The sequence below is a fragment of the Hyperolius riggenbachi genome, chromosome 5, assembly GCF_040937935.1.
Source record: "Hyperolius riggenbachi isolate aHypRig1 chromosome 5, aHypRig1.pri, whole genome shotgun sequence".
Classification (NCBI taxonomy): domain Eukaryota; kingdom Metazoa; phylum Chordata; class Amphibia; order Anura; family Hyperoliidae; genus Hyperolius; species Hyperolius riggenbachi.
The window spans coordinates 393,182,840-393,327,018 of NC_090650.1; the positions used below are offsets into that span (position 1 = coordinate 393,182,840).

Here is a 144,179-nt window from a genome sequence, read left to right on the forward strand (position 1 = left end):
TTCTATATGCACAGAATTGCCCTTTATTCCTGCACCATTTTCCATCACAGGAAACACATCTGCCACTTGGTGGAGACACCACAGCATCCTTCTCATCAGTGAATGAATGGATTAAATGTTTGAAGTGTTTTAGTAGCCCTCTGTTTGTGGATCCTGCTGTGATAAGTGACAATAAAAGGTTTGTTGGCCCTCAGAAAAGCTGTCCTTAGCAAGCCGAACTTGCACATGTAGAGGAGGTCAGATTGAGGAGCTGAACATTCCTGTATCCCCCAGAGGCCAGCCAGCCATAGATGTAATAATAACATACAGTCCTACAGCAGAGGCAGACAGTCTGTGATTCAGTCCTCTCCCCCCCTCACCACATCCATTCACTGCTGTACAGTTACTCTGAGCACTGAGGCTGCAAACTTCTCTCCTGCTCCTGTGCTTCCTCCTTTCCTGAGATGTTGTCTCTTTGGGTCGCTCTTCTTCTGGTTGCCTCCTGCCTTCTTCTTCCTTCCTTGTCTGAGCTGGAGAACCAAAAGGTGAAGCAAAGAGGCCTCCGTCAGAAAGACCTGGAAATCCTAGACAAAGTGAGTGAAACCTTCTCTTCCATTACTGGTATAGATTTCTGAACGTTTCCAGATTTCTCCTGCAGGGATATCAGCTGCACAAAGCTCTGGAATAGTCCACACAATGGTGAAACCTGAATTCTTGCAGACATGGATCACATCTTCCAACTTTAGGAGATTTGAAATAGGGACACCTTCAAATGAAACATCTAAAGTCAAGTCCTTCTCAATACCTTTAGCCATGGTGACCGTTTAGAGCTAATGGCACATTTTTGAGCCCTTATGCACACAAACACGCATTCATTCAATAATCAGTAATACAATAGATTTGGACATACAATTTAGACACTTTTAGGAGCTGCACATTTATGTTTAAGGATATCTACACACAAAATATAAAACTGTGAAAATAGAGAACGGAACAATGGGATTTGTTTTTATAGTAGGGTCAATCATTGGTTGTGTTTATGCACCCTAACGCCTCTTTTTAATTTTGTCACCCGTTTTTAGTTTGGTTTCTACTGTATATGCTCAGTTTAATCGTTGAACTCACTATTGCATTTTCCAAATTTGCTGGCATATTGAGTGCAGCACTTTAACAGCATCATCTTTTACGATTTGAAATAGTTCAACTTAAAATCCATCATCTCCACTAGCCTTGTTGTTAGCAATGCTTTCTGAAGTCCACTAAACTTCACTTTATAGAATGGCTGCAGCTCAAAAATCATACTATCAGGGTTGTACAGTTGTACAGAGGCGCCAGTAGTGTAAAAAGAGCTAAAAGACTTTAAAATGAGGGAGGCAGCGATGGACTCACCTCCCCGAGGGAGACACAAGATGCTGTTGATTTTTTCAAGAAAAATAATTTATTTGCATACTCCAGACTGTCTGGAGTATGTAAATAAATTATTTTTCTTGAAAAAATCAACAGCATCTTGTGTCTATCTCAGGGACAGGGGCGTAGCAATAGCCATAGCAGCCATAGCAACTGCTATGGGGCCCTGGAGATGAGTGGGCCCAGGTGGTACTTGATGTGTTTGTTCACTATTAACTTTTCTTTGTTTCTCTAACCTCTGTGTCTCAGTGCTCATGGACTATATAGAGTGCACATTGCATAGAAATGTAAATTGCCCAGTCAACTCATATCCATAGGAAAGGGGCAGGTGGCATTGCTCAAGAGTGCCTAATCTAAAAACCCCATTAAAATGTTGCTATGGGGCCCCATAGTCTCTAGCTACGCCACTGCTCGGGGAAGTAAGTCCACCGCTGCCTCCCTCATTTTAAAGTCTTTTCGCTCTTATTACACTACTGGCGCCTCTGTACAATCTGTGAATCCACCCCTGGTGGAGGGGATTTGGCCCCTTTCTTCCGATCTACAGAGAGTGACTTCTTACTCCTGAGTGGGGACAGGTTTAACACTCCCCACCTGACTATATAGTGGTTGCCTGGATGGTAACCCTGACTTGTGAGTATAACATTATACTTACCTTTTCACTCCCACATTTCCAGTACAAACTACACTATATTGGGCTCTCTGTGTCTCCTTTCTATATTAATACTATCAGGGTTATCAGTGAAGTTGAGATCTTGTTTGCTCAGTTCTTCTGTATACTCTTGCCACCTTTTATTAACCCTTTAGCAGCCAATTTAGAGGCTTGCAAGTGCTTCGAGCCAATTTATTTTAGCACTTTTTTTATTTCTTATTTGTTGCATTTCCCTACTTCTCATTAGTACTGCTGTAATGTGTATTTAGAGCCACTTGTCATTAGGGAGCAGTGTGAGACAATAACAGAGGATGTCTGCTTTCAGTTTCTATATTCTCTGCTAGTAGAGAGAGATTAAAGCAATCCAAAAATTTACAGCACAATGAGTTCTGCCGACTGAGGTCAAAAGCAGTGCACTTATCTCAAATAAGATAACTCTAATGAAGGTGCGAATGGGTTAATTTCTTTCACTTCTGTTACTGTATGTTTCTACTATTTTTGTTTTTTATCACAGCCATTTTAATGTGAAATGTTCCTTTGATAGCTCTATGAAAAGCTAGATGAAGGCCAAAAAATGAAGCGGATAGGTGGAAAAGGGGCACCACCAGGGGCGGACTGACCATTAGGGCACTCGGGCACGGGCCGAGGGCCCGTGGTCAGGGGGGGCCCGCCACCCGCCATAGAACCCTGAGCAGCCAGGAGGGGAGACAGCCAGTGAAGGAGGGCGATGGGCATAGCAGCGGAGAAGGGGGGAAGTTTCCCCCCCCTCCTCTCACCTTGGGGCCCCCCTTCCTGGCTCTCCCCTCCGTAATCTGTAAGACAGCTGGAAGCGGCTGACAGCGGGCGGAGACGCTGTTCAGCCACCGGAGGGATCGCTGATCTGTGTGCAGCTAGTCTGGGCTTGAGAAGCCCAGACTAGCTGCACACAGATCAGCGATGCCTCCGGTGGCTGAACAGCGGTAAGTCTCCGCCCGCTGTCAGTCGCTTCCAGCTGTCTTACAGATTACGGAGGGGAGAGCCAGGAAGGGGGGCCCCAAGGTGAGAGGAGGGGGGGGGGAAACTTCCCCCCTTCTCCGCTGCTATGCCCATCGCCCTCCTTCACTGGCTGTCTCCCCTCCTGGAGACACCTACAAGCCTGGCTGCATATACTGGGGAGACCTATACACCTGGCTGCATATACTGGGGGCACCTATAGACCTGGCTATACTAGGGAGACCTATACATCTGGCTGCATATACTGGGGGCACCTATACACCTAACTACATATACTGGGGGCACTTATACACCTGACTACATATACTGGGGGCACTTATAGACCTAGCTACATATACTGGGGGCACTTACAGACCTGGCTATACTGGGGAGACCTATACACCTGGCTGCATATACTGGGGGCACCTATACACCTGGCTACATATACTGGGGACACTTATAGACCTAGCTACATATACTGGGGGCACCTATAAACCTGGCTATACTGGGGGCACCTATACATCTGGCTGCATATACTGGGGGCACCTACACACCTGACTACATATACTGGGGGCACTTATACACCTGACTACATATACTGGGGGCACTTATAGACCTAGCTACATATACTGGGGGCACCTATAAGCCTGGCTATACTGGGGACACCTATACACCTGGCTGCATATACTGGGGGCACTTATACACCTGGCTATACTGGGGAGACCTATACACCTGGCTATACTGGGGAGACCTATACATCTGACTGCATATACTGGGGGCACCTATACACCTGACTACATATACTGGGGGCACCTATAGACCTGGCTATACTGGGGACACCTATACACCTGGCTACATATACTGGGGACACCTAAAGACCTGGCTATCTATACAGGAGACACCTATAGACCTGGCTATCTGTACTGGGGACACCTATAGGCCTGGCTACCTATTCTGGAGACACCCGTAGACCTGGCTACCTATACTGGGGACAGCTATAGACCTGGCTATCTTAACTGGGGACATCTATAGACCTGGCTATCTTAAATGGGGACATCTATAGACCTGGTTATCTATTCTGGGGACACCTGTAGATTAGGCTACTTATACTGGGGACACCTATAGACCTGGATACCTGCACTGGGAAAACCTATAGACCTGGATACTTCCACTGGGGATACCCTTTGACCTGGTTACCTATACTGGGGGCACCTATTTTGGGGGAACTGCTGCCAGATTAACTATTTTTGGGGAACTGCTGCTGCCAGATTAAGTGTATTTTGAGAAACAGCTGCCAGATTATGTGTATTTTTGGGGAACCGCTGCCAGATTGTGTATAATGGGGGAACTGCTGCTTCCAGATTCTGTGTATTTTGGGGGAACCACTGCTGCTACATGTATTTTTGGTGATCCGCTGCCAAATTATGTATATTTGGGGGAACCGCTGCTGCCAGATAACGTCTATTTTGGGGGAACGACTGCCATATTATCTGTATTTTGGAGGAACCGCTGCCAAATTGCCTGGATTTTTTGTGAAAGGCAGTCAGATTACATGTATTTTGGGGGGAAGCACTATGGCAGAGTTCAAACTTCCCCAGCAGACCTTTTACACCACTAAGGTCATGTATATTTTGCCCCACCCATGACCACACCCACATTCTGTTTGCGTGACCACACCCATTTTTTGGCGCGCCGCGCTACGCGCGGCACAGCGGTTTTTGTCACTGTGTAATATCTCAATATAACATATTTACTGTTGTCAATAAATTATTATATCTTAGTCTGTAAAAATATAACGTGAAAGGTGGGAAACACTGGTATGGGGGCCCCATAATCTCCTATTGCCCGGGGGCCCCATGAGTTGTCAGTCCGTCCCTGGGCACCACCTTTAACATGGTAATCATGGTGCTCTTGCAATCAGCAAATCGTGGCGAATCGCAGTGAATTGAAAACATGATCGCAGGTGATGGAAAAGGGCCCTTTTATTATTATTATTATTGATTTATCAAGCGCCAACATATTCCGTGGCACTGTACAAAGTAAGAAACAAACATGGGGTACATAATACAGACAATGGTGTACACTAATATACAAGATACATAATTAGTGACAAAATACAAAAAAAATGATACAGAATACAAACTACAGAATTGGTAATGACAGTGATAAAAGTAACATGATGAATAAAATGTATAATGGTTACCAAGACACAAAAGGGGAGAGAGCCCTGCCCTTGCGAGCTTACAATCTAAAGGGAATGGGAGGAAGCAAGAGGAGGGGTAGTATACGATAACATATATAAAGGCAGTGTGTTTTAAGGTAGCGCATATGCTTGTCGGAACAAATGAGTTTTTAGAGAGTGTTTAAAAGTAACAAAGGTTGGCGAGAGACAGATGTGTTGTGGGAGGGCATTCCAGAGAAGGGGTGAAGTATCTCCAAGTCCTGCCACTTCAAGATAGCTAAAACATGCCCATGAACCACTCTGGGTGCCTCTTTATGCATTCGGTGTTACCTTTCTTTCCCACATCAAGATTTGGTAATTGTTTCATACTTGTAATTTCTTTTTTTGTACTGTGGCGCTCTGAGGAATACGTTGGGAGCAGGGGCGTAACAATAGACCCTGCAAGGGATGCAGCTGCAGGGGGGCCCAGAAGCCACAGTGGGCCCCATGGGCGAGACGTTTATTTTCCCTGTCCTGAGAGACTGACAACTAAGGAGACAGAGAGAAAACACGTTCTGCTCTCTGCACAATTGCTCTAATGACTGCATTTGCTCAGCCACTGATAAGGAATCATTACAAAGTTTTGCAAAGATTTGTAGACAGTCCCTATTCATTGTGCAGCAGGCTCTTGCGTACAGTGCCCAGCCCCATACCTCTCTACCCCTCTCCAAGGGCTCTGTACTGTAATGATGCTGGAGGAGTCTGCAGAGCCAGTTTTGCTCCATCAGAGATGGACAGAGTGAGTGTAATAAGCTGAGGCTGGGAGCACACTCGTCTGTCGGTTGTCTGCATGCGTTTTCTGTATACCATGTGTGCAAGGGGGGAAAGGGGACCCTATCCAAAGATTTGCAGGGGGGCCCAGTGATTTCTAGTTACGCTCCTGGTTGGGAGTTTATAACAGATGGGTAATAATCATTATACTAATTATATATATTATAATATGTACAGTACATAAGGGCTGCAGCTGTATGTACATAGTTTCGTGAAACTGGGGACCATATGCAGTGGTGTAAAGCTCTATGTGGAACAGCACATCATATTCTATACAAGTAAATGCCAGCCACATTTTTTCTTGAAAAACTGCACCACCCCACTATATCGCACCACGCAAGTGTAGAGGAAATCGCGGCAGTGAGGGCAGTGCGAGCCCATCTGGATGTAACACTATAAGAAGCCTGTTTATAATGGTGGTGATCGACCAAACATCATGGTTGTAAAAGTAAAGATTGTTACACTATACATGTGAAATTCTGGCCCGTGGCCCAAATCTGGCCCACAGAGCCATCACATTTGGTTGGCAAGTGGTATCCCCACCTTGCATTATGTTTGGCTCACTCTAGACCACCAGGAAAACTATAAGGGGGAGAGAGGGGTAAAGCACTAGACAGCAGAGAACTGTATAGGGCGGGGGGGCACTAGACACCAAGGAAATGTATAGGCGAAGGAGGAGCCCACTAGTCACCAGGGAACTGTAGAGGAGAGGGAGGGAGGATAACGTAACACCAGGTAACTGTATAGGGGAGGGAGGACATGACCACTAGATTCCATGGAACTGTAGAGGTGAAGGAGAAGGGCCAGTGGACACCAGGGAACTGTATCGGATGGGGGGGGGGGGGCTAGACACCAGGGAACTGTATAGGGGAGGGAACAGGGCCTTTAAACACCGGGGAGGAACTCTATAAGGGAGGGAGGTGGCCAAAAGGCATTGAGGTTGGCCCGTGACTTGGTCCCAGTGTTCAATTTCGGCCCACTTTGTATTTGAGTTTGACACCCCTATCTTAAACGGTCACCACGTCTATAAGGGGTTGCCTATCTCCCATGATTGCCATGACAATCAACATATTTTGGCAAACGATCAGCTCGCTTGCCACTTTACGGATCTCAAGATACAGTTTACCCGCAGAAAATGCTTTTTTGCCACTGATTGTCATTGTAAAAAAATCAGATTTCCACTTTGGAAACATGGCAATCTTAAAGGGGCAATTTGATTTTTAAAAGTGGATAACACAAAGGGCTTGATTCACTAAGACAAATAGCATGCCTTATCAAAGTTAGCACGCCTTATCAAAGTGAACACGCCTTATCAGAGTAGCATAGCGAACTTATGCCTGCTAATTGGCAATGACGAGAGCTCCATTCATCCTGCCCTGAGCCCCTGCAGGTTCGTAGCGGTTGCTATGCTACTCTGATAAGGCGTGTTAACTTTGATAAGGCGTGCTAACTTTGATAAGGCATGCTATTTGTCTTAGTGAATCAAGCCCTTTGTGTTATTCTGCTTACAAACAGGCCCTAAAGAACTGAGACCTTTGCTATAAATGTGTAGACAATACAATAGATGCTTGCTCACTCAAATAACTAATGGAGCATACAGATGCAAAGAAGTGAGAGGTGATGATGTCATCACATGGTGCCCACACTGACATCACTGGTTTCCAAGGAAATATGAAATTATTTCATGTTTGAGTCTTTCAGTTTATTAGCCACTCAGCGGCCACATTTACTCCTACAAAGTTGTTAAAAAGCAGAGTACTTGCTACTAGTTTGGTTACCAGTCATCAAAATCCCTGGAGCCAGGCAATTCCACAAGTGGTTACAGAGCAATTTGGAAAGGATACAGATTAACGCTTCAGTAACCTGCAAATAGAAAGTGGAAATTTTCTATGGGAAATGCTTTGTCTGGAACAGATCCCAAAGCTGTGTTCATTGTACTGTAATTAAAATCCACACATTTTATTTGCCCATTTGTCCCGGTTATTACAATGTTTAAATTATGTCCCTAGTACAATTTATGGTGACAATATTTTCTTTGGAAATTAAGGTGTATTGTTTCCACTTTGTGTTTTTAGTTTTCTCATTGTACTCTATAAATAATTACAAGCCCTAATTTGCAAAAATAACAATAATATACCCTTTAAGTATACATATATAAAAAGCTAAGTCCCTAACATAACAATTTATGTATTATCTTTTAATTTCTGTTACTTTGGATTTTTTTTTACTTTGGTAACTATAGGGTTTAGGGTGTCATTTCATGGGATAATGGGCTTTACATTTTTGGTGCCCTTGGTCCATCGCTGTCCGCCATTGAAATCCCGCGCCTTCAGGAGTCTTTGTAAGGCTTTGGAAGAATTTGTACGTCCCTGAGTGCTTCCATAGATGGGTGGCTCTGTACAGGGCCATATCTGGGTAATACAGAGCCTATGGCAAACACTAAAATTGTGCCCCTACCCCAGGTCAGAGCCCCCTTCCCCTATATAAAAGCATACTTTCTCGTGTACATGTGTTATGGTTGCCTGTGTTTTTGGGATATTCATGATGTCCTGATGATATCTTCTTATTTCCTCTCTGTTCTCTAACACTAAGCCAAGTGTTCCCTACATACATAAGTTAAGTAGCCATGTTCCTCAGATAACAAAATGAATCTGATCTGAGGTCTGAGTGACAGGGAGGCACAGTGGCACAGCACAGGAGCAGGCTTCGCATCCCTAATGCTGTGGCGCCCATGGCATGAGCCATGCCTGTACGCCTCTAGATACGCCTCTGGCTCTGTACTGCGTATGTGGCACGCGCAGTATGGACCAGCCCGCCCCCCAGTAAAAGTGAAATATTAATTTACATGTGAATATGCAATCCAAGTGAATGGCTACATATAGACATTTTTATTACAGTCCCCAGTACCCAGCACTGGCGGGAATTACCTGATGCTGGATACAAGTGCTTGCCAGTTGCTTCAGCAACCAGCCGAAAAACCACAAATTCTGGTTAATCATGACTTAGAGATTTACCACAACGACATATAGTAGAATGCAATAGGTTACTCAGGATACCCACTTTTATGTTAATTATTCTGCTTACAGCATCAGAAACACTCCTTATATGAATATATAGGTATGTAACCACGCCCTCCCAGTGATGCAGGGCTGTTTTTAGGCATAGACGAACCAGGCCGATGCATGAATGAGAGGACAGCTGCTTGAGGGGGCACCAAAGAGCTATTCTTAACAGACTGTGCTTTATGGAATTCTGATGCACAACTGCTAGTTCCATTACAACAGGGATGAATGGTAATTTTAACCCCTAAATGGGCACTGAGTGATTAACATAACAAAGATTGTCTGAATAGCATAACAATTAATTATAGGTACTTTTCGTGAACTAATCAAAGTGGACCTGAACTTTTGCACAGGACAGAAGGAAAACATAGAGAAATTCACCCTGTATGTATTTAGAGAGTTTAGCCTCTCTAATTCCCCTCATCTGTGACTAATCACAACTGTAATGTGTCTCTCAGCTGTGTCAGCTGGCTGCCTTGGCAGAACAGCTAATTTGTAAACACAGGATGTTAACCCTATGTCAGGAAATAGACACACTGCAGATTTATTGCAGGAATTGTATAAGTTGTAACAAATAAATGTTGTTTTAAAGGTTATTGTGCTGTTAATTATCTTTTAAAGCAGAGAGGAAGTTCTGAGTTCAGGTCTGCGTTAAGCTGTTTGTCGCTTTGATTTGGTCTGATTTGATTGTTGCAACTCTCCTGTATTTCCAGGGCAATATTCCAAACTGTGAAGACCAGACTTCTCACAAACAGGCTTCACACAAACAGTGGCTACACACCTCTCTATTTATAATGTGGGTTGAGTGAGTTGGAGCCAGTATCTGGCCCGGTAATACTACGCACAGCACTGTGTATCCTTTATAGACTTGTTTTGAGAAACAATATTTTTGTATCTAGCCTATCAATTCATCATTGCTGTCTTCAAAGCCATTTAACCATTTCAGCCCGCGGGGATTTTTCACCTTATGCATCAGAGCAATTTTCACCTCCCATTCATTCGCTAATAACTTTATCACTACTTATCACAATTTATTGATCTATATCTTGTTTTTTCCACCACTAATTAGGCTTTCTTTGGGTGGTACATTTTGCTAAGAATTATTTTTTTTATAAATGCATTTTAACAGGATTAATAAGAAAAAAATGGAAAAAATGCATGATTTCTCAGATTTCGGCCATCATAGCTTTAAAATTATCCATGCTACCATAATTAAAACCTATGTATTTTATTTGCCCGTTTGTCTCGGTTATTACACCATTTAAATTTTGTCCCTATCACAATGTATGGCGCCAATATTTTATTTGGAAATAAAGATGCATTTTTTCCATTTTGCGTCCATCACTATTTACAAGCTTATAATTTTAAAAATGTTCGTAGTATACCCCCCTTCAAATGCATATTTAAAAAGTTCAGACCCTGAACTATTTATGTCTTTTTTTTTTATTGTAATTTTTTTTCCATTAAAACATTTATTTGCGTAATATTTTGGTGTGGGAAATAAACAGTTAATTTTTAATGTTATTATATGTGTAAATTGTAATGTAAAAAATATGTAGATGCAGTTTTACTATTTGGCCACAAGATGGCCACCTTGAATTTTTTTTCCCTCCTTGTGCTTCTCGCTACGTGGAAGCACAAGGGGGATGCGGAAATTTTTACGGGCAGAAAGACTGAAGCCTCTTGTAAGAGCGCTTTGGTTTTTCTGCTGGGGAGACTGATCGGTGATCGGGAACCATGTTCCCGTTCACTGATCCCAGGGCTACCGGGGGACACCACGGGGGCATGGGGGCGCGCCCGTGATCACGTGCGGGAGGGCGCCAAAGCACGGCACCGCAGCAGAGCTGCCGCCCAGACGTGAGCTTCACGTCCGGGTGGCAGAAATAGTTAATGTAGGCTAAAGACTTCCTATTCATAAGTTTAGTGGGTGGGGGAGGAAGGCAAAAGCTGCATTGCCTGGGGCATCAAAATGGCCAGATCCTTAGCCTAGGCTATGATTTCACAAAGCCTTGTCCTCCCAGTCCACTCTAGGAGACCAGGGCCCATGTGCAATTCACTTTTTCTCCTAAGTTTTGCCTCAGGTGATATTTTCACAGCTTGTGATCAAAAAGCATTTTAAAGGCAACCGGAGATTAACCTGAACCTTGAAAATGAAAAAGATGTTATACATACCTGGGGCTTCCTCCAGCCCCATACGCTCTGATCGAACCCACGCCGCCGTCCACCGCTGCCCGCATCTACGAGAACCGACTCCCGTCACTGACGTCATCGGAGCCAGCCAAGCTGGAGAAGTGCGCCCTCTACGTATCTCTCCAGCGGCTGCTGCAGAGATACGCAAAGAGCACACTTCCCTTACGCTTAGACTGGCTCCGACTGACGGCAGAGCGGGGAGCCGGTTCTCGTATCTGAGGGCAGCGGTGGACGGCGGCGTGGGTTCGATCAGAGCGTATGGGGCTGGAGGAAGCCCCAGGTATGTATAACATCTTTTTCATTTTCATCTATGGTTCCCTTTAAGCCAAAAACAAGCATGAAAATATTTAAAATAAATTTAATAGTACTTTTTCAACAACTTTTGGGTACATTTCCAATTGTAAAATGCTGAAAAGTTAGTTTAAAGAGAAGATGAAAATTATCTCCAAAGAGAGTCTGAAAATATCACTTAGGAGAAAACTCAGGTGAAATAGTGAATTGCATATGGGCCCAGGTGTTGGTTGTTTCTGCTCACTTTGGAACCCTCTACAAACACTCTGTAGAGCTGCCCCGTCAGTAATGTACTAAAGATGTCGCCACCTGTGATAAGTTTAAGAATGTAAATTGGGGAGTGGAAAGATTTTACAATGGGCAAACACCGAAAAATAATTGATAAATAAATGTTGTAAAATATAAGCAATATTTATCATTAAAGGAAATACGAGGTGAAAATAAACTGAAGAGAAAAACAATTGTTTCTATCTTCCTGCTTCTAAAAAATAACTGTTTTTATATATCTCAGTTTTATTTTATATCTCACTGTTTCATTGTCTCTGCTCAATGACACATTCATTAATGTATGCTAAAATCTATGAACTATTGACCCTTTTTATCTCATTCCTGCTCTCAGAAGCCGCTTTCTACCAGGAAAGTGTTTTATGGCTGTAATTCCTTATCAGTGAAATTTATGTTTTAGGCTACTTTCCCACCAGGACGTTGCGTTGTAGGGGACGTTATGGTCGCATAACGTGCCCCTAACGCAACGCCTGGTGGTGTTGGATGTGGGCGTCTGTTATGCGTACTCTTGGACCAGTGCGGCATCACGTGATCCCGCCAGCCAATTGCCGCACAGAGCGGCTGCTCCAGGAAGTAAACACTGCACGTCACACCGTGCAGTGAATATTAATTAGCCATGTGGCTGCCCGTGAAGGAGGAGGGGAGACCTCCTCCTCCAACATTACTGAGCATGTGCAAGCAGTCTAACGCTGCATAGCCGCTTATAACGTACAGCACGCAGCACTTTAACTTGACGTGCTGCGTTACAATGTAACGCAACGTGGGCACTGTGAACAGCCCATTGACTTTTCATTGCTGTGCGGTGGGCTGCGTTACTGGCTGCCCTAACGTGCGCCTGTAACGTCTAACTGTGAAAGCAGCCTTAGTCCGACCCAATCCCAACCCAGGCAGAAACTGTCACTTGCATACCTGAATGTTAACTCTTTCAGGCAGAGAAAGAAAAAAAAGGAATACAGCCTAGTTATTTGTATGCTGGGCAATGTGCATATACTTCCTCTTTAACTGAATTATCTGTAAATCTTTCACTTTAAAGGATCAGACAAAAGGAAAATGGCATTTGAAATGAAAGTGCAAAAGATGAGCAACAAGGTGCAAAGACGAGCAACAAATTGATACGTGGGATGGAAGGTCTCACTTACCAAGAAAGGTTAGATAAACTGGGTTTATTTAGTCTAGAGAAAAGACGCCTTAGAGGGGATCTAATTAACATGTATAAGTACAGCAGAGGGCAATATAATAGCTTGGCGGATGAGCTTTTTGTCCCTAGGCCTTCTCAAAGGACTAGAGGACATGATCTGCGCATGGAGGAAAAACGTTTTAGCTAGGAAAGGGTTCTTTACAGTAAGAGTCATTAAGATGTGGAATGCATTGCCACAGGAAGTCGTTATGGCAGACTCTACACCTGCATTTAAAGGGGGCTTAGATGCTTTCCTTGCGTTGAAAGACATCCATGGCTACAATTACTAGGTAATGCCTAATGATGTTGATCCAGGGATTTTATCTGATTGCCATCTGGAGTCGGGAAGGAATTTTTCCCTTTAGGGGCTAATTGGACCATGCCTTGGAAGGGTTTTTTCACCTTCCTCTGGATCAACAGGGCTATGTGAGGGAGCAGGCTGGTGTTGTACTTTGTTCTCTGGTTGAACTCGATGGACGTATGTCTTTTTTCAACCAAAATAACTATGTAACTATGAAAGTGGATATTGGTGCCTATAGAGACAGCACACCTGTATCCTGGATTTCTCTCTGCTGTAACCCCACATCGCAGTAAAGCCTTTAGCAGATTGCATGCAATGTAATGACTTGGCAGTCACGAATCAGACCTCAGCAGCCAATCGCAGCAGACTTATTTACATGGCTACACAATGCTCATAGTCAATAAAAAGTCTGGCACCAGACCGCTATATAGAAACTCATATAGAAATATACCTTGGCTCTGCAACTCCGGACTTCCTAGCCAAGTCTTACAGGCTGAGGGTCTCTTTCTGTGCTCTGGCAATCAGCTCTTTATTATTTCACAGCTAATCGAGTCACATTTTCCAACTCACAGGCTGCCCTCCACATCCCCAGATATTTCCTCCTCCTGCATCCCGCCGTCACAGCCAATCATCACCTCCCGTAAGTCTATAGAGAGCCGGGCAGCAGTCACAGGGCCAGTGAGGGCTGCACAATGAATGCAGTGTTAAAGCCCATGTTTGTGTTGGAAGAGTTTATGTAGATTTGGATGGATTATAGGAAAGCTGCAATATAATGGTGGCTGGATAGTGTAATGGGTAAAGGACAACTGAAGTGAGAGGGATATGGAGGCTGCCATATTTATTTCCTTATAAGCAATACCAGTTGCCTGGCTATCCTGCTGATCCTGTGTCTCTAATACTTTTAGCCATAAACCCTGAACAAGCATGCAGCAAATCAGGTGTTTCTGACGGTATTCAAACACTTCTGCAGCCAAATAGATCAGCAGGGCTGCCAGGCAACTGGTATTGTTTAAAAGGAAATACATTTGGCAGCCTCCAAATTCTACTCACTTCAGTTTTCCTTTAACTGCTTGCCGATGGGCGTGACGGCAGCGGCAGCCTCAGGACCGCCTAACGCCGTTCGGGGTGAAGTCCTGGGGCAGCAGTTTGCAGGAGATCGCGTGCAAGCTGCGCACACATCTCCTGCTCGGGGGGGCGGAGCTCCTCCCCGCCTTTAGTCTCCGAGTGGCGATCTCCGCTCGGGAGACTGTTAGACGGCAAACCCGCCGTCTAATTACATAGTACAGCGCTGCGTTCTGCAGCAGCTCTGTACAGGGGACAGCAGTGTGACACGGCTGTCCCCTCCAGGGGATCAGAGGTGATCAGCTGTCATAGGCTGAAGGGAGGGAGGGAGGTCCTAGGGTAATAGAAATAAAAAAAAGAAAAAGTACAATTTATTTCAAAATAAAGAACAAAAATATTTATATAAAAAAAAACAACACAGTAGTGTTTATTTTTTAGGCCTGGAACCCACTAGGAATCGCTGCAGCACTTTAACCACTCTGCGACCGCCTAACGCCGATCGGCGACCGCAGAGAAGGAGCCCCAGGACCGCCTAACACAGGCGTCAAGTGTGGTGGGCGGGGATTAGCAGGGAACAAGCGCATGCATGTGCGATCGTTCCCTGTGCTCCGTGATCAGCGTGCAAGCCAGCGATCGCGTCTGGCACGCTGTTAGACAGCTAAAAAAGCTGTAATTTACTTGTCCAGCGTTACGATCTACTGCAGAGCTGTACGGGGGACAGCTCTGTTACTGAGCTGTCCCCTCGATTGTCTCACAGGACGATCCCTCTCATAGGTTGATGCCTATGAGAGAAGATCATGATGAGTGGCTCTCGGGGGGGAGGGGGGGGGATAATAAAAAAAAATAGGTATTTATTACAAATTTAATAAGAATAAAATTAATTAAAAAAAAATACAAATCCCAGCAGCTGTCAGATGCCACCAACAGAAAGAACTGTTGGTGGCAGAAAAAGGAGGGCAGATTGATTTGTGTGCTAAGTTGTATGGCTCTGCAGCGAGCTTTCAAAGCTGCAGAGCACTGAATTGTAAAAAAAAAAAAATCATCTGGTCACTAGGGGGGTGTAAGCCTGTCACCGCAGAGCTGTGTACAGGGATTCCTAGGGCGTTTGCATTGGCGATTTCCCGACGCTTGGAAGTGCTGTACAGTAAACTGTAGAGCGCTTCCAATTTGCGATTTTTTTAAAAAAATAAAACTTCATTATACTTACCCGGCGTCCTTCTTCCCTCCGTAGACCCACCCCATAAAGGAAGAGGTCATAGGTGCTTCTCTAGGACCAATTTTGGACCAATCAGAGAAGCGCCTGTGACCTTTTCCTTTAGGGGGCGGGCTACAGACGGACTAAGGAAACACGGACACCGGTTGAGTATTTAAAGTTTTATATAAAGCATGATCACTCGGCCCCCCAAACGCTGCATAATCGTTTTGATAAGCAATTTATGCAGCGCTTATATACTTAGCATTGAGCGCAAACGCGTTCAAAATGCTGCATGTTCTGCAACTGCGATTGCCCCCTAATCGCAATCGCACTAATAGGTCCCCCCCAACTCACTTACATTGGCAAAGTGTATTGGGAATCGCCGGCGATTGCCAGAGATCCCAAAACACTGCCAAAAACGCCCTAGTGGGTTCCTAGCCTGTTTTAAGGACTGGAGTGATAAGGTAACACTCTCTCTATGAAAGCTTATCACTACATGTTAACAAGGCAAGCACCGTTCACATATAAAAGCGCAAAACGGAAGCGATTAGCGTGGTAAAAGCAATGGACACTTCCGCGATTTCAGAGCGATCGCAATCAGCTCTTTATAAGCACTGTACTGAGATCGCTCTAGAATCGCCCAGAAAATGCTGCAGGTAACACGTTTGTGATTGGCGCCAATCGCGGCAGTGAGAACACTACCATTAGGTAACATAGCATTAGCACTTTAAAAAGCGCTAGAGCTTTAGCGATTTGCGGGGATCACCCACTAATCGCTTAAGTGTGAATGTGCCCTTAGTGTATTAACACTTAAAGTACTGATCAATGTGTGGTGATAAGTTTTCACTTGCCTTATTATCACTAGTATGATCTTAGTGAAATGTGGCCATAATCATTGGCTTGGTCCCCCCTAAAATTCACCCATAGACTGTGTTAATGACTGTAAGGACTGAAAGGATCCCAGGTGATCACCAGCTTTCGTTCAGATCCTATATCCCAATCTCCACTATGAGCTTCACCGATAGACAAGCCCCCACTTGAATGAGAGACTGTAATCATTTATCCGACTTTGGTTGACCACATGACTAAGGGCTCTTACACAGTAAGACGTTAGGTTTGATGCGACGTTAAGGTTGCTTAACGTGCCCCTAACGCAACGCATTGAAAGACTATAACTTGGACGTTATTTAGCCCTGCGATTGGTGCGCCGTTTTCGTTGCACAGTGATAGAACAAAAACGGCGCATGCGTTAAAAAAAATAAAGAAAACATTACTGAGCATGTGCAAACAGTCTAATGCAGCTAAAAACGTGTATAAGGCATAGCATGCAGCACTTTCATTTAACGTGCAGCGTTAGACACCAACGCAACGTCTGCACTGTGAACAGCCCATTGATTTTTCATTGCTGTAAGTTACTGTGCGTTATATGTTGTTAACGTGCCACTGTAACGTCGCACTGTGAAAGAGCCTTTAATCATGCAAGGCATAGGATCTGAGGCCAAGGAAACCAATGAAACACCTGTGAGCAAAAAAGAGACTTACGGTAAGTCCGGGGATGAGGCCAAAGGTCAAACACAGGAGGTCAGGTGACTAATAAGAGATCGGCAAACTCATGGTCAAGAACCAGCCAGGGGTCATACACAGAAGATCAGGCTGATAAACAATGAACAAGACAAGAGCAGTAAAAGCAGAAGTCGATACATGTGGCAATCTAATCTGTGGGCAAAAGTCAAGCAGAGACCTCACAAAAAAAAGTCTGAAATCACACCGTAGCAACTAAACACTATCACAGGCAATGAGCAATGGACAGGTGCAGAGTTTTCTTGAAGCCGAGACCAATCAGGTGGAAAAACGAGTCGCAGCAGACCATAGGCTGCCAAAGTAAGGCCTGGTGCACACCAAAACCTGTTGGCGCTTTGAGTCCACCAGGAGAAAAGCGCAATATAAATGTTCTGTGTTTGTTTGTTTTGCTAGCAGATCCGCAAAACGCTAGCAGATTTTGAAACGCTTTTTCCTATTATTCTGAAGCGTTTCAGCTAGCATTTTGCGGTTTTGGGTAGCGTTTTTTGTGTAGCAGATTTCATATATTGTTACAGTAAAGCTGTTACTGAACAGCTTTTGTAACAAAAACACCTGCAAAACTGCTCTGAACTGGCGTTTTTAAGAGCGGTTTGCGATTTTCCTATACTTTACATTGGAAGCAGAAATGCCTCCGAAATCCCAAAAAATGCCTCACCCCGGGAGTATGCGTTTCTGCAAAACGCCTCCCGCTCTGGTGTGCACCAGCCCATTGAAATACATTACCCACGCGTTTCCACAGCCGCAAACGGCTGTAAAAACGCGACAGAACCCGCTCAATGTGCACCAGCCCTAACAAAGTAAGTGGCTAAATGGACAGTCGTAAACTAATTTATCAATTACCCTCCAGATGCTAGTGCCAACTCTGGAGGGAGTAAGATGGACACGCGGCCATGCGCAGAAAACAGCACAGTACAGAAAACGCAAAGAAAAACTGACGAGTGTGGACAGGGCCTTATTAAGGTCTGTCACTGTGCGCTGGAAGGATCTGATACGAAGCAAGGGCTGCAGCGTGTTACCGCAGGCACTGCGCTTAACACACAGAGCAAGCTTGCTGTGATGGAAGTCTATGGGTGATGCACATAGTGTAAATGATAGAGCACGGTGCGTCGCAGTGCAGGTGCACACGACGGGAATCCCAGTGACGTACTTCCTGCCCAGCAGGGAGTCTGTCACTAAGGGGGGCGGCGCTATGCATTTGACCCTGTCGGTGCACTCTGTAGTAGGGTCATATGATTGACATTTTATGCGGCAGGAGCATCTCACCGTACGCAAGTGTAAAACTGGCCTAAGAGAATTAGCACTTTGTGTACTCTTGGTTGGTAGATGTAGCATTAAGAAGGGTCAGGTGTCACTTATATCCTATTGTTCTGTCCTATAACCTCAACCCTCTCCCATCCTTCTACACAGCTTTTTTTTTTTTAAAACCATCACAATGTTTATAAAGAAAGTAAAGGTGCTTTCCTGTCTCTGAAAGCTGTTCTCCTCCTCTATTTTGTGACTACTTTCTTCATGGGAGAGGCTTCACTCCTCCCTCATTTGCATTTCTACTGATCCTCCCCTCTTCTAGCCTGATCAATGACAGGAAGTCTTTGCTCTCTGAGCTGACAGCTATGAGTGGCTATGCTTAGGCTTGCATATCAGATTCAGTAAATGTAGATGTGTTTTTATTGTGATTGAAGACAATACAAGCCTGGTAACGCTTTTCCATCTATATCATTGCAGTACAATGGATTGTGTATGCAAGGCGCCGCGGGTCCTCCTGGCCGAGATGGTACACCGGGAGTTAATGGCATTCCGGGAACGCCTGGTATTCCGGGACGTGATGGGAACAAAGGAGAGAAAGGAGAATGTATGAGAGAGAGCCTGGAGGAGCCTTGGATGCCCAACTTCAAGCAGTGTGCCTGGAATGCCCTCAACTATGGCATAGACCTGGGCAAAATCGCAGTAAGTGTTCTATCTTCAGTAAGGTATATAAAGTGGCCATTGAATCAGATTTATCAAAACCAGTGAACTGGAGAAAAGCTAGTGAAAAAGTGGATCACATTGACCTGGAAATAAGGTGCCACCCCAAGGCGATCAGAGAGGATCTTGGGAATTTTTTAATGGTTTGAAGATGATTATGCAAAGGGGAGTTTAGCCAGGAGACAACAAGAGTCTAATGTAATAATAGCAAAGCTGAGACTTCTTTAGTCTCAGGTTCCATACTTACCTTAAGCCCTCTTGAGGCCGCTCAGTCCCTCGCCATCCCTCCGAGAGGCTCTTGTCCCCCTCAGCACAGCCTAGTAGTCTGGCCGAGTCACGCTTTGACGTGCATGCGTAGCCCAGGAGCATGCGTAGCTGGGAGCATTCTATGCCTGTGCAGTAACACTACGTGACTGTGAGTGACAAGTCTTGGTTCAATTGCCACCCCCCAGGGAAATCCCTGGTGGTCTAGTGGCCCCCACCATAATATTCTTTGTAGTCTGGTCATCACCCACAGTATTTTCTGGTACTCTAGTTGTCTCCCCATCATCCCACAGTATTCCATGGTAGTCTAATTGTCTCACCCCCCCCTCCCCGGGTAATCCCTGGTGGTCAAGTGACCCCCCCCCCCACCACCACCACCACAGTATTCTATGGTTGTCAAGTAGCTCCCCATTCCAATATAGCTTTCCTTGGTAGTCTAGTGGTCTACCATCCCCCACAGTATACCCTGGTCAGGTGGTCTAGTGGTCCCTCCATCCCCCCACCATATTCCCTAGTGGTGGTATAGTGGTCCCCATCTCCCCGCAAATTTCCCTGGTGGTGGTCTAGTGGTCTTCCCATTCCGAGTAGTGGTCTGGTGGTCCTCCTGATGCCGTCCCCCTACAGGTATGTCTTCAGAAAAACAGCAATCAAATGAGAAAATCTATAAACTCTATGCCCTGCCTTGAGAACTTGTTAGAACAGACTTTCATTGAGAAATACCATTGCAAGTGATACAATGTATTTAACCTTGTACAAACTTTGTAAATAAAAGAAATGAATCAGTTCATAAAGTTTCAGGAAATACAGAATAGTGTGTTCTAAGAATGTATAGATTTCATTATCAGCATTCTACAGACTGCAACTGCTACAAGGCTGTTATTATGCCTAAGGCGACACTCATAGCGCTGTGTTGCGTCATTGCTGAGATTTTATTGACGAAGAATGTCGCACAGCAATGTAAAGTTAATACGACATTCAGAGTGCATGCAGTTCGATACCTGGCAACTATATGTGCTGACGCACTCAGTGGTAGTCTATGGTAACGCTGACATGTTTGAATATTTGCGTTGCATCACGCTCAGTTACAGGCAGAGCACATGCGAACGTCTGTTTTTTAACTCCCTAAAGACCGCCTCACGCCAACTGGCATGAGCATGGCAGCAGCTCCAGGACCGCCTAACGCCAATTGGCGTATAGTCCTGGGGGCGTGTCTTGCTGGGGATCGCTCTACTCCTTCATCAGTCTCCCAGCGGCGACTGTTAGACGGTGAAACCGCGTCTATTTACATTGTACAGCGCTGCGATCTATGGCAGCGTTGTACTGGGGACAGCCGTGTCACTCGGTTGTCCCCTTGGGAGGCTCAGAGAGCAATTGGCTCTCGTAGGCTGATGTCTATGAGAGCCGATCGCTGTGATTGGCTGGCAGGGGGAGGGAGGGGGGAATATAAAAATAACAAAAAGATAGCAATATTTATTTAAAAAAAAACCATAAATAAATAAATAAACATGCGGGCAGTGATCAGAGCCCACCAACAGAAATCTCTGTTTGTGGGCAGATAAGGGGGGGGGGGGGGGGAATCACTTGTGTGCTGAGTTGTATGGCCCTGCAGCAAGGCCATAATGGAGCTCTGTGTAATTAAAAAAGTAAAACGAGCTGACACTTACCTGGGGCTTCTATCAGCCCCCTGCAGCGGCAATGTCCCGCGCCGTCCTCTCCTGATGCGCCGTTCCCCGCCGCCGGTCCCCGTGTAATCACGCGAGTGATTACACTGCAGCTGCGCGGCCGAGCTGTCGCTTCCGCACGTGTCATCAGAGCTTACTGCGCAAACGCAGTACAAGAAAACTTCATACTGCCCCTGCGCAGTAAGCTCCCGATGACGCAAACGGGATCGCGCATTACTCGTCTGTCATCAGAGGAATAATACCCAGTGCCAGCGGCGGGGAACGGCAGATCGGAGGAGGACGGCGTAGGACATTACCGCTGCAGGGGGCTGATAGAAGCCCCAGGAAAGTGTCAGCTTGTTTTACTTTTTAACTAGCACAGAACCCCTTTAAAGCTGCAGTGGCCTGAATTGTAAAAAATAGCCTGGTCAATAAGGGGGGGGGGGGGGGGGGTGTAAGCCTATGGTTCTGAAGTGGTTAAAGAGCTTTATACTCTCAAATGCGCAACACAAATGGGCACATCTATGGTACAATTTTGATTCTTATGCCTCCATTATATCGCATGTCACTGCAACCACTTTGCGTTGAGTTTGAACTCGGTTGTATAGCAACGCAACACACTTCTCCACTGGAAGCCGTCCTGGCCTAAATCCCAAACCAGGCATTAAGGAGACCGTGTAAGAACAGCACTGCCCTTCATGTCTTTTCTGCCAAAACAGCTATTTTCTGTAGTGTGGTGGTATTCTGGCCCTTATTCAATCCACTTTTTCTCCTATGTTTTCTCCTAGGTGGTATGTTCACAACCACCTGAATTGAGAAGTATATGGAGGCTGCCATATTTATTTCCTTTTAAAGAATACCACTTGCCTGGCAGCCCTGTTAATCTACTGGCTGCAGTAGTGTCAGAATAATACCAGAAACAAGCATGCAGCTAATCTTGTCAGAGCTGACAAAAATGTCAGAAACCCCCGATCTGCTGCATATGCTTGTTCAGCGTCTATGGCTAAAGGTATTAGAGGCAGAGGGTCAGCAGGATAGCCAGGTAACTTGTATTGCTTAAAATGAAATAAATATGGCAGCTTCCATATCCCTCTCTTTACAGTTGTCCTTTAATAATGAGAGAAAGGCCTGCACACCTGTAATAACACTGAACAAAGCAAGTGGCCAAAGTGGGTGCTAGGTCTATAAAACGGACTGAACTTAAAGAGAAACTCCAACCAAGAATTTAACTTTATCCCAATCAGTAGCTGATATCCCCTTTTACATGAGAAATCTATTGCTTTTCACAAACAGACCATCAGGGGGCGTTGTATGACTGATTTTGTGGTGAAACCCCTCCCACAAGAAGCTCTGAGGACCGAGGTACTTTTGGCAGTTTCCCACAATGTAACAAGGTTCACAGACAGGAAATAGCTGTTTACAGCTGTCTCTAACAGCCAAAACAGCTAGCAGCAGCTACATAACCTGCCCACAGTAACAATGTCACCATGTAATAAATGTCAGAATGTAAATCGGGGAGAGGAAAGATTTTACAATGGGCAAACACTGACTAAATCATTTATACATAATTATTGTAAAAATGAAGCACTTTTTTAATTACATTATTTTCACTGGAGTTCCTCTTTAAGGTGGGTACACACATCAGATAAAAGTCTTTAGAAAATGAAAGATCACAGACCAATTTTACCCCCTTCAATGTAGTATATGAGCATACTCTACACACAGTCTATTCTATGGAGCTGAACTCCCCATCAGATAAAAATCTTTGCAAGATGCTGAACACACAGATGCTGTACACATGCAAAATGCATTCAGAGTCTATGATATCTGCAGATCCCATACACACCTTGTTAAACGGACAATCATCTGCCGATCAGATCCACCAGGATGGATCTGCAGATAATTGTCTGATTTGCAGATGAATGTCTGTTAAACAAGGTGTGTAGGAGATCTGCAGATATCATAGATTATGAATGCATTTTGCAGGAACTGATCTTTTGCAGGAACAGATCTTTTGCATGTGTTTTCAGCATCTTGCAAAGATTTTTAACTGATGGGGAGTTCAGCTCAAAAGAATAGACTGTGTAGGTATGGCTCTCATACTACATGGAAGGGGGTCAAATTGGTCTGTGATCTTTCATTTTCCAGACTTTTATCTGATGTGTGTACCCACCTTTAGTCCTAAAGATCGCTGTAAATAAAAGATTGAACTGCAAGCCAATGCAAAGTCTGCAATATATTTGTATTGAAAAATAGTAACAACAAGCGAATAACATGCTTACACAAAATAAACTATTTGTAAGTAAAGTAAATGGACTTTGACATGTAGTCACTCTGCTGTTTGCAGCTGCTTATGCTGCGTTTCTTGTATCCTGTAACTGCTTTATAGTGCTGATATTTCTTTGAAAATTGTTGACACTTACTTATATTCAGCCTATTGGTTATTGCAGAAGTGACTACCTGAGTGTCCTAAGATACAGACCAGAGTGTCTGCAGAGGCGTAGCTAGGGTTTTCAGCGCCCGGGGACAAAGACTATTAATGCGCCCCCTAAGGTGAAGGGTCGTGACCAAATGTGAGCGTGATTATGGGTGCTCCACATTTGGTCACGCCCCTTCAAATGTACATGGAGGTTAGCAGGCTCACGCTCACCCACCCTCCCTCAGTATGTACCTTCCAGCATGTTCCAAGACAAATTCAGCAATCATGAGCCCCCCCATCAAGACAAATTCCGCAATCATGAGTAAACATGAGGCCCCCAACATGACCAACTCAGCAATCATGAGGCCCCCAACATGACCAACTCAGCAATCATGAGGCCCCCAACATGACCAACTCAGCAATCATGAGGCCCCCAACATGACAAATTTAGCAATTCTGAGGCCCCCAACAAGACAAATTCAGCAATCATGAGGCCCCTAACAAGACAAATTCAGCAATCATGAGGCCCCTAACAAGACAAATTCAGCGATCTTGAGGCCCCCAACAAATCATGAGGCCCCCAACAAGACAAATTCAGTAACCATGAGGCCCCCAACAAGACAAATTCAGCAGTCATGAGGCACATAAATAGACAGCATTTCACATAAATAGGCAGAATGCCCCCTTAATATGGTAGACACCTCTCACCTGGCAGCAGTTCCCCAAAATACACTCAATCTGACAGCAGTGCTTCCCCAAAAATAGGTAGCCCCAGGTCTATAGGTGTCCCCAGAATAGGTGGCCAGCAGTATAGATGTCCCCAGAACAGGTAGCCAGGGGTAGAGATGTCCACAGAACAGGTAGCCAGGGGTATATGTGCCCAGTATATGTAGGCAGGGGTATGTGTCCCCAGTATATGTAGCCAGAGGTATATGTGCCCAGTATATGTAGCCAGGGGTATATATGCCCAGTATATGTAGCCAGGGGTATATATGCCCAGTATATGTAGCCAGGGGTATATGTACCCAGTATATGTAGTTAGGGTTATATGTGCCCAGTATATGTAGGCAGGGGTATATGTGCCCAGAGTAGGTAGCCAGGAGTATATGCCCAGTATATGTAGGCAGGGGTATATGTGCCCAGAGTAGGTAGCCAGGGGTATGTGCCCAGAGTAGGTAGCCAGGGGTATATGTGCCCAGAGTAGGTAGCCAGGGGTATGTGCCCAGAGTAGGTAGCCAGGGGAATATGTGCCCAGAGTAGGTAGCCAGGGGTATATGTGCCCTGAGTAGGTAGCCAGGGGTATATGCCCAGTATATGTAGGCAGGGGTATATGTGCCCTGAGTAGGTAGCCAGGGGTATATGTGCCCAGAGTAGGTAGCCAGGGGTATATGTGCCCAGAGTAGGTAGCCAGGGGTATATGTGCCCAGAGTAGGTAGCCAGGGGTATATGTGCCCAGAGTAGGTAGCCAGGGGTATATGTGCCCAGAGTAGGTAGCCAGGGGTATATGTGCCCAGAGTAGGTAGCCAGGGGTATATGTGCCCAGAGTAGGTAGCCAGGGGTATATGTGCCCAGAGTAGGTAGCCAGGGATATATGTCCAGTATATGTAGGCAGGGGTATATGTGCCCAGAGTAGGTAGCCAGGTCAGGTGTCCCCCTCCCCAGCAGGAGGGGAGCAGCGCAGAGAAGAGGAAGAGCTGCTCTCCCTCCCTCGCTGTCCCCTCCAATGTCCGGGTGGCTGGCAGCGGCGGGCGGAACTTACCTCCGTCTCGTCGCAGCGCCGGATGGATCTGCCACTACTCTGGTCTGGTCCAGACCAGAGCAGCGGCTGCGCACCCAAACTTCCGCCCGGCGCTGGAGCGAGACGGAGGTGAGTTCCGCCCGCCGCTGCCAGCCCAGCCACCCGGACATTGGAGGGGACAGCGAGGGAGGGAGAGAGCACCTAAGGTGAGGGAAGGAGGGGGGATATGGCCCCCCTTCCCCACCGTCCGCACAGCTCTCTCTCTTCTCTGCGCTGCTCCCCTCACCCGCCGGAAAAAAAAAACCAAAAAAAACCCCCGCAGCTCAGCCAGGCGGAGGGCGCCCTTGGGGACCAGGCGCCCCGGGGCACTTGTCCTACCCCGACCCCCCCTAGCTCCGCGCCTAAGTGTCTGCTGTGTTTTGGGGTTAATTCATAGCTTCTGTTAGCTCATTACTATTTGTAAGCTTGTTATTATCTTGTCGTTAACCTTACTATTTTCCAATACAAATACATTGCAAACTTTGCAAATGAGGTTTTCACGCATCTGTTGTTCCCAGGAATGCACGTTTACCAAGATGCGTTCCCAGAGCGCTCTAAGAGTGGTGTTCAGCGGCTCCCTACGCCTCAAGTGTAAGACGGCCTGCTGCCAGCGCTGGTACTTCACCTTCAATGGAGCAGAGTGCACCGGACCCCTCCCTGTGGAGGCCATTATCTATCTAGACCAAGGCAGTGCCGAGTTCAACTCTACCATCAACATCCACCGCACTTCAACAGGTAGGTTTAACCATTTCAGCCAGCTGGGATTTTTCACCTTATGCATCAGAGCAATTTTCACCTCCTATACATTCGCCAATAACTTTATCACTAATTATCACAATTTATTGACCTATATCTTGTTTTTTCCGCCACTAATTAGGCTTTCTTTGGGTGGTACATTTTGCTAAGAATTATTTTTTTATAAATGCATTTTAACAGGATTAATAAGAAAAAAATGGAAAAAAATGATTATTTCTCAGTTTTCGTCCATTATAGCTTTAAAATAATCCACGCTACCATAATTAAAACCTATGTATTTTATTTGCCCATTTGTCTCGGTTATGACACCATTTAAATTTTGTCCCTATCACAATGTATGGTGCCAATATTTTATTTGGAAATAAAGGTGCATTGTTTCCGTTTTGCGCCCATCACTATTTATAAGCTTATAATTTTAAAAATGTTCGTAGTATACCCCCTTTAAATGCATATTTAAAAAGTTCAGACCCTTAGGTAACTATTTATGTTTTGTTTTGTTTTTATTAAAAAAATGTTTTCCATTAAAAAATTTATTTGGGTAATATTTTGGTGTGGGAAATAAACAGTTAATTTTTAATGTTATTATATGTGTAAATCGTAATGTAAATTGTAATGTAAAAAATATGTAGATGTAGTTTTACTATTTGGCCACAAGATGGCCACCTTGAGTTTTTTTTCTCCTTGTGCTTCTCGCTAACCGGAAGCACAAGGGGGACGCGGAAAACTTTATTTGCAGAAAGACTGAAGCCTCTAGTAAGAGTGCTTCTGTTTTTCTGCTGGGGACATGGATCGGTGATCGGGAACCATGTTCCCATTCACTGATCCCAGGGCTACCGGGGGGCAGCCCGCGATCGCGTGCGGGAGAGCGCCGAAGCACGGCACCGCAGCAGAGCAGCCGCCTGGAAGTGAGCATAACGTCCGGGCGGCTGAAATGGTTCACACTACCAAAAAAATGGAAAAAATAGGGGGAGGGAGTATGATTAGATAAAGGATGGTCCATGAGTGTTATCCACGTCATGCCAATGGAGGGGAGGGAGAAGGGATTTGGGGTAGGGGGGGAAGAGGTTGGTGGGATGATTAAAGGGAACCTAAACTGAGAGGGATATGGATGTTTCCTTTTAAACAATGCCAGTTGCCTGGCAGTCCTGCTGATCTCTTTGGCTGCAGTCAGGGCCGGCCCGCTCATGAGGCGGGGTGAAACATTTGCCTCAGGCGGCAGATCTGGGGGGCGGCACCCGCCCGTCCATGGACGCTGGGGCCGCCCGCCGAGCTGGAGGGGTAGCGGGCAGAAAGGGGGTATTGGGCCTAGCGGCGGGGAGGGGGGTCGGACCCCCCCCTCCCTCGCCTGGGTCCCCCGATCTGCGCTCCTCCTCCAGCGTAAAGTACCAGCCAGCGTGCATATGAGAAGAGGCAACGGGCGGGGGAATCACTCACCTTCCGCGTTCCATCGCGTGCTCCACTGACGTCACTTCCGGCAACGCCGCCCACTGTATTGTAAGTGGACGGCCTTGCAGGAAGTGACGTCGGTGGAGCGCACGATGGAACGCGGAAGGTGAGTGATTCCCCCGCCCGTTGCCTCTTCTCATATGCAGGTTGGCTGGTACTTTACGCTGGAGAAGGAGCGCAGATCGGGGGACCCAGGCGAGGGAGGGGGGGGTCCGACCCCCCTCCCCGCCGCTAGGCCCAATACCCCCTTTCTGCTAGCTACCCCTCCAGCTCGGCGGCACCACCCCCCCCCCCCCCCACCCACGGGGGGGGGGGGGGGAGCGATTTTTTTTCTAATTTTGCCTCAGGCGGCAAAAAGTCTAGGGCCGGCCCTGGCTGCAGTAGTAGCTGAATCACAGACCTGAAACAAGCATGCAGCTAATCCAGTCTGACTTCAGTCAGAGCACCTGATCTGCATGCTTGTTCAGGGACTGTGGCTGAAAGTATTAGAGACACAGGATCAGTAGGAGAGTCAGGCAACTGGTATAATTTTAAAAGGAAAAATCCACATCCTTCTCAGTTTAGGTTCCCTTTAAAGCATTTAGTAGCAAAATCAACAAAGTTTACGGTGACAGAAGTGTAGAATAAGCAGTACAAGAACTATATCCAATTTGTCTCCAGGTGAACAGTGTTATAGATGGAAAAGCTATAAACAATTTGTTTGAATTTGAATGTTGGAGCCAGAGAAGCCTAGAATAAATGGAGGACATATGACAGGCCTGCATTATCCTGCCAGTCCGTCCAAGAGGACCAGGTCTTAAAGAGCATCTGCACTGTCCAATTTGTACAATAAAAAACCTACCAATCGAGTCACTGTGATCTCCTGGATCCCGCTTTGCCGTTTCCGCCACTCCCCGTCGCGATTTTGGCTTTTAATCGCCAGCTTTAGGCAGTGTTTACAAACAAAAACATGCCCGCTAACCAGGAAGTGGTGTGTGTGTGTATTACTACTGTGTGTGTGTGTGTGTGTGTGTGTGTGTGTGTGTGTGTGTGTGTGTGTGTGTGTGTGTGTGTGTGTGTGTGTGTGTGTGTGTGTGTGTGTGTGTGTGTGTGTGTGTGTGTGTGTGTGTGTGTGTGTGTGTGTGTGTGTGTGTGTGTGTGTGTGTGTGTGTGTGTGTGTGTGTGTGTGTGTGTGTGTGTGTGTGTGTGTGTGTGTGTGTGTGTGTGTATATATCTCACAAACTGCATCAGTCTTGCCTGAAACTGAGAGCAGAGAGTGAGAAGCAAACAAAGCACTCAGAGCCTGCAGGGGGTGTGCATAACTTGCATTCGTTACAACAGAGGCAGCTCATTCCTCTCTGGGTCGACAAAGCTTGACAAAGAAAAGAAGACTAGATATATTACAGAGACAGAGCAACTAGAAAAGGCTGCAGTAATCCAGACCACATTAGAACAGGTATAGGAACTTAAAGGATAGAAGAAATAAGGCTGAAAATGTTGTTCTTTAATGAAGTTAGGTATGATATCCTTAATTTTGACTAGTATTTGTTCAGAGAGCATTATTTCATTCAGGTTATTGAAAACCAAGTCAGTGGACAGAGAAGGGGAGTTCCAGTTAGATGCTAAATGTTTTTAGCTATTGCCATAACATGTATAAATCTGTGGGTTGGGTGTCGTATCGAAGAGGGCTGATTGCTACTTTTAATGCAGAGAGCAGTAAAAGTTTGTACAGCTCTGCTAATCGGCAAATGTACCCATTGCTGGCTAGTGGCTCTCTGCCTGGTCTTTTTACTCTGCTCCCCTTTTTCTCTACGCAACCATTTCCATGGCAATGTGTCTATTCAACAGAGGAGGGATAGCAAAGTGATGAGACCAGGTAGGCAATTTCTAGCTGGTGTGATGTCACTTATTGCTGCTCTACTTGTGCTTTACGTAATAGAGCAATGCCAAATTGTAAACGTGCAACACCATGATGTAGTTGGCCAAAGAAGTCTTCCGAGATGAGTCTGAGCGTGTGTGGCTTGTTAATGTATCTTTGTTCTGCCTTTTAGGAGAAAACAGTACGACTCCTAACTCCGCCCACCTAATGACTTGTTACTCCACCCACATCATCCACTCCCTTACTTGAACGACCCTTTATTCCACCCACATCCGACCTAAGGACCCGTTACTCTGCCCACAGCAGCATCCACCCACTTAGCTGTGCAGACCATTCCTTGGAAAATGTATGAACCACCCTGGCGGAATGATTATTTCTGGATTTTAGGGCGTTTTCAGCAAGTTTCAGACCCTGAAATCTGGAAAAACATGCCGCCAGAAAGCCCCAGCACTCACCTCCCTGGGCTCCAGCACTGCAATATTCCCTCCATCCTCTGGGTGGAGCTGTAACTGTAGTGAGATCACTGACGGCTTTCCCATCGCTCTGCATTGAGCTCCCTGCGGCTAGGCTCGGGGTTACCGACAGGGAGGCTAAATGAAATAATAAAGGGTAATTTTTTGTTTTTCATTACATTTCTGGAGGTGTCAGAGGCAGGGGCGTTACAAATACTGTTAGTGGAGAAACATGAGAAGCACAGAACGAGGCGTGCACAGTGGGGGGGGGGGGGTTGTTGATGGGGCATGATGGAGCTGTTACTTGCGGTTGCATGTTTGGCATTAAGTAGAAGTGCACATACTCAGTAAAAAAGCGTGATGACGTGGAAGTTATTTCACCGGTAATAATCACATTGGCTGATTAGCAGAGCTGTACAACATTTTACTGCTCACTGCATTGAAAGTAAATGTTTTTACACACAGAGAATGCTTTCAAATGTTCTTTTATGCATCTAAGAGCGGCAGTAACGTAAGCAGTAACTGTATGCTTCACTGTACCTGACACAACACAAGCATAAGGTGCAGCACCGCTGTCCCGATCCATTGCATTGCATTCCTGCTGTCACAGGGAACGCAACGCAATGACCACTGTAAACGTGGCCAAAGGGAAACGCTCCATGAGCTTCCCACATCATCCATGAGACCACTGAACCAGTACTGGGACCCTGTGGAGGTTCACGGCTGCACTCTCATCCATGAACAAGTGCGGCAGCACTGCATCTCACACATGTGAAGTAACATGGAGTGACTTGGGCTCTGTGTGGAAAAGGCCAGCCCCAGCGGCTGTGTGCTACTCTAGAGGCGTGAGACGCCTTGCGCAGTGCAGCTGTGCTCATTCACGGACGGAAGCGTGGTCACGCCCACTCTTTAACAATCTCTGTTACGAAGAGGTTCGGGAGGTCCCAGCGCTGAAGCGGCGAGGTGGAGGGAGACAGGGGAAACCTCTAGATTATCCATCTGCTTCCCTCCACTGAGGTAGAGACACTTTTTTCTTCCTTATAGGTACATTTTAAAAATTAACCACATATAGATAGAACAAGTCCATCCATGTTTTGCCATTATTCCTACTTAAGGTGGGATAAAACTCTGACATACAGTTATATTTCCAAATTACAGTTTATCTGCTCTTAAAGCTGCCATTGCATGTTATTGCATAACTGCTGTATTTGTATATTAAAATCTATCTAGTGTTCACTTCTCAGTTGCCCACATGCTAGAAGCAGAAAGAGCGCAGTTTTGGCAGTTTGCTAATGTTTACTAAAATATAACAATAACGAAAAATCCTCTTCGGATGCGGCCAGAAGCTGCCCACTGAAGAACAAAGTGCTGTGTTTAACTGTTTGCATGCTGTTCTGCTACAATTATTTTTGTGGTTATATATTTTATGCTGTAAATAATCGTTTAGAGCAAAGAGGAAATGCTGCGTTCTGTACTACTTTAACCAACACACTTCTTTCATTTTCAGTGGAAGGCCTGTGCGAGGGGATTAGCGCTGGGCTGGTGGACGTGGCGGTCTGGGTGGGAACATGCTCGGACTACCCTAGAGGAGACGCCTCTACCGGATGGAATTCTGTGTCCCGGATCATTATTGAGGAGCTGCCCAAGTAGAGCTGTTCAGTCACCTCCCCCATTGTGTAGCCACGCCTCTATCATGCTGCCACACTAGGACTGTCTGTACAGTATTCATCATTCTAAATGCTACTTATCAGTTTATTTACATTTCAGGCTGAGCTGACTTCTGTCGAATTGCAGGACAATTATAGATAATCAGCTCATATTTACAAAGAACAAAATGCCCATGACGTGTTTGTAGCTTTAATGATTTTGTATTGTAGTTACCATTGTCTTTTTTCCAGTCTGGTTTTTAATAAAAAAACAAAAAACATAAATTATAATTTTCTTTTTTTTAGAGTTAATTGTGTTGTATAACAATAGACAGATCTTTAAAAGCATTTATAATGATTGTTTTCCCTTTTATAAACTGTTTAAAAGGAACCTAAATCCAATGAAAAAAAATGAGTTTCATTTACCTGGGGCTTCTACCAGCCCCCTGCAGCCATCCTGTGCCATCAACGTCACTCCTGAATCCTCTGGTCCCCGACGCCAGCTAGGTCCGGTTTTGGCGACTCTGAGTCGGCGGGCCGCCACGCGTATCATTGCACGTGTTACCGCAGTAACAGGACTCTATGGCGGGTGTCAACTCGTACAAAGATACGTATTGACACCCGCTATAGAGTCCTGTTACCGCGGTAACACGTGCAATGATACGCGTGGCGGTCCACCGACTCCGGGTCGGCAAAAACGAAACTAGCTGGCGGCGGTGGACCAGAGGATGCTGGAGTGACGTCGAGGGCACAGGATGGCTGCAGGGGGCTGGTAGAAGCCCCGAGTAAGTGAAACACTTTTTTTCATTGAGTTTAGGTTCCCTTTAAGCATATTGAAAACATTATGCAGGTAAGTATGATCCCTGAAAATAAATACTACATATGTGCGTCTTCAGAAAGCAACATCTAGTGAACACTCATTTCCTAAACGCAGGACTAGAAAAATGACTGAAGTCAGAGTGCTGGGACATTAACGTTTGTGTTAAATGAGGATTCTGTAGCTAAAAAAAATCCTGTCTTAGCTGGAAGGAAAATACAAGAGAAGTGACACCAAGAGCCCAATATAGTGTAGTAAGTACTGGCAAAGGATGAATATGTAAAGCAAGTAAATAAATACTTACAAACCAGGGTCACTGCAAAGGCAACCACTGTAAATGGAGGTGGGGAGATTAGACCTGTCCCACTCAGGATTAAGAAGTCGCTCTCCGTAAGTAAAAAAAAAGGGGTAGCACCCCTCCACCAAGGAAGGACCCAGATATTTTACAAGGACAAACAGAGGCGCCAACAGGACTAAAATTCTTAAAACATATATATGAATTCAGTGGCGTAGCTGGGGTATTTGACACCCGGTGCAGGTCATTTACAGAACCGCCCCCCCCCCAAAAAAAAATTTTTTTTCTATCCTATTTAAAATTGTTATTTTACCTCCTACGCTTGTAATGAGGCAAACGTTACCTCTGACACATGAAATGCAGCAAAATATACCACCGACACATGCAATGTGGAAAACGTTACCTCCGACACATGAAATGCAGGAAACATGAAATGCAGCAAACGTTACCTCACGCACATGTTAAAATGCAGTAAACATTACCTCCTACACATGAAATGCAGCAAACATGTGAAATACGGCATACAGCAACTCTGACACGTGAAATGCACATACTTTACCCCACCTATATGAAATGCAGCAAATTTTACCTCAGGCAAAAAAAAATCCATCAAATGTTCCCCCCAGTGGATGCTGGTGAGGTAGGATAAAGCTGCTGAATGGGATGGGAGGGGGACACTGGGTGCTGCTGGGAGGGTGACACTGGGTGAGAGAAGGGTGACACTGAGTGGGAGCAGGGTAACGCTGGGTGGGAAGGGTGACACTGGTGGGAGGTGGGTGACACTGAGTGTGGAAGGTGACACTGAGTGGGAGGAGGGTGACACTGAGTGGGAGGAGGGTGGCACTGGGTGGGAGGAGGGTGACTGAGTGTAGCAGGAGGGTGACACTGGGTGGTAGGTGGGTGACACTGAGTGGGAGGAGGATGACACTGAGTGTGTAGGGAGGGGGGCACTGCATGGGAAGGGTGACACTGGGTGGGTGGAGGGTGACACTGAGTGGGGGAAAGGTGACACTGGGTGGGAGGAGGGGGAAACTGGGTGGGGTGAGGGGGCACTGAGTGAGGAGGGTGACACTGGGTGGTAGGGGAGTGACACTGAGTGGGACTCGGGAGGAGGGTAACACTGGTGGGAGGTGGGTGACACTGGGTGGGGAGGGTGACACTGGGTGTTAGTATAGGCAGCCTGATGACCTCCCCATTAAAGTTAGCCAAATGACCCCTCCTCCAGTCCCAGTATAGGTAGCCAGCCAGGTGACCCCCACCAAGTACACAGGGTGCCCCCAACCCCAGGTTGCAGCTGAAGCAGAAGTCACCTCTCTCAGAATCCTCTTCCCTCTCTTCTTACACTGTTAATGGCAGGGTTCTCAAACTTTGCACTTTTCGTCACTGGGATTAATTCTCAGAAAAGCGGGTGGAGCCTACAAAAGCCAATCAAAATTCACCTATTGATTTTCAAAATATTGATGCCAACACCAGCCAAATACATACCCGGTCAACGCCGGGTCATCAATTAGTACCAAATAAATGTCACCCTTCATATTCTCCATATTGCGGGACATGGGTGGTGTACATACGGTACGTACTACTCAGCAATAGTTCAATGGAAAGGTCAGGAGCAACAACAGGACAGTGCATGGATGGATCTAAAGAAAATCTGTGAAAAAAATGAAGGCCTCTCAATCCATGTCAAATGAGTTCATTGGGGGGCAGTAGGGAAAGCAGCAGGCGGTAGCAATCTGAGAATGACAAAACTAGACCCAGCATTGATGTAATCAGTATTACATCTGACCTTGCCTGAGATCTGATGAAATATCAAGAGGTGCAATGTGGTAAATAATGGATATCAGGTAGATATCGATCATTTAGAACATCTGTGTGGCTTAGCTGTGTTCAGAAGCAGAGTAACAACATAGGCTCTGAGACATTCCTTTTTAAAAGCAAGCTTGCCCTCTTGTGTTCAAAAGCAGAATAATAGTTTACGGAACAGAAAACATACATGTGTAGAGACACATGTTGTGCAGCACTGCATTATGATGCAAGGGACACTGGGGAGTTTTAAATGTTTTTAGTGATAAGGTGTTTGGTACAAATAAAGTTGTTTTGTGTTCTGATTGGGCGAGAGATTTTTGTTTACTAATTCAATTTTCATTTTCTTAATTTTGGGTTTGTTCACATTATGGGCTTGATTCACTAAACCCTGATAACTCAAATATCACAACTTATCAAATATATCACACCTTATCAGAGTCAACACACCTTATCAGAGTAGCATAGCGAGCGCTACGAACCCGCAGGGGCTCAGGGTAGGACGAGTGTCATTGCCAATTAGCAGGCATAAGTTCGTAGCACTCGCTATGCTACTCTGATAAGGCATGTTAACTTTGATAAGGTGTGATATTGTTTCATAAGGTGTGCTCTTAGATACGGTGTGATATTTAACTTATCATGGTTTAGTGAATCAAGCCCTATGTATGCTGCCGTGTGCATCGGGCAGAGCGCATGGTGTGCGACACCCAAGAACAGCAGAAGTGCATAGACAGCTCTTCTGCCGTTCATATCATGTGCTCTGTGCTACGCTGCGCAGCAGTGCGATGCATTATGTCATTGCTGCATGCATTTTTTTGTGCCAAGCGCAGCGCTGACCAATTCACTGTAGGGAATGGGATCAGCAGCGCAGCGCACACATGGCATGGGATCACACGCGTTGCGTCCCGATCCCACGGCCAGTCTGCATGAATGGTGTGAACAAGCCCTAAGGCCCTTTTACACTTTATTTGAATCGCATTCTGCACGCAGGGAAATGCAAAAGCAAAGAAAGTGTATGGGGCCCAGTACACTAAATGCGTTGCGCTGGAAGCTTCAGCCAACTCGCCACAAAGTAAACAGCAGTTACCGCAGAATGCATTGCGTGACAGAAATTTTAAATTGGGAAGCTGGGAATCCCAGTGACTTACTTCCTGTCTAGCAGGGAGTACGTCAGGGGCAAGGGGCATGTGGGAGGCGTGCAGCGCTATACACATGGCCCGGTGCACTCTGCCGCAGGGTCATATCAATCGATTTTTTGGGGTATTGCGGTGCGAGGGGGGCGGAACATCACACTGCAACGCTCTGTCCAGGTATTGAACCGGCCTTATAGTATAGACCCAATCAGTTTTTTTTTAAAAAAAATCATAATTGGGGAAAAATTGAACACGTGTGTGTGTGTGTGCGTGTGATACAGTGGTTAAATTTCTCAAATTAAAAATTGAGTGCAATTCTCAAATGGAAAAGAAATCTAAAAAATGTTCTTGTATGTGGCCATCTTTACACTAACCAGCCGGCACCCATTGGGGTTGATTCACTAAACCATGCTATGACAAATAGCACACCTTATCAGAGATAGCATGCCTTATCAGAGTTAACACACCTTATCAGAGTAGTATAGCGAGTGCTACGAACCCGCAGGGGCTCAGGGAAGGACGCGTGCCATTGCCAATTAGCTGGCATAAGTGTGTAGCGCTCGCTATGCTACTCTGATAAGGCATGTTATCTTTGATAAGGCATGCTATATCTGATAAGGCGTGCTATTTATCATAACACGGTTTAGTGAATCAACTCCATAGTACACAATTTAGTAACCAGACTACTAGCCAGCTAGTGCGTTACCTCAAACCACTAGCTGATTTACTAGCCGATCCCCACCACAACGCTGACTAGCACCCTTAGTGCCACCATGACCACCCACTACTTGCTGGGACTTGCTACAATGCCGCCAGGGCTCCCCATTGGTCCACGGTCCGAACCAATGAGAATTCTCGATGAGGAGGATTCCTATTGGACAAATGTGCGGCAGAAGTAGCGGTGGGGAGTACCGGCCACAGTACAAAACCTCATTCCCCATCGCCCGGTAACTACGAGCAATGCATAGGCAAATGACTACTATCTGCCTGAGTGAGGTTCTCCAGCAAGAATTGCTCTTGAAATGCTGCATGCAGGGCTTTTGGAATTGCAAGCACAGCATAATTGTGGCAGATTCGCTCAGGGTGTCAAACAGCCCTTTAGACACAACAGATATGTCGGCGAGTCTGAAAGGATCTTATTGCTCAACATAGGAGCCATTAACATGTCGGTTGTGTCCATTCTAACAAAAACAAACTGTTCTAGGCTGTAGTGTGAATCTAACGTAAAGAGGAACTTTAGTGAAAATGACTTCACTGTCCCTCAGAAGAGCTCACAATCTAATCCCTACTGTAGTCATATGCCCATGTATGTATGTATCAAGTAGTGTATACAGTATATCACAGTCTACTCTAGGGCCAATTTAGGGGAAAGCTAATTAACTTATCTGTATGTTTTTAAATTAAGTCACTGTCTGCCCTGTGTAAAATCTTTCCTCTCCCTGACTTACATTCTGAAATGTAACACTGGTGGTGACATCTTTAGTCCTGCCAGGTTATCTGTATGGAATGTTCATTACCGAGAGCTCTATGCACAGTGCGAGACATCGCTTGCTTGGCCGTTGGAAAAAGCAGTTATTTCCCATAATGCATTGAGCTTCACAGACCGCAAACTTTCAGGACCATGGTCATGACATCACAATGTAGGAGGGGTTTCACCACAATATCAGTCATACAGACCCCTCTGATGATCTGTTTAAAGAGAACCAGAGACGAAGCACCCTCATGTATTTTACCTTATAAACCAGTGGGAACATGACAGTAAACACCTAATCTGCTCTTTGTTTCATTGTTCTCTGTTTAATCTGACTGTTATCACCTCTGATAAGAATCCCCGACTGAGCATTCAGTCTGGCTTTGCTAAGGAATGATTATGGCGGAGTCTGTTTTCTCTGGTGTCTTTTTAAGCCCAAGCCTGCCCCCCTGTGGCTCTGCTATAATGACTCAGCTATAATTATTCCCTGCAAAGCCAGACTGAATGCACAGTAGGGGATTCTTATCACAGCTGGTAACAGACACTTTTAGCAGTGAGGATGAAACAGAGAGCAGGGTAGGTGTTTTCTCTAATGTTCCCACTGATATATATGGTAAAATACATGAGGGTGTTTCGTGTCTGGTTCACTTTAAGTACGTTTCTCATGGGAAAGGGGGTATCAGCTACTGATTAGGGTGAAGTTCAATCCCCTTTTACTTCCTTAGCGGTAACCCAGAGTCAGGCTCGGGGCAGAAATCCACCGCTCAGAACGGTAACCCCAAGCTAGATCCATGGAAGGAGTGTAATGTGCAGGTCTGCCCAAGATCTATCCAGTGGTATGATTTTTAGGGTCTAAAAGCTTGTGAAAAAATTGCACCGCTTTTAGACAATAAAATCTGAAAGCAATCATACTGCTAGAGAGGCTAAAGGGGTTCTGTGGGGTAACCCGAGGATACAAACCACCACATACCTGGGGCTTCTATCTGCCCCATGTAGCAGTAATGTCCCACGCCGTCCTCCTCCGATCCGCCGTTCCCTGCAGCCGGCCCCGGTTTAGCGCGTCACGCCGTCCAACTGCGGCTGCGCGGCCGTCGGCTGGTCGCTCCCGCCCGTGTCCTCAGAAGCTTACTGCGCAAGCGCAGTACAAGAAAACTTCATACTGCGCCTGCGCAGTAAGCTTCCGAGGGCGCGAATGGCAGTGCGCATTATTCGGCTATGCCAGACAAATAATGCCCGGTGCCGGCGGCGGGGAACAGCGGATCGGAGGAGGACAGCGTGGGACATTAATGCTACGTGGGGAAGATAGAAGCTCCAGGTAAGTGGCGGTTTTTATACTCAGGTTCCCCCACAGAACCCCTTTAAAGAGAACCCAAGCCGAAGCTCAGGTTCAAAATTCCATGCCGTACTTACCTAATGAGAGGGAAGCCTCTGGATACTAATGGCCTCCAGCTGATTGGGGCCGTGCTACTCTTCTGGCACAAGCATGGCTGTGCCTGCGCAGTAGCATGGAGCGGTACGGGCGGCTCAGGCTTATTGCACAGCTGTTCTTCCGCATGTGTAGCACAATCGTGCTTGAAGAGGAGCGCGGCCCTGATGAGATTACCAACAAGCCCTTGGCGGTAATCTTTGAGGGTCTGCAATTGGCAATGGGAGGACCAGAGGACAGCAAGGGAAGCCTCATTAGGATCCAGAGGGATCCCTCTTCTTAGGTATTTGATTTTGTGCCTGAGCTTCGGCTCAGGTACACTTTAAAGCCAGCCACACCCTGACGTGTGCACACCACACAATCTAGCGGCTGGATCAAGTGGTCTTAAAGGCACAAATGTGCAAAGCTCATCAATTTTGAGGTAAGCCACTTCTTTTTTTTTTATACCACTGTTTTATCCTGGGAACACACGGGTCAGTTCTGGTGCTCGATTCTGCGCCCAATCGTTTTGCCCGCTCAATTCTCTTATCTTTCTTAAATTCACTTCAATGATGAATCGAGTGGCAAAACGAGCGAACGGTGATCGGACATGTCGGAAATTATCTATTGAGCCATCTTAATTGCTCAAAATCGAGCCGTGAATTCCCAGCATAAGTCTCTACACCTCGCTGGGTGTTGCTTATCTCTTCTCTACACCATATAATGTATTTCCACGATCAGAAATCTAATGCTGGGTACACACCATACGTTTTTCCACTCGATAGATGGGTTCGATAGATCATTTCTGACATGTCCGATATTCCTTCCGATCATTTTTTTGGCTCAATTTCGCATAGAAGTGAATGGAAAAAGACAAGAAAAATGAGCAGAAGATAAGAGAATTGAGTGCAGAATCGAGCAGAAAAAACAATGACGGTGGAAAATCGAGCGGAAAAACGCATCGTGTGTACCCAGCATTAAGGTTCGTACACACATCCAATCTGCTCAACTACCTTCTTAAAGAGGAACTCCAGCCTAAACAAACATACTGTCATTAAGTTACATTAGTTATGTTGATTAAAATAGATAGGTAATATAATCTCTTACCCACCCTGTTTTAAAAGAACAGGAAAATGTTTGATTTCATGATGGCAGCCATCTTTTTGGTTGAAAGGAGGTGACAGGGAGCATGAGACGCAGTCCCAACTGTCCTGTGTCCTGATCACCTCTCCCAGTTGCTAGGCAATGCGAATAACAACATAGGAAATCCCATCATGCTTTGCACAGCATCAGGGAAAAAAAGCACGGGCTTTTTTTCTTTGATGGGTGGAACTTAGCTAAAAATGCAGCTAAAAATGATGCTTTGGTTAGAAAAACAAAGTTCTGATGCTGTGAAACTGTTAAAGAAACACCAGGCCTTTCCAGTGCTGCTGAGTAGATTTTTAGTCCGGAGGTTTACTTTAACTTGGAAAAAAAAGCATGCTTCTTAAAAAAAAAAAAAAAAAGAGAGAAAACAGCAATGTAAAAATAAACCTGAATTTTATTACTCCAACTCCAGAAGTTCAAGTTTAAATATCGGACACTCTCCTCTCATCATAATGCCATCATGTCCGGTGTTTGACATTTTTTCCTATCCCAACTCAGTACAATTATCCCAATTGTACATACAATTCCTCATATACTGGATGCGCAAAAATAATAAACAAAACTCTCTCTATATAAAATCAGAATAAATCAGCACAACAGACTGAGTAAACAAGCAACAATCACTGTGCGTATGGTTTACATGTACAACTGGTAAAAACATGTTTACAGAAGAATAAGTTAAAAGGAACCTGAGACAGCAGTGGGATGGGGGGGGGTTCCTTCAGCCCCTTTCAGACCTCGGTTTCCTCGTCGTCCTCCCGGGCCACCTCGATCCGCCACTAGGGTCCACTGAAGTGTCTCCTATAGGGGTGTGCTGTGCATACGTGGCTTGGCCACGCAGGTGCGCTCCAGTCGTTGGGAGCGTACTGTGCAGAATGCTCCTGGTGATGGGGGTGCGATGAAGGTGACTGGAGAAACTTCAGCGGACCCTACCGGCGGATCGAGGCGCCCCGGGAGGATGGTGAGGGAGCCAAAGGTCTGAAGGGTGCTGCCGGAAGCCCCAGGTATGTATACATTTTTATCCCACACCTGTCTCAGGTACACTTTAAAGCAGACATAAAGTTTACATTCCAAAGTGACAAACAGCCACAATGACACTACGGTTTCCCCGTATCTTTTACCCAATGCAGCAACAGGTGATCCCTGTATTAAGCAGGAGGGAAGCGCTGCAGTAGCTCCGGTATGCCCAGTGTGTGGTTGGCAGTGCACTCCTTTTCTCTTCACCTCTCCTCTCGTTGATAGGCTGTCTCAGTGTCACAGGACACACCATACAATTTTCTGTTGGGTTCTTCTGTTAGATTTACCTACAACATGGAAAAAAGCTATCTGGCAGGTAAATCTAAGAGAAAATCTAACAGAAAATTGTATGGTGTGTACCTAGCATTAGAGATACGGTACTTCCTGCCTTTGCAAGGGTAGAAAACTTCTGTGGCAGTTATTCAGGAAGGGGTGTGGCTAAACATCAAAACCTGTGTTTTTTGGCACAAAAGGTCAGTTTTTAAACATGTATTCATACTAGTCTGTTATAACTGAGGACTGTGTGGAATTTTTTTTTCCACTTTAGGTCCACTTTAATAAATGGAAAATCTGTTCTAGAAAAGCCCACATCACGTGGGAGACTGAGCTGCTGCTGCTAATGCAGTTACTGAGAACAATGTCACATTACAGCAGCGGAAGCTATTCAGGAACCACTGCTAAAAATTTGAGCTGATGAAAATTTGCTGCCACTTGGAAATGGTCCAATCGAACGCAATAGCTGCTCCATCTCAATGCTGCATTTTCAAAGTAGCATGAGACTGGTTTCCCACTGCAAACTGCACAAAACAGGGCTTTTGGGAATACCCTATTACTATGCGGTATTCCCCATACCCCCCCCCCAGGCAGCTCCACAATCACACCAATCAGAGCAATGTATCTGGTGATATTTAAACATTTTTTTTCTTGTGGCTGGGAAGGGCTGAGTGCTCTATACTGCTGTCCAGTATCCTGACTGACTCCTCCCCCTCGCGATTGGCTGTGACACAACAGCACTGAACATCTACACCGCTCTAAACTGGATCATGCAGTGTCCTCTTCTCCATCAGTGTTATAATTTATACTTGTTATGTATGGAGGTTCATCATCAGAACCCCCAACTTATTGTACTAGACTGCAACATGTTGGTACTTTATAAATAAAAAGATAAATAATAATCTACCAACATTCCTAACCCATGAGAGTTTTCAGATAGAGAATCCAATAAAGAGAGTCATTCTGTGTGCCCCCTAATGGACTCTTCTGAGAAAGCACTTAAGCACTGACTGAATGAACTCAGTTGGTCTATGACAGCTGTACACATACAAAAGGGGTCACACTCTGACCCCAAATATCGCCTCGCTCTGCACCACGTGGGGTTTTTAATAAATCTGACTATAATCACGTCTCACTAAAATAAAAAATATGGCAATTCATGCCAAGCTAAAATGAAAGGAAATGTAAAGTAAACCAATTTCCACAGTTTATCTTGCCTAGGGCTTCTTCTCTAGCCCCTCTGTAGTCCTCCTGGTCCCCTGCCATCATTCCACTCTGATCCTTCCTTTAGCTGTGCTCCTCTGAAAGCTGCCGGTGCGGCCCTTTAGCCAGAAGTGTTCTGCACTTGTACAGTTTTTAAAAATTGCAACTGCACTTGAGGAAAGCAATTGAGAAGGGGGTACAGTGGCCAAAAGGAGCAGCACGAAATGATGTCAAGGGACTATGCATACTACAGGGGCGGGGCTAGATGAAGCCTTAGATAAGTTAAAGAGTAATTGTAGTGAAAATGACTTTATGCATAAAATTGCATATTGTTTACAATATTCATTTATAAATGACTGTATTTACTCAGCATTTGCCCATTGTAAACTCCCTCCTCTCCCTGACTTACATTGTGAAATGTATAACTAGTGGTGACCTCTTTAGTTTTGCCAGATAATCTGTACTGAATGTTCGTTGCTGTGAGTTCTATGCACAGAGGGAGAAATTTCTTGCTTGACAGATGGAAACAGCAGTTACTTCCCACAATGTAACAAGGTTCACAGACAGCAAACTGTCAGGACCATGGTCATGACATCACACTGTGGGAGGGGTTTCTCCACAATATCAGCCATACAGACCCACCTGATGATCTATTCAAGAAAAGGTAAAGATTTCTCATAGGAAAGGAGAAAGCTTGTTTATAGATTACTGATGGTCACCCGTAACCTTCAAGTATCTATAGGATGAGAGAGACCAGGAGCCCAATGGAGCAGTATTGTAGGCTGAGTTGGCATATGTAAAACTATTATAAATATACTCACAAAAGGTGGGTTGTAAGAACTTGCAAACACCGTCAGAGCCAGTGGTAATATAACCATCCTGGCTCGGTTTTCCAGGTCTGTCAAAGCACATGCTGGTTGGTCGCTCTCCTTGGATAGTTGTGAGGACTGCAGGGTCCTCCTGACTATAAACCCCAAAGGGTATGGACTATGCTAAAACACTGGTGAAGGCGCCCTTGATGATAGACAACAACTAAAGCTACTATACACAATAGGTGAGAAGTGTAATGTCTTACCTTCTCAAAAGGATAAACCAGTAATTATTAAAGGCACTCACGCTCGTGACCAACAGCATTTCAGGCACTTTTATTGACCCGATGAAGCGGGCCGAGACCAATGGAACGCGTTATCTATTGTAAAAGAATAAATACCTTCTCCTTAAAGTGAACCAGAGAGGAAGCACCCTCATGTATTTTACCATATATATATCAGTGGGAACATTAGAGAAAACCCCTACTCTGCTCTCTGTTTCATCCTTCACTGCTCAGCCTGCTTGTTATCAGCCCTGATAAAATCCCCAACTGAGCATTCAGGCTGGCTTTGCTCAGGAATCATTATAGCTGAGTCTGTCTTCTGTGATGTCTTTTCAAGCCCAAGCCTGCCCCCTTGTGGCTCTGCTATAATGATTCAGCTACAATGATTCCTGAGCAAAGCCAGACTGACTGAATGCTCAGTCAGGGATTTTATCAGGGCTGATTAGAAGCAAGCTGATCAGTGAAGAAATGAAACCGAAAGCAGGGTAGGTGTTTTCTCTAATGTTCCCACTGATATATATGGTAAAATACATGAGGGTGCTTCATCTCTGGTTCACTTTAAATAATTGGTTTGTCCTTTTGAGATTACATTTCTCACCTATACAACAGCTTTAGTTGTTTAGTCTATCATCAAGGATGCCTCCACAAGTGTTTTTCTCATGGGAAACAGAAAATCACCTACTGATTGGGATGACTTAAAAGTTCCTCTTTAAACTGCGTTTTTTTTGTTCACTTTTTTTTTGAAGTGGGGAAGGAATAACTAATATATGGAAAAAAAAACCAGCATTTTCCATCATTTCACTCCAATGAGTGATAAACAAGCAGAGAGGTGCAGCCGAGGCTCGCTGTACTCATTTCAAACATCCAATCATACGCAGAGACCTCCTATATCAGTTACGTGTCAGACGGTCACGGTTGTTGATTTCACTCCATTATCCCTGCCAATAAGAGGCAGATCAGTGAGCAGAGGAAGCAGTCCCAAATCAGGGAAGACACACGTATGGAGGATTATGGGAAAGTCCCACAAGATAAACAGGAAATGCAGATGCACATCCTCTTCCTGTGACACAGCCTGATTATTAGTCTTCCACTGCCGGACCCCGCATAGCTCCAGGATAGCTCAAGGCGGGGCTCAGTCCTGGGCTTTCCGAAGGCTTAGCAGGAAGTGAGAGACATTCTCATAGACTACGAAGGTGATACAGCACGCCGGCGTCACCCGCAGGATATTGGGGATGATTCCCTTGTAGAAGCCGCCAACGCCTTCCTTCCTGTGGAGAAAAATATAAGTAGAAAGCTGTCAGAATTTACATTCACTCCAAACACTTTAGTCTATAAGTTATGTGCAACAAAAAACTAAACTTAAAGGATACCCGAGGTGACATGATGAGATAGACATGTGTATGTACAGTGCCTAGCACACAAATAACTATGCTGTGTTCCTTTTTTTTTCTCTCTGCCTAAAAGAGTTAAACATCAGGTACTGGGAATACACCATTAGATTTTTTTTGGCAAATAGATTGTTCGATAGATAATTTCCGACATGTCCGATGTGATTTTCGATCATTTTTCTGATCGATTTCTCATAGAAGTGAATGGAAATCGGTCAGAAAAATGATTGGAAAATCGATCGGACAGTAAATCTGCTGAAAAATCTCATCGCGTATTCCCAGCATAAGTGGCAGTTCCTGTCTGAGTCAGACTACAGTGTGACCCTCACTGATGAGAAATTACAACTATAAAACACTTTCCTAGCAGAAAATGGTTTCTGGGAGCAGGAAAGAGATACATAGGGTCAATAGTTCATAGATTTTAGCTCTGGCATACCTCAATGATTGTGTCATTGAGCAAAAACAATACACAGTAAAAACTTAAAAAGTAGATTTAAAGGGAAGGTTCAGGGACTATCTGAAAAAAATAAAAATCCCCATCCACTTACCTGGGGCTTCCTCCAGCCCGTGGCAGGCAGGAGGTGCCCTTGGCGCCGCTCCGCAGGCTCCCGGTGGTCTCCGGTGGCGCGCCCGACCTGGCCAGGCCGGCGGCCAGGTCGGGCTCTTCTGCGCTCCAAGGCCCGGCACTTCTGCGTCCCACGCCGGCGCTCTGACGTCATCGGACGTCCTCCGGGCTGTACTGCGCAGGCGCAGTAGTTCTGCGCCTGCGCAGTACAGCCCGGAGGACGTCCGATGACGTCAGCGCGCCGGCGTGGGACGCAGAAGTGCCGGGCCTTGGAGCGCAGAAGAGCCCGACCTGGCCGCCGGCCTGGCCAGGTCGGGCGCGCCACCGGAGACCACCGGGAGCCTGCGGAGCGGCGCCAAGGGCACCTCCTGCCTGCCACGGGCTGGGGGAAGCCCCAGGTAAGTGGATGGGGATTTTTATTTTTTTCAGATAGTCCCTGAACCTTCCCTTTAACCACTTCAGCCCTCAGTCGTTTTCACTTTATGCATCCGAGCAATGTTCACCTCCCATTCATTAGCCTATCATTTTATCACTACTTATCACAATGAACTGATCTATATCTTGTTTTTTCCGCCACCAATTAGGCTTTCTTTGGGTGGTATATTATGCTAAGAGCTACCTTACTGTAAATGCATTTTAACAGTAAGAATAAGAAAACTGAAAAAATGCATTATTTCTCCGTTTTCGGCCATTATAGTCTTAAAACAATACACGCCTCCATAATTAAAACCCACGTCTTGCATGTGCCCATTTGTCCCGGTTATTTCGCCGTTTAAATTATGTCCCTATCATAATGTATGGCGACAATATTTTATTTGGAATAAAAGAGCATTTTTTTCCGTTTTGCTTCCATCACTATTTTCAAGCTTAAAAAAATAAATAAATAAAAATTGAAATTTCATCTTTACAAAGATATTTAACCACTTTACCCCCGGCGGTACGAATTTCTCCGTCCCTTTTTTCCCTCCTAAAAAACCAGGGACGGAGAGATCCGTACCTTCCGCACTACCGCCGCTGTCCACGCTACCGCCGCTCGTGCGCGCGCATCTGCCGCTCGTGCACGCCGCCGCCCGCTCGCCCGGAGATCAATGAACGGGAAAATCCATTCCCGCTCGTTGATCTAAGCTCCCGCAATGATCTGCTGCTTCTTTCAGAAACAGCGCGATCATTGTGAGTCTCCCAGCCTCCTACTGCTTCCTGTAAGCGTCCTTCCGGTCGCTTACAAGTCGCATGTAAACATACTCACTGTGGCCATCTTGTGTCCAAATAGTAAACTACACCCTAATGCATTTTACACATAAAAATAAATTGTTTTACATAATAAATTAACTCATTACCTCCCACACTCCCATTGTTTATTTTTTTTGTAATTTAAAAAAAAAAAAAAAATACAATTAAAAAAAAAAAACATAAATAGTTACCTTAGGGACTGAACTTTTTAAATATTTATGTCAAGCGGGTATAACACTGTTACTTTATAAACTACGGGCTTGTAATTAGGGATGGACGCAAAACTGAAAAAAATGCACCTTTATTTCCAAATAAAATATTGGGGCCAAACATTGTGATAGGGACATAGTTTAAACGGTTTTATAACCGGGAATAATGGGCAAATACATTTCATGGGTTTTAATTACAGTAGCATGCATTATTTAAAAACTATAAAGGCCGAAAACTGAAAAATAATATTTTTTTCCCACATTTTTTCCTATTTTCCCATTAAAACACATTTAGAATAAAATAATTCTTGGCATAATGTCCCACCTAAAGAAAGCCTAATTGGTGGCGGAAAAAACAAGATATAGTTCATTTCATTGCGATAAGTAATAATAAAGTTATAGACGAATGAATGGACGGAGGGCTGAAAGGTGAAAATTGCTCTGGTGTTCAAGGGGTAAAACCCCTCAGTGGTGAAGTGGTTAAAAAGTTTAGATCCTTAGGTAAATATTTATGGTTTTTTTTTTTTTTTTTTTTTATTGTAATTTTTTTTATTATTAAACATTTTATGTGGGTATTTTTGGGAGGGTGGGATGTAAATAGTATTTGATTTGGGGAAATATATGTGTATTTAAATTTTTTTTTTTACTTTTAGATGTAGTTTTACTTTTTGGCCACAAGACGGCAACCTTGAGTTTGTTTACATGACGTCACTCTAAGCATAACATGTACGCTTAGAGGGCCATAGGAGTAAAAAAAAGCGAAGCTTCCGAGAGAAGCTGTTGCTTTTTTTTGCGGGGGAGAGGAATCAGTGATCGGGCACCGTGGCCCGATTCATTGATTTCTGGGCTAACGAATCCGCGTCCGGGAGCGCGCGTGCACGCGCGTGGGAGCGCACATGTCCTCGACGTACAACTACGTCAAGGAGGACAAAGTGGTTAAAAATAAAACTGTGAAATACTTTAAGTCATTTTTAGGAAAATGGTATATGTGAATCTCCGCTCACAACCTAAAACTACCGGCAGTGCAGGAAACGGGCTGCTCTAACCCAAAGTCCAATGCTGTAGAAAGTGAGTTCCGCACAATGTCGCTAGGAACAAACCGGCTTTATTGAATCAAACACATAGGCTTAAATCCAACACCACACGCTGACATGTTTCGGACGTTACACGTCCTTAATCATAGCTATAATTAAGGACGTGTAACGTCCGAAACATGTCAGCGTGTGGTGTTGGATTTTAGCCTATGTGTTTGATTCAATAAAGCCGTTTTGTTCCTACCGACATTGTGCGGAACTCACTTTCTACAGCATTTTTAGGAAGAGGAGGATAGATACAATTGGAATGAAGTTCAATACCCAGGATGGAACTTCATCCCAATCAATAGACGATACCCCCTTTCCCCTGAGAAATCATTACCTTTTCTCGAATAGATCATACAGGCTAACCAGCAGTACACTGAGGTGAGATCATTCTATGGCCAGCTGGCCACATTTCCACATGCATAGTATATGGAGACTGCCATATTTATTTCCTTTTAAAGGGAATGTCCAAGCAAAATAAAAAAAATGAGTTTCACTTACCTGGGGCTTCTACCAGCCCAATGCAGCCATCCTGTGCCCTCGTAGTCACTCACTGCTGCTCCAGTCCCCCGCTGGCAGCTTGCCGACCTCGGAGGTCGGCGGGATGCATTGCGTACATTTGTACGCATTCCCGCTAGTGCAGGAACATTAACACATACATTTTTACGCGTTACTGGTTTAATGCGTACATTTTTACGCATTAAACCAGTAATGCGTAAAAATGTATGTGTTAATGTTCCTGCACTAGCGGGAATGCGTACAAATGTACGCAATGCGTCCTGCCGACCTCCGAGGTCGGCAAGCTGCCAGCGGGGGACTGGAGCGGCAGTGAGTGACTACGAGGGCACAGGATGGCTGCATGGGGCTGGTAGAAGCCCCAGGTAAGTGAAACTCTTTATTTTGCTTGAACCTTCCCTTTAATGCATGATTGTCGGCCACAAAATCAAATTCCATTTACCCGCTGCTCTGTGTCTGTTATACCTCACACTGCATTGCAAACATCCCAACCTAATCAGAACTGTTTCTGCTGTAATAAATCTTATCTCAGTCAGCCTGGCTGAGAGGGAAGCTTATTTCCCCTCCCACATTCCTGCTCCTTACTGATTGGCTGAGAGCAGTTCAGTGAGCTGCTGCAATACAATCTATACTGTGCTCACGTGTTTACAAAGCAAACTAGAGATGACAGTGCAGTTTCTAGGAGAAAAAAACAGTACGAGAGGAAAGGATATCGGGATTGGCTTCAGTCAGAGGGAACTGAAATGTCAAATGCCTGAAACAGAATTCTCTTTCACTATATAAAATTAACTAAAATCAAAATGTGGACAGTACAATGTGTTATGCAAGTAGATCAAGTATTTTTATACTTGTATATATATGTGGTTTTTTTTCCCTGGGATAGTATGGCTGACCCTGCTGCTTTAAACAATGCCAGTTGCCTGGCACCCTTGCTGGTCTATTTGGTTACAGTAGTGACTGAATAACACCAGAAACAAGCATGCAGCTCATCTTGTCAGATTTGACAATATTGTCAGAAACGCCTGATCTGCTACCTGCTTGTTCAGGGTTTATGGCTTCAAGTACTAGAGGAACAGAATAGCCAGGCAAATGGTATGGCTTAAAAGGAAATAAATATGGCAGCCTCCATATCCCTCTCGCTTCAGGTTCCCTTAAAATTCAAAAGTGCTTTTAAACAGGGATGCTGTCACAAGTAGATTGGAGTGGCATAAGCACTCGGACTTGTGAGCTTCAAATAAGCAATAATTAAGGAGGGAGGCAAGGTGTAGCCAGCACTGCGCTTCAAATGATAGTTTATTGAGACTTAGAAATACACTTACAGTTTGTTCAGATTGGTTCAGGTAGGATGCGATGAGGATGTGGTGGGCGCCAGGTCTAGATCCCCCTGCGGACGTCCGTTTCGCGCGTCTAGCGCTTGTTCACCGCAGTGGGGGAACACTGCGGTGAACAAGCGCTAGACGCGCGAAACGGACGTCCGCAGGGGGATCTAGACCTGGCGCCCACCACATCCGCATCGCATCCTACCTGAACCAATCTGAACAAACTGTAAGTGTATTTCTAAGTCTCAATAAACTATCATTTGAAGCGCAGTGCTGGCTACACCTTGCCTCCCTCCTCATATTATAGTATGCACAAACTGCGCCTGCCAAAAATCTCCAATGCTTCAATAAACAGTCATATAATTTCAATAGACAGTCATATAATTTGCATGCAATATACTGGAAGTTGTCAACGAGTATTCGCTATCACAGGTCCTTGATGTACATTCAATCTGAGTGTGACAGCGCTCCTCTTCCTCTCTAAAACTGAACAGAAACAGATGGCCGCACATAGTGCATTACTGTCATCATGAATCACAATAATCAAGCCCCAAACGTGCACATGTGCTCAAAAGTGCTCCACTCGTGATCTCTCCCCCTTCACACCAGCAGCTCACCGGATAAACGCCACCTCACTTTCCAGGTGGGTCTCACATTTAGCCTTGAGAGTGGCCAGCTCCAATCACAGTGTACACAGATTCTGATCCGTAGTTTAGAAGATCCACATTTTAATATTCAGTTCCATATGTAAAAAATATAAAAAAACATACATAGCGTAATACAGTAGGTTAAAAGTCAGGGCCTGCGCAATTTCAGCGCACTCACGTGTGTAGAGAAATATCAGGCATCTCGGGCATCCCAGCCCATTAACATGTCTCCTCCACTAGCGGCACCGGCGTCCCGATTTTCCCGCTCCTGGTAGCAGCCTGTACCCTCACCATCCGTGTTTCCTCCTCAAGCCCAGTGACGTCAGCGCTCCTGGTCACGCCCTACGCGTTTCGTCCAATGGACTCATCAGGGGCTAACGTCACTAGGGCGCCGACGTCTCTTATACTCTGGGCTGGCTCGTTCCTCAATACATGAGTGCCTCGCGCGCACTAGGGCTGCGCGACTTCCTGGTACTGACATCATAAGTGATCGCCTGGAACGCAGATGTCCCCGGCGCTTTCCACTGACTAAGAGAAATGGCTGAGTTTCACCCAGTGCCATCTAGTGGCAGAATCGCTAACTCCCTGCTGGACTTACAGCATTTGGCTTAATGCTTTATTGTCAGATCACATTTACTGCCATCTAGTGGCCAAATGACTAACTTCCGGCCAGAATTAAAATTAAAATTAAAATGAAATGCCCCCTATGTTTTAAAAACAGGCATAATCAAGAAATTAAATTAAATGAAAAAAATATAAAAAATTTTCTGCAGAGGACAGGGTTCTATGTATAAAGGAAATTAGCTGGTAGATATTATATTGCAGAGCCCAGAGGAATCGTAAATCAAACAGCTCCTACAGCTCCCTCCGACCCTTCTAATGCCTAGTTCAAAATTGGTTTACCAACCTGGATCTACCAGAGGTAATTTGACTAAAAAATCTGGCTAAAGAATCCAGACAAATATTCTTTGTTCTCTTCACTGTCCCTTGACCAATTCCATTATACTTGTGAATATGTATGCAAAGTTTCCAGGGTGAGCAGTCTCTAGACCGGACTCTCGCCCTTTAGACACCTGGGCTGGTTCTTAAATCAATCCATGCTTACTTATGGGCTGTGATCACTTTCAAGATCATGCCACCTACCTAATGAGTGTTGCCATTGGTGCAGGCCCAGACTTGGGCACCTCCTCAGTTTACATGCCTCCGTGCCTACCGAGGGAGAATTCTGTGTACCTCCATACCACTTTACCCTGTGCCCCTACATGGCCTCTACCCCCGCTCCCCTTATCTAAATGTGTATATTGGTGGATATTGTTTTTGATGGCCCCCATCTATAGTCCGTACTGGAGCCACAGGATTCTCAGTGCCTATTCAGTTTATACATCATTCATAATACAGCACTCAGGGTCTAACATACTCCAAAATCAAGCAGTCTACATGAAGTTCTGCATTACCCCCCTGGGGACAGTGCCCCATCCTGTATATCCACCCAAAACTCCATCCTGAACTCCATGCAATCCCTATAGGCTGCTGGGCTGTGACCCCTTTCAGGATCATGCCATCTCACTGGTGGGTGATGCCCTTAGTGCAGGCCCAGCTATAGATACCTCCTCAGTTTTCATGCCTCCGTGTCCACCGAGGGAGCATTCTGTGTAATTCCATTCTACTTGATTCCTATACCCTTATGTAGCCACTATCCCCCCTCCCCTTACCTGGTGTAGGTTAGTATTACATGAGGTGGCCCCCTAAGACCTATAAAGGAACCCCAGGATTCTCAGTGCCCCTATGATCATATATCATTCAAAGTCTAACAGTTTAGGTCAAACATCATTCGTGATGAAGCAGTTTAGATCAAATTCTACATTAAGTCCCCCTGGGGACAGTGATCCCATCTTATGTATCCACCTCCCCTCAGCCTGAGAGATATCCCGTACCACACTTGAACCTCTCCATCTTTTAACATGTGATTCTACCCCCATGAATTTAAGTCCAGTGGGGTCTCGATTATGATGTGTTTTGAAATGGTTAGAAACACTATGTGTGGCCAACCCTTTGATTATATTCGCCACATGTTCCCCTATCCTTTTATGTAGTGATCGAGTGGTGCGCCCCACGTATTCTAGCCCGCAAGGACATTTCAGAACATAAATCACCCCCTTAGTGCGACATGTTATACACTGTCTTATCTTGTGCTGATGACCTGTGTTCCTTGCAGTGAAACTGTCCCCTTTGTACGGCTGCGCCTCTCTGCAGCCCCTACAGTCCCGGCAGGGAAAAAAACCCCTTTGGCCCAACAAGTTGGCTGTATTCATCTTAGGGGGGTTCTGAAAGCTAGGAACTAGTTTCGACCTGAGATTGGGTGCTTTTCTATATATAAAGCCTGGTTTTTTTGGAAGTACACTCCTCAGTGCTCCGTCCAGTTGTAAAATGCGCCAGTGTCTCATGATAATAGACTCAACCTCTCTGTGTTGATGGCTATAGTCCAATAGCAGATCAAACTCTCTATTTCTTACTATTGGTTGTTGTCTGTTTCGTAATAGATCAGACTGTTCCATATTTGATACTTCATCCACCACTTTCTGTAGATCTGCATGGTGGTAGCCTTTATCCATAAAGCGCTGGACCAGAATCTGGCTCTGTTCTCTAAAGTCTTGGACATTAGTACAATTCCTCCTGATCCTCATTATTTGCCCTTTTGGGATGTTGTTAAGCCACCTCTTGTGGTGACAGCTCCCTTGGGGAATGTACCCATTTTTGTCCGTGGGCTTAAAGAAAGTTTTAGTCATCAGTTTGTCTCCCTGTTTGGTAATCACCAGGTCTAAAAATTCGACCTGTCTGGATGCCTGATGGAAAGTTATTTTAATGGGTGCCCAGTGATTGTCAATTACCTTGAGAAACTCATTGAGCTCCTCACTGGCACCCCTCCATATAAAGAACAGGTCGTCAATAAACCTGTTCCAACTTATGATTTTCATCGCCTGTTGTTTACTAAGGATTTCTTGCTCCCATTTTCCCATATAAATGTTAGCCAGCGATGGAGCGAACTTAGCCCCCATGGCACAGCCGGTCAACTGTAGGTAGTGATCCTGTTCATACCAGAAATAGTTGTGTGATAGAGCAAAATTTAATAGTTCCATAATGAACTCAATTTGCTCCGGTTTCAGATCAGTATTTGCCCCCAGGGCCGATTTCACTGCTTCCATCCCACTATCATGTGGGATGACTGTATAGAGAGAGGCCACGTCTCCTGTGACCAATATATCATCCTTTTCTATCTGAATGTGTTGCATCCTCTGTAATAGATCTTTAGTATCTTTTAGAAGGTATGGTAGCTTCGCCACTGCCTCTTGAAGGAACCAATCCACATACTCCCCCACTCTCTGTGTGAGTGATCCCACCCCACTCACAATGGGTCTCCCTGGGGGGTTGATTTGATCCTTATGGATCTTAGGGTTATAATAGATCACAGGGAGCCTCGGGTTCGTGGGCATTAAATATTTAAATTCATTCGTGGAGATAAACGTTTCTCTCTCCCCCTTCATCAGAATCTCCTTTAGTTGCTTCTTAAACTCAATCGTGGGATTTTTCTTCAATTTTTTGTATGTGGTTGGATCAGCCAGTAAGCGCTTCATCTCCTGTTTATATTGGCCGCCATTGAGTATCACTAGACCCCCCCCCTTTATCAGCGGGTTTTAAAATGAGGTCTTTCTGTTCTACCAGCTCCCTGATCTGTTGATCAATCACTCTACTATTTTTTAGCTTTTTGACTTCCAGCCTGTCCAGGTCTTGAAGCACCGCCCTCTTGAATGTATCAATCGTGCTATCTTTAGCATTATCCTGAGGATTGAATAGGGATCTATTCTTGAGGGTCGTATGAATATATTGTTGAGGTGGTGGATTGGCCCTAAGTGTGGGGCCAGGTTTACTCAGGAAATACTTCTTTTGGTTAAGTTTCCTCACATATTTGTTAATCCCCAAATAGGTTTCAAACTTATTGAGGCTCTTAGGGGGTGCATAGTTCAATCCCTTATCAAGCAGTTTTAATTGAGGTTTAGTTAGAGGAACCCCACTCAGGTTAAATATGCCCCCCCCTATCTCTGTCTTTTTCTGTCTCTCTCTACGTCCTCCTCGAACCCCTCTCCGGTTCTTTTTTGCCCTCCCTCCCATTCCTCCTCCTGATATTCCCTCTGATGGCTCCATCTGTCCGTCTGGCCTACCCCTAAAAAACGATCATTGTACTCCGTGAGTGTCTGATATCGATTGGATAGAGGTATGTTTGTGTACCCTCTATTTCCCCCCCCCTCTATATTGGGGATTGATGCCATTTCTCTGCCTAAGGTTGTAATGTGGTTGCCCATTCTCCATTTGAGGTGCTTTTAATTGCTGCCGCCACACCTTTTGGGGTTCGCATTGATATATATATATTTTTTAGGCTGGGGTCTATGTCTATTGCCCTAAATCCACTGAGGGTAAAGTGAGGTCAATCACATTAGGGATAGCATTCAATAGGGGCAAGTGTTCTACCAGTGTTTTTTGGCAGTGTTTAGCGTTTTTCCTGTGTTCTAATTATCATTTAAATATCATTTACTAACAATTGGCCTCAATTATGGATGCATTTGCACTGAGAGAACGAGGGACCATTAACCTCGCGGGGGTCTTTTCCAAAGAGCCGGGGAATGGGAGCGAGGCTGGGGGGGAAACGCTGGAGAATAACTTTAAAAGGTTACACAATCTAATGCTCAAGGAACAGGTAGCCTGGTGGGATCAGGCGAGTCTGGGTAGATACATTGAGGAAGAGCTGGTGCCCAAAAGATATAGATGGGATATCCTAATTAATGATGGGGAAAACAGTGAGGAGAATGATAAGGAAATGGGGGAATTTTTAAATAAAAGTGGACTTGATCTGTTAAAAATTCTATCAAAGAGAAAACAGGCGAGGTTAGATCGCCTCGAGGGGGAGATTGATCAGCTAAAGGGGGTCAGGGAACCGTTCAAAGAGGGGGATTCATATAAGCAGGCTATGGAGGCATTAATGAAAAAATTGACCAAAAATGAAAAAGAGATCATAGAAATCAGACAAAAAAGATTTTGGAATGACTGGGGTGATTACAAAACTGGGAAAGCCTACAGATGGCAGATAGAACAAACCCAGAAGCAAGCTGAACCAACAAATGCTCAGCACAAACCTAAAGTAGATGAGATGGGCCCCCCACGGGAATATCTGGACCAGGAGAGCCCCAGAATAATAGATCGCCCTAGTGATAATAGACCCCTACAACAAGAGCAGTATAGAGGGCAGAGAGATGGAGCCCCAGTAGGGGCATGGGGAGCACCCCCGCCTCCCAGACCCTTATCAAGAACTGAGCCTAAACAACCACAAGGGGGGGGGTCGACCCTCACCTCAAATGGAGAATGGGCAACCACATTACAACCTTAGGCAGAGAAATGGCATCAATCCCCAATATAGAGGGGGGGGGAAATAGAGGGTACACAAACATACCTCTATCCAATCGATATCAGACACTCACGGAGTACAATGATCGTTTTTTAGGGGTAGGCCAGACGGACAGATGGAGCCATCAGAGGGAATATCAGGAGGAGGAATGGGAGGGAGGGCAAAAAAGAACCGGAGAGGGGTTCGAGGAGGACGTAGAGAGAGACAGAAAAAGACAGAGATAGGGGGGGGCATATTTAACCTGAGTGGGGTTCCTCTAACTAAACCTCAATTAAAACTGCTTGATAAGGGATTGAACTATGCACCCCCTAAGAGCCTCAATAAGTTTGAAACCTATTTGGGGATTAACAAATATGTGAGGAAACTTAACCAAAAGAAGTATTTCCTGAGTAAACCTGGCCCCACACTTGGGGCCAATCCACCACCTCAACAATATATTCATACGACCCTCAAGAATAGATCCCTATTCAATCCTCAGGATAATGCTAAAGATAGCACGATTGATACATTCAAGAGGGCGGTGCTTCAAGACCTGGACAGGCTGGAAGTCAAAAAGCTAAAAAATAGTAGAGTGATTGATCAACAGATCAGGGAGCTGGTAGAACAGAAAGACCTCATTTTAAAACCCGCTGATAAAGGGGGGGGTCTAGTGATACTCAATGGCGGCCAATATAAACAGGAGATGAAGCGCTTACTGGCTGATCCAACCACATACAAAAAATTGAAGAAAAATCCCACGATTGAGTTTAAGAAGCAACTAAAGGAGATTCTGATGAAGGGGGAGAGAGAAACGTTTATCTCCACGAATGAATTTAAATATTTAATGCCCACGAACCCGAGGCTCCCTGTGATCTATTCTAACCCTAAGATCCATAAGGATCAAATCAACCCCCCAGGGAGACCCATTGTGAGTGGGGTGGGATCACTCACACAGAGAGTGGGGGAGTATGTGGATTGGTTCCTTCAAGAGGCAGTGGCGAAGCTACCATACCTTCTAAAAGATACTAAAGATCTATTACAGAGGATGCAACACATTCAGATAGAAAAGGATGATATATTGGTCACAGGAGACGTGGCCTCTCTCTATACAGTCATCCCACATGATAGTGGGATGGAAGCAGTGAAATCGGCCCTGGGGGCAAATACTGATCTGAAACCGGAGCAAATTGAGTTCATTATGGAACTATTAAATTTTGCTCTATCACACAACTATTTCTGGTATGAACAGGATCACTACCTACAGTTGACCGGCTGTGCCATGGGGGCTAAGTTCGCTCCATCGCTGGCTAACATTTATATGGGAAAATGGGAGCAAGAAATCCTTAGTAAACAACAGGCGATGAAAATCATAAGTTGGAACAGGTTTATTGACGACCTGTTCTTTATATGGAGGGGTGCCAGTGAGGAGCTCAATGAGTTTCTCAAGGTAATTGACAATCACTGGGCACCCATTAAAATAACTTTCCATCAGGCATCCAGACAGGTCGAATTTTTAGACCTGGTGATTACCAAACAGGGAGACAAACTGATGACTAAAACTTTCTTTAAGCCCACGGACAAAAATGGGTACATTCCCCAAGGGAGCTGTCACCACAAGAGGTGGCTTAACAACATCCCAAAAGGGCAAATAATGAGGATCAGGAGGAATTGTACTAATGTCCAAGACTTTAGAGAACAGAGCCAGATTCTGGTCCAGCGCTTTATGGATAAAGGCTACCACCATGCAGATCTACAGAAAGTGGTGGATGAAGTATCAAATATGGAACAGTCTGATCTATTACGAAACAGACAACAACCAATAGTAAGAAATAGAGAGTTTGATCTGCTATTGGACTATAGCCATCAACACAGAGAGGTTGAGTCTATTATCATGAGACACTGGCGCATTTTACAACTGGACGGAGCACTGAGGAGTGTACTTCCAAAAAAACCAGGCTTTATATATAGAAAAGCACCCAATCTCAGGTCGAAACTAGTTCCTAGCTTTCAGAACCCCCCTAAGATGAATACAGCCAACTTGTTGGGCCAAAGGGGGTTTTTTCCCTGCCGGGACTGTAGGGGCTGCAGAGAGGCGCAGCCGTACAAAGGGGACAGTTTCACTGCAAGGAACACAGGTCATCAGCACAAGATAAGACAGTGTATAACATGTCGCACTAAGGGGGTGATTTATGTTCTGAAATGTCCTTGCGGGCTAGAATACGTGGGGCGCACCACTCGATCACTACATAAAAGGATAGGGGAACATGTGGCGAATATAATCAAAGGGTTGGCCACACATAGTGTTTCTAACCATTTCAAAACACATCATAATCGAGACCCCACTGGACTTAAATTCATGGGGGTAGAATCACATGTTAAAAGATGGAGAGGTTCAAGTGTGGTACGGGATATCTCTCAGGCTGAGGGGAGGTGGATACATAAGATGGGATCACTGTCCCCAGGGGGACTTAATGTAGAATTTGATCTAAACTGCTTCATCACGAATGATGTTTGACCTAAACTGTTAGACTTTGAATGATATATGATCATAGGGGCACTGAGAATCCTGGGGTTCCTTTATAGGTCTTAGGGGGCCACCTCATGTAATACTAACCTACACCAGGTAAGGGGAGGGGGGATAGTGGCTACATAAGGGTATAGGAATCAAGTAGAATGGAATTACACAGAATGCTCCCTCGGTGGACACGGAGGCATGAAAACTGAGGAGGTATCTATAGCTGGGCCTGCACTAAGGGCATCACCCACCAGTGAGATGGCATGATCCTGAAAGGGGTCACAGCCCAGCAGCCTATAGGGATTGCATGGAGTTCAGGATGGAGTTTTGGGTGGATATACAGGATGGGGCACTGTCCCCAGGGGGGTAATGCAGAACTTCATGTAGACTGCTTGATTTTGGAGTATGTTAGACCCTGAGTGCTGTATTATGAATGATGTATAAACTGAATAGGCACTGAGAATCCTGTGGCTCCAGTACGGACTATAGATGGGGGCCATCAAAAACAATATCCACCAATATACACATTTAGATAAGGGGAGCGGGGGTAGAGGCCATGTAGGGGCACAGGGTAAAGTGGTATGGAGGTACACAGAATTCTCCCTCGGTAGGCACGGAGGCATGTAAACTGAGGAGGTGCCCAAGTCTGGGCCTGCACCAATGGCAACACTCATTAGGTAGGTGGCATGATCTTGAAAGTGATCACAGCCCATAAGTAAGCATGGATTGATTTAAGAACCAGCCCAGGTGTCTAAAGGGCGAGAGTCCGGTCTAGAGACTGCTCACCCTGGAAACTTTGCATACATATTCACAAGTATAATGGAATTGGTCAAGGGACAGTGAAGAGAACAAAGAATATTTGTCTGGATTCTTTAGCCAGATTTTTTAGTCAAATTACCTCTGGTAGATCCAGGTTGGTAAACCAATTTTGAACTAGGCATTAGAAGGGTCGGAGGGAGCTGTAGGAGCTGTTTGATTTACGATTCCTCTGGGCTCTGCAATATAATATCTACCAGCTAATTTCCTTTATACATAGAACCCTGTCCTCTGCAGAAAATTTTTTATATTTTTTTCATTTAATTTAATTTCTTGATTATGCCTGTTTTTAAAACATAGGGGGCATTTCATTTTAATTTTAATTTTAATTCTGGCCGGAAGTTAGTCATTTGGCCACTAGATGGCAGTAAATGTGATCTGACAATAAAGCATTAAGCCAAATGCTGTAAGTCCAGCAGGGAGTTAGCGATTCTGCCACTAGATGGCACTGGGTGAAACTCAGCCATTTCTCTTAGTCAGTGGAAAGCGCCGGGGACATCTGCGTTCCAGGCGATCACTTATGATGTCAGTACCAGGAAGTCGCGCAGCCCTAGTGCGCGCGAGGCACTCATGTATTGAGGAACGAGCCAGCCCAGAGTATAAGAGACGTCGGCGCCCTAGTGACGTTAGCCCCTGATGAGTCCATTGGACGAAACGCGTAGGGCGTGACCAGGAGCGCTGACGTCACTGGGCTTGAGGAGGAAACACGGATGGTGAGGGTACAGGCTGCTACCAGGAGCGGGAAAATCGGGACGCCGGTGCCGCTAGTGGAGGAGACATGTTAATGGGCTGGGATGCCCGAGATGCCTGATATTTCTCTACACACGTGAGTGCGCTGAAATTGCGCAGGCCCTGACTTTTAACCTACTGTATTACGCTATGTATGTTTTTTATATTTTTTACATATGGAACTGAATATTAAAATGTGGATCTTCTAAACTACGGATCAGAATCTGTGTACACTGTGATTGGAGCTGGCCACTCTCAAGGCTAAATGTGAGACCCACCTGGAAAGTGAGGTGGCGTTTATCCGGTGAGCTGCTGGTGTGAAGGGGGAGAGATCACGAGTGGAGCACTTTTGAGCACATGTGCACGTTTGGGGCTTGATTATTGTGATTCATGATGACAGTAATGCACTATGTGCGGCCATCTGTTTCTGTTCAGTTTTAGAGAGGAAGAGGAGCGCTGTCCCTCCTCATATTGTATTGCTGTCTTCTACTCAGCCCGTGCACGCCCCTCAAAGAGACGCACATACTCCATTGGTTCATTAGGTCTAAGTCCCATCTCCTACTGCTGTTAAGAGAGTGCTGGAGTTCTTCTTTCTTGATCCACTGAGCAATAATTAATGCAGGTGTGGAGCGGGACATAAGGGGTTATTTACCCATAAGGCTGCGTGCTCCCTGCACTCCAAATAGGATCCACATGCGTCCTATTCATCGCATTACAAGCCTCGCTGCAGGCACTGCGGGCACTTCCTCCTTCAAGCCGGAAGGAGGAAGTGCCCACAGCGAGGCTTGTAATGCGATGAATAGGACGCGTGTGGATCCTATTTGGAGCGCAGGGAGCACGCAGCCTTATGGGTAAATAACCCCTTATGTCCCGCTCCACACCTGCATTAATTATTGCTCATTTGAATCACAAGTTCGAGTGCTTAGGCCACTCCAATCTACTCGTGACAGCATCCCTGCTTTTAAATCATCAGAAACCACTCTGGAAAATGCTACAAAAAGCGCTCAGCGATGTACAGTGGGCCCGGGCCTCACACTGCTGACACACCAGGCTGTAAACTGACATTGCGATTTTATGCATGCATACAGTAAGTTCCAGCTTACCTCCACGTCCGCCTAATGACATCTATGACCCCTGAATAGCGATTGTGCTGATCCTGAAGGCGAGCTCGGACCACCTGATATGGGTAAGTAGCCGCCACTGCAAATATCTTAGACGTCGCTGCCATAGTGATGTATTCCAAGGTGTTCTGAAAGGGGAACATTAGGGTCATAGATTACTAGGCATGTAGACAGGAAGCCACCCTCCAAGGGAGGGTACAGAACGCAACAGGAGGAAGAGGAGCCCCGGTAGAAAACACTTTAAAGAGACTCCGTAACAAAAATTGCATCCTGTTTTTTATCATCCTACAAGTTCCAAAAGCTATTCTAATGTGTTCTGGCTTACTGCAGCACTTTGTACTATCACAGTCTCTGTAATAAATCAATGTATCTTTCCCTTGTCAGACTTGTCAGCCTGTGTCTGGAAGGCTGCCAAGTTCTTCAGTGTTGTGGTTCTGCTATGAACTCCCCCCTTAGGGGGGAAAGAAACACACAAATGATCTCTTGAGATTCAAAAGGAAGGGTGTATACAGCCTGCTTGTGTACAGATGTATTTTCTATGTGTGGACATACTGTACATCAACCTACTTCCTGTTTTGGTGGCCATTTTGTTTGTTTATAAACAAACTTTTAAAAACTGTTTTTAACCACTTTTAATGTGGCGGGGAGCGGCGAAATTGTGACAGAGGGCAATAGGAGATGTCCCCTAACGCACTGGTATGTTTACTTTTGTGCGATTTTAACAATACAGATTCTCTTTAAAAGCAATACAATCCAAAAATTAGAGGTGGCTTACCTCAGAGATAACACTAGTTATGGAAAAATTGAGTTCATTTGCACTATGGCAACACGTTTCGTGAGCACATTCGGCTCACTTCTTTAGACGAAAAATCAGTGCCAGCAATACAAAAAAAACGCTGTGCATTGAGCGCCTCTGCGGTGTTAGACCTGTCCATCTCCTCTTAGTGGCTGGATAGCGAAATGGTTAAGGGCTATTCAGTTAGGAATCCCTGAGCTAGACTCCCTAACACTGCTTCTGCCTATAGAGCGCATCCTAGTGGCTGCAGCTCTGGCGCTTTGAGTCAGAGAGGAGAAAAGCGCAATATAAATGTTATGTGTCTCGTCTCTCTATACGGTCTACTGTGACAGTTACATAGGAAAAAAGTAATCTATAGCACATTTTACTCTAGGAGGAATGCATTTCTTCTATGTGTGTATTTTTTTTCTTTTTCTTTTTTTTACAATTTTATGTGATAGTGTATTCACAAGATTGTTTTTTGAAGCGTTTATCTAATTAGCAAGGCTAGAAGTAAGGGTAGAGATGGATATTTGAAAACAAACAAAAAAACACAAGGATTGACAGCAGGTTTCAGTAAATAAACAAGTCTATAATCTTGGGCACTCTAGTCTTGCAGCGCTGGGTCCCCGGTTTGAATTCCAGCCAGGGCACTATCTGCAAGGAGTTTGTATATTCTCTGTGTGGTTGCGTGGGGGTCTCCTCTGGGGGTACTCCAGTTCCCACATCACAAAAACATACTGGTAAGTTAAAAGGGAACTGAAGAGAGAGGTATATGGAGGCTGCCATGTTTATTTCCTTTTAAGCAATACCAATTGCCTGGCAGCCCTGCTGATCCTCTGCCTCTAATACTATTAGCCATGGCCCCTGAACAAGCATGCAGCAGATCAGGTGTTTCAGACTTTAAAGTCAGATCTGACAAGACTAGCTGCATGCTTGTTTCTGGTGTTAATCAGATACTACTGCAGAGAAATAGACCAGCAGGGCTGCCAGGCAACTGGTATTGATTAAAAGAAAATAAATATGGCAGCCTCCGTATACCTCTTACTTCAGTTCCCCTTTAATTGACTTCCCCTGAACAAACTGGCCTTAGACTAACATACATACGCTACACCAGGGGTGGCCACACTATTTCAGACATTGAGCTACTTTAATGACTACGAAGACAAAGCGATCTACCACCTACAATCCCCCCCCCCACCCTTCAAGAAAAAAGCATACAGAAAGTAGGGTGGCATAAATGGTAAAATAGACTGGCAATAATCAATACAAATAGATAGTAGCAATTGTGAATGAAGAATGTGAATCAATAGATCAACAGAGTCTTATACCAGTGTGGTGTGGTGTGTGTTGGAAGTGAGAGAAGAGATGTACTCACTTGGTGGGGAGTGTGACAGCGGGTGAAACATGTCCCCTCCTTCAGACTGGATGCGACATCACAGGATGTTTCAGCCACACCGATTGGCTGTTAGCCGCAGGAAGGGGCATGCGCAGACATATGCTGTTCTTATTGGCCAGCGCTGTACTGTCAGTGCCCACTGCGTCAGATAATGATCTATACATTTGTCCTTCGCGACTGATGCAATGGGCACCCCTGCACTACACAATTCATAGGGCTTAATTCACAAAGCGGTGCTAACCTAGTTAGCACGCCTAAAGACTTTGGGCGTGTTAAGTAGGGTGCTAATTAGGTCAGCACCGTTTTGAAAATCAACTCGTGCGCAAAGTCCCACGCGCAAAACTTTGCACGCGCACAGCGCGAAGTGATGATAACAGCGCACCCCATGCGCTTATAAGGTCGCCTGGGGAGCAAAGTTTTGTGCGCGGGACTTTGCGCACGAGTTGATTTTATCACGACCTAACTGAGTTTAGGCATGATAGAGGGCTTCACAGTTAGCACCGCTTTGTGAATCAAGCCCATAGCATGTACTCTGTACAGTGCTGGGGAAGATGTCGGCACTATATAAATACTAAATAATAATGATCTGAACTTTCATGAAGATAAAAAAAACTGTTTTTTATAAGGCAAGTGGAACTTTACCAGTTTAGTATCACTGGGACGATTAAGGTGCTTATTGTACTCCAGTTTTAGCTCCTCATAAGCCATGAACTGAAGGGCTCCGTGTGAAGTTCCTAGAAGGCCTGGCACAAATCCCTGCAGAGGAACAGAAAAAGGCATTAACATGCAGCACAACATGGAATCTATCTGCCTAAAGCTGTAAAGGGAATCTGAAGTGAGAGAGATATGGAAGCTGACATTTCCTTTTAAAGTGGAGCGGTCAGCCATACTATCTCAGAAAAAACAGTGATTTTTCTATAGAAAAAAAAAAGAAAAAAAAAAAGAAAATCCTTCTCAGGATTTTCCATTTTGTCTGTGTCTATCTTGAAGCCAATCCTGATGTCATTTCCTCCCTTACTCTCCTCTGCCTGATTGTGTATGCTTTGCACTCCCTCTGCCCAGTCTTCAGACACTCCCACCCAGCTCTGCATTAGAAAGTGCATTTTCTGAGCATGAGAAATATTGGCCAATCAGAGAGGAACAGAGGTGTGGGAGGGGAAAACAGGAGGGAAAGAGGCTTCAGCCAATCAGGCTGAAAGTAAAGAAGATAACAAGAAATCCCAGCATGCCCTCCAACTTCCTTTGTGCGGCAGATGTACCAAATAAGAGCCTGGGAAACTGGGGAATTATGGGGTTTTTTTTGGAGAGGAAAAGTAAGAGTGATTTTTAACTTTAGGATTGCCTGGTTAGCATCCTTATTACTTGTTTGACCGCGCATGATCAGTTGCACGGAGCTCATGGCTCCTTACGCAAGTGCGGGCGGGCTCAGTCGGCTATTGTGTGGCCATGGATGCGGGGAGGGGGGCCGTGCTCAGTGACAGCAGACCACCGAGAGAAGCCTCAGTAGGATCCTGAGGCTTTCCTCTCTTTACGTAAGTATCTGATTTTGTACCCGAGCATCAGCTCAGGTACACTTTAAAGTGTGATGAAATTCCCACAATCCCGCTGGCACTGCACAATTTCTGCAGTTGGGCAAAGGCACCCAAACCAGGTAAAGAGAAAAAAAATGGGAGGGGGGGGGGGGGGGGGGGGCACTATTACATATTTTTGGGGTACTAACTATATAAGCAATTTTTTACATTTTTGGATGTTACATGCATACATACAAAAAGGGGAGCCTAGGAATTTGGGCACAGGATGAAGCTTAAAAAACGGCTCACCCTGCTCCTGCAAAAGTCCCGGCGGTGTGAATTACTATTCCCCCTCCAGGCCGCCATGGACTCAGGGAAAAGATGTACTTTGGTTGCCAGCTGTTGCTGGTGGCTGAATTGCACTGTATTTTTTGTCATTTGAGCCTCGTCTTTTTCTGGTGCCCAAATTACTTTCTGAGTGCCGCTGTAGCCTTTATTCACATTACAGCCCATGGTGCCCTTTTTGCTTGATCCGCCCCTTTAATAAATCAAACCTGAAATCATTAGGCCACAATACCTGAATACACCCTGCAATGCCTACCATTTGCAGATAACGCTCTATATAGAAATAGCTTTAAACTGAAGCATAAAGTATCTTACCCTATACAGTCCAGGGATCCCTTCATGTCTGTATATAGTAGCCAGGGCGTGGCACATGCCTCTGTACTGACGCTTAGATGGGTCAACACCAGAATCGTACTGAAGAATGAGACGGGTCTTTGTAACCCATATTGGGTTTGTAAAACACATAGTTAAGGCACCTGCATGGAAACAAACAGCAGATATTACAGATATGAAAGTGTCACAGGAGCCCTGGTGGTCAGACCGCAAATGGCCTTCCAAACGGTGCCAGCGCACGGATCGTGCGAACTCTGGTCGCAGTCAATGCGCAGGAACCGTTGGGACAAACCGCAGACAAACCAGAAGGGAGCCTGTGAGATATGGGTAATTACAACGTACACACGATTCCAGGGTATCTGCCACCACCACTGGTATGGGCCAGTGGACCAGATTTACTGACTGACTGGTCCTGCGAATAAAAACGGTTAAAACACGCTGTATTCTGTCTAGCCAACAACAAACAATAGTAACGTCTCTTTAGAGGTCTGGTTCAGTTGTGTGCGTGCTGAATAGTAGGGTAGCTAGAACAACAACTGACGATAGCGTCGGTTTATTGAAAGCAATATAAATATATACAAACAAACAATTATTAAAACAGTAATAGCCAGTATGAAAAATAAAAGAAGGGAGAAAAAATACTTAGTTCCTGGAAAGATGTCCTTTTTGTGGGAAGAATCATAAAGTTCTTGGTTTCAATCAAAAGTTCAGAGTTCAGACCAGGTGGATGCCAGCATATCCTCAAGCTGGCACAGATGAGTTCAAGAAGTTTCAGGGTGGAGGACACTGAGTTTGTCTCCTCTGCCATTCTTATGCCCCTGATCCAGTAGGAGGGAGTGAGGGCAGGGCCACACACCCCCTTAGAACATGAGATGAGTCCTCCCCTTGTCCTGGGGACCAGAAATCATGTCTTAACCACATATGGGCTCTATCTCACAGAACCGTACAGGTCAGGGCAGATTTACTAATATTTTCAGGTCTGCCTCGATTTACCCAGCAGCCTGATACCAAACATGAGGGGTGGGACCCCTGTGGTATCATCAGGGCACTTTCGAACTGCCTAACTGACAGTCTTTACCTCAGAATGTTCTGAAATGTTCTCAGAACCAGTGCCAGACAGGGCCCTACATGCTTTGTTAGTTTAGAGGGTCTGCCAGCCTGGCAACACAGAAAATATGACACATATAGCAGTTTATGGAATATGATCTGCATCTGGGATTGACAGCAGGTCATCCCTAGGTGAGGTTCTTTTTGAAGCTGGCAGCAGCAAGCCACATGTCGGCTCCCCTGCTGGGGAAGGAGCCCGAGTGTCTGAGTTTTTCCACTTTAGATTGCTTCTGTCATGGTGCTTGTCACCTATACCTGATGGATGGGCCATCAGCACAGCTTGAAGCCAGGGACTCTCTGCAGATGGCTATCTCTCTGCTGAGAAAAGACTGCAGACTCTCCTACACAATAAATCCAGATTCTATTGATCTGAAGCGCAATCGATGCAGAGAATCGAGTGTGATCGCTTTTTCTTCACGGGCGGTTCCAGGACGCGTCTGCGGCCCCGCAACCGTCCGTTACAGAAAGCATGTAACAAGTACTTCTTGTTAGACAAGATTATCTTAAGTACCCCCTTAAAGAGAACCTGAGGCGGTTCGTGGCGGGGCAGATGGAACACAGAGGCATGTTCTCTGCCTCATGACATGCCTCTGTGTCCCCACCGCCACTTTCTGCCCCCCCCACCGCCATGCTACAGCCCCCCAAAACTAGCGACAATATTTGTCGCTATTCCGGGGGGTAAACAGAGGAGAGGGAATCCCTGTTCAAAACGCCCGCTGGGGGCGTTCCTGCAGGGTTTCCAAAGCTGCCATTGGGCAGCTCTCTCTCCCTGGCCATGCCCCCTGCTGCTCCCCACCTCTTTGCACGCTAGGAGAGAGAATGAATCTCTCCTTTCAGCATCATGATCCAGAGGTCACAAAAGTGAAAGAATGCCAGTGTGGCCCACAGGAGCGGCGGTTTTGGCAGCTACCTCATCCGCTCAGCCCCCCGGATCAGGTAGCAGAATGTTATTTTCTTTTATGCGCCCACCTCGGGCTCTCTTTAATGTGCTCACCAACGATACAATTTTTAACGAAAAACTGCCCGAGCGATTGCATTGGTAGAAAATACACCTCACTAACGTCCCAAATCGACTGTGTAAAAAAAAACACAAAAATCGACAAACCCAAATCAACTGAACGATTCTAATGGTGATCATTCAACTGGATAAGCAGTTTTTATAACCAGTTGTGATGGATAGGATGTACCGATTGGTTCGTTGATGGTAAAATAATCCATGTATAACAACATTTTATTTCCGATCGTATTTATGTGATCAATCGGGTGACTTTTTCACTGAAATTGTACTGTTAGTGGACAATAATTACGCACACCCCACTTTGCAGTTATTTATTTGTAAAAAATGTTTGGAATCATGTTTGGTTTTCGTTCCACTTCTCACATGTACACCACTTTGTATTGGTCTTTCATGTGGAATTCCAATAAAATTGATGCATGTTTGTGGCAGTAATGTGACAAAATGTGGAAAACTTCAAGGGGGCCGAATACTTTTGCAACCCACTGTAGCTATATATATATATATATATATATATATATATATATATATATATATACACACACACACACACACACACGTGGGGGGAGGGGTACTGAACTCATCAGATGTTCCCCTGGGGCTCTCAAACCACATCTCACCGCAATGGCCAAAATCACACCGCACTAAGTGTAAAAGGACCCTCAAAGCGGACCTGAACTCTTGCACAGGAGAGAAGAACACAGAGAAATCCACCCTGCATGTGTTTATACAGAACAGCCTGTCTAATTCTTCCTCCTCAGCAAGTAATGAGCTAGTGTAATTTAAACTGCCAGTTGTCTGCTGAGTTGAGAGCTGATATGTAAACACAGGTGTTTAACCCTTTCTGTGCTCCCAGCAAGCTAGTAAGTAATTACACTACAGATTCTCTGAAGTAGCTCTATAAGCTGTAACACGGAAATATGTTGTTATGCTGTTGCTTATCTTTTAGTGCAGAGAGGAAGTTCTGAGTTCAGGTGCGCTTTAATGTAACCAACATCATGTCATTATCCTGGCATGTAAGGGTGATAGCTGCAGAAACATGCAGGCAACACAAGCTCACGCCAGTACTACAGCATTCTGGCATGGGTCATGGCTTGTGGAGAGACAGGTTCAGCAAGCAGCAATACCGTAGTAATGAGTCAGTCCAGTGCAGTCAGTGTCAGCAGACGCTTACCTGCTCCGGCAGCAGACAGGAGGTGTTCAGTAGGACTCAGGTTTCCAGCTCTGCCTTCCTTCTTGTACGCTTTGATTGCGCTATAACTGCAAGGCATATGGAGAAAGCATTAGTCACAGTTCGGTACAGTAAAAAGGTGAGACTGTAGTGCTGTATGGCTAGCAACCCACTCAAACACACACTGTGCAAACTTTGTTCTAAATGTACCGGTACACCATCTACCATCTGACCATGGCTTTATGGGGTTTTTTAACAAAGGATTTTATTGAAGCACAAAATAAAATCATAACAGACTTCTCCATACATAGCATTTAGATAAGAGTTGAACAAAAGCAACATTTGTACAGAGAGTAACAATACGTTAATACAGACAGAATGTGCATCAGCAGTGTCATAACGTGCGACCATGATGGGTATTCAGGCATAATGAATATTGGAGACACTAGACTTGTCTCCATTCCTCATAGAGGCTGGGTGCACACATGGCAGAGCCGCTAGCGTAGCGGGACACACTGCAGTTTTCTCGCTAATGGAAGTCTATGGGTCGCAGGAAAAAACGCATGTAAAAAACGCATATGCGTTTTTACATTATGCGTTCCGCAAATGCAGCCAGTGTTGCATAATATTACTTGCAGAAAGAACAAAAAGAAGAAAATCGGCACAAGATGTGTGACTGGCAGGTTGGAAAATGCAGGTGCCAGCAGGCAATTGTGCCTCCAGAGGATAAGCTGAACACAATCAAAGGAAAAAGGGATACATCTGGGCACCAATTGCTGAAAAGGTCACCTATTTATTTTTCTTCCAACACCTTCAGTGATACATGCAAAAATCTAGCCTTACAGCTGTTTCACGGGAAGACCCGCTTCTTCAGAGGCAGCAGATACCATTTGAAACATACAAAACAAGGTATATATATACATATAGATAATAGATAGGTCTTACCCCACGCTCCACGCTTCTCACACTGCCGAGCGCGCGCCAGAATCTAGCGCCGCCCCGAGCCGTGCAGGTCGTTTGCTGGAGGGGGCACGCCCCCTTGTCTGGGGGCGTGCAATGGGATTTACCCATGCGTCATGTGATACGCGATACGCGTCACATGATCCGCATACGTCACATCCTCCACTTTTCAGATTGGCTGCCGGTATCAGTGTAGAGCGCAGCGGCGTCCTAGGTTGCCTAGCAACGAAGCGCATTAAAGGGGGGGACCTAAAATACAAAAGAAAGAAACATTTTAAAAACAAAAATACAGTAAAACATCATTAAAGTTATCCAAAAAGGACCAAAAATTAGCCACTTAAAGGATGCAGTTTAAAACCTTTTAAACTGCATCCTTTAAGTGGCTAATTTTTGGTCCTTTTTGGATAACTTTAATGATGTTTTACTGTATTTTTGTTTTTAAAATGTTTCTTCTCTTTGTTTTTGTATTTTAGGTCCCCCCCTTTAATGCGCTTCGTTGCTAGGCAACCTAGGACGCCGCTGCGCTCTACACTGATACCGGCAGCCAATCTGAAAAGTGGAGGATGTGACGTATGCGGATCATGTGACGCGTATCGCGTATCACATGACGCATGGGTAAATCCCATTGCACGCCCCCAGACAAGGGGGCGTGCCCCCTCCAGCAAACGACCTGCACGGCTCGGGGCGGCGCTAGATTCTGGCGCGCGCTCGGCAGTGTGAGAAGCGTGGAGCGTGGGGTAAGACCTATCTATTATCTATATGTATATATATACCTTGTTTTGTATGTTTCAAATGGTATCTGCTGCCTCTGAAGAAGCGGGTCTTCCCGTGAAACAGCTGTAAGGCTAGATTTTTGCATGTATCACTGAAGGTGTTGGAAGAAAAATAAATAGGTGACCTTTTCAGCAATTGGTGCCCAGATGTATCCCTTTTTCCTTTGATAGTGTTGCATAATATGCAGGATGGCTGCAAAAACGCACATAGTGAAAGTCTCTATAGAGTCAGAATTTGGCGTAAACAGAATGAGAACATGGCTCCATCATGCCTTGTTACCACTGTGCAGGCTGCTGGTGGTGGTGTAATGGTGTGGGGGATGTTTTCTTGGCACACTTTAGGCCCCTTAGGGCCAATTGGGCATCGTTTAAATGCCACGGGCTACCTGAGCATTGTTTCTGATCATGTCCATCCCTTCATGACCACTATGTACCCATCCTCTGATGGCTGCTTCCAGCAGGTTAATGCACCATGTCACAAAGCTCAGATCATTTCAAATTGGTTTCTTGAACATGACAATGAGTTCACTGTACTAAACCAGTTATAGTCACCAGATCTCAACCCAATAGAGCATCTTTGGGATGTGATGGAACAGGAGCTTTGTGCCCCGGATGTGCATCCCACAAATCTCCATCAACTGCAAGATGCTATCCTATCAATATGGGCCAACATTTCTAAAGAATGCTTTCAGCACCTTGTTGAATCACTGCCACGTAGAATTAAGGCAGTTCTGAAGGCGAAAAGGGGGTCAAACACCGTATTAGTATGGTACAAAACTATGTGCTGGGGGGATAATTGATTGATCAGCTGCGTATTTAGATAAGAGATCCCTTAACCCATCAAATTTTCAAACAAGTAAATAACTCAAAAACGCGCTCAATTAATACTAAAAGCTTATTCAAAATTTATTCCTGAAAAAAATGCATGAATACCACAAAAAATTCCAACAACTCATTTATCCACACATATCACTCATACAGCTGGTGTGAAGGGCCCTTCCATTTTCTTATCATATATGTCCACAAGATTAATCATAAAAATTCAATAAAAGATTAGATAAAAAAAAAATGTCAAGAAAAAATTCTTCCAACAAGAGAAGAAACACCACATCCCTCTTACATCCACAGTTCCTTGATATCGATACTTGTTTGCCCTAATTAGCATATAAAATTCCTCAATGCTTGTCAGCAAAAATTCAAGAAAAAAATTAGATAAAAAATGTCAAGAAAAATTTCTTCCAACAATTCCTCAATGCTTGTCAGCAATGATATCTCAAAGTGTGTGTATTCAAACTTTAACACTCACGATTGACGTTGGGGAATCGTGAGTTTTAAAGTTGAATACACACACTTGGAGATATCATTGCAGACCAGCATTGAGGAATTGTTGGAAGAATTTTTTCTTGACATTTTTTATCTAATTTATTTATTGAACTTTTATGATTAATCTTGTGGACATATATGATAATAAGAAAATGGAAGGGCCCTTCACACCAGCTGTGTGAGTGATATGTGTGGATGAATGAATTGTTGGAAATGTTTGTGGTATTCATGCATTTTTTCAGGATTACATTTTGAATAAGCTTTTAGTATTAATTGAGCGCGTTTTAGAGTTATTTACGTATTAGTATGGTGTTCCTAATAATGCTTTAGGTGAGTGTATGTTATTTATGATGACTATTATCTGAGAAATAGAACATTTTTTTTTTAGATTTTTTCTTTTCATTACAGTTTAAACTTATTAGAAGTCGGTACATTTTCTTTACGACTCCGAAAACAGGTACCCAAAAATTGCTCCCACTCCACATCCCTGATAAATTTTATACAAAAGCTGAAGAACTCAGCACCAACTATTTTGCATCTCATGGACCATACTGGCATATGTATTAGTACGCTGGCAGTGAGTTGGGCACAAGGTGAGCCAAATGACAGCTCTCCCTGCTGCCGCTGAAAGTCCTGGCGGCATTAACCCCCTTGGCTTTATGATTATTTCCGGATTTTATGGTACAAAAGCAGCCCAGCACTCACTCCCCTCCGTAAGGACCCAGCGCTGCAGTTTTCCTTCCATCCTCCGGGTAGCACTGTAACCCTTTAGTGAGATTGCCGGCTGTCGTCATGACTACAAACGGCGATCTCACCAGGGGGAAGCAGAGCCTCAGAGGAAAGGAAGAAGAATGGTGGCTAACATCGGGATCCTCCGGGAGGGGAGTAAAACCGCCCGCTGCACACATTGCTATGCATAGACCTCACAGCGGCTACCACAAGTTAACCCATTCGCGTTCCGTCGATTTCACTTGAGAAATGTTCACCTCCCATTCATTAGCCTATAACTTTATCACTACTTATCACAATGAACTGATCTATATCTTGTTTTTTCCGCCACCAATTAGGCTTTCTTTGGGGGGTACATTTTGCTAAGAGCCACTTTACTGTAAATGCATTTTAACAGGAAGAATAAGAAAAAAAACTGAAAAATTTCATTATTTCTCAGTTTTCAGCCATTATAGTTTTAAAATAATACATGCCTCCATAATTAAAACTCACGTATTGTATTTGTCCATATGTCCCGGTTATTACACCGTTAAAATTATGTCCCTATCACAATGTATGGCGACAATATTTTATTTGGAAATAAAGGTGCATTTTTTCCGTTTTGCATCTATCACTATTTACAAGTTTAAAATAAAAAAAATATAGAAATATTTCATCTTTACATTGATATTTAAAAAGTTTGGACCCTTAGGTAAATATTTACATGTTTTTTTTTTTCTATTGTAATGTTTTTTTTTTATATTAAACATTTTATTTGGGTATTTTTGGGAGGGTGGGATGTAAACTATATTTTTATAATGTAATTGTGTGTTTTAATTTTTTTTACTTTTAGTTGTAGTTTTACTTTTTGGCCACAAGATGGCGGCCATGAGTTTACATGACCACTCTAAGCGTAACACACGCTTAGAGTGACGCAGGGGGGAGGCAACGGCCAGAAAAAGCACAGCTTCCGAGAGAAACTGTCGCTTTTTCAGCGGGGGGAGAGGAATCAGTGATCGGGCACCATAGCCCGATACATTGATTCCGTGGCTACCGAATCCGCAGCCGGGAGTGCGCGTGCACGCGCGCGATCGGCCGCGGGAGCGTGCATGGTTCCTGGACGTAGTTTCTACGTCCAGGAACCAAAATAGGTTAAGCTCGGGGTTACTACTCCTGGCTTGTTCTTTCGACCCCGAGCTGGACTCGTGATTATCGCTAAGGAGGCTAAATACTATTCCCCCTCCGAGTCTTAGCAACTCGGAGGGAGCAGTAATTCGAGGGCCGACCGGAACCCAAAATTACCTGTGTGTTGACCGTAGACCATAGCATTGCTGCTTTGGTGGTGCCCAACTGTGTGTTTTGGTTGTTTTCAATGCTCTTTTGAAGAGTGACATAAAAACTGTTTATACAATACTGTAACATTTAACAACAAAAATATGCAATAAAAAAACATGAAGACAACTTTGCATCTCTGACTTGAGTGGTTTGTAAGTAGCGTATGTATGTAGTCTGTATATAAGCCTATAAACTGATGGTCCAGTGCAAGCAGCATTCATGTTACTTACAAGAAGAAGTAGAGTCCCCAGGAGGCACCAGCCCCCCACATATTAGGTGTCACCCCCTGATAGAGGCCGCGTAACCCCTCACGCTTCCACACAGTGGACATGCAGTGCAGTATGCTGTTGTACTTAGGTCGCAGCTCCAGACCATCACTCACTGGAGGGAAAAAAAAAAGGGAATCATTATTAAAGAGAAACTCCATAGTCTAAAGCCTCATACACACATCAGACTATAGTCTTTGGAAAATTAAAGATCACAGACCAATCTTACCACCCTTCATGTAGTATGAGAGCCATACTCTACACAGTCTATTCTATGGAGCTGAACTCCCCATCAGAAAAAAAATCTTTGCAAGATGCTGCACACAAACATGCTGCACACACTCAAAAGATCTGTAGCTGCAAAAGATCTGTTCCTGCCAAAAATCCATTCCTGCAAATTGCAATGATAGTCTATGAGATCTGCAGATCATCATACACACATGATTTAACTGACATTTATCTGCAGATCAGATCCACCAGGATGGATTTTCAGATATGCGGATGATTGCTTGATCTGCAGATGAATGTCAGTTAAATCATGTGTGTATGATGATCTGCAGATCTCATAGACTATCATTGCAATTTGCAGGAATGCATTTTGCAGGAACAGATCTTTTGCGTCTGTACAGCATCTGTGTGTGCAGCATCTTGCAAAGCTTTTTTTCTGATGGGGAGTTCAGCTCCATAGAAAAGACTGTGTAGAGTATGGCTCTCATACTACATGAAGGGTGGTAAGATTGGTCTGTGATCTTTCATTTTCCAAAGACTATAGTCTGATGTGTGTATGCACCTCAAGAAAATCAGATGCACACATTCCTGATCCCTTTAGGATTAGTTCCATTTTTAGATGCAAATAAAGCTTTGGAGATGCATGAAAACAAAACTGGAACTATACTGTCCTAAGCCAGTCACTGACTGCATACATGTCAAATTCTGTCCCGCGGGCCAATTCTGGCCCTCAGAGCCATTACATTGCCCTCAAGTGGTTTCCCCACTTTTAATTATGTTTGGCCCACTGTAGACCACCAGGAAAGCTATATTGGAGGTGAAGCTTTAGAACACCAGGGAAGCCATATGGGGGAGGTAGGGGGAAGCGCTAAACACTAAGGAACTATATAGGAAAGGGTGGAGGCCTATAAAAACAGGGAACTTTATAAGGGAAGAAGGTGGCCACTAGACAATAAGGTTGGCCCGTGACTAGGTCCCGGGGTTCAATTTTGGCCCACTGAGAACAGTTACAGAAAACTAAAAGTTAGGCACCAGCTGTCATTTTGTAACTTGTAGTGTGCTTACCATACATTTATGCAAGTACACTACAAACAAATTCTGTTGCTATGTGAGGGCTGAGGGATGACAGTGCGGTGATGTCACACGGTGCGTGGGGGAATGGCGTGAACAATAAAGCTGGCCGTCAGTCGGGTGAATGGATCCGCCAGGCGAATGGAGCCAAATGGCTCGCCAGGAGACTCGCTCGCAGGTTGAGGGTCAGGGGCTGCCGTACACGCGCTTGATCATCGGTTGAGGGGGTCGTTATCTCCCGCCTCAGCTGACTTTAGTCAAGCATGTGTACCAAATAGGCTTTACCAAATTTTATGACAAACAACTGTCAGCGTAACAGTTATCTAATAACTAATTTCCAAAGCGTGCAGCAAATCGGTGACCAGTGACATGACTCAGGACACAAGGTCCAAGCATCCAAAGCCAAACTGACATCACTATTTCCTGGGGATTCCATTGGCTGAATAGCAGTTACTGTCACAGCCCAACGCACATCACTTTGTCACATAGGTGACACCTGAAGTGAGAGAGATATGGAGGCTGACATAATTATTTCATTTTAAAGTGAACCAGAGACGAAGCACCCTCATGTATTTTACCATATAGATCAATGGGAACATTAGAGAAAACACCTACCATGCTTTCTGTTTCATTCTGCACTGCACAGCTTGTTTCTTATCAGACCTGATAAAATCCACGACTGAGCATTCAGTCTGGCTTTGCTATAATGACTCAGCTATAATGATTCCTGAACAGAGCCAGCAGGGCGCAGGCTTGGACTTAAGACATGAGAGAACACAGACTGAGCTATAAATATTCCTGAGCAAAGCCAGACTGAATGCTCAGTTGGGATTTTATCAGGTTTGATAAGAAGCAGGCTGAGCAGTGAAGAATGAAACAGAGAGCAGGGTAGGTGTTTTCTCTAATGTTCCCACTGATTTATATGGTAAAATACATGAGGGTGCTTCGTCTCTGGTTCCCTTTAAGCAATAAAGATTACCTCACTATCCAGCTGAGCCTCTGTGTCTAACACCCTCAACCAACGACCCTGAACAAGCATGTCGGTTGGGTGTTTCTGACTGAAGTCTGACTGCATTAGTCACATGCTTGTTTCAGGTGTGTGATTCAGACACTACTGCAGCCAGAGATCAGCAGGACTGCCAGCCAACTGGTATTGCAATAGATACAAACTGCGCCTGCCAGAAAACAGTACCAGAATACTATATGGTATGATCAAATAACAGATGCTTTAGTTGAGTGTTCGCTATCACAAGTCCTTGGATGACAGTCAATAATGATGTGACAGCGCTCCTCTTCCTTTCTACAATTCAAACAGAGATAGACAACCGCACATAGTGCATTACTGTAATCACAGAACACAGATCCCCCACACGTGCATATGTGCTCAAATGTGCATCACTCGTGATTTCTATAGCCTCTCCACACTAGCAGCTCACCAGATGGACACCACCTCACATTCCAGGTGGATCTAGCGCCTTAGCCTTTTCAAGCGGCCAACTTCAATAAACAGCTTCCACAACGACTTTGTTCACAGTTTTGACAATCCACATTTAATGATCAGTTCCACATGTAAAAAATAGTATAAAAACACACATAGTGTAAAACCGTTTGGCTAAAAGTTATGGCCTGCGCAATATCAGCGCACTCACGTATATAGAAGGGTTTCAGGCATCTCGGGCATTACAGCCCAACAGTAAAGCTCCTCTGCTGGCGGTGTCGGCGTCCCGATCTCCCCGCTCCTCGTGGCAGCCTGTCTCCTGACCCTGAGTGCGCTGATATTGCGCACTCCGCCAGCAGAGGAGCTTTACTGTTGGGCTGTAATGCCCGAGATGCCTGAAAGAGGCGGAGATTGACGCGAGCAGAGGCAGAGCTACAGCGCTAAGCACTGCCTCCCTCGGGCAGTAAAATCCACGACCTAGAAAGTCGTGTAATTTTGCCACGGGATTTTGGGGTTATAAATATCTCGCTCTGCTGCCGGGACGCAGCGTTTCAGCTACGATCTTATTGCTAAAAAGAGGACTACTCAGTAAAAAGAAGTATTTTTTATGGCTTCAGACTCTCTTTAAAGGATACCAGAGCCCAAATGAATATGAGAAACAGGGGGAGCAAGCTTGTATAGTGAGCTGTCCTGATGCTCCCAGCTACCCGTTTTCCATTCTGCCCCCTCCGCTGCCTGTAACCGTCGGGCCGGGTCGGGCATCAGCGCGCCTGTGCTGGCCCGGCTGCACGCGTTCTAAAGTATGCAACCGTGGCTGGGAGCGCTTTGCGCATGCGTGTGACATCACTATGATGCCATGTGCAGAGTACTCCTGGCAGCGGTTGCGTACTTTAAAATGCATGCACCTGGGCCAGCGCAGGCCCATTTCTCATATTCATTTGGGCTCTGGTATCCTTTAAAGGACAACTGAAGTGAGAAGAATATGGAGACTGCCATATTTATTTCCTTTTAAACAATACCAGTTGCCTGGTAGTCCTGCTGATCTGATTGGCTGCATAACACCAGAAACAAGCATGCCGCTAATCTTGTCAGACCCGATCTCCTGCATGCTTGTTCAGGGTATATGGCAAAAAGTATTAGAGGCAGAGGATCAGCAGGACAGCCAGGTAACTGGTATTGAGGAAATAAATATGGCAGCCTCCATATCCCTCTCCCTTCAAATAAATATGGCAGTCACCATATCTATATTCTACACAGTTCAGGTGTTAAGTACCAATAAAACCAGAAGACAATTTACTGGGAGGTGACCAGCTGTTGGTGTCATATCAGGATACATAAACTTGTAGAGCACAGGCTAATGGGTAATGGTTAATCTTACTTAAAACAGTGACCTACTATTCACTATACAGTATACAAACCTGTAATACCGTAATGTATCATGCTTTATGTATATGAGAGGATCGCTTTATCAATCTCAGATGTGAATATTAACATGGAATTCAGGAACTAGTTTGCCCAATCCAAGAGCCAATAGAACAGTTGTAGGAGCAACAGTCAAAGCAAAACTCAAAATTCAGGCGCTAGCGGTCATTTTTATCCTGGGCTATATGGGATATCCAGCCCTAAGGCCTGGTTCGCACATAAATCTGTTAATTTCCAGCCCAGTCCTGACAGTTTTGCATCAGTTTTCTATCAGTTTGGCTTGGATAAGGCTTGGTTCCCAGTTGAGTGAAGAATGGACATCTTTTTATCCACTCCATGTTCCTGTCACCTGGATACATGAGATCCCCCCTGCGCAGTGTCAGGTGTATAAGAGCAGCCTCTAGAATAAAGTGTCCCTGTCACCTGCATACACGAGATCCCTCCTGAGCAGTGTCAGGTGTGTAAGAGCAGCCTCTAGAATAAAGTGTCCCTGTAACCTGCATACATGAGATCCCTCCTGAGCAGTGTCAGGTGTGTAAGAGCAGCCTCTAGAATATAGTGCCCATCACCTGGATACATGAGATCCCTCTTGAGCAGTGTCAGGTGTATAAGAGCAGCCTATAGAATAAAGTGTCCCTGTCACCTGTATATATTGGATACCTCCTGAGCAATGTCAGGTATATTAGAGCAGCCTCTAGAATAAAGTGTCCCTGTCACCTGTATATATTGGATCCCTCCTGAGCAGTGTCAGGTATATTAGAGCAGCCTCTGGAATAAAGTGTCCCTGTCACCAGTATATATTGGATCCCTCTTGAGCAGTGTCAGGTATATTAGAGCAGCCTCTGGAATAGTGTCCCTGTCACCTGGATACATGTGATCCCTACTGAGCAGTGTCAGGTGTATAAGAGCAGCCTCTAGAATAAAGTTTCCCTGTCACCTGGATACATGGGATCCCTACTGAGCAGTTTCAAGTGTATAAGAGCAGCCTCTAGAATAAAGTGTCCCTGTCACCTGGATACATGGGATCCCTACTGAGCAGGGTCAGGTGTATAAGAGCAGCCTCTAGAATAAAGTGTCCCTGTCACCTGCATACATGGGATCCCTACTGAGCAATATCTGGTATATCAGGGCAGCATCCAGAATAAAGTGTCCCTGTCACCTGTGTATCCTCAGCAATGTTAGATGCAGTAGGCAGTACCTGCGAATCGGATCTTCACCAGGTCCAGCGGGTGAAGCGCCAGGGTGGAGATGACCCCTCCGCTGAGGCCGGCCACCAGGTTCTCGTACTGCACATGGCGGAAGAGCTGCCTAAAGATGGAGGGGGCGGCCAGTGCGGGGTCAGTCACCGGACCGGTCGGAGCAGCCATGTGATTGTGTGCGCACTGACACCCGCTCTGTACACACGTTGCATCAGGCTGGGGGCTCGCCTGTCACACTCACTGTGACCTCTCGGCCCCGCCCCATTATTCCCTTTCCTCAAAACGTCGCCCTGCAGCATTGCCCTTCTCAAATATGGCGGATGTAGCTTCTCGCCTGCTCACGTGATGTGAGATTGCCCTGACCAGACCCGGAGTAAAGATGGAAGCCGGGATGCTAGTGACGTAGAATAGGCGCGCCTAGCTCTCAGTTCCGTTCACACGTGGAGTAGGCAGAGAGTGTTTATGAGGATGAAGGTGAAGGTGCTGTGCAGGAATCCTGATGATTATGTGCGGGAGACCAAGAAGGATCTGCAGAGGGGTGAGTACTGTACAGGGGGAGGCCACAGCTGCAGGGGATGGAAGGATGGGCAGGTCCCAGGTAGCCAGTGTTTGTGTCTTCAGTCTATCACCAATGGAGCTGGCTGCTGAATATTTATGCAGTCAGCTAGATTGTGCACACTGACTAATGAAAGTGAGAGGGATGTGAAGACTGGCATATTTATTTCCATTTACAGGGAACCCCAGGTGAGATATGGAGGCTGACATCTTTATTTTCTTTTAAATAATGCACATTGCCTGGCTATCCTGCTGATACTCTGCCTCTAATACTTTTAGCCATAGATCCTGAAGCCATAGATTCTACTTCAAAGTGTTCACCTGTCTGGAGAAGAGCACTGGCATCCACTCGCCTAACCAAGATTGAGTGTATCCTAAGGTCTGAGGTTTAGTGTTACGTAGATTAAAGAGAAACCATAACCAAGAATTTAATTTCATCCCAATCAGTAGCTGATACCCCCTTTCCATTGAGAAATCTTTTCCTTTTTTTTAAGGGATCATCAGGGAGGTCTGTAAGGCTGATATTGTGGTGAAACCCCTCCCACAGTGTGATATCAGGACCATGGTCCTGACAGTTTCCTGTCTGTGAGCCTCCTTGCATTGTGGGAGATAGCTGTGTACAGCTGTTTCCAACTGCCAAAAAAAGCAAACATCTCTTTCCACTTAAATCACCTTCCAGCAGTAAAAATTTCAGAATGTAAACCAGGCAGTGGAAAGATTTTACAACGGGCAAACCCTGACTAAATCATTTTATACATAATTATTGTAAAAATTAAGCACTCTTTTTCTAAAATATTTTTTTTTCACTGGAGTTCATCTTTAACTTCCCTGGTTCCTCCCAGTACCTGATTTGAGCCCTCTCCCTTGGAACATCCCATAGTTCCCAGCAGTTTTTAAATGAACTGTGAAGAATATAGAGGCTGCTATATTTATTTCCTTTTAAACAATACCAGTTGCCTGGCAACCCTGTTAATCTATTAGACTGCAGAAGTGTCTGAATCCCAACAGAAACAAGCATGCAGCTAATCCTTGTCAGATCTGACAATAAATGTCATAAACACCGGGGGCTTGATTCACAAAGCGGTGCTAACCTACTTAGCACGTCTAAAGTCTTTAGACGCGCTAACCAGGGTGCTAAGTAGGTTAGCACCGGATTTCTCAATCAGATCGCACGCTAACTTTGCGCGCGCAAAGTTTTACGCGCGCTAAGTCCCATAGGCTTTAATGGGCACTTCGCGCGGAGCGCCCTGCGCTCTGTGCAGTACGCGCGTAAAGTTTTACGCGCATAAAGTTTTGCGCACGTAAAGTTTTATGCGCGAAAAGCTTGTTTAGACGTGCTAAGGGGGTTTTCACAGGCGTGCTAACAGTTAGCACCGCTTTGTGAATCAAGCCCCTGATCTGCTGCATGCTTGTTTAGGGTCTATGGCTAAAAGTATTAGAGGCAGAGTATCAGCAGGACAGCCAGGCAAGTGGTATTGCTTAAAAGGGAATAAATATGGCGGAGTCCATATGTCTCTCACTTCAGGTGTCCTTTAAATCATTGTTTCTACTTGCATCAGCTTGATTTCACACAGGTAACATTATGCATTTTGATTCCTAAGCTGTCAGGTGGGACATTTATATCTGTGCCCGGAGATGCGCTTTTGTACTGAATTATTTTGGTAATTATTTAATAGACTCTTCTGGATCAGAGTTTTCCCAAACAACAAACCCTGGTTTAACAGTAGGCTATGCCGACTTCGGAGGATCAAAGAGGAGACACACAAATCCGGAACCTCAGTGGAGTTCAGGGAGGCCAGGAACACCTTGAATCACGAGCTGAAGACAGCCAAGAGAGACTACTCAAACTGAGACTCAATCTCCAGTCCAACAACTCGCCGGAGGAGTGGAGAGGTCTCAGGGCAGCCACTAACTTCAAGCCCCCTCCCAGCACACACTTCCAAGCATCGCGCTAGCCGAGGAGCTCAACAAGTTCTATTGCAGGTTTGAGCATCAACCCACCCACACCGTGGACCCAGCACTCACTTCCCCATCCGGGGATCTTCCTCCCAACTTATCTCCCCACGCTGTAATCGCTCCCATGGCACCGGTAATAGTACGGGAGGCTGATGTATTATGGCACCTCCAGAAGCTCAACACCAGGAAGGCTTCTGGCCCGGACGGCATATCCCCAACCTGCCTAAAAGGGAACCTTAAAGGGGAACTGAAGAGAGAGGTATATGGAAGCTGTCATGTTTATTTCCTTTTAATCAATACCAGTTTCCTGGCAGCCCTGCTGGTCTATTTCTCTGCAGTAGTATCTGATTAAAACCAGAAACAAGCATGTAGCTAGTCTTGTCAGATCAGACTTATAAGTCTGAACCACTGAAACACCTGATCTGCTGCATGCTTGTTCAGGGGCTATGGATAATAGTATTAGAGGCAGAGGATCAGCAGGGTTGCCAGGCAACTGGTATTGTCTAAAAGGAAATAAACATGACATATGTATACCTCTCTCTTCAGTTCCCCTTTAACTGAGAGCAATATGGATGTTTCCTTTTAAACAATACCAGTTTCCTGGCAGTCCTGCTGATCTCTTTGACTGCAGCAGTGGCTTAAATTAAAATCCCGAAACAAGCATGCAGCTAATCCAGTCTGACTTCAGTCAGAGCACCTGATCTGCATGCTTGTTCAGGGGCTGTGGCTGAACTTATTAAGAATAACTCATGCGCCTGTGCAAATTAATATTGCAAAGAAAAGTTTCTTTTTTATCAAAATGTCTAAGATTCATATAAATAGAACAATGGTCTGTGCTCAATCCAGCAATTCTCCCTCACAGTATCATCATTCTTACTATCTCAGAATTTACACCCTGATATCCCAACCGACAGCAAAACTGAACAACTGCCCCTGCAAGAATGCTTTCTAATCGCACCTGAAAAGTTTTTTTCCTAAAATTTTTATTCTTAATAAATCTTTGTTATATAGACTCTTCTTCGTAGCTACATTAAATATTCACTGGAAGGCATCCCTTTCTTGCGTTCACTAGAGTAAAAAATATATATATATATAATTTTTCTTTCATACAAGAATCCAGCATAAAAATTGATATCATCCAACCGCTAAAAATGCACGCTAATAGCTGGCCAGCATAATCCAATTTATCAATTAGTTTTCATATCGTGACTGATCAGTCATTTGAATTTCATCTCACGGTTTCAATCACAAATAGCTCCATGGTCAAATAGCCATATACAGTTCATTGGTTGGCTCTCAATACAAAGCAACACGTTCTGTCGTTATGCCGACACACTCACGTATCCTGGAAGGTGATGCGGATAATCCCACTTTCAAATCCTTCAAACTTTGGTATTCCACAAACAGCTCAGGTTCCGGCCGGTGACCCTTAGATGCCAGTTGCCGCTTGTTTCCAGAGAGTGAGATAATAGCGTAACTGGCACTTCCTAGTTAGACCAGGAGGAAGTCCGGAGGTGACGTCACCACGCAACAGCCAATCGCCTACGCGTTTTGGTAGGTACCGCCTACCTTCGTCAGGGCATCTGCTGGATTATTATGCTGGATTCTTGTATGAAAGAAAAAAATATATATATTTTTTACTCTAGTGAACGCAAGAAAGGGATGCCTTCCAGTGAATATTTAATGTAGCTACGAAGAAGAGTCTAGATAACAAAGATTTTTTAAGAATAAAGATTTTAGGAAAAACTTTTTCAGGTGCGATTAGAAAGCATTCTTGCAGGGGCAGTTGTTCAGTTTTGCTGTCGGTTGGGATATCAGGGTGTATATTCTGAGATAGTAAGAATGATGATACTGTGAGGGAGAATTGCTGGATTGATCACAGACCATTGTTCTATTTATATGAATCTTAGATATTTTAATAAAAAAGAAACTTTTCTTTGCAATATTGATTTGCACAGGCGCATGAGTTATTTTTATGTTGTTTAGAGTGTAAGGTGGTGGTTTTCCTTGCTAACTCTATGCTGCCAACCGATACTGCATAAATGAGCGCCACAACAATATCTTTGTTTGAACTTATTAAGAGACACAGGATCAGCTGGAGAGTCAGGCAACTGGTATTATTTTAAAAGGAAAAATCCATATCCTTCTCAGTTTAGGTTCCCTTTAAAACCTGTGCAAGCCAGCTAGCCCAAATCCTCACTGCCATCTTCAGCAAATCCCTGTCGGTGGGCAAAGTTCCTTCCTGCTTCAAAACAGCCGACATCATGCCAGTTCTCAAGAAGCCAGGAGTCTCAGACCTAAACAATTACAGACCTGTTGCCCTAACCCCAGTCATTATGAAGACCTTTGAAAGACTGGTTCTCTCTCACATCTGAAGGGCCACACCGCCACCATGATGGATCCCTTGCAGTTTGCATACAGGGCCAATCGGTCGGTGGAAGATGCCATTAATATCAGTCTTGTGCACATCACAGAACATCTAGATAATCCCAACACCTACGCCAGGATCCTGCTTCTAGGCTTCAGCTCCGCGTTCAACACCGTATGCCCGTACATTCTGAACGACAACCTGGCACGACTCGGTGTTGACCCCACGCTGTTGACCTCACGACAACCTGGCACGACTCGGTGTTGACCCCACGCTGTGTACCTGGATCAGGGATTTCCTCACCAACAGGTCACAGCTAGTGAGAATTAGCAGCTGCTCCTCCAGCGTAAGAATAACCAACACAGGTGCCCTGCACGGGTGTGGTTGTCCCCAATACTCTTTTTCCCTGTACACAAACAGCTGTACTTCATCCGCCGACTCTGTCAGGGTCATTAAGTTTGCAGATGACGCCACCATCCTGGGGCTCATTGGCGAGGACGGGGAGCATGAATATCGCATGGAGGTTGAGCGGATCCACAGGTGGTGCAAGGATTACAATCTCATACTAAATACAGCAAAAACTGTAGAACTGATTGTTGACTTCAGAAGGAGAGCTCCGTCTTCCAGTCCAGTCTGCATCAATGGTACTGAGGTCTCGAGGGTACACAGCGGTCGGTTGCTGGGCACCACCATCACTGACAGCTTGAAGTGGGATGAAAATACCACCGTAACTCAAAAGAAAGCCCAGCAGAGGCTATTCTTTCTCAGGCAGCTGAGAAAGTTTGGAATGCCGCGGGAGCTAATGACTAGTTTCTACTCTGCCACCATCGAGTCTTTCCCTTGCTCCTCCATCATTGTCCGGTACTCTGGGGCAAACGCAAAGGACAGATGAAAACTACAGAGGGTAATCAGTGCTGCTGAGAGGATCATCGGGTCACCCCTGCCCCCCCCCCCCCCCCCCGCCTGGACCTCCTCCACTCCTCTAGAATGAGTTCCAGGGCCAACAGGATTACTCAGGACCCTTCCCACCCTGGCTGTCGCTTCGACAACCTCCCGCTAGGCCGCCGCTATAGGACCATTCTCACCAAAACCGTCAGGCACAGAAATACCTTCTTCCCCCAGGCGGTCCTCCTACTTAACTCAAGCTCTCTCCCAAAAGACACTGTCTAATCCTCCACAGCTGCCCAGCGGATGAAAATATGCCTATAGGCGGCCCCCTGCCAGTTTATTTTACAAAATGTTTGTCTATTTTACAAATAGCTCGTCTATCTGCACTATGAACCGTGTAGTAGTTAAATTGTTGTTGTTGTTTTGTATCTATTATCTATACCATGTTGTTGTTGTTATTAATTTTGCACTACATTCTAGTTACGGTAAATGTTGACATTTGTTTTTTTGGTTTTTTTTAGCTATTATCTGTACCATGTTGATGTTACTAACTTGCACTACCTGCACTATGCCAATTTCCATGTGTCCACAAATAATTCCAGGCGCGGCATCTGTTGTACTTGGAGAATAAAGCTGATTCTGGATGACTTTGTGTTGTTTTAGTGCCTCGGAATTACGACCCCTCCCTTCACCCGTTTGAAGTTCCCAGGGAGTACGTCCGGGCCCTCAATGCCACCAAACTCGAGCGAGTCTTTGCCAAGCCTTTCATTGCTTCATTAGATGGTCACAGAGATGGCATCAACTGTATGGCAAAACACCCCAAGAGCTTGTCCACCGTGCTTTCCGGAGCTTGTGATGGAGAGGTAAGGCCCTCACACCATTTTGTTACTTAGGCTGTATCCAGAAAGTGTCAAATCCTTCTTCTTGCTTGGGATGCTTAATGAGCTGCAGAACCATTCCGAAACTTTTCAGGACTAATATGTTAATTCATACAGCATGAAAATGGACCTAGCGACCAAAACCAAGGTGGAATTTGAGTGGTCAATTTTCAAGCTGCACAAATTGGCCATAAAAAATTGACCAAATTCTGTATTCACTTTGAATTGTTTGCATCTCATTGACTATCCTTACTTCTTGCTTTAAAGGATACCAGAGCCCAAATGAATATGGGAAACTGGGTGAGCAGGCATGTATGGTGAGCTGTCCTGATGCTCACTGCTCCTCCGTTCCCCATTCTACTGCCTGTAATTGCCCCCCATCACCCTCTTTTGGTTGCCCGGGTCGGGCATCAGTGTGCCTGCGCCGGCTTAGCTGCATGCATTCTAAAGTAAAGCTTCTGAAGATTCCTGAAGCCCACCAGAAGTTGAAGAGTAGTCTACGACCCATGGGCCATAGACTGCTAATGGGGGGAACGCAGGGACCATGAGGAGCCCGGGAAGGCACTATAGGAACCAGAGCCTTCCCTCTTCTTAGGATAGCATCTGTTTTTTAATTTAATTTCTTATTCTCTTTAAATTTTCTTTGTTGGCTTTTTTGTAATTGTTTTTTGGTGCCAGATAATTGTATTGTAGGAACTTTTTCTTCTTCTTCCCTTTTTTTTTTTTTTTTTTTTTTTTTTTTTGCACAAAAGTGAAGGTGTACTGTAAGGCTCAGTTCACACTTGTATGGATAAAAACTGACCTGTGGAACTTATCAGTTTTTAAAAGGCACCAGTTTTCCATCTGGAACCCTCAGTTTCAGAAGAGCGCGGTCAATGTGACAGATGCGGCGATCCGGAAAAATCGCTGCAGTCCGTTCGGAACGGGACGAACAGATTCCTTACTAATGGATGAATGTGAACAGATGCTATTGATTAACATAGGATCTGTTCACCTTTGTTAAAATGCGGTCCGCCACTGTGAATCAGGCCTTAGAAGGCAATACTGAAACATCACTAACAAAAAAAAAACACCTTTTTCAGCTACTGTGTTTTTCTAGATCTGTTTTTGTTTGAAATCTGAGTTGGAAGCCAACACAAATAATGTTACTCATATTTGTAGCTAATTAACATCTGAAGACCCCAAACCATTTAATTTCCAAATGTTATTCTTACAAAAAGTCTTCCCCAATGACACAAATTCTCCATTAAATGCTTTTGCAGCGAACTTGATCATACTCCTGTGTTTTGTTCAGGTGAAGATATGGAATCTAACTACACGGAAATGTACCAGAACCATTCAAGCCCATGAAGGCTTCGTCCGCGGGCTCTGCGTCCGCTTCTGCGGGACCTCCTTCTTCACAGTACGTGCCTCTAAATATTGTGTAACTGTAACCATTCTAGTCTTCTTGGCTTGATTAAAGTGGATCCGAGATGAACTTTTACTCATTGCATAATTCTGTTCCTTTCCTATTGTTTATAGGGCATTCCTCAAACCAAATACTTTTTTGTTTTAATACTTTAATTCCCTATAAACTAAACAAGCCACGCCCACAGGTTTTCAGAGAGCCAAGGCACTTTCAGACAGTAGCAAGGGCTCATGGGAGCTCAGTCTGGGCAGGAGGAGGGGGGGAGGTATTACTAGCCAGAGATTTCAGAGGCGGGGAGGGAGGTGGAGGGGGGGAATTAGGTTTTTTTTGCTCAAGATACAGATAAGCCTGCCTCTGTGTAATGTTTACAAACAACATGGCTGCTGTCATTGTGTCACAGGAAGAAATAATCATATTCTATCAAAGCTGTATGCAGCTAGATTTGATGTGTAAACTATCTAAACTTTAGATAAGATATATAGGCAAGTTACTTGTTATAGTTAGTTTTTCATCTCAGATCCACTTTAAAGCGGACCTGAACTCAGAACTTCCTCTCTGCTCTAAAAGATACACAACAGCATAATAACCTTTAAAAAAAAATGTCTTTGTTACAGCTGATGCAAATCCTGCAATAAATCTGCAGTGTCTACTTCCTGCTTTCATGGAAGCAGACATAGGATTAACATCCTGTGTTTACACATTAGCTGCTCTGTCAAGGCTGACACAGCTGAGAGATCAAATCACAGTTGTAATTAGTCACAGATAAGGTGGGAAATAATCTAAATACCGTATATTCCGGCGTATAAGATGACTGGCCCACCCTTGTATCCTCCTTCTCTGCCTCTCAGATCTCACACATGTGCGCCTGTGGGTAACAGGATAAGGCGTATCACCCGGCATCAATGACACCCGGCGTGTAAGACAACACCTGAATTTTCTGATGATTTTCAAAGGTTAAAAAGTAGTCTTATACGCCAGAATATACTGTAGTTATGAAAAACTAGACATTCAGCTTTTTCACATTATTCAGTGCAATGGGACCCCATGTTCGATACTGGTGGGTGCTGTAATCCTGACCCCACTCATTACGTTAGGGCAGAACCGTTGCATCATTTTGGGATCCATCTCTTCTGATGGTTGTCATCTTGCCTTCCTTGCGGGGACTTGTTACCAATCTGTTGCTGACTGCCTCTCCCAATCAGAAGGCATGGCATGCCAGAACTCTCTCTCTCTCTCTCTCTCTCTCTCTCTCTCTCTCTCTCTCTCTCTCTCTCTCTCTCTCTCTCTCTCTCATTGATTGGAGGGAGTACATATGATTTGGGCGCAGAGTAAAGCCAGTAAATCGCTCACCTTGCTCTTACATGACTCCCGGTGGCCTTAATTACTATTCACCCTCCAGGCCACTATGGATAGTGGGGGAAAGATGTAAGTCGGCTTCCAGCTATTGCTGGCGGACGAATTAGTGTTTTATAGTATTTTTTCGTGTTTTTACTGCGCTTGATTGGAGGTGGGTGACTCAGAAATGAGAAATTTAGAACAAAATAATGGTGATGGTCACCACTATGCTGCTAATCTCTGAATTCAGATATTTATAGCATTTACACATTTATTTTTAACTTGGTACAATAGTGGCTGGGGTAAGCAATACTTTCAGGCAGTCATGATCGTTTCAAGGGACAGAAATTTATACTATGTATGTACTTTTTTTTTTTTTTTTTTTTTTTTTTTTTTTTAGGTGGGTGATGATAAAACTGTGAAGCAGTGGACGATGGAAAGTCCAGCATATGGACAGAATGAAGAACCAATACATACAATCCTTGGCAAGGTAAATGGCTGACTACCTTGCTTCTTCTGTCATGAGAGGTGGACGCCCACCTTAGTAGTAATAGTAGCTGACCGCTCACAGTTCATGTTTCAAGTTGTACATGATCCGCCCTCCAGTCTCCTGTTGCCGAGCGCAGACCATCCTCAGGTTCTTTTTTAGAATCCATTGTGGTCAACGAGTCAAAGTTTGCCCACCCCTGGTCTAGATGAATCTGGAAGCAATGGTTCATTCCAGCCCACTAGGAAGTTCTTCTTTAAATGAAATTGTTTGATATGTTTGTCCTATGTAAGAGCAGCTGTTATGTGCGGGTAATTGGGTCTTTATATACTCTCTGTGCACAGACTGTGTTCACTGGAGTGGATCACCACTGGAAGAATGCCATGTTTGCCACGTGTGGGCAGCAGATAGATATCTGGGATGAGCAGAGGACAAGTCCAATGAGGTCCTACACCTGGGGAGTGGACAGCTTCACCGCCGTCCGGTTCAACCCTATCGAGGTAACAATCATTTGCTTTTGTGGCTATGAGGCCTCCTAGAAGAAAGGGTTTCTGTTTGATGTTGGTAAACGCTGACACTTTAGCTATAACTTACATGTGACATGAGATAAGCATATGTTCTTTGGATTCTAGTCCTAGTAGTGACCTGTTAGCTATGCAAATGGTGCAGTCAGACATAAAGTCAAATTTAAACCAGCAGCTCTCCTGAAAAGTAAAACGGAAGTAAAAACACTTTTTTGTCTGGCTGTGTAAACAATGCTGTGAGCAAGAGTTCCCTCAGGCCCCAGAGCTAATTATTGCTGTTTGTTGGGATTTTACATCAACTGATATGGCTGCTGTGCACATGTTTGCTGTTCAAAATGTAAACCCTTAAAATATGAGATGCCAAGACCGTTCTATATACTATTTTACTACACATAAAATTCTCGAGTTTATTTTCAGGTCAGGTTTGCGATCGAACCATCTCCTCACTGTTACAGAGCTGTGTAAATTGCTCATCTGTCCACATATTTCAATATGTACCAGCTTCTCTTCCCTAAAACTCTTATTCTAAATAAACTTTTAAGACAATGTTTATATTTACCGTGGCTAGAGGTGTTTATCTTTTAGTTCAAACTCAATAACATGATAAACTCTGGCTGAGGCAGACCATTTTATATCCAGATACATTTTAAATCACAAATTCTGTATTTTGCACCTCACATTATAGTTTCCCTGCAGTGCGTAACTACTTATTGTTTGGTTTTATATTGTTGTAGGTAAGAAGGGTTTTTGAATGATTTTGTGATTGTTTTTCAGACACAAATCTTGGCAAGCTGTGCAGTTGACAGAAGCATTGTGCTCTATGACATGCGGAAGCCCACGCCATTAAAAAAGGCAAGTAAAGATTATTTCTGTTGCACTGCAGACTACCAACTAAAAGTGATACTGGTAAAAGGACCACTGTGGCGAAACATTGTAAAATACATGTGTATGCATACTTCTAAGCCAGGGGTAGGGAACCTATGGCTGGGGAGCCAGATGTGGCTCTTTTGATGGCTACATCTGGCTCGCAGTTAGGGGTTGATTAACTAAGCTACACTGCTCAAGCAGCGCAGCTTAGTGTGACAGCGCCAATAACATTTTCAAAGTAGGCATGCTACTGCTGTACCATGCACTACTTACTCACGCCCCCCCTCCCCCCCCCCCCCCTCCCAAAAAAAAAAAACCGCCGATCCAGTTGTCCCACTCAGGACCCTTTTGGGTCCAGTGACTTTGTAGGATGAGATCCCCACACTTTGAATGGCCCAATAGGCTGTCTGTCACTTAACATGCGGCCAATTGGACCAAAGTGTGGGGATCTCGTCCTATGGAACCTGACATATTCCTTTTAAACAAAGCAAATTGCCTGGCCGATCCGCTGCCTTAACCTCCTGGGCGTTACAAGCTCAGCTCGTCCAGTAACGCCGCAGTGCAGTGCTCAGGCCCTGGTGAACCAATCTGAACAATTTTTTTTTTCCAAACACGCAGCTAGCACTTTGTTGCGATCGCCGCCGCTACCCGCCTCGGAAGAGGGCCCCCCCCCGCAGACCCCTCGTGACGTCAGGGGAAGTCCCGATCCACCCTATAGCGCAGCCTGGCGGTGATTGGCCAGGCTGCGCTATGGGGTGGATCGGGACTCCCCCTGACGTCACGTCGTCGATGACGTCATCGCGATTGTCACCATGGCGGCGGGGGAAGCTTATACAGGAAATCCCGTTCAGAACGGGATTTCCTGTTGGGTATTTGCGCCGGCGGCAATTGGAGGGGGTGGGTGGGAAAGCGAAGGGAGGGGGGAAGCATGTAGCTAGCGCTAAGCTAGCTACATGTAAAAGAAAAAAAAAATAGCTTCAAAAAACCCTCCCGCGGCCGAGCGCCGCAATAAATCAGAACGCCAGGGAGGTTAAATACTTTTAGCCATAGACTCTGTGTAAGCTTGACTTGACAAAAGCGAAGCTTTTCTGATTCATTTTTTTAAAGCGGTCTGAGCACCTGTGTTTTGTTTGTTTTTTTGTTTCCTAAGAATTAAAATGATATCCTCTCCTCCCCCGTGTGGAAAGTTCACAAATGTCTGTTTCTGTTTTTTATTGGGGGGGGGGGGGGGGGAGGGGGGAGCATTACATTTACTTTGTCTCCAAGGGAATCCATCTTTCAGCTGTTAATGTTGCAGAGCAGCAGCTCAAAGTGCCCGTGAGTCCAACACATCTCCAGCATCTAGTGTGTGCTGGGAGATGTGGCGTTCCTTCCCGCTAGTGCATGCTTAGTGGTGAGCTTCCCCAGCCGGCCGCTAGTGCAAGCTGGTAGGTGAGCAACTTGGCCACTAGTGCATGCCGGAGAGGTAGTTTTAATTTCTTTACGTCTCCCGGCTGGGAGATGTAATGACATCTCCCAGCATGCATTAGTGGCCAGGGAAGCTCACTTTACCAGCTTGCACCAGCGGCCGAGAACGCCCTTGTGGAGATGGCTGCTAAGGAACAGCCCCTCAAAGTTTATTTAACCCCCCTGGCGGTATGACTCCCGCGGCTGCGCGGCCCCGGGAGGTTTTTTTTTTCGCTTTTTATTTTTTTTATTTTTTAGCATGTAGCTAGCCTAGCGCTAGCTACATGCTTCCCCCCCCCCCCCCCCCCCTACCTGCGGCGTCCCCCCGTAGCATTCGATCGCCGCCGGCGCCGCTTGCCCATAAGGAAATCCCGTTCTGAACGGGATTTCCTTGAGGGCTTCCCCCGTCGCCATGGCAATGATCAGAGTGACGTCATCGACGTCGCTGACGTCACAGGGAATCCCGATCCACCCCATAGCGCAGCCTGGCGCCGATTGGCCAGGCTGCGCAAGGGCTATGCAGGGGGGGAGCCCTGTATCGCGGCGGGTAGGGGCGCATCGGCGGCGGGCGGCGGCGATAAGACCAAACACTCAGCTAGCAAAGTGCTAGCTGCGTGTTTGAAAAAAAATTATGTAAAACGGCCCAGCAGGGCCTGAGCGGCACCCTCTGGCGCCTTACCCCGTGTCCAGCACGGGGTTACCGCTAAGGAGGTTAATGCTGCCTACCCCCCCTTGGGGGAGGTTTATTTTAAATTAAAAAGAGGTTATCATGTGGATTTAAAGAGACCCTGTAACAAATTTCATCCTTTTTTCTACTATCTTACAAGTTCCTAAACCTATTCTAATGTGCTCTGGCTTACTGCAGCACTTTCTACTATCACCGTCGCTGTAATAAATCAACTTATCTCTCCCCTGTCGGATTTGGCGCCCTGTGTCTGGAAGGCTGCCAACTCTTTAGTGTTGTTGTTCTGTTATGCACACCCCTCTCCAGGCCCCCTCTATGCACACTCCCGTGTGTGTTCTTTACTTTAGGCAGCCTCTCTGCTCTCTTGTCAGTGAGAGAAGAGAGCGGCTTTTTTACAAGCTGGATAAATTGTCCTCTGTTAGGCTGTGGAAGGAGCTGGGCTGTCACATACTGAGGAATTAGACACTTGCAGAGCTGTCTGCAGGAAGAAACGATCAGCCTGTCACTAGAATTCAGTGGGTGAGAGCTGCAGGGGGAAAAAGGTAAACACACAAATGATCTCTTGAGATTCAAAAGGAAGGCTGTATACAGCCTGCTTGTGTATGGATGTATTTTCAATGTGTGGACATACTGTACATCAACCTACTTCTGGTTTTGGTGGCCATTTTGTTTGTTTACAAACAAACTTTTTAAAATGGTTTTTGACTACTTTTAATGCGGCGGGGAGCGGTGAAATTGTGACAGAGGGGAATAGGAGATGTCCCCGAACGCACTGGTATGTTTAATTTCGTGCGATTTTTAACAATACAGATTCTCTTTAAGATTTGACTTGATTCATACTCCTTATATTTTCAGCGTTAGCATTTTTTGGGGGATTCTGCCTGCTCTGTAAGTCTTTGATATGTCTTTGCGTTCTGGATTCTAATTTTATTTGTAAACTCCTTGCATACTGAGGGCTCCTTTCCACTATTGCGGTGCGGAATCGCCTGGATTCCACCGCTGATGAAATCGCATGCAGGTGCGTTTTTTACGCGTTATTTTACGCGATTACGCATGCGATTTCGCATAGGTTAGGCTATATGCGTTTTTAACCTAGTCACTGCCTGTGTTAATTTATATTGGTTCCTATGCGGAATCGCACGCGTAATTGCGTAAAAAAAGCGTAAAAAAACGCATGCGATTTCCCTATTAAATACATTGCATGCGATTCGCATGCATTCCACTCTCAGGCAAATTCGTTGGCTCTTTTGTGTGTGTTTTCACCGCTCAAAGAAACGCACATCACCAACGCAACAGTGGAAACAGGCCCATTCACTTGTATACCATGTGCGAATCCGCATGCGTTGGACGCATGCGGATTCGCGATAGTGGAAACGAGCCCTAACAGTGTTGGACTTTGTAATGCATTGTTTTTGTAACTTGTTCTATAAATACCTTTTGTTGAAGAAAAAAAAATTGTAAGGGTAGTGAGCACAGGTGCCTGCTAGCACGCCCCCCCCCCCCCCCCCCCCCCTCCACTTAGTGGAGGAAGCGAAGCCTCAGTTGACATAGATATGCTGTTCTCATAAAACTTACCCAGGCTTTTCTCTTCATAGATGATTCTGGAAATGAGAACCAATGCAGTCTGCTGGAACCCTATGGAAGCTTTTATGTTCACAGCTGCTAATGAGAACTACAAGTAAGTATGGAGGAGAGGTCATCAGTCATAGGGGTGGTGGGATGAGATTACCTAGAGGAAGTCCTCTCTTTAGCCTTGTACACACTCTAGATGAAACGCGCTCCCATGCCGCTTAGTCATCCCTCCCCCCCCCCCCACATAGCACCTGGACACATCTCTAGCCTGAAGGCTAGCGCCACATCTCTGCAATGTCACCCGAGGTATCAAGTCGCGGTCCCTGTCGGGCAACATGCCTGGTACAATGCTTTGGAATTGAGTTGGAATTAATGAGGAACTTTAACCGGAGTTTGAACTTCATCTGAATCAGTAGCTGATACCCCCTTTCCCATGAGAAATCTTTACTTTTTCTCAAACGTATCATCAGGGGAAAGGGGGGGAGGTCTGTGTGGCTGATATTGCGGTAAACCCCTCCCACAGCGTGATATCTTGACAGTTTGCTGTCTGCAAATCTTGTTGCATTGTGGGAAATAATGGCTTTTTTCAACTGTCAAGCAAACCAGTATCTCCCTCTGTGCATAGAGCTCTCAGTAATGAACATTCCGTACAGATCACCTGGCAGAACTAAAGAGGTCACCACCTGTGATAAATTTCATAATGTGAATCGGGAGTGGGTAGATTTTTTCAGTTGGCAAACACTGAGTAAATCTATAAAAACTGTAAAATAAAAAGTAACTAGTGAAATCATAATAAAATTGCTTACCACACAAGACTGCAATATCTTCATAGTCCATAATTAGATCACTTTCATTCTAACTAAAGTCCTTTTTTTTTCCTTTAACCTGTCTCCTTCCAGACTGTACACCTATGATATGCGCTATATGGACGCTCCGGTGAAGGTGCACATAGACCACGTCTCGGCCGTCCTGGATGTGGATTATTCCCCTACTGGAAAAGAGTTTGTATCTGCCAGCTTTGATAAAAGCATTCGCATCTTCTCTGTTACAAGTGGTAACAGCAGGTGAGCCCCACCTCTGCCTTATGCTACTAAGCAATGCGTCTTCTCTATAACCATTCTGCTAAAAGCCTTAAAGGGGACCTGAAATCATACTCTCTGCTCTAAAAGATAGAGCATAATAACCTTAAAAGAAAAAGATTTCTTTGTTACAGCTGATCCAAATGCTGCAATCAATCTGCAGTGTGCCTACTTCCTGATTCATAGAAGCAGATATATTAACATCCTGTGCTTTCAAATGAGCTTATCTGCCATCTCTTCCATGGCAGTCAGCTGACACAGGGGAGTGATCAAATTACAACTTGTGATTAGACACAAATGAGGGGGAATTAAGCCTAGTACACACTAGCAATTTTGATAGGTCAATTTTACCACCTACATGTAGTATGACCATTTACCTATATAATCTGCATAGAATAGAAAATCTGTGTGGCCCTCATACTACATGGAGGTGGTAAAATTGACCAATCATTGGCCAATCAAAATTGCTAGTGTGTACTGGCCTTTAGGCAGGCTAAACTCTCTAAATACATACAGGGTGCATTTCTCTGTTTTCCTTCTGTCCTGTGCAAGAGTTCAGCTCCACTTTATAGCGGAAGTACTTTTAACATTTATTCCCATTGCTCCCTTATTAGTATTTATAATTATGGATGTATTTAACCACTTCCCAACCACAGGTTTTTGTCCCCCCTTTTTAAAGTGTACCAGAGATGGTAAATTGGGCGGTATTTATACTTACCTGGGGCTTTCTCCAGCCTCATGAGCAGTGTGGCTTTCCCCCTCGGCCCCTCTGTTGTGGCGGTACGACTGCTGGTAATGGGGTCAGTCACCTCCAGTCGAGGTTTTCTGCGCATGTGTGGCTTGGCTGTGGTGCACCCCCGCCTCTCTTCCGTCCCCTGCACAAAGCAATTTTTACATCACACTCCTCCCATTTGTTTGCCAATAACTTTATTGTTACTTATCGCACCAAAACGAACACGCAGACACGTACGTTTAGTTGAGTAGTACTTTTTTCTAAGAATTATTTTATTTTCATATTGCATTTTAAAGAGAAAAAGAAGAAAAGAAATTGAGAAAAATAAATTATTTCTTAGTTTTCAGGCATTATAGTTTTAAAATAAAATGTGCTATTGTAGATTTGGCCCAGTTATTACAACATTTAAATTCTTTTCCTAGTACACTGTAAGGCGATATTTTATTTGGAAATAAAGGTATATTTTTTTTAATTTATTTTTTTACGCTTCAGCTTTTTTTTTTTTTTTGTAATACTGTATCGATAATTACACAAACTCTTACTTGCAAAAATAACAGTAATATACACTCATGAAATACATATTAAAAAAGAGTCCAGAAGGTAGCTATTTTATTTTAAATGTCACTCTCCTGACCCAAAAGTGTCCTATGAATACACAGTAGAGGGAAGTTGATTTGCTTAGTGGCAGTGATAGCTGCACATCTTGAAAAGGGTGTCTTTAGTAGAACCCCATCTGATGACCGCAGCCCCTTGGAGTTCTGAGTGAGGGAAAGATGCTGTATGGAGTGGGATGTGAACAAGAGTTTAACCAATAAATCGATAGTATTCTTTTAGAGCTCTGCTTTTGCTGTGGAGGGTTTTGTAACCATGAGCCATGTTGTTGATCTCAGGGAAGTCTACCACACCAAGAGGATGCAGCACGTAACCTGCGTCAGATGGTCGGCCGACAGCAAGTACATCCTGTGTGGCTCAGATGAGATGAACATCCGCGTGTGGAAAGCCAACGCTTCTGAGAAACTTGGACTGGTAAGAGTCACTCCTCCTGTCCAAGAAAGCAATCCCTTAATTACAGCTGCAGAGTGACTGCAGTGCTCCTATGGCTGGAGTGCGGAGCTCAGAGATCTGCTCTGACTCATAACCTGAAAGCCTGGAGTGAGTCATTAAAACTTCCAGCACTTCTGCCTGTTCATTACAATACAAGGTGACTGTTCTTTCCCTGCAGATTCCTCCCTTTTCTAGAAAAAGAAACTGAGAGCAAGTACACTTAAAGTGAAAGTAAATGTTACAGATGAAAACCTGGGCGTGTCAACTTGCAGCTACTCAGTCCTCAGGATTCTGGATTGGCAACATGTGCCGTCAGTCAGCTAGGGATGGTCAGTGAGGCCTGGAACCCACTACAAGTCGCAAACCGCTATCACAGTCGCTAGCCTTTTGAATTAGCGTTTTTACGCAATTTCATAAGCGTTTTCTGGCGATTTTTGGTAGTGGGTTTCAAGTGTAAGCTTTTTGCCAGCAATTGTGATAGCGATTTTAATTCTGATTGGTCGTTTCAAATTTTTATTTATTTTTTTTACAGTTTGCAGTAATTGTAAATTCGCACATAAATCGCTATGTGCAGCGATTCATGAGCGATTTGTCAGCGCTTCAATACTTTACATTGGCGCGCAAACGCTCCCAAAATGCTGCATGTCCTGCAATTGTGATTTTTGCCAATCGTAATCACTGCTGTGGAATTTGTTCCATCCATTTACATTGGCAGAGCGTTTGGGGAAATAGCTATTTAAAACGATCCCTTAAAGCGGATCCGAGATGAAAAACTTACTATAACCAGTAACTTGTCTATATATCTTATCTAAAGTTTAGATAGTTTACACAGCAAATCTAGCTGCAAACAGCTTTAATAGAATATGATTATTTCTTCCTGTGATACAATGACAGCAGCCATGTTGTTTATAAACATTACATAGAAGCAGGCTTGGCTTATTCAGTTTATAGGGAATTAGAGTATTAAAACAAAAGCAAAGTATTTGGCTTGAGGAATGCCCTATAAACAATAGGAAAGGAACACCACTATGCAATGTGTAAAAGTTCACCTCGGATCCACTTTAATGCTCAAAAAAGCACTGTAGTGGGTTCCAGCCATGAGATGGAAATGATTTGCAGCATTGATGCAGCATTATGCAAATTTTATATGCAAATTTATGCAGCTTGAAAATGAACCACTTAAATCCTCCTGAGGTAAACTTTGAATGGTCCATTTTCAAGCTTTAATAAATTTTCATTATCCTGCATCAACTCAAAATGTATTTGCATTCCATTGACAATCCCCTAGTCACAGGTGATCCAGTGTATAGTTTTTTTTTTTGTTTATTTTAACCTTCCTGGCGGTAAGTTCGGGGTAAGCCGCGCAGGAGGTTTTCTCAGGCCCTGCTGGGCCGATTTGAGTAATTTTTTTTTTTTTGCTGAACGCAGCTAGCACCTTGCTAGCTGCGTCAGCACTTCGATCGCCGCCGCCCCGCGCTCGATCGCCGCTATCCGCGTCGCAACACAGCCCCCCCCCCCATAGACCCCTGCGCTGCCTGGCCTATCAGCGGCAGGCAGCGGCAAGGGGTGGATCGGGACTCCCTTAGACGCCACGACGTCCATGACGTCGGTGACGTCATCCCGCCCCGTCGCCATGGCGATGGGGGAAGCCCTCCAGGAAATCCCGTTCTTTGAACGGGATTTCCTGATCGCCTATCGCCGGAGGCGATCGGCGGGGCTGGGGGGATGCTGCTGAGCAGCGGCTATCGTGTAGCGAGCCCTAGGCTCGCTACATGATTTAAAAAAAAAAAAATCAAAAAAAACGGCTGCGCTGCCCCCTGGCGGTTTTTAATAGACCGCCAGGAGGGTTAAAGAAAACCTGCAATAAAAAAAGAAGTGCCCCTGGGGCAGGAGGAAGCCTCTTGATCCTAATGGGGATTCCTCCGTCCTCTTCACCTCAGGAATCCTGCACTGGCAGATTCTGAAAAAAAGAAAAAAAAATCACCATGTAGCTGGTGCCCACAAGCGCACTAGCGGCACCCCACTCAAGCTTCGGCGGAAAAGGCCTAGCTCAGTGATGGCGAACCTTGGCACTCCAGCTGTGGGGGAACTACAAGTTCCATGAGGCATTGCAATACTCTGACAGCTCTAAGCATAACTCGGGGAGGCAGAGGCATGATGGGATTTGTAGTTTTGTCACAACTGGAGTGCCAAGGTTAGCCATCATTGGCCTAGCCCAATCGGCTCCGCTCCACTGTGCAGGCAGTAGAATGGATCTGATCGGGCTCAGCTATTTCTGCCGCAGTCTAAGCAGGGAGCCAGTTGTGCGCAGGCTGAAAACCCCCAAACATGGAGATATCGGGGGTCCCAGAGCTGGATCCCTTTTATGATGAAGACGATGGGGGAAGCCAATTTAGGATCCAGAGGTTTCCCCCTCCCGTGGTAAGTACTAAAAATGTAAAATACATGTAAACACAGAAGTGTGTTTATTCCACATTAAGGCCTCTTTCACACCAAGACGATGCGTTTTAGGGGACGATAAGGTCGCATAACGTGCCCCTAACGCAACGCCTGGTGGTGTCGAAGGAGGACGCCAGATTGAGCCGCGTTATGCGGCTCTTGGTGAGCCTTTTTTGTTCTATAGTCTGCAGAGACCACGTGATCGGAACACTCCGCATCACGTGGTCCCGCCAGCCAATAAGCGGCTGCTCCAGGAAGTAAACACTGCAGTGCAGTGAATATTAATTAGCCATGTGGCTAAACACAACATTGGACTCTCCCCTCCTCCTCTCCTGCATTAATAAAACGAAAAACCATTACTGAGCATGTGCAAACAGTCTAACGGGCTAAAACCGCGCATAACTCACAGCATGCGGCACACGTGCAGCGTTACAATGTAACGCAATGTGGGCACTGTGAACAGCCCATTGCTTTTTCTGTAATGTGAGTTGGGCTGCGTGACAGGCTGCTCTAACGTGCGCCTGTAACGTCCCACTGTGAAAGCAGCCTAAAATGAGCCATAAATTACCCTTTTCCCATCTTGCTGTCCCTTACAGTAGGTAGATGAAATCTGACAGAACCCACCGAGTTTGGTCTAGTCCATCTCTTCGTGGGGGATTCTTAAGGTGCGTACACACATGCGACTATAGTCATTTGTAACGATCGTTCCCCGATCTTTACCAACGACGATCGTTACAAAAAACGAACCACCGACTATTAAGGCAAACGACGAACGAGTCAAATCGCTACAAAAGAAAGTTCTGTCTCGGCGGATTTTAACCAACGACGATCGTTTGCAAAAGTCGTACATCGTTGGAAACGGACGTTCGTACTAGGCTTGACATGCGCATTTCACAATTTCTCCGTGAAACTTCTCATTTTTATGCGCAGGCGCAATAGTTGCTTTACGTGATGTAACGTTCGTTCTAACCATCAGATCGTTACACACCTTTTAAAACTAACTTTACTTAGGTCGTTCTTTCATCAATTAAAAGTCCGTTCGTCGTTCTCAACGAACGATCGTTTATCGCATGTGTGTACGTAGCATTAGCATGGCCTTTATTCGTTATAACGACACTCCCTGAAAAGGATTTCTATACAGATGCTGGCCAGCCTCCCTGCTCGCTGCACACTTTTTTTTTTTGCAGTTGGACAGAGCAACTGCCATTCACTAAGTGCTTTTGAAAATAAAGAAAACCCTGAGAATCCTCCATGAGGAGATGGGCTAGTCCAAACCCTGTCAGTTTTCTACTTCCTTCTGAAAGTGACAGCAACATAGGAGAAAAGTAATATATGGCTCATTTTACTGAGGAAGAAGCGTACTTCTTATCTGCATGTGTTTACATGTATTTTAAATTTTACAATTTTCATGATGGTGGTCCTTTAAAGAGATGCATATGGAAGCTGCCATATTTATATAGTTTTAAGCCATACCAGTTTTTTGGCAGTTCTGCTGATTTCTTTGGCTGCTGTAGTGTCTGAATCACACCCCTGACACAAGCATGCAGATAATCCAGTCAGACTTTGGTTAGAAACTCCCGATCTGCTGCATGCTTGTTCAGGGTCTATGGCTAAAAGTTTTAGAGGCTGAGGATCAGCAAGGCAGCCAGGCAATCCGTATTGTTTAAAATGAAATAAATATGGCCGCCTCCATATGTCTCTCATCTCATGTTCACTTTAGTGGCTCCACTGTGTCCTTCTTCAATGTACTTTTTTTTTTTTTTTTTTTTTTTTTTTTATATTTGTTGTCTGTAACATTCATTTTGCGTTTTCTTGGCAAGGGAAACATGATTTTGGGAGGGATCTAGGGTGAGTTTTTGATACTTTATTTGATTCCACCACATCATCATCATCGATACTATTTCATTACTGGCTAAGATTTACCTCTTTGCTAAGTTAAGTGGACCTAAACTCTTGCACTGGACAGCAGAAAAACAGAGAGAAATGCACCCTGTATGTATTTAGAGAGTTTAGCCTGTCTAATTCCCCCTCATCTGTGACTAATAATCACAGTGTAATTTGATCTCTCAGCTGTGTCAGCTAGCTGCCTCAGCAGAGCAGCTAATTTGTAAACACAGGATGTTAAAGCGGACCTGAACTCAGAACTTGCTCTCTGCTTTAAAACATGTGCAACCGCATCATAACCTTTAACTAAAACATTTTTTTTTGTTACATCTGATTCAAATTCTGCAATAAATCTGCAGTGTCTACTTCCAGCTTTCATGGAAGCAGACATACGATTAGCATCCTGTGTTTTCAAATTAGCTGCTCTGTCGAGACAGCCAGCTGACACAGCTGAGAGATCAAATTACAACTTGTGATTAGTCACAGATGAGGGGTAATTAGACAGGCTAAACTCTCAAAATACATCCAGGGGGCATTCTCTCTGTTTTCCTTCTGTCTTGTGCAAGAGTTCAGGTACATTTCAACAATATGTCTGCTTCTATGAAAGCAGGAAGTAGACATACTGCATATTTATTGCAGGATTTGTATGAGCTGTAACAAAGAAATGTTTTCAGGCCCTGCTAGGCCGATTTGCGCATTTTTATTTTTATTTATTTATTTATTTATTTATTTTCTTATCACTTTGCTAGCTGAGTGCAGTGCCCGATCGCCGCTGCTCCGTGCCTATTTGCCGCTACCCGCCCGCAATGACGCCCCCCCCAGACCCCATGCGCAGCCTGGAGGGTGGATCGGGACTTCCTCTGACGTCCTGATGTCGGTGACGGCATCCCGCCCCGTCGCCATAACCGGGGAAGCCCTAATGGAAATTCAGCTCAGCGGCTGTCATGTAGCTAGCGCTAGGCTAGCTACATGATAAACAAAAAAAACAAAAAAAAATTAAGAAAAATAGTGCTGTGCTGCCCCCTAGCTGATTTAATTGACCGCCAGGAGGGTTAAAGGTTATTATGCTGTTGCGTATCTATTAGAGCAGAGAGGAAATTCTGAGTTCAGGTCCGCTTTAAAGAGTCTGAAGTGAAACTAAATGATTTACCTGCTAGTTTGCATAAGGAGTATGAGGAGAAATTAAACGCCGCATTCTAGTGGTAAAATGAGGGCTTGATACCCCCCAAATCCTTGGGGCAAATTGTGGGCGGTGCTTCCTGAAAGAAGCAGAGCTTTGCGTTGTAGCTCAGCCTCTGCTGGAGTCAATCGCCGCCTCTCCCCGCCCCTCTGCCTTCCTTCACAGAGAGGGGAGGGGAGAGGCGGAGATCCGCATGGAGATTGACTTCATTAGAGGCAGAGCTGCAGCGCTAAGCTCTGCCTCCCCAGGCAGCAAAATCCACAACTTTGAACGTCGTGGATGTTTGCCCCGGGATTTGGGGGGTCTTAACCCCTCGTTTTGCCGCTGGAATGCAGCGTTTCACTTCTCCTCATACTCCCTGTGCAAACTAGCAGGTAAAAATAGAAATGTATTTTCGCTTCACAGTTTCTTTAATGTTTGATAATTAAGCATCTAGTGCAGGTAGGGAATTTTTACCACGTCCTATTTCTGTTAAAAACACTAGCGAGAGTGTATGTAGCCCATTTTCTATAGAATTTCAAGGCGTCCATCCGAAAAGTCGCACAAAGTGCGGTCACAACAGAGAAAGCAAAGCCGTTGAAAATATCTTACGTCTTTGAATGGATTGACATTGTTTAAAAGGAAATAAATATGGCAGCCTCCATATCCCTCTCACTTCAGGTGTCCTTTAAAGTGATTTCGTTTATATGAGCTGAAAATTTTGTTTTTTAAACGTTCCTTTCCCCCTCCTTTCTGCCTTCCTCGCATCCCCTTTTTACGTTTTTTCTTGATGACCCTGGAAGCTATACATCGGCAATCCTACTTCTGATTTCTTGCACAATTGAATCTACTCCTGAAAATATCCCAGCTATATCCTCCTCCCTGACATCCTGTCTTCACAGTCCAGTGCTTATTGTGCCAGATAACATCCGGCAAGTCCGTTTACCAATATTTGGTCTTACTCTGACAAACCACAACAATGAGAGAACATCAAAACAATGTGAATAATTTATGGCGGTGTTCAGTTTTGTGCAGATTACTTCGAGGAGTCTTGTGGGCTGGTGTCGGTAGTGCTGCCACGTGGCGGCGCTGTCCATCTTTGCACGAAGCAGCTCGTTTGAGTCTCCTGTAAATAGCACTATTTCTCAGTGTACAGGTCATTGCTCAACACTTTAACAAGGAAATGCAATTAATTGAATCCTAATTTGTTTTCCTCCTAGCAGGCGGCCAGTGTAAACAGCCGAGAGTGCGTTATTTTGCAGCCATTTAATGACTGGGGGCATCAGCTGGGGGGCTCAGAGGATGGAGGGAGTCTATAGTTAAAGTTTAAATGTAGATAAAACTTTTACATTGGTGACCTTTTTACTTATTTTTTTTTTTCTCTGTGGTGAGTTTAAACACTAAAGATGCGTACACACATGCGACTATAGTCGTTTGAAATGATCGTTCCCCGATCGTTTCAAACGACGATCGTTTAAAAAAAAGCAACCGACGATCATTAAGTTTAACGACGGACGAGCTAGATCGTTAAAAACGAACGATCTAGCTTGGCGGATTTTTACCAACGACGATCGTTTGCAAAAGTAGTACATCGTTGGAAACGGTCGTTCGTACTAGGCTTGACATGCGCATTTCGCTATTTCTCCATGAAACTTCTCATTTTTATGCGCAAGCGCAATAGTTGCTTTACGTGATGTAACGTTCGTTCTAACGATCAGATCGTTACACACATTTTAAAACTAACTTTACTTAGGTCGTTCTTTCATCAAATAAAAGTTCGTTCGTCGTTCTCAACGAACAATCGTTGTCGCATGTGTGTACGTAGCATCAGGTGTATGGTGCTATGGCTGGAGCAGTTACTGGCTTTGCTATAAGGTGCATTGATGCTTTCAAGACTGCCTAGCAGGGAATATGTAATGAGGTCTTTTCTTTATACAGCAGGTGCTGACATGCACACCTTAGGCATGAAGAAAGTGCTTATCATGCTGTTAGTAATTATGATGGAGCAGAGTATACTCTACACGCAGATAGGCACCCAGCATAATAAGTTAGAAATCTTTACTAAAGAAAAACATGCAGAGATCTATCCTACAGCATCCTCAGGAAATGAAGCTGACCGAAAGGAACACGGAATTAATACAGTACAGGAGATTACAATACCATAGAGATCTTCACATCATTCTACAGACAGTGACATCTTGTGGTTGCTTGACTATACTGCAGTTTAATAATGTTGTTACTACCAACAAATTACACCAGTCTTATTGCTCATTGGCAGGGCATAGGAAGCTGGACACTGTACTTCTCGCAAGTTCACATAAAATGCACAATTTGAAAGGCATACTTAAAAATTCATTTAACTACTTAAGGGATGTGGTGATGGCCCTGTTATGATGGGCTCCTGGCTGGCAGGGCGTAGATTTCAATCACCGTCCGCAGCGCGCATCCGCCGTTCCTCCCCGCTGATCACGCCGCTCAAACCCGACGTGTCTTGCCACATCTCACAGGCTCTGTCTGTTTCTATGACGGCAGAGCCATGTGAGCAAGTCAGGAGCTGATTTCATTGGCTCCTAGCCGTGTCTATCAATGTAAGCCGCTCCTATTGGCTTATATTGATAGACATGGTCAGGAGCCAATGAAAGTGGCTCCTGACTGGCTCACATGACTGCCGTCATAGAAACGGCAGAGTCTATGTTCTTAGGATCCTGGCAAGCGGCAGTGACGGTGGTTGCGGCGGGTATGCGCGGCGATTCGTCGGGTTTCCGTCCTTGTACCAGCGGTCTTTGGTCCTAACCACCTTGGCGGTAATGACAAGCTCAGGACGTCCATTACCACCGCGGTGGATTGCTCAGCCCCTGGAGGGTCTTTCTGCACCAAATTTTCGGAGGGGGTGTAGCTAGCATTTGGCTACCAACATCATTCCACCGATCACCACCGGCCCGCTCTGATTCCCCCCCCCCCCCCCCCCCACTGATCGCTGCTGTTTTTGCTTTTGTTTGGGGGGGGGGGGGTCACAGCTGCAGCAGTGATCTGGAGGGTCTTTACCACTGTGTTCTAGACTAGAGCAAGGATGTGACCCAGCATGCGAGGGTGGGGCCATCATTATCTCACCTGACCCGCATCGGGTCACATGACACATCGAGACCTTCCACGGGGCTGCAAGAAGTGTAAAGGACAGCGCCTGAAAGCAGCGTTAAGTTTCTGCTGCACATTGTTTGCCTCTAGGCCTGTAGGCCTCTTTTCCACAGGCAACTGATAAGCAGTGGAATACCTCTCAAACTCTCACAACCGCTCACTGCTGCCTGGTAACTGCTTGCTGAGCACACAGTTCAACTGCTCTTGGAAGAGAGGCCTTAAAGAGAACCTGAACTGAAAATAAAATGTCAAAATAACCATACACAGGTTATACTTACCTCCTGTGTAATCTGCTACTAACTCTTTTTCCTCTCCTGCGTCACATTTTGTCCACTGTGATCAATGGAATTCTCCATCCTCCATTTTGGAAATGGCCATTACCCCATAACAGCTTCCTGGTCAGCACACTGTTAAACTGTAATATCACCCACTTGAGCCATAGGGAAACATGGACATTACCTTGCACATTTAGTTGTAACTGACAGCTGCTGATATATAACTGACAGCAACTGGTATATTTCAGTTCTGACAAAATATTGTCAGAACTGGAACAGATCACTGTAAGAATGAAATGGTGAGCTTCTGAGAGGAACTGACGGTGAGGTTAGTATGTAATATTAATTTACAGCTATGTCATTAATTTTTTTTTAAAAATAATTTTCCTCACTTCAAAGACAAACCGTAACTAAGAATTGAACTTCATCCCAATCAATAGCTGATACCCCCTTTTGCCATGAAAAATGTCTTCCTTTTCTCAAACTGATCATCAGGGGGCTCTGTATGGCTTATTTTGAGGTGAAACCCCTCCCACAGTGTGATGTCAGCGCCTCACAGCACTGAGGTGCTGACATCACATTGTGGGAGCCTAGTTGCATCGTGGGAAAGAACAGCTGTTTCTTACGGCCAAGAATGCACACAGCATCTCCTTCCACTGATATCACCTGCCAGCAGTAAAAATGTCACCTTGTGATAAATGTCAGAATGTAAATCAGGAAGAGGAATGATTTTACAATGGGCAAACGCTAACTAAATCATTTATACATAATCCTTGTAAAAATTAAGCACTTTTTTTTTTATTACATTACTATCCATTTTTACTGGAGTTCCTCTTTAATCCACTGTGAGGAGGTTGGTGTTATTTTTAACACCGGCTGCTTGACTTCTCATGCAACTGGCAAATGCACATATCAGACAATTCCCTCCTGTGCCTGATAAATGAGACTCTGTAATACATTTTGTTAGGGCTTTAAACACAAGTGCCGGGTACACTGCTGCTTGCCAATTGGCTAATTTCAATGCAGAGCTGCGCCGATGATTTGAGTGCTGCCATTGGGCCGTAATGAGAATTACGGCTATAGCGCCGCACAGTGACTAATTTGAGTGCCGGCAATTGCTGGAGTTCAAAATAGAAAAAAAAAGTAAATTTGGCCGCTAGCAATAGCCGATGCCCAAGTAACCCGTTCCCTCCCCAAACAATTCGGAGAGGGAATGGCATTAACACCACCCCGAGCTTTCAGTAGGCGCAGGGTGGGCTGTCTTTTGGCTTCAACCAGCACAGAAACACATCCGCGGTGAATGTAAATGTACGTTGCTGCTTGCGTGTGCTTGTCCTACAAGCAGCTGCACAATGATCAGAGGCATGCAGTGATATGGTTAATCCGTGCCTCTCTGCTCTTCCTGTACTGCCCCACATGCGCACGCCGCACACACAGGCTCTGCAAAACTGTTGTAGGTTGAACTAAATCAGCAGTAGAGCTTTGCTCATCCTCAATTAAATTAAAGAAAATCATTGCTTTTAATTAGAATAAAAGCCCTCCACTTGGAGGATGTTGACAACTTGCTGCACAATAGGAAAAAATGTTGGCTGGCTCAGGAAAATCTCTCTGATTAGTGTTTTCAGGGGGCGGGACATTAAAGGTACATTCCAGGAGTCTGTGTTTTTTTTTTTTTTTTTTTTAATTCAGTGCACCTCTCCTTCCCCCTCCTCCCCTGCCTAGCACCAGGAAGGTAACCCCAAAACCCCCCTAGCACGTCCCATTAGCACATATGAGGATCCACATCAGTGCCATAATTGCATAGTCATGACCTCACCTCTCCAGGGGCGTAGCAATAGGGGTTGCAGAGGTAGCGACCGCATCGGGGCCCTTGGGCCAGAGGGGCCCCGAAGGGCTCTCCCTCAACTACAGTATTAGCTCTCTATTGGTCCTGTGCTCATAATAATTACTTCTATAGATACTCTGAATAGTGGTAATCCTTAACAAACTGTTTCCCATCCTTTTCTTGCACCTCTGAAACTGTAGTTGCCCTTAGCAGGTTTTGGTGCGCCGTATCAATTGTTACGTATAGAGTGCTTGGGGGGGCCCCATTGTAAAACTTGCATCGGGGCCCACTGCTCCTTAGCTACGCCACTGCCTCTTCCATCTCTGGGCTATGCCTCTCTCCTATAGAGAAGGATTGGACGGAGGTGGGGTGGTATGCTGGCTGCATATCTGCTCACACAACTCCTGCAGCACATCCCCAAAATTCCAGTGCATGCTGGTCCAATGATTCCATGCTGAACCCTTCTCTGCCACACCCCTTTCCCGCCCACCTTCTCGCTTTGGTCCAATTAACAAAGACAGCAGTTCATTGGTGTGTTCACTACTCCCCTTACCAAAAAAAGTGGGATCAGCGCATCACCAGGCCGCCTCTGAATGGCCTCAGCTCAGAGATGCGCTGAGCCCCCCCAGAAACTGCAAACGCACCTTGAACCCAAACAGAGGCTCTGCATATACACCAAAGGAAAACTATTAAGTGGGAGCAGCTGACCAGAAATCAATCAATCAAACATAGCAAAGAAATGAACAGCGCTACTTAAAAACAGATGAGTGCTTACCTGCAAAAAAGTGCACACCCCACTCATGGGATTCAAATACACAATGAGCATACACATGACCTGTCTACCACTTGGAGGATGTTAGTTTCCGCTAACAATTTGCAATTTGTTAGGTACTTGTCCCTCCCACTGTCGAAGAAGTCTTTCCTCCATGGGAGGGGACCTAACACTAACTAAATTCTACCTATGCATATGCATAGCCTGGGCGCGCTACCGGTAAAATTGAGAATTGCGCAAAAAAAGTGGGATCAGCGCATCACCAGGCCGCCTCTGAGACTGCAGGAGATCCCTCCCTCCCCCTGAAGCTTGGCTTGGAGTTAGAGGGAACTCCTACAGGCGTCCGTGTTAAAAGGCTGCAGGGTGAAGCTGAGTGATGGCGCTCCCTGCACTAACTGTTCCCCTACCTAATTTTAAACAGATTTCCAACTGTAAACCCTGTTTTTAAATTACCCTGCGCCTTTGTTACATGTGGGCGGAGCATTCTCTCCATAATTGAGCCAGGTCTCTATGTATTTGTATTTTCTGCCTGCTTCTGCAGCAGAGTTGGAAGTAAATGATGTATTATTGAGCCTTGTTAAGTAGTTGTGGGGTTTTTTTTGTTTTGTTTTTTTGTTCCTTTTGCAGTTGCCTTGCTCTTTTTCCTCCCCATAAACAGGCTGTCCTATATTAATTTGAAGTCCTTTCCTTGTTGTTTTTGCATTTAGGAGTGGCTAAGACCGAACTCTCCTGTTTAAATGCAAGTTTGTGTATCTGAGAAGATCCTATGCCAGCCATTCGCTGCTGCTCAGGCTTTCAGAGCTTCCTGTTGGCAGTATTCTCAGAGGGGGAGATTTATCAACGCATTACCGACAGTTTTTTCTTCTTAATCTGTTCTAACCAGCAGGAGGAACAGTTAAGCATGATAAGAACCTTCTTAAATCCTAGTAATAGTGGCAGTTTAGCGTAGATTTCTAGAGCTGCACTACAGTTAAGAGAAGTACAAATCCATCCCTAAACTGGCGCAGATTAAGAAGTGTTTGATAGCAGTTCTACAGATGTAGAACTGCAGGATAGACATGATTTGTGTGGTGCTCCTGCCCCCTGCTCCTCTATCAATACAGCAGTTGTGTTGGTTACTTCAGCAACAGCAATCCCACTCACACACTGCACTGTCTGAGAGACCTTCCTAGCTCCTACTATTATACAACAGTTTTAGAAGGAATCTGCACTATTTAGTGATTTCTTGGCTGTCTGAGAAAATTCTGCATGGATTTCTAAAAACCTACTAATATTTTGTATCACACTCTTGATAAATGTCCCCCACAAAGCCTTGCGAGTTCCCCCGGGTGTTTACAGTCTTACTAGCACAATGCTAAGCCAGGCGGAGTTATCCCTGCTGTTAAACTCTGCTGCTAACTCCTTTGGCTTGATTTTCGGTCGTGCCACCATGTATTTAAAACAGAATGTTCAGCTACAGAGCCTTCCAGGTTCCTCAGAAATGGGCAATTTTGAGGCCCTCTGCTTATTAAACAGCAGAGACAGCCATACTATCCCAGGGAAAAAAACATATATAAGTAGATACATACTTATTCTACTTCCATAGCATGTATTACACTGGTCACGTTTTTAATTTCATTGAATCTTATAACGTAAGTAAAGAAAAAACTGTTTCAGGTATTTTCCATCTTTGCTGCCTCTGACTGAAGCCAATCCTGATTTAATTTCCTCCCTTAGGGCTGATTCACACTACAAGAGCTTTTTACATGCTAGAGATTTTAAAAGCCATTTCTAATGTAATGCTACTAGGGTAATATTACAAAATCACATCACTCCTGTGTGAACACACATAGGATAATATTAGCACGAGCTTTTAAAATCGTAAAGCGCTCAGAAAAGCTCTTGTAGTGTGAATGAATCCTTACACTTTTTTTTTTCTTGTTTTTCTTCTTCTCCTTTCTAAAATGGTGTATGCAGTGGCAGACTACCTCCCCACTGAGCTCTGTATTAAAAACTGCACTGTCATACCTAGCTTTCTCTGTAAACACATGCATGCACATCATAGATTGTATTTTAGCAGTTTCTGCAGAGAAGTGAAGTAGATTTCCCTTCTCACCCTCCTGTCACACTGAACTGTCCTCAACCAATCAGTGAGGAGCAGGAATGTGGGTGGGGGGGGATAAGCTTCCCTCTCTCTTGCAATGTATCAGAATAGAGCCAGGCTGACTGAGAAGATTCATTACAGTAGAAACATTTATGATTATATTGGAATGCTTGCAATGCAGACTGCATGCAGGCTACATAATAAACACAAAGCAGTGGGTAAATGGAATTTGATTTTATGACCGACAATCTCTCTTTAAGATTGGTTAGAGGTGGGATTTAGTTAATAAAAACTAAGACGCACTGTGTGCCGGTACAATTGGCTTGATATGTGAATATGATGCAGATGTGATGTGTGATTTCCTGCTGTCCGGCATAGTATGGTTCACGCTACACCGTGTATCTCTCCAGTTGGCACCACGTGAGAGGGCCGCTCGGAACTACAACCAGAAGCTGAAGGAAAAATTCCAGCACCACCCTCAGATCAAGAGAATCAGCCGCCACCGGCACCTTCCCAAATCCATCTTCAGCCTGATCCGAGAGCAGCGCATCATGAAGGAAGCTCGCCGCAAGAAGTACGTAAACCTTTCTAATTGTTCCTCCAAAAGTTACCTGCTGGAAAACCACAATTTTACAGCAAACTGTATTCTGGATTCCTGTTTACCGCTGTTTTAATGCAGATCTCCATCACAAAGCCATCAAGGCAGTTGCCCAGGGCACCATCTAATTGGTTCACCATCAAAGAACCGTGGCCAGAACACTTTAGTTTATGCAATTATTATATTAGTGATTTTGAAGTGAGCTAAAGAGGTCACCATGTACAGTGTTGAGGGCAGTTACAGTGTTCTTCCAACTTATCTACCCCTCTCCCCGCCGCCACAGGATGGTGCTGTTATTTCATGTGTAAAAGTCTACAGTGTGGGTGTGAATGCCAGCACAGTCACAGATCTTGTGACCCAAATGCAGATAATTCCGCTGTCCAGGAATGTAAATATCTACCCTGCTCTCTCGAATGCCACCTGCACTCTTCACATCCACCCATAGGGGGCATCTCAAGCATAGGCAGGAGTAAAGAAGAGGTGGGCAGAGGTTGAGGTCACAGAGTGGGTGTTCCTGGGTGGAGGAATTGTTGTGAGTTAATGCAGGTAAAATCTTGATGACCTTTAGGTTCACACTGATCTTTTTTCTACCTTTTTTACACAGCAGCGTTCTATAGGTGGCCATACACTTGTAGATGTGCATCAGATTTCTCTCAGATGCCTGTCAAGTTGCATCTTGCAGGAATCTATCTCAGATTCCCAATAGATTTCAGAATAAAATCTATTGGAAAGCGATCTAAATGCATTGTTTGACCATTACATGCAATGCAACTTTGTATCGCGACAATATTTTATTTCAAAATAAAAGAGCATTTTTTCCGTTTTTGCATCCATCACTATTTACAAGCTTATAAAAAAAATAGAAATATTTCATCTTTACATACTGTAGATATTTAAAAAGTTTAGGCCCTTAGGTAAATATTTATGTGTTGTTGTTTTTTTTTTTTATAGTAATGTTTTTGTTTTGTTTTTATTAAACATTTTATGTGGGCATTTTTGGGAGCGTGGGACATATAGTGTTTTATTTGGGGAAATATTTGTGTAGTGTAATGTTTTTTTACTTTTACTTGTAGTTTAACTTTTTGGCCACAAGATGGCAATCTTGAGTTTGTTTACATGACGTCACTCTAAGCGTACAATGTACGCTCGCGCACGTGACTTCCTGGACGTAGGTACTACGTCCTGGAGGCATAAATGGTTAAAGTTAAATCTGGGGTGACATAAACGTACAATACCTACCTTTTGATGTTCTTTAGGCTCTTCAGACCCACCCAAGCTACTTCTTTTGTCCGGTCATCCTATTGTCTTGCTGCTTTGTGCCCCTTTGGAACTGCGGTCGGATCTTCATGGCACATGAGCTGCCCGTACGGGCATCCCTCTCTGTACTTGCTCCCACGTGGCTGTCTGTCTGTCACAGCTGTCACCAGGGACATCCTGGCCTTGCACACTTGCGATTATTTCCAAACTGTGCTTGCCCAGGACACGCTCGGCCACGGCTGCTGTGCACATCCATGTGTCACCACGGGTACATGGTGGCGTACAGAGTGTACTGCACATGTGCTGGGCTCTGACTGGACCCAAACATGGCTAGGAATGGGGCATAAAGTGGCAATATGGCTGTGAGGCCAGAACAAAGAAGTAGCTAGTAGCGATCTGAAGATCCTCTGCAGTGTTCCCCAACCATGTCCTCAAGACCCACCAACATGCATGTTTTGTGGAAATCCACAGAGGTATTTGATCAGCTCTGCTGAGACACTAATTACCCCACCTGTGCATGTTTGTGATTTCCTGCAAAACGTACTGTTGGTGGGCCTTGAGGACAGGTTGGGGGAACTATGCAACACGCCAAACTGCATTGCCATTATATGTGGCCCTCAAGAGCTTCAAATGTGCAGCATTGTAAACCGTAAAAGAACGACCACACACTGCCTTCCCATCCAGTGGAGCACACCGGTGACTCAGTTTATGGTTGAAGCACTGTCAGTTTGAGCTGGGGTGCAGCAACAGCCCACAGAACCACCCAGTGAAATTAGCATTGGGTCCCCCATGGTCGCTAACATCGAGGTAAGTATAAAGTATATACTGGATTCATACTTTTTTTCATCTTTTGTACACTTTTAAGTTTTAATCGATGTTAGCTCACTTCATTACTGTGAAATGCAATTCTAAAAGCTGAGGGTAAGTAAGGCTTTTTTTTTTTTTTTTTATAAAACTAGTGTTCTCCCTTTTTAAAGCTTGTACTACTGTAGTAGCCAGATTTTTTTTTTCTTCCCTTCACCCTTGTTTTTGACATGATTGTGTTGTTTTCATTTGCTTTGTTTTATAACCTTTGTTTTGCTTATCTTTGCAGGGATGTGAATCGTCGCAAACACAGCAAGGAGGGCGCTGTGCCGATTGTGCCAGAGAAGAAGAAGCATATTGTGGCTGTTGTGGACTGAAGCCCCGCCCACGGGCGTGGTCATGGGGAGGGGTTTATTGTACAATACTTCTTTTGCTGCACAGATTACGGCTGTGTTTTGGGAGCCGGAACAGCCAGCTGAGTGACCATTTTTGCATCTTTTATATTTATTAAAGATTTACGTGAGAGTCTTTAACACCGATTCATTGCTGCACCCTGAATAGGCCTTCCTCAAACACCTCCCCATCACCATGAACTGCCAGAAACAGAGGTGGTGGGGAAGTGGCTGCTGCCGCCATGATGGTCATGGTTGCGCCACCCTCCCTCTGGAAATGCCATACTGTATGGGATAAGACTTAAAAAACAATACTACCCAAGGTGAGCGTGATATAGAGGCTGACCTATTTCCTTTTAAATAATGCACATTGCCTGGCTGTCCGGCCTCTAATACCTTTAGCCATAAACGCCGAATAAGCATGCAGATCACGTTTCTGACAAGATTAGCTGCATGCTTGTCAGATGTGTGATTCAGAAAAAATATCAGCAGGACTGCCAGGTGGTGTTTAACAGGAAATAAATATGGCAGCCTCTATTATTTCATGCTTCAGGTTCCCTTTAACTAGCTAACCACTAAGGGGTTTTTCCCCTTAAAGCGGATCTGAGATGAAAAAATAACTATAACAAGTAAATTGTCTATATATCTTATTAAAAGTTTAGATAGTTTACACAGTAAATCTAGCTGCCAACTGCTTCAACAGTATATGATTACTTCTTCCTGTGATACAATGAGAGCAGCCATGTTCTGCTTGTGATAATTACACAGGCAAGCTGCTCTGCATCTCCACCCCTCAGCCTGTGAAAACTTCACTCCCCTCTCCTCCTCCCCTCTGCCATCTCTGGCTAGTAACTGCCTCCTCCTGCCCAGACTGAGCTCCCATAAGCCCTTTCTACATAGGTCTCAAAGTGCCAAGACGCCGGAGGAGCTGTTGGCGAGGCCTGTTTAGTTTATAGGTTATTAGGGTATTAAAACAAACCAAATAACTATATGTAAGGAACACAATTATGCAATGAGTAAAAGTTTATCTCAGATCCACTTTAAGCACCAGCAGCAGAATTATATCTACACCCCTGGGATTTTAGATATCCTGCTGGGCATAGATATACTCCAGCAAGAATGACGAGTCATTAAAAAAAAAAAAAAAAAAAAAAAAGCAGCCATTGGGGGATACTTACCTTGTGATGGGGAAGCCTCTGGATCGTAATGATCCAGCCCTGTGTCCACTGAAAAAAGTTGATGATCTTGAGGTCCAAGAAACACTTCTATCGCTAGAAACCCACTAGGAGCGATGTAGAAAGGGCTTATGGGAGCTCAGTCTGTCATATTGCAACAGGATCTGGATAGGATGGCTATATGGGCACATACATGGCAGATGAAATTCAATGTTGACAAATGTAAGGTCATGCATTTTGGACGTACTAATGGTCTAGCACCATACAAAATAAATGGGATACAGTTGGGGACATCAAACTTGGAGAAGGACTTAGGAGTACTCATTGACAACAAGTTAAATAATCGTACTCAATGCCAAGCAGCTGCAGCTAAAGCTAACAAAATTTTGGGATGCATTAAAAGGGAAATAAAAACTCGAGATGCTAGCATAATATTGCCCCTGTTTAACTCTCTAGTAAGGCCACATCTGGAATATGGAATTCAGTTCTGGGCACCACATTACAAAAAAGATATTGCAGTTTTAGAGCAGGTGCAGAGACGAGCAACAAAATTGATGCGTGGGATGGAAGGTCTCACTTATCGAGAAAGGTTAGATAAACTGGGTTTATTTAGTCTAGAGAAAAGACGCCTTAGAGGGGATCTAATTAACATGTATAAATACATCAGAGGGCAATATAATACCTTGGCGGATGAGCTTTTTGTCCCTAGGCCTTCTCAAAGGACTAGAGGACATGATCTGCGCATGGAGGAAAAAACGTTTTAGCCATTTATTTAGGAAAGGGTTCTTTACAGTTAGAGTGATTAAGATGTGGAATGCATTGCCACAGGAAGTCGTTATGGCAAACTCTATACCTGCATTTAAAGGGGGCTTAGATGCTTTCCTTGCGTTGAAAGACATCCATGGCTACAATTACTAGGTAATGCCTAATGATGTTGATCCAGGGATTTTATCTGATTGCCATCTGGAGTCGGGAAGGAATTTTTCCCTTTAGGGGCTAATTGGACCATGCCTTGTAAGGGTTTTTTCGCCTTCCTCTGGATCAACAGGGATATGTGAGGGAGCAGGCTGGTGTTGTACTTTATACTGGTTGAACTCGATGGACGTATGTCTTTTTTCAACCAAAATAACTATGTAACTATGAAAGCTCTTGCTAATGTAATGCTATGGGTGTGATCCCACTTGAGCGATGTGATTTTATAGAAATCCCCCTGGCATTGCATTTGCAAGAGCTTTTTCAAATCACTCCTAGTGGGTTTCTGGCCTGAATCCTGTTCAGATAAGATCAACATTTCTGGAAGAGCTTTGAGTGGATTTTGAATTTACAAAATTCAACCCTGGAACTGTTTCAGGACTTTACTGGGAGGAAGGGAAAAGATTTCTAGAGCCATTTTGGGTATGGATGAAGACCTAATGACCTCAGCCATCCAACCAGTATAGTGGGCTTAAATAGGAGACTCCGAGAGCCCAATATAGTGTAGTATGTATTGGAAACCGTGGATAAATGTAAGTGTGAGATGAATATACTCACAAACATGGGTTACCTCTTAGGCAACCACTGTAGATGCAGGTGAGGAGATTAGACCTGTCCTCACTCAGGATTAAGATGTCGCTCTCTATAGATCAGGAAAGTAGGGGTAGGTCACCCCTCCACCAGGGGTGGACACAGTATTATCGTAAGAGAACAGAGGCGCCAGCAGGCTAAAAGGTAATACAAATTTGCTGGGAGGCAGTGGTGGACTTACCTCCAGAAAGCAGACTCAAAATACTGTCTGAATAAAACAAATACATTTATTATTGGTACCCCAAAAGATGCAACGCGTTTCGCAGGCACAGCCCGCTTCATCAGGCAATAAGATAGGGGACAAACAGTAGCTCGTCAGTAGCACGAATGGCACCTCTGTCTTCACATAGGAACTACAGAAAAATTGTGAATTAGGTGGCAGATCATCATGTCACTAAAAGTGGTTCACCCCAATCTGTAGCTGATACATGTTTTCCATGAGAAACCTTTACCTTTTCTCAAATAGATCATAGATGCATCTCCCTCTGTGCATAGAATTCTCAGTAAACAAACATTCTTCAGAGATCACCTGGTAGCACTAAAGATGTGGCCACAGTGATACATTTTAGAATGTTAATCAATGTGAGGAAAGAAACTGACTAAATAATAAATATTGTAAAATATAAGGAATTTTCTCTATTGCATAATTTTCACTACAGTTCCTCTTTAAATGTGGCAGTTGACAAGCTCAGGTGCAGGAAACTGTCCAATTTGCAATTAAAATACAGTATAGGTATTTTTCTGCCTAGTAAAGAGGAGGAGCTTACCATCTTAAAACATTTTTTGCAATCAAGGAGCATGAAAGTAAAAATGCCCCCCCCCCCCCCCCCCCTCTTTGAATCCAAGGGAAAATACTTTCTCGGTCTTTGTTTTGGAGGTAGGAGAATTATTCTGCCTGCTGCACTGCAGTGGTCCCACACATCTAATTTTTAAGGGCTGGCCTTGAAGGATACTTGACCTCCTCTCTTGCACTCAGACCTACTTTAAGATTCATACACACGTCTAGCATAATGCACAACCAACCACATGACCGGACCAACCACACGACAAGTACGTACAATGATGTGAAAAATTATTTGCCCCCTTCCTGATTTCTTATTCTTTTGCATGTTTGTCACACTTAAATGTTTTTGCTCATCAAAAACCGTTAACTTAGTCAAAGATAACATAATTGAACACAAAATGCAGTTTTAAATGATGGTTTTTATTATTTAGAGAGGAAAAAAACTCAAAACCTTCATGGCCCTGTGTGAAAAGGAAATTGCCCCCTGAACCTAATATCTGGTTGGGCCACCCTTAGCAGCAATAACTGCAATCAAGCGTTTGCGATAACTTGCAACGAGGCTTTTACAGCGCTCTGGGGGAATTTTGGCCCACTCATCTTTGCAGAATTGTTGTAATTCAGCTTTATTTGAGGGTTTTCTAGCATGAACCGCCTTTTTAAGGTCATGCCAAAACATCTCAATATGATTCAGTTCAGGACTTTGACTAGGCCACTCCAAAGTCTTCATTTTGTTTTTCTTCAGCCATTCAGAGGTGGATTTGCTGGTGTGTTTTGGGTCATTGTCCTGCTGCAGCACGCAAGATCGCTTCAGCTTGAGTTGACGAACAGATGGCCAGACATTCTCCTTCAGGATTTTTTGGTAGACAGTAGATTTCATGGTTCCATCTATCACAGTAAGCCTTCCAGGTCCTGAAGCAGCAAAACAACCCCAGACCATCACACTACCACCACCATATTTTACTGTTGGTATGATGTTCTTTTGCTGAAATGCTGTGTTACTTCTACGCCAGATGTAACGGGACACGCACCTTCCAAAACGGTCAACTTTTGTCTCGTTGGTCCACAAGGTATTTTCCCCAAAGTTTTGGCAATCGTTGAGATGTTTTAGCATAATTGAGACAAGCCTTAAAGAGACACTGAAGCGGAAAAAAAATGATATAGTGAATTGGTTGTGTACTATGAATAATTACTAGAAGATTAGCTGCAAAGAAAATATTCTCATACTTTTATTTTCAGGTATATAGTGTTTTTTCTAACATTGCATCATTCTATAATATGTGCAGATCACACAACACTCAGCATTCAAAATGAGTCTTTCAGAGCAGTCTGTGAAGTAATGACCTCTCCTCTAGCAGAGGAAAAGTAAATAGTCCAGGAACAGGTGAGATAATAAAAGTCAGATAACAGCCTTCTCCATGACTAACTTAGTTGGAGAGCTTAATGGCTTGTTTGCATAGAGATAACAACTAGAGTTTCTCAACTCTTCCTGTACTGGAAACAATTAGACTGATGTATCTGATCTTAATGTTTTATTTCTTAGCTGTGCTACACATACAAATCATGATATCATTTTTTTTTCGCTTCAGTGTCTCTTTAATGTTCTTTTTGCTTAAAAGTGGTTTGCGCCTTGGATATCTGCCATGCAGTCAGTTTTTGCCCAGTCTCTTTCTTATGGTGGAGTCGTGAACACTGACCTTAATTGAGGCAAGTGAGGCCTGCAGTTCTTTAGATGTTGTCCTGGGGTCTTTTGTGGCCTCTCGGGTGAGTTTTCTCTGCACTCTTGGGGTAATTTTGGTCGGCCGGCCACTCCTGGGAAGGTTCATCACTGTTCCATGTTTTTGCCATTTGTGGATAATGGCTCTCACTGTGGTTCGCTGGAGTCCTAAAGCTTTAGAAATGGCTTTATAACCTTTACCAGACTGATAGATCTCAATTACTTTTGTTCTCATTTGTTCCTGAATTTCTTTGGATCTTGGCATGATGTCTAGCTTTTGAGGTGCTTTTGGTCTACTTCTCTGTGTCAGATAGCTCCTATTTAAGTGATTTCTTTATTGAAACAGGTGTGGCAGTAACCAGGCCTGGGGGTGACTACAGAAATTGAACTCAGGTGTGATAAACCACAGTTAAGTTATTTTTTAACAAGGGGGGCAATCACACTTTCACATCACTGTACACACATGCCAACCACCTAAACAAACAGGCAATCCAGAAGTTAAAATCACTATTACCGTATATTCTGGCGTATAAGACGACTCCCCAACTTTTCCAGTTAAAATATAGAGTTTGGGATATACTTGCCGTATAAGACTACCCCTCTTCCAACGCATACCGAATTAAAATAAAAAAATCGTATACTGGTGCTGTGTATGAACAGATACTGGTGCTGTACTGTATATGTTACCCAGTATATAACAGTATATACGGTAGTCAATTGACTTGTTGCATTGGTCAACTCTCCTTAAGTACACTGGTCAGCTCTCTTTGTCTACCTGTTTATCAGAGCGGTATGGAAGAATAGATTGCGCTCCCTCAGCAGGGAGATCTGAGAGGCGGTAACAGGATAGGGCGTAACACCTGGCATCAATGACACCCGGCGTATAAGACAACCCCCAACTTTTCAGAAGATTCAGTCTTATACGCAGGAATATACAGTACTTTTCTTGTTGATAAATGATCATTCCCCAGTTTGCCTGACTCTTATTTGGTGCACACAAAATTTGGTACACAAAAAGATAGTTGCAGGGCATGCTGGGTTGTCCTTTTTTTCTTCTCTAATTCCCCTCAGACTTAACCAATGCAGCTGATTGGCTGAAGCCTATTTCCATTCCTGTTTTCCCTCCCACACCTCTGTTCTTCTCTGATTGGCCAATATTTCTCATGCTGAGACAATGCACTTTCTATAGTGAAGGGTGGGCAAATCAGGCAGAGGAGACTAAGGGAGGAAATTACATAAAGATTGGCTTCAATATAGCCACACTTAAAATGGGAAATGCTAGGAAGTATTTTCTTTTTATACTGTAGAAAAATCCCTAAAATCAAAACATGGACAGTGCAATGCATGTGTTATGTAAGTAGAGCATGTATTTATCTACTTATACAGTCCTGGCCAAAAGTTTTGAGACTGTCAAAAATATTGGAAATTAGAAAAATTGGTGCTTAAGTTTTTTATAATAGCAATTTGCATATACTTCAGAATGTTATGAAGAGTGTTCAGATGAATTGCAAAGTCCTTCTTTGCCATGAAAATTAACTGAATCCCAAAAAGACCTTTCCACTGCATTTCATTGCTGTCATTAAAGGACCTGCTGAGATCATTTCTGTAATCTTGTTAATTCAAGAAAGAATGTTGACGAGCACAAGGCTGGAGATCATTATGTCAGGCTGATTGGGTTAGAATGGCAGACTTGACATGTTAAAAGGAGGGTGATGCTTGAAATCATTGATCTTACATTATTAACCATGGTGACCAGCAAAGAAACGCATGCAGCCATCATTGCGTTGCATAAAAATGGCTTCACACGCAAGGATATAGTGGCAACTAAGATTGACCTCAACAATTTATAGGATCATGAAGAAGTTCAAGGAAAGAGGTTCAATTGTTGTTAAGAAGGCCTCAGGGCGTCCAAGAAAGTCCAGCAAGCGCCAGGATAGTCTCCTAATGATAATTCAGCTGTGTGATCAGAGTGCAACCAGTGCAGAGGTTGCTCAGGAATGGCAGCAGGCAGGTGTGAGCGCATCTGCATGCACAGTGAGACGAAGACTTTTGGAAGATGGCCTGGCGTCAAGAAGGGCAGCAAATAAGTCACTTCTCTCCCAAAAAAAACCATCAGGGACAAATTGATCTTCCGCAGTAAGTATGGTGAATGGACTGCTGAGGACTGGGGCAAAATCATATTCTCCGATGAAGCCCCTTTCCGATTGTTTGGGACATCTGGAAAAAGGCTTGTCAGGAGAAGAAAAGGTGAGCACTACCATCAGTCCTGTGTCATGCCAACAGTAAAGCATCCTGAGACCATTCATGTGTGGGGTTGCTTATTATCCAAGGGAGTGGGCTCATTCACAATTTTGCCAAAAACCCCAGCCATGAATAAAGAATGGTACCAAAACACCCTCCAACAGCAACTTCTTCCAACAATCCAACAACAGTTTGGTGAAGAACTGCATTTTCCAGCACGATGGAGCACCGTGTCATAAGGCAAAAGTGATAACTAAGTGGCTCGGGACCAAATTGTTGAAATTTTGGGTCCATGGCCTGGAAACTCCTGAGATCTTAATCCCATTGAGAACTTGTGGTCATTCCTCGAGGTGGGTGGACACACAAAACCAACTAATTCTGAGAAACTCAAAGAAGTGATTATGAAAGAATGGGTCAAATCAGTCAGGATTTGGACCAGAAGTTGATTGAGAGCATACCCAGTCGAATTGCAGAGGTCCTGAAAAAGAAGGGCCAACACTGCAAATACTGACTCTTTGCCTTAATCTCACGTAATTGTCAATAAAAGCCTTTGAAATGTATGAAGTGCTTATAATTATATTTCAGTACATCACATAAACAACAAACAAAGATCTAAAAGCAGTTACTGCACATACACATGTTTTTTGTTTATGTATTTATTGGCACTAGGCACTTATATAAGACACACGTTATTTATTAATTACGTCCTTTTTTGATGTTTATAGATATGATTGTGATTGGATGGATATCTGATTTCAGTGTATCCCTGTGAATCAGGCACTTTTTGGCACTTAGCACTTATATGCACATATGAGTACTGTCTTTCCGTGTATGCTTTTCAAATGCATATTGGACTTACATTATATATAATTATTCTTACTAAGCTGGAATACCAACTACTCTTGGTTTTAATCGGGAGATTTTATAATTTTAATCTGTTTTTTAATCGGATTGTCTAATAAAGTTGTATTTACATTAATTTGTACCATATATGTGTGGATTCAATCTTTGCCAGATATCCATTACCTGTGTTGGCACTTTTCTTGAAATATACTAAAAGCAGTTAAGCGGCAAACTTTGTGAAAACTAATATTTGACAGTCTAAAAACTTTTGGCCAGGACTGTATACTGTATGCGTTTTTTTTTCTGAGATAGTATGGCTGACAGCTCCTCTTTAACTAGTAATCTTTCTCGAAGTTTTCGATTTGCTCAAATTTCTGCATGAAGTTTGGGATGGGACTTCAAAGAGTAAACCATGGACTTCTCGGTAACTTTTGGACTCAGGTTTTTCAAGGCATAATCAAGAAAGCAGCAGCCAGGGCCGCGCCTGGGCGGGTGCTGCGGGTGCATTGCACCCAGGCGCCTGTCTCTGACAGGCGCCGCCCGGCCGCCGCTCACCCACTCTGTCCGCGGCTCCCTCCCTCCCTAAAGCCGCCGCCGCGTCACTCACACCTCGATCAGGCGGCGACCAATCGTGCGGGCGCTAGGACCCAGCGCGTGACATCACTTCCGCATAGAGAGCGGGTGCGTCCGGCGCCCGCTTGTACTGGTCAGGTCGCCCCTGATCCTGAGGTCTGAGTGACACTGCAAGGTAAGGGGGGAGCGGTGGCGGCTGGGGGCTCCCTGTCACTCACTCACTGCCTAAAGGGGCTCCCTGTCACTCACTCACTACCTTAAGGGGCTCCCTGTCACTCACTCACTACCTAAAGGGGCTCCCTGTCACTCACTCACTACCTAAAGGGGCTCCCTGTCACTCACTCACTGCCTAAAGGGGCTCCCTGTCACTCACTCACTGCCTAAAGGGGCTCCCTGTCACTCACTCACTACCTAAAGGAGCTCCCTGTCACTCACTCACTGCCTAAAGGGGCTCCCTGTCACTCACTCACTGCCTAAAGGGGCTCCCTGTCACTCACTCACTGCCTAAAGGGGCTCCCTGTCACTCACTACCTAAAGGGGCTCCCTGTCACTCACTCACTGCCTAAAGGGGCTCCCTGTCACTCACTACCTAAAGGGGCTCCCTGTCACTCACTCACTGCCTAAAGGGGCTCCCTGTCACTCACTACCTAAAGGGGCTCCCTGTCACTCACTCACTGCCTAAAGGGCCTCCCTGTCACTCACTACCTAAAGGGGCTCCCGGTCACTCACTCACTACCTAAAGGGGCTCCCTGTCACTCACTCACTACCTAAAGGGGCTCCCTGTCACTCACTCACTGCCTAAAGGGGCTCCCTGTCACTCGCTGCCTAAAGGGACTCCCTGTCACTCACTCACTGCCTAAAGGGACTCCCTGTCACTCACTCACTGCCTAAAGGGGCTCCCTGTCACTCACTGCCTAAAGGGGCTCCCTGTCACTCACTGCCTAAAGGGGCTCCCTGTCACTCACTGCCTAAAGGGCTCCCTGTCACTCACTACCTAAAGGGGGTCCAGGCTGGCTACATATACTGGGGACACTGGCCGTTTGTTATTATGTGCATTTACTGCTGAAAAGCTGTCTCTTATGTGCATTTACTGGTGAAAAGCTGTCTTTTATGTGCATTTACTGGTGAAAAGCTGTCTCTTATTATGTGCATTTGCTGGTGAAAAGCTGTCTCTTATTATGTGCATTTACTGGTGAAAAGCTGTCTCTTATTATGTGCATTTACTGGTGAAAAGCTGTCTCTTATTATGTGCATTTACTGGTGAAAAGCGGTTTCTTATTATGTGCATTTACTGGTGAAAAGCGGTCTCTTATTATGTGCATTTACTGGGGAAAGGCTGTCTGTCATTATATGCATTTAGTGGGGAAATTTTGTCAGTAAAAATCTTGTCAGTAAATTTTTAGGTATTTGTCAGTAAAAAATAACGTGAAAGGTTGGCAACACTGGCAGGCTGCGCGGCGCAACGGGAAAGATACAGGCAGCCCACCTCACGCTTGGGCTTAGCGGGGGGAGGAGCCGACGACAGCGAGCGAGAGTAGGGTGGCCGCAGGCAGCCATAAATACGCAGTGTGTGACTGTGTCACACTCGCAGAGCCTCTCAATCTGAGTCAGTCCAGAGAGTAGCAGACTCGCAGGCAGCCAAAGCCAGCCAGGAGCAAGCCCATGGAAAAGGGGTAGGAATGGGCTATCACATGCATGTGTAAAGAGGTGGAAGGTGTGGGTGTGATTAGGCAGGACATGGGTGTGGTTATGTGGTTAGGCGCGGTTAATTTAACCACTCCCATAGGCGCCAGAGAAAATCTTGCACCCAGGTGCCAGGCACCCCAGGCTCACCCCTGGTAGCAGCCCTTAAAAAAAAGACTATATGTTCAACTATGGACATGACCTGAGTTCTACAGGCAATGATCTTTACAAACCACTGAATAATCTTGGAGGCGATTTTAGACATTAAAACGTATTAGTGGTTATTTGGTTAGTCCCAATTCTTCTGTATTATTTATTATTAAATACTCCTACCCTGAAAATAAGCCTTAGCATGATTTTTGAGGATGCTGGAAATATAAGCCCTACTCAAAAAACAAGCCCTGGTTACTGTTTATAAAATTCAAAAAGTAAGTCAATTTAAAGGGGGCTTGGACATCCATGGATTTATCTGACAGCCATTTGAAGTCTGGAAGAAATGTTTCCCTTTTTACAGGGAGTCTGAAGCGTATAAAAAACCCAGATGCTTACCTAAGGAGAGGGAAGCCCTCCTGTTCCTCTCACGGTCCCTCGTTCCAGCGCTGGCTCCCCTGTTCAAATCTTCCCCTGTGGGAGGCTTCGGGAGCTCGAGTGCTTCCAAACACTGGCGGCTCCATACTGTGCATGCGCTAGTGCACAAGAAAGCTGCTTGCACATGCGCAGTACAGTGTGGCCCGGCTTCGTGAGCACTTGGGCTCCCGTAGCCTCCCGCAGCAGAGAGCTGTTTCCCATCCGTTGGAATCTGCTAACAGGGGACCCAGCACTGGAACGAGGGGACTGTGAGAGGAATGGGAAGGCTCTATAGGACCCAGAGCCGCTGCCTTCCCTCTCATTAGGTAATTATCTGGGGTTTCTTTCGCTTCGCTTCAGACTCCCTTTAAGGCAAATTTGTCCAGGCCTTGTAAGGTTTTTCACCTTTTCCTGGATCAACTGGGATATGCACAAGTTCAGGATGGTGTTCTGGTTGTACTTGATGGATGGATGTCTTTTTTTTTTTTTTTAACCAAACTAAGTTACTATGTTCCCATAGAGCCAAAGAATCATCAGGCAAGGGGATTCATTCTTATGGAATGGGAAGAGGAGGCCAGTAAGTTCTGGGGACATCTGTACATACTGTAATTGTACAGGAAACGACTGAAAAGCACCAAGGGAGAAATAATCGAGGGCCCTTGATAGTATTAAGTTAGTAGCAGACGGTGTATCTTATAACAAAAGAGCGGTGTTTACAAAGATGGGTTACCACTAAGGCAACCACTGTAATGACAGGTGGGGACATTAGACTCGACCCCACTCGGGTTAAAAATTCGCTCTCTGTTGACAGGAGAAGGGTATCAGCGTAACTAACACAACTCCACCAAGGGTGGACTAAAATACTGAATTAGTATTTGCACAGAGGAGCCAGAATAGAGTATAATCTCTAAAATAAACTTTTGCTGGCAAAGACTACAATAACAGTTACAATAACAGTTACAATAACAGTTACACCTGTTATAGCCTGATGAAGAGAGCACAGACCCGTCAAACATGTTGCGAATAAAGTGATCTTTCTGCTGACAACTGACTGTTTTGGGTCTGCTTGGGGAGGTAAGTCCATTATGTCCTCTCTTTTTAAACCGTAAAGAATTGACTCTATTCTGGCGCCTCTGTTCAATACTTATTCAGGAAACTACTGAAATTGAAAACTAAATGAAAAAGTTCCCACTTTCCGTCTTCTACACAAGATACAAGTCATGTGCAAAGGTCATATTAAGAATTAGATAACTGTGTAACCTGCTGGGTTGGCGCAGTCCTACATCTCCGCTTTCTAGGGCAACAGGAGGCTCTTTGCCACCTTGACATAAAGCTGTTAATAAGTAAAATAAAATAACATTATGAATATTTTCCCGTACGCTGTACACATGCAGCAGCATTATAATAAACATAATGAGGCCTTTGATTAAAGCAGTTTGTCACGGGAGCAGTGCTGCTTTATTCCCCAGCAAGGCATTGTGCACCCCACATTTCATATTTTACTGTTCTGTGTTAATTTGATTCCTAACATTTCTCCTTTAATCAGAGCGATGAATAAGGAATTGGGAGAGGAGGCTTCTGGGAAGCCGTTCGCAGCGCTGGCGGCGCGGAATCGCTGGGACGAGAGGGAACCTGACCACAGGGGGCACTTTTGTTAATGAGGGCAAAGACATAAAAATATACAGGAGTCTTTGAATCATCAGCGGTGTTGTAAGCTGGTGTTCCAGAACTAAAGTGCAGACTACTGCTGGCCACACACCTATCACAATACAATAAAACCTTGGAGTGCAAACAACTTGGTTTGCAAGCGCTTTGCAAGATAAGCATAAATTTGCGTGAAATTTTGACTTGATAAGACAGCAACGTCTTGATATACGAGCACAGAACAAATACGTGCATCACGTCATCACAACTGAGACGATTCTTCTCTTTTTACCGCTGCAGGATGGTACTTGGCCACTGTGGGTGGTGTTCCCTTTATGGACCAGGACAATTTTCACATTTCATTGCTCCTCCCATTCGGTCACCAATAACTTTATCACTACTTATTACACTAAAATAATCTATATTTTGGGTTTTTTTCCGCAACCAATTAACCTCCTTAGCGGTAACCCCGTGCTGGACACGGGGTAAGCCGCCGGAGGGTGCCGCTCAGGCCCTGCTGGACCGATTTGCATAATTTTTTTTTTCAAACACGCAGCTAGCACTTTGCTAGCTGCGTGTTTGGTCCGATCGCCACCGCCCACCGCAGATGCGCCGCTACCCGCCGCTAAACAGGGCCCCCCCCCCCTCCCCGCATACCTCTTGCGCAGCCTGGCCAATCGCCGCCAGGCTGCACTATGGGGTGGATCTGGACTGCGCCATGGCGACGGGGGAAGCCCTCAAGGAAATCCCGTACAGAACAGGATTTCCTTATGGGCAAGCGGCGCCGGCGGCGATCGGAGGTGACGGGGGGACGCCGCAGGGAGGGGGGAAGCATGTAGCTAGCGCTAGGCTAGCTACATGCTTAAAAAAAAAAAAAAAAGAAAGTTAAAAAAAAACCCTGGCGGCCGCGCAGCCGCAGCAATCATACCGCCAGGGCGGTTAAAGAGGAACTCCAGTGAAAATAACGTAATGAAAAAAAAAATCACATGGCAACATTTTTACTGCTGGCAGGTGATGACTGTGGAAAGAGATGATACAGTTGGAAACAACTGCTATTTCCCACAATGCAACAAGGCACCACAGTGTGATGTCAACATCCTGGTCACATTTTTTTCTTCAATTTTTTTTTTTGAGATTAGACATGGTGGAAAATTCAGACACAATTCTTGATAAAAATTGATGGTGTGTAATGGATTGTGAATTTGCATTCAACCAGAAAAAAATGTAAATAATTATTCAGTACATTTTCTCTTGCTTTTTCTAACCAACCAATATTTTCGTGTACGCAGGCGTGGCCACGCGCGTCCTAGCTTGCATGCGTCATCTGGAGCTTACTGCGCAGGTGCAATACAAGAAAACCTCGTACTGCACTTGCACAGTAAGGTCCCAGAGACGGGAGCGAGGACGCGCGCGGCCATGGCCGTGCAACCGCAGTGCTATTTGTCTAGTTAGAGTAGACAAATCTCCTGTGCCTGCGTAGTAGAGCGGACCCGACAGAGATCGGCTATTTCCGCCAATCTCCATGCTGAGCCGCAACAGCGCCCCCCGCTGGAGCCAGGAAAGGTAAATATATCAAGCCTTATCAGGCTTGTCGTGCCAGGATTGCGGGAAGCTTCGGGGGAGCCAGCGCTGGATTGCCTGCAGCTACAGGGATGGGGGAAGTCTCATTGGGACCCTGAGGCTTCCCCCTCCCGAGGTAAGTACCCCCCAGGGGATGTTTTTGTTAGTATAGAGTCTCTTTAATGTTCACAATCATTATTTATAAATTATTTAGTCAGTGATTGCTCATTGTAAAAATCTTTCCTCTCCCTGATTTACGTTCTGAAATATATCACATGGCGACATCTTTCCTGTTGGCAGGCGATCTCTGTGGAAGGAAATGCTGCTTTTTTTGGCAGTTGGAAACAGCTGTTATTTCCCACAATGCAACAAGGCTCCCTCAGTGTGATGTCAGCAGGGGTATCACCACAATATCAGCCATACAGAGCCCCCTGATAATCAGTTTGAGAAAAGGTAAAGATTTCTCATGGGAAAGGGGGTATGAGCTGCTGATTGTTCAATTCTTGGTTATGGTTCCTCTTTAAATCAAAATGACAACATTTTGAGACATCTTGATCAGTTCTTGTTTGAGTAAAATCAGCAAAGTTGCTTTGGCATAACCCATTAATCTCTTCATACAAAAGCAAATTACACGTGAGAAGACGGTTATCCAATCCAGTTTGTGATTAATCCCTCCCGGAAACCAGAAATTGAGGATCGAAGAGTGGTGACCAATCGCCTTGCAGCATTCAATCTCCATCAGGGCACAAATCTGAATGAGAATTGATTGAACCACTAATGCTATATTGCTCAATGCAGTACACAGCAATGCAGCCCCTCTCTGCCAATCTCTCTATTGCAGGGGCGTAACTAGAAATCACTGGGGCCCCCCTACGAAAAAATTGGTGCCAAATAATTGTAATGGGGCAGCGTTTCACTATAAAATAATTGTAATGTGTGCAGCATTTCACCAGAAGATAATCGTAAAGTGGGCAGCATTTCACCAGAAAATAATTGTAAAGTGGGAAGCATTTCACCAGAAATTAATCATAAAGTGGGCAGCATTTCACCAGAAAATAATTGTAAAGTGGGCAGCATTTCACCAGAAATTAATCGTAAATCGGGCAGCATTTCACCAGAAATTAAATCATAAAGTTGGCAGCATTTCACCAGAATATAATCATAAAGTGGGCAGCATTTTACCAGAAATTAATCGTAAATCGGGCAGCATTTCACCAGAAATTAAATCATAAAGTTGGCAGCATTTCACCAGAATATAATCATAAAGTGGGCAGCATTTTACCAGAAAATAATAGTAATGCAGCAATTTTTCACCAGAAATTAATCATAAATTGGGCAGCATTTCACCAGAAATTAATCGTAAAGTGGGCAGCATTTCACCAGAAATTATTCGTAAAGTGGGCAGCATAAGAATTTCACCAGAAAATGATCGTAAAGTGGGCAGCATTTCACCAGAAAATAATGCACCTGCAAACCTGCCGAGAGAGGAGACTTCTGCCAGGTGAGTAAATTATTTTTTTTTGCAGGTGCATTATTTTCTGTTGAAATGCTGACCACATTACGATTTTTTCTGGTGAAATGCTGCTCACTTTACGATTATTTTTTGGTGAAATTATGTCCACTTTATGATTATTTTACTCACCTGGCAGAAATCTCCTCTCCTGGCCGGTGTCTGGCACGCTGCTCCCCTGACGATCCTCCTGCAGCAAATCTCCCACGCTGACAGGCAGAGAGCAGGGCTACGGGAAGATGGCACCCAAAGCGCTGTACTGAAGACACAAATAGTCTCTAGTGCAGGGCATCGGATGCCATCTTCCCGTAGCCCTGCTTTGCCTCCTGAAGACTCCCGCAGGCTGAGGTGAGCTGCGGGTGGCTGGGAAAGAACTGGCACGGCGTCTATTAGATGTTGCAGTCAGTTCAACACCCGAGGGGTCCACAATCGGGCGGCAGCGATCCCCCCACACACGACGCTTCTGCTCCTTCCCCCCCAAAATGGCCCTGGGTGGGCCCCAGATGGGCCCCGGGCCCCCCTTCAGCCGAAGGGGTTGCAGCCCCTATAGTTACGCCCCTGCACTATTGGCTACCTAGTATCCAAAGGATCCAGTTTAAACTACTCATACTATCATACAAAACATACATAAGATGTCACCTCCTTACATTTCCTCATTAATCTCCAGATACCTCCCCAGTCAGAACCTTCGCTCCTCCCAGGAGACCCTCTTAACCTCTATCTTATTCATCTCCTCTCACTCCCACATTCAGGACTTCTCAAGAGCATCACCTCTCAATTGGAACTCTCTCCCATAGCCTGTCCGTCATGCTCCTAGCCTGGAAATTTTCAAATGTACTCTCAAAACACACCTGTTCAGACAAGCCTATAATTTGCTATAGGTAGCTTAAAGGGGCACTACAGCGAAAAACTGTAAAATGTAAAATATGTGCAAACATATACAAATAAGAAGTACGTTTTTTCCTGAGTAAAATGAGCCATAAATTACTTTTCTCCTATGTTGCTGTCACTTCCAGTAGGTAGTAGAAATCTGACAGAAGTGACAGGTTTTGGACTAGTCCATCTCTTTATAGGAGATTCTCAGGGATATATTTATTTTCAAAAGCATTTAGTGAATGGCAGTTGCTCCGTCCAACTGCCAAACAACTGTGTAGGGAGCAGGGAAGCTGGCCAGCATCATTATTTAAATCTTTTTTAGGGAATATCTTTATACAGAATAAAAGCCTTGCTGAGAATCCCCTATGAAGAGATGGACTAGCCCAAAACCTGTTGCTTCTGTCAGATTTCTACTACCTACTGTAAGTGACAGCAACATAGGAGAAAAGTAATTTATGGCTCATTTTACTCTGGAAAAAATGTACTTCTTATTTGTCTGTTTGCACACATTTTAAATTTTACAATTTTTCGCTGTAGTGCCCCTTTAATAGGTTCACTGCCTCATCTGCTAACCACTGTGTCTCTTCCCTAATGTCTCCAACCTACTACCCTCTATATTGTAAGCTCGTAAGGGCAAGGACCTCCACCTAGTGCTTCTTATTTTGCTGAAATTTACCATATGAACCTGTACCATCATGTTCAATGTACGTACTGTATTTCTATTGCTGGATTGTTACTATTTATTGTATTTATAAAGCGCCAACATATTACGCAGCGCTGCACAATAGATAAATGGGCTAACATACAAGGTAGAACATACAAGGAGCTCACAACAAAACAAGATCATGCAAATGATTTGATAACAGTAGTTCATTGTCTGGTCAAAATAGAGACTGTTGTATTCCATAAGAGGGGTGACGGACAGTAAGATTGCATAATCAAGCTGGAAACACTAGGGAGGAGGGGTCTGCTAGAGGCTTACAATCAAAAGGGTGGGGGTAGTGACAATAGGTGCACCAGTTCAGAGAGTGCCCAGCAGAACGTATTATAGTGCTGATGTAGGGGAGTACACAAACATGAAAAAGTGAGTCTTGAGGGCTCGTTTGAAGATATTAAAGGTGGGGCGAGTCTGATGGCTGGTGGGAGCGAGTTCCAGAGAGTGGGGGCAGCCCTAGTGAAGTCCTGCAATCATGCATGGGAGGGCGATATGTGTGGTGTGGCCAGGCGCAGGTCGTTGGAGGATCGGAGGGGGCGGGCCAGTATATGCCTGTGGATAAGATCTAAAACGTAGGTTGGGCAGGTCCTCTGCACCGATTTGTAGGCCAAGCAGAGAATTTTGAAATTGATCCTAAAGCTGATGGGGAGCCAGTGGAGAGCTTTATAGAGGGGAGTTGTAGAGGTGCTGCAATGAGAATAGTTTATCAGTTTGGCTGCCGCATTCCTTACTGATTGAAGTGGGGCAATACGGTTAGAGTGGAAGCCAGACAAAAGAGAATTGTAATAGTCTAGGCGGGAGATGACAAGGGCATGGATGGAGAGTTTGGTGGTGTCAGGAGACATGTAGGAGCGGATCCTGGAGTTGTTGCAGAGATGGAAGCTGCAGGATTGGGCAATACTTTGGATGTGGGGTGAAAAGGAAAGTGCAGAGTCCAGAGTAACACCTAGGCAGCTGATTTGGGAGGTAGTGGTAGTGTTGTCCTAGATGGATGTTGTCCTGGGTGTCCTAATTGTTCAGAATTTTGAACGTCTCTTGTATCTATGCTCCCCACTATTAGTATTGTACTATGTACAGCACTACGGAAGATGTTGGTGCCATATAAATAAAAAAAAATAATAATAACACTCATCTCTTAGGGGCCACAGGTAAGTCTAGGTAAAAACATTTCATCAAGTATTCAAGATGACAAAGTGCGACTGGTGGTGTCGTAGTATGGCAGCCTTGGCTCTTGACTTTCGGACGTCGTCCCCTACCATCCTTCCAGAACCTGCATAAACCAAAACCATTTCCGGGTACAAACCCCAGTTTGTACTTGGCGAAATAAATGATTCTGATTCTGACAAAAGGACAGTTCTTATTCCTTTAAAATAATATGGTCATGGTAAGATATCTAGATAACATCCAAAAGCCTGAAGCACATTTCCTAGCTTTCAAAAGGGCCGCTTCCTCAGAGTCAGAGGCAAACAGAACGAAGTTATTTTTCCGTGACCATAAGACAAGAACACAACATTGTATACATTAGAGCACCTGGGCAGTCACACATGGCCCCCACACCTGGAGCGGAGATGTTCTTTTTGGGGAGTACACTCAGGGCTGGATTCCAGCCTTTCCCCTCACACTGATGTATCTATGCTCCCCACTATTTGTATTGTACTATGTTCAGCACTACGGAAGATGTTGGTGCCATATAAATAAAAAAAATGCTCATCTCTTAGGGGCCACAGGTAAGTCTAGGGAAAAAACATTTAAAGAGAGTCTGAAGCGAGAATAAATCTCGCTTCAGACCTCATAGTTAGCAGGGGCATGTGTGCCCCTGCTAAAACGCCGCTATCCCGCGGCTTAACGGGGGTCCCTGATCCCCCAAATCCCCTCCGTAATGCGGGGGAGCGCTTCCTGGTTGGGGCAGGGCTAACCGCCGCAGCCCTGCCCCACGCGCGTCTGTCAGCGCGTATCTCCGCCTCTCCCACGCCCCTCTTAGTCTTCCTTCACTGAGAGGGGCGGGGGAGAGGTGGCGATGAGCCGCTGATAGACGCGACTGGAGGCAGGGCTGCAGCCGTTAGCCCTGCCTCCAGGGGCGACCAAGTCTGCGACCAAGTGTCACAGTGGGGGGTTTGGGGGTGAAGGAACCCCCGTTTAGCGGCACTATTGCGTGCCCCTGCTAACTATGAGCTCTGAAGCGAGATTTATTCTCGCTTCAGAGTCTCTTTAATCTAGTATTTAAAATGACAAAGTGCGACTGGTGGCGCCCTAGTATGGCAGCCTTGGCTCTTGACTTTCGGACATTATAACCCCATCCATCAAGAACCTGTATGAGCCACAACCAATACCGGGTACAAACCCCAGTTTGTACTTAGCGAAATAAATAATTCTGACAAAGTACAGTTCTTATTCCATTAAAATTAAACAAAACTACTGCGCCTGTGCAGTACACTCCACACTCCAAAAATGTGTGCGAAAACGCTGGCGCGGCCGTGATATGGGTTATCATGGTTTAGTGAATCAAGCCGCATGTGTGAGTGATTGACAGCAGTGCTTGTGCAGGCGCAGTAGAGGATGACCTGGTGAGGTCGGCCTTTGCACCGTCGGGGACCAGGAGCCAGCGACTGAGAGCAGTGCTGCCGCGAGGGACAAAGTGGCTGCTGGGGGCTGGAGGAAGCCTCGGGTAAGTAAATGTCATTTTTTTTTTGGCTGCCTGGACATTCCCTTTAAGAACTATCTTTAGCATAAAGAAGAAGTCCTGGAAGTGATGGTATGGCCCCCAATGAGCCCTGATCTCGAGTGTGTCTGGGATTACATGAAGAGATAGCATTATTTATTTATTTATTTATTTATAAAGCGCCAACATATTACGCAGCGCTGGACATTAGTTTAAGTTACAGACAATATTTAGGGGTGACATACAGCAAAATGACAATACAGGAATACAAGAAAAACCAGATCACACAGCACAGTATGAGTACAAGGTAATGCTTAGTCAGTCACTGGATGGAGCATGGAGATTAGGCAAGTTAGGTTCACTCAGATGCATAGCATGGGTGCACAGTAATGGAGGTGCATGATCAGGTAGGACACAAAAGGAGGAGGACCCTGCCCAAAGGCTTACAATCTAGAGGGAGAGGTAGGGACACGTAAGGTCGGGGGCCAGAGTTCAGATGCGGGTTTAGAGCACTTGTGAGGGGTGGTAGGCCAGAGTGAAAAGGTGAGTTTTGAGGGCTTTCTTGAAGATGTTGAAGGAGGGGGCTGCCCTAATGGGTGGAGGTAGGGAGTTCCATAGTGTTGGAGCAGCTCTTGAGAAGTCCTGGAGGCGTGCATGGGACTGGGTAATGCGGGGGGCGGTTAAGCGAAGTTCAGTGGAAGAGCGGAGTGAATGGCTAGGTGTGTACCTCTGAGTAAGATCGGAAATGTAGGTTGGACAGGTTTTATGGACAGATTTGTAGGTCAGACACAGTATCTTGAATCTGATTCTGGACTGGATAGGAAGCCAGTGGAGGGATTCAAGGAGGGGATCCGCCATGGTGGAGCGATGGGAGGAGTAGATAATTCTGGCTGCTGCATTCATGATGGACTGCAGTAGAATGTGAGGGACTTGGAAGCCTACATCCACAGAAGATCTGCGATTAATTCTACAAGAGGTTTTGAACAACCTACCAGCCGAGTTCCTTCAAAAACTGCGTGCAAGTGCACCTAGATGAACTGATGCTGTTTTGAAGGCAAAGGGTGGTCATGTAATGATCCGCTCAGCTGCCTGCGCAGGCAGGCAGCTTTTTGACCACTGTTCAGGTCTGCATTCTGCAGGTCTCTGGAAAAGAGACCTTTTGTCAGTTTTGCAGCCTGCTGCTGCTGAGGAATTTGCATATGTTTGTCATGCAAATTGCCTAGCCACATCCTTTGTAGGCTTGCTCTATAAATACCATGTGATTCCACAGTACTTCGCTGGTCATAAGGGTTTGTCCTGTGAAACACTCCTAGAGTGTCAGCCATGCTTATTGTTTAAAGATTAGCTTAGAGTAATTCTTGGGACTGCACTAGGCATCCTTGCTAGTGCAGTCAGGATTGTATTATTTGTATTGCCTGTTCTGTCTGTCGAGCTTGAATCGCACTAGCCTCTAGCGGTAGCGGCTGTGGATCCTCCTGATCTACTACTCTCTTGCTGTACTTGGATCGCACTTGCTCTGGCGGAAAGAGCAGTGGATCCAGCTCGCTCTGTTCCTATACTTGGATCGCACTCGCTCTGGCGGAAGGAGCAGTGGATCCTGCTAAACTCTCTAGCTATACTTGGATCACACTAGCTCTGGCGGAAAGAGCAGTGGATCCTGCTAACTTCATTTCCCTATTTAGATCGCACTCGCTCTGGCGGAAGAGCGGTGGATCGAATCTCTCACTTATTCCTGTTTTCGTTTATCTGTCTTGTCTGATACGAATGCTTGCTGGAGGCTCAACAAGGTAACCGTTAAGCAAGCGCTCACGTTCTCTGTTTCGTGTTTATGTGGCGGGGGTTAGCTAGGCATGCTTGTCTCTGTTGTGCTTAACACGCGGAGACCGCGCTGTAGACGCGTTCGCTGTTGCGAATGAGTGCGGTGTTCGCGTTTAGTTAGCGTTTGTTATTTTCCTCATCTTCTCATTGTATGATTTGCTGTGCCTTTGCTACTCTCGTTCCCGGTCTTGCTTAAGCCTTGTGTCATCTCTCGCAATCGCCTCTCTCGCGATTGCGTTCCTACTTTGTTTCTGCTGTTGTGTGTGCACCGTCGCGGGTTGGCGACTAGATTGGTGCACATACATACATTCTGTCCCTGTGCTCATTCTCATTCGCTTCTCTTGCGATTGCGTTCTCGCTTGGTTTCCTCTGTTGTGTGTTCACCGTCGCAGGTTGGCGACTAGATTGGTGCACACACATACATTCCTCCTCTGTGCTTATTCTGTCTTGTGTCGCTGTTAGCAATCGCCATCTCCTGCGATTGCCTTCTCACCTGCTCTTTATGGTTGTGTGTTCGTTGTCGCTGGGTGGCGACTAGATTGGTGGACATACATACCCTCTGTCGCTTTACTCTCTCTTTAAGGGCTATCTTGCCCTGCGTTTCTTCCCTTCGTACAATTCCTGTCTGGCTTCTGTGGCAGGGCAGAGGATCTGTTCCTCTGCACTGCACAGCTCCATCTGCCGACAGGAATTCCCCTCTACAGGTGCGTTGCACCTTTTGCTGGGTTCTCTCAAATTATACGCTTGTGGAGGATTTCCGCAGTGTCAGCGCACGTCCTGTGCGCTGACCACGGAGAGAATTCCACAATCGTTACAGTATGACCAGCCAAACCGAAATTCCCAGTGTAGAGGGAATTTCCGATTTGTACGATTTGGTCGAATATGGGTCCTGTGTCTTTAAGAGGTTTAAAATACTGGACTCTGAAACCAGAGATGAGTTCATATCAGAATGTTACAGATTCTTGGCAAATCCTGAATTTCAGGCCACCAATATTTCTACTTGGAGTGGTCAGATTGCTTACAATCTTTTCCAAGGGGATCTGTCTGTGTGGGCTGATGAGTTTGCCAGACACAGGAATCTGAGACATAACCCTCGCAGGTTTCTGGCTCATGTGTTTTCTTGTAAGCTTAGAATTCCCCTGCCAGGCTGTTTCTATGAGTTTTTTCCTGCTGTGCAAGATGCTGATCAGATGGGTTTATGCAACACCTTTCAGTATGATAATCAGTTCAATGTTTCTCTTGCCACTTCAGGTTCTAAACAGATGCAAGAGAACTGCCTGGATACCTTTCTTGCATTTAAACAGCAGACATGCAAAGTTGCTAAAAAGGGAAAAACTAAAAATCGCAAGCATCTGAATAAAACACTCCCTATTGATGTTTACAATGATGTTGCTCAGTCTCCGGGTTTTTTACCCCAATCCAAAGCTTTTGTGGATCCTTTAATAGGCAGAATTATTTTTTATATTAAAGGAGTAAGAAAGTCTATGCATGTACCTGATCCCAACCCGTATGAGAGCTACTTAGATACCGGGTTGTTTGAGCCCCCATTTGCTCCCTGGGATATGGGAGCTTTGGTTGAGGAATTCGAGATGGATTGGAAGGCGTTTTGCGATTTCTATATCGCAGAAAGCGCAGAGATGCTAAACGCTTGTATAAATTCCGTGTACACTTTGATAGATTCTGATGAGTGTGACAGGTGTTTTGTGGATCCAGTGATGTGTGTGTGGCAGACGATTTTGGATGAATTGCACACACACCAATCAACTGATTCCAATAAAGAGACATCATTGTCGGATGATTGTTCCTGCTTTTCTGGGGTAAAGCATGTGAGTCTGGACATTGTGTGATCTGAAATGAATGGGTGTACCACTGTGGTTGACTCCTGTGCGAATCCTGAAAGATTCTCTCCTGACTGTGTGCAGTTTGAATTTATGCGATCTAAAAACAGATCTTTAAGATCTTCCATCTGTGATCCTGCTATGGGGAAAATTCCTAAATTATGCAGCGTCAAAAGTAAAATTAATATGTCTAATAAACGTTCTCCTGTTGTTGTCGCTATTTCTTCTGCAAATGAGTCTTTGTGTCACCCTGTTCACACCTGTAAGGGCCCGATGCCTAGTGACAGTTGCTCCAATGTTTTTGTCTTGAATGCCTTACAGTCTGCTCCGCAGATCGTGGAGGTTTGCGCTATGGAAGCGTCAGTTTCACAACCGAAAGCGATTTTGGATTCGCAAGGTTTGCGTGCTGTCTCCTCGGATTCGACATTGTTAGCCGAATCTAAGAGTGAGACAGCGCTTCGGTTTTGCGAATCTGATGCTGAAGCTTCTTTGCCTTGTCCAGAGAAGCTTTCTCTGAGCCTACCCTGTACCATGAATGAAAACATGATTTCCATTCGCACTGACATTTGTGAGTCCCTTTCTTGTTCTGAGGAAAATGCTGATTCTGCACCCTGTACTCTGGATGAGTCAATGTGGCCTTGCTTAGAGTTTCCTGCAGTGTCCCTAGAGGCTCGTCTAGGTATTGCTACTATACTTACATGTTTTTCTGCAGTTTTGGAGTTGCAGGCTAGTTTGACTGCTACGCAGAATTCTGGGTGCAGTGAGATTGAAGTTAGGGAGTCAGTGTGTGTTCCAGTAAATATTCCTGCACATCCGGTTCATGAAGAGAAAATTCAGTCCCAGCGGATTGCAGAACCATCCCTGGGACATTTGCTCTGTCCGTAAAATGTTTCTGATATTTTGCCCTGTAACATGGATAGTTCAGAATCCTTGATTTCTTTGTCAGAGAAATTGGGAAATGATGCTCCTGAGCTATTTTCTGTTGTTTTGGAGGCCTCCGACTGGCTCCCAAGGAGTGCAGGTCTTCTGGGAGGTGCCTCCTGTTCCGCAGGGTCCTCTGAAGTAGGGCCCGCTTCAGTAGACGTCACTGGTATATGGACTACTGTTGCAGCTCTTGAGGAGCTTCAGTCTTGTGTAGTCAATGATGAATGTGGGTTAGATACCAGTACAGTCACAGAAATTTCTAGGTTTGAGTCCAAGCCTTCTTTTGAAAGTCCAGTGCTTGTGACCACTGCTCGTGATGATTCTCTGCCCGGTTCTGGTTTTGTCGTGACGGACTCTGAGGTTTGCAGTTCCTCGACGTGTCCTAAGGTTCCCTTTGGGCTAGTGTACCCCGATGTGTTCTGTGACCCAGAAAGCCCAAGTGTGTCTTGGTTGCCAGCCTGCTCAGATGCTTCCTCGGTGGTAACCTGTTCTGATGTTGCCTGCCTGCCTGCATGCCCAGAAGTGGTCCCTGAAAGCCCTGATCTTGATGCTTGTCCTGGTAATTCTGAAGCCGGAATTGTCATTGGTTCCATAGGGGTTCTTGATAGTTCTCCATGTGAACCTGGTGATCATTCTGCCCTCCTGGGATCTCTGCGGAGCTTCAAAGTGTTTTGGGAGATCCTGGAGAAATATTTCCTGGTACCCTGGATGAGATCAACAGTGGGTTCTTTGTGGAAAGGGACACTTCAAATGGGTATTGTGGCAGGTTTGGTATTTTTGGACGGTCCCTGGAAGGTGGTGGGCATGGCTCGGTGGGTGTCAATGGGTTTTTCTCTGGCATTCACAGTTCTGATGGGTGTTACGCTGAGACTTGTGGTGCTGATGGACATGTTTCGGTGGCTTCTGTCTCCGACGAGGTCGGTTTCGGGAGGATTGACCCTGGAGGTGGGCCTAGTCGGGCTGTCCCGACCCTCATGAGTTTTCAGTTAGAGTCTTTTGCAAATATCAGTTTAGAGGATCATCTGGAATCCGACCCTAGAGGGGGGGGTACTGTAATGATCCGCTCAGCTGCCTGCGCAGGCAGGCAGCTTTTTGACCACTGTTCAGGTCTGCATTCTGCAGGTCTCTGGAAAAGAGACCTTTTGTCAATTTTGCAGCCTGCTGCTGCTGAGGAATTTGCATACGTTTGTCATGCAAATTGCCTAGCCACATCCTTTGTAGGCTTGCTCTATAAATACCATGTGATTCCACAGTACTTCGCTGGTCATAAGGGTTTGTCCTGTGAAACATTTCTAGAGTGTCAGCCATGCTTATTGTTTAAAGATTAGCTTAGAGTAATTCTTGGGACTGCACTAGGCATCCTTGCTAGAGCAGTCAGGATTGTATTATTTGTATTGCCTGTTCTGTCTGTCGTGCTTGGATCGCACTAGCCTCTAGCGGTAGCGGATCCTCCTGATCTACTACTCTCTTGCTGTACTTGGATCGCACTTGCTCTGGTGGAAAGAGCAGTGGATCCAGCTCGCTCTGTTCCTATACTTGGATCGCACTCGCTCTGGCGGAAGAAGCAGCGGATCCTGCTAAACTCTCTAGCTATACTTGGATCACACTAGCTCTGGCGGAAAGAGCGGTGGATCGTATCTCTCACTTATTCCTGTTTTCGTTTATCTGTCTTGTCTGATACAAACGCTTGCTGGAGGCTCAGCGAGGTAACCGTTAAGCAAGCGCTCACATTCTCGGTTTCGTGTTTATGTGGCGGGAGTTAGTTAGGCGTGCTTGTCTCTGTTGTGCTTAACACGCGGAGACCGCGCTGTAAACGCGTTCGCTGTTGCAAATGAGTGCGGTGTTCGCGTTTAGTTAGCGTTTGTTATTTTCCTTATCTTCTCATTGTATGATTTGCTGTGCCTTTGCTACTCTCATTCCCTGTCTTGCTTAAGCTTTGTGTCATCTCTGGCAATCGCCTCTCTCACGATTGCGTTCCTACTTCGTATCTGTTGTTGTGTGTGCACCGTCGCGGGTTGGCGACTAGATTGGTGCACACACATACAATCTGTCCCTGTGCTCATTCTCATTCGCAATCGCTTCTCTTGCGATTGCGTTCTCACTTGGTTTCCTCTGTTGTGTGTTCACTGTCGCAGGTTGGCGACTAGATTGGTGGACATACATACATTCCTCCTCTGTGCTTATTCTGTCTTGTGTCGCTGTTAGCAATCGCCATCTCTTGCGATTGCCTTCTCGCCTGCTCTTCATGGTTGTGTGTTCGTTGTCGCTGGGTGGCGACTAGATTGGTGGACACACATACCCTCTGTCGCTTTACTCTCTCTTTAAGGGCTATCTTGCCCTGCGTTTCTTCCCTTCGTACAATTCCTGTCTGGCGTCTGTGGCAGGGCAGAGGATCTGTTCCTCTGCACTCCACAGCTCCATCTGCCGACAGGAATTCCCCTCTACAGGTGCGTTGCACCTTTTGCTGGGTTCTCTCAAATTATACGCTTGTGGAGGATTTCCGCAGTGTCAGCACGCGTCTTGTGCGCTGACCACGGAGAGAATTCCACAATCGTTACAGGTTACACCAAATATTGATTTGATTTATATTTTGTTCATTCACTGCATTGTGTTGATTGATGAAAATTAATGATAAACACTTCCTTTTTTAAAAGCATTCTTTTACAGAATTTTTCACACCTTCCTTTTGCACAGTACTGGATCTCCTTGTTCTATACTGCATCCTGTTCGTCTTCCCCCAGAAGCCACATGCCCCACCTCATGGAATGTGCAGCGACATGACTGGCAAGGGCAGGGGATGGGTATAAAGGTACAGGTGATGACATAGTGACAGGTGTCTATTTCAGGGATGACACATGATCCCATCACTAATAGAGGAGCCTCTCTTGTCTCACTGGCTGAACAAGCAGACACTGGAGACCGTTATCTATAGATGATATTGTTTTATAACCATTTGGTTTCCTGGTGGACATCATAAAATGCTCACAGAAGCTGAGAGAGTCTCATGGATGTGCTGCTGAACCCAGATTCCTAAACTGTGGACTGAACCCACACGTGGCTCATAACACATGCTCACTTAACAAGGGATGACGTTGCAGCCAACGTGGAAGTGAATGAAGAGCACTGAGTGCACCGCAACATGTGACATGAGCCCTTGTGCACCGATAGCTCCAGCTTACACTTCCATATTTAATGCTGGTGGTGACATATTACTCGTGCGCCGGTTGTCTTCTAACTTACAGCTGAGCCCCCGTTATCCGGAACTGGAAGTCTCAACTGATCGGCCTGCCTGATGGATAACAGGGACTTTCTTTTTGGAAGGTTTTGGGGGTGTTTGTAGCCTTTAAAACACTTACTGTGCCTCCAGCAACATGTAGCAGCCTTTTTCTTGCTCCTAGAGGATTCTGGCTTCCCCTGTGCAGGGGCAAACCCAGGATTTCTAAGGGGGGGGGGGGGGGGGGGGGATTCCTGAAAGGTCTCCCTCAGCCACACAGAATACAGTATAATAATATGGTAGGACATCATGCTGGGTACACATAATGCAATTTCCTATCCAACTGACAGGATCTGATGATTATTTCCGATATGTCTGATCTGCCCCTAAATCGACAATGGGATTGATCCGGATCAGTTTGGATACAGATAGTAATGAGGACAGCTGACATTGGTAAAGGGGAAAGTGAAGCATTTGCACAGCAGGGCACAGGCCGGTGCTTATACCTGACTCTGTTAAGTTCCCCAGAGCTGCTCCATGCTCTGTACACATGCTGCTGCTCCATGCTCTGTACACACACTGCTGCTCCATGCTCTGTACACATGCTGCTGTTCCATGCTCTGTACACACCCTGCTGCTCCATGCTCTGTACACACACTGCTGCTCCATGCTCTGTACACATGCTGCTGCTTCATGCTCTGTACACACACTGCTGCTCCATGCTCTGTACACATGCTGCTGTTCCATGCTCTGTACACACCCTGCTGCTCCATGCTCTGTACACACACACTGCTGCTCCATGCTCTGTACACATGCTGCTGCTTCATGCTCTGTACACACACTGCTGCTCCATGCTCTGTACACATGCTGCTGCTCCATGCTCTGTACACATGCTGCTGCTTCATGCTCTGTACACGCGCTGCTGCTCCATGCTCTGTACACTCACTGCTGCTTCATGCTCTGTACACAAGCTGCCGCTCCATTATTATTATTATATTATTATTTTTTATTTATATAGCGCCAACATATTCCGCAGGGCTTTACAAAGCACAATAAGACGACAAGGGGAACATAGATACACTAACAAAATGTACAACAGAGTTCCAAGCAGCACAAATATTGTGACAAAAACAGTAAACATTAGGAGGAGGACCCTGCCCTTGCGAGCTTACAATCTAATGGGTAGTGGGGGACACACTAGGTAAGGGGGTGAAGGATGGATGAGGCAGTGACCCTTTGCCTCTAATTACATTGTGTCAGATAAGTAAATAAGGGCTATAGAATGTTATAAGCTTGTCTGAAAAGGTGTGTTTTATGAGTGCGTTTGAAGATGTCCAGGTTTGGAGCATGACATACTGTACAGGCTGTGGGAAAGAGTTCCAGATAAATGATGATGCTCGTGTAAAGTCTTGGATGCGACTCGAGCATGAGAGGAGGTGATCAGCTTAGAGGCCAGGAGAATTTCTTGGGAGGAGCGGAGGTTGCGCAGTATTTGGGGACAGGTACAAGTTGAGGCACCAGAATACCTGCAGGCATCATGTAGCTCACAGCACTGCCCCCTTTCTTTCCCTGCTACAGTTGACTTTGGATGTAGCAGTAATGTGTGTACAGAGCTCCATGCTCTGTACACACGCTGCTGCTCCATGCTATGTACACACGCTGCTGCTCCATGCTCTGAACACACGCTGCTGCTCCATGCTCTGAACACACGCTGCTGCTCCATGATCTGTACACACGCTGCTGCTCCATGTTCTGTACACACGCTGCTGCTCCATGCTCTGTACACACGCTGCTGCTCCATGCTCTGTACACACGCTGCTGCTCCATGCTCTGTACACACGCTGCTGCTCCATGCTCTGAACACACGCTGCTGCTCCATGCTCTGTACACACGCTGCTGCTCCATGCTCTGTACACACGCTGCTGCTCCATGCTCTGTACACACGCTGCTGCTCCATGCTCTGTACACACCCTGCTGCTCCATGCTCTGTACACACGCTGCTGCTCCATGCTCTGTACACACGCTGCTGCTCCATGCTCTGAACACACGCTGCTGCTCCATGCTCTGAACACACGCTGCTGCTCCATGCTCTGTACACACGCTGCTGCTCCATGCTCTGTACACACGCTGCTGCTCCATGCTCTGTACACACGCTGCTGCTCCATGCTCTGTACACACGCTGCTGCTCCATGCTCTGTACACACGCTGCTGCTCCATGCTCTGTACACACGCTGCTGCTCCATGCTCTGTACACACGCTGCTGCTCCATGCTCTGTACACACGCTGCTGCTCCATGCTCTGAACACACGCTGCTGCTCCATGCTCTGAACACACGCTGCTGCTCCATGATCTGTACACACGCTGCTGCTCCATGTTCTGTACACACGCTGCTGCTCCATGCTCTGTACACACGCTGCTGCTCCATGCTCTGTACACACGCTGCTGCTCCATGCTCTGTACACACGCTGCTGCTCCATGCTCTGTACACACGCTGCTGCTCCATGCTCTGTACACACGCTGCTGCTCCATGCTCTGTACACACGCTGCTGCTCCATGCTCTGTACACACGCTGCTGCTCCATGCTCTGTACACACGCTGCTGCTCCATGCTCTGTACACACGCTGCTGCTCCATGCTCTGTACACACGCTGCTGCTCCATGCTCTGTACACACGCTGCTGCTCCATGCTCTGTACACACGCTGCTGCTCCATGCTCTGTACACACGCTGCTGTTCCATGCTCTGTACACACGCTGCTGCTCCATGCTCTGTACACACGCTGCTGCTCCATGCTCTGTACACAAGCTGCTGTTCCATGCTCTGTACACACGCTGCTGCTCTATGC

General features: G+C 45.1%; 3 protein-coding genes across 3 annotated transcripts; 2 read left to right on the forward strand and 1 right to left on the reverse strand.

Moving 5' to 3' along the window:
• The first annotated feature begins 228 nt into the window (after positions 1–228).
• On the forward strand, positions 229–31,675 carry CTHRC1 (collagen triple helix repeat containing 1). Its single transcript, XM_068234907.1, has 4 exons — positions 229–572; positions 18,866–19,087; positions 25,745–25,961; positions 31,246–31,675. The coding sequence occupies exons 1-4, from the start codon at positions 444–446 to the stop codon at positions 31,386–31,388; spliced, it is 711 nt and encodes a 236-aa protein (XP_068091008.1). The 5' UTR covers positions 229–443; the 3' UTR covers positions 31,389–31,675.
• Positions 31,676–43,282: 11,607 nt separating this feature from the next.
• Positions 43,283–79,256, reverse strand: SLC25A32 (solute carrier family 25 member 32). The gene is made up of 7 exons (XM_068237767.1): positions 78,987–79,256; positions 73,594–73,744; positions 68,268–68,353; positions 64,954–65,114; positions 63,425–63,538; positions 60,591–60,736; positions 43,283–44,308 (listed from the first exon to the last, which is right to left on the reverse strand). Exons 1-7 carry the CDS (start codon positions 79,153–79,155, stop codon positions 44,173–44,175), a joined length of 963 nt encoding a protein of 320 aa, XP_068093868.1. The 5' UTR covers positions 79,156–79,256; the 3' UTR covers positions 43,283–44,172.
• A 74-nt stretch (positions 79,257–79,330) lies between these two features.
• DCAF13 (DDB1 and CUL4 associated factor 13) lies at positions 79,331–113,571 on the forward strand. The gene is made up of 11 exons (XM_068237766.1): positions 79,331–79,525; positions 85,418–85,617; positions 86,927–87,034; positions 88,776–88,865; positions 89,207–89,362; positions 90,161–90,238; positions 93,980–94,062; positions 94,856–95,020; positions 96,659–96,794; positions 110,795–110,958; positions 113,333–113,571. Exons 1-11 carry the CDS (start codon positions 79,450–79,452, stop codon positions 113,418–113,420), a joined length of 1,344 nt encoding a protein of 447 aa, XP_068093867.1. The 5' UTR covers positions 79,331–79,449; the 3' UTR covers positions 113,421–113,571.
• The last annotated feature ends 30,608 nt before the right edge of the window (positions 113,572–144,179 follow it).

What these genes read in the sequence shown, in the direction of transcription:
- SLC25A32 (XM_068237767.1), bottom strand. Translation starts at nt 79,155, where the DNA reads ATGGCTGCTCCGACCGGTCCGGTGACTGACCCCGCACTGGCCGCCCCC. An exon ending in GTCCCAGTGATACTAAACTG is followed by an intron (nt 60,737 to 63,424) that starts GTAAAGTTCCAC and finishes TTCCCCTTTCAG; the next exon opens with AACACCTTGGAATACATCAC. An exon ending in GTCATTAGGCGGACGTGGAG is followed by an intron (nt 44,309 to 60,590) that starts GTAAGCTGGAAC and finishes TTTTCTCCACAG; the next exon opens with GAAGGAAGGCGTTGGCGGCT.
- DCAF13 (XM_068237766.1), top strand. Translation starts at nt 79,450, where the DNA reads ATGAGGATGAAGGTGAAGGTGCTGTGCAGGAATCCTGATGATTATGTG. An exon ending in CCGGAGCTTGTGATGGAGAG is followed by an intron (nt 85,618 to 86,926) that starts GTAAGGCCCTCA and finishes TGTTTTGTTCAG; the next exon opens with GTGAAGATATGGAATCTAAC. An exon ending in TACATACAATCCTTGGCAAG is followed by an intron (nt 88,866 to 89,206) that starts GTAAATGGCTGA and finishes CTCTGTGCACAG; the next exon opens with ACTGTGTTCACTGGAGTGGA.
- CTHRC1 (XM_068234907.1), top strand. Translation starts at nt 444, where the DNA reads ATGTTGTCTCTTTGGGTCGCTCTTCTTCTGGTTGCCTCCTGCCTTCTT. An exon ending in ACCTGGAAATCCTAGACAAA is followed by an intron (nt 573 to 18,865) that starts GTGAGTGAAACC and finishes ATATCATTGCAG; the next exon opens with TACAATGGATTGTGTATGCA. An exon ending in TAGACCTGGGCAAAATCGCA is followed by an intron (nt 19,088 to 25,744) that starts GTAAGTGTTCTA and finishes TGTTGTTCCCAG; the next exon opens with GAATGCACGTTTACCAAGAT.